The following is a 143,338-nucleotide window of genomic DNA, read 5'->3' as shown; positions in this document are numbered from 1 at the left end:
GCCTTCCCCACAGGGCAAGTCCAAAGATCCCTCTGAACCGAGCAAGTCCGTCATTATCCCCAAAGTGGAAGATGGCAAGGGACAGTCCCAGCAGGGTGAGGGTTTAAAAATGAAGCTGAGTGAAGCGGGGCATCATGGTAAGGATGAGCAAAAGCCAGGCATTGAGTCTGGAAGATCTGCGATGGATCAGGCCATTTACATGTATCGACAGGTATGGAACTTAAGAGACCCCAATTATTGCTTGAACAATGTTTTGTAATCATTCTACAAAATATATTTATGCAAAATTGCATTTATGTCATTCATCACAAATTCCTCTCTTTTCAGGAGCCGGACTCTCGACTGTGGCCCTACGTTTATCCCAGCAAGTATCCGGATGCTCAAAAACAGATCGATGAGGAGAGGTGGAAGGAAGAAAGAGAACGGGACCGCGAGCGAGAAAGGGAGAGATATCGGGACAGAGATCGTGAAAGAGACAGGAAGGGAAAAGACGAAAGGCAACGTCCTAAAGACACTCCCTCTAAAGAGGATGGCAAGGAAGGTGCAGAGCCAAGAACCTCATCAGCCTCAGAGGAGCATAGAGGGGTCAGCAAAGATCACCGGGCACACATGCAGTTTTCCTCACATCTGCCACAGCCCCAGTCATATATGTCCTACATGCACGGATATCCCTATGGCCAGGGCTATGAGCCCAACCATCCAGGATACAGGGGGATGCCCACTGTCATGATGCAGAATTACCCCGGTAAGCCTACTTTTGTGTGGGTGGGATGTGTTGTTTGCTTTTTATGTAATACTTTTAATCTCACCACATCATTCTCACCTCTGATTTAGGGTCGTACTTGTCACCAGGATACTCCTTCTCCCCATACGGTAATAAGATGCCCCCAGGTGAGGAAGGTGAGAAGTCTCGTGCCAGTCCGACGGTTAGCGGAAAGTCCACATCCGAGTCCAAAGCTTTGGACATCCTGCATCAGCATGCCAGCCAATATAAGAGCAAGTCACCCACAGTTGGTGAAAAGGCGCACCATGAAAGAGACAGAAGTGGAAGCGAGCGGGAAAGAGATGGTGAGCGTCCAAGATCTTCGCCTTCGCAGCGGATCATGCCTTCCCACCATCACCTAGGCTACCCAATACTCCCAGGACAGTACGACCTGTCCTATGCTACAGGTACATTAAGCAGCAAACAATACAAGTTAGTCTGACTACTAAACGGATGGTTATTTTTGTAAAGATGTCAGTTTATGATTCTGTTATTTCTGTTTTCCTTCTCACAGGTATCTCCTCTTCAGCAATTAGTAGTCAACAAGCCTCTGCCCCCTCACTCTATCCCCCAGCACGGAGGTGAGAATGGTAAGTAGAGTTCATATTTTACCCACTAGCTCAATATTTAGTGTTTTGATCTTATCTGAAAAGGTTAAAGTGGCCACCAAATAGTGCCCCACAGACTCTGCTGACCTCTAGTGGCCAGAATCTTTCAATCTGATATAAAGTATTTTAAAACACATATATACTTGCGTGCTGTTTATCATTAAAATTCAGTTTCCTAATCAAGTTTCAAACTTTCAAAATATGTATTTAATTTCATTCTTATTCTCCGTATAGGAAGAAGTGAGTGGACGGTTTTGTGCGGACATGTGACTGGTTCACATGAGGACACGATGTGGAGCTTACAACATCAGTTCAATGATGTTCCTGATTTCTTTCCGCTTTTGCCGGGTTTCCCGGCGCCTTTGACAACCATTGTCAGAGAAAGTGGAAGGCCAGCCTTTTACATAACCAACGAACACCTCCGCACGTGTAGACGCCCCTCTCTGTGCTGCTGGTTTCATACTCAGGAGAGAGGAAACACTGTCTTCAGAGAGCTCACATGATGCACATGTTCTCTTAGAAATGGACCTTATTGACATTCTGGAAGTCACTACGTTGTTTTGTGTTCATACCCGGCCATTTATGAAGCGCTGCTCTGGACTGCTGCTCTAGAGCCCTGAGGATTACGTTTTTTTTGTGAGAAAGATCTGTGCATCTTTGTTGTCGCCTTCACTCTCTGTGGACTCTATGCAAGTGGAAAAGTCTTGATTATTTTGTTCATTCAGGGCAGTAAACTCTGTTCATGCTCCACTAAGCGTTGCTTAAGATGTCAGAGATGATGAACATTGGTTTTAGATGCACTTCATGTCCATTGTCACCCAAACTCACTCCATTAACTTTTTGGCATTGGATAAGTTTTTTCCTCAGAAGATAACAAAGCGGTCGTTCTATTCTGTTTCACAACTGGCCTGGTTTTCAGTTTTGTAACGGGGTGTCTGACATTTGGATTATCCGGGTTGTGGAGAAAAAATGAAGCATTGGCTGCTCTCTGACATGTAGTGTCCCCAAAGGAAGGAGCTTCTGTTTCCAGACTGGGTTTATAGAAATGGAGTGGATGTGTGGACATGTGTGGACACATCTGCTCTTCCCAGATCCGCAGTCGAACGGGTGTGAACGGAGACACCGGACTCTGAACTATGTTTGTCTGGTAACAAACTGATCCTTCACGCACGGATACATTGATATGCTGCTTGTGAATCTCATGTCAGACTGCATGAGTGACGTCTGAAAGAGGCCCATCTTTAAAGCTTGGAGTAACCCCAAGAGCGAGCGATCCAGCGACTGGACCTGAGTCCACATTGATCAACAGACTCTCTGAGCACCAAACAATGAAGACGGTCGCTGGAAACATGCTTTTGAGCGTTCCCTCACTTTCCTCCATGTGTCTGCATGGTTATAATCCAGCATTAACCTGAACAGAGAGCAGTGCGACCTGCGCAGTCGCCGCACCTTTCCTTTCCTCCCTCACTATGTGCTTTCTGTATATATTGTAAAAAGGAATTATTTTAAAAGAGGTTGTTGGATGCTATTGGATTTTCTTACCTTCTCTCTCTTTTTTTTGTCTGTTAGCCTTTTTTCTACCATTGTTGACGTAATATATCAACATGTAGCTGATATAACAACTTTATATTGGAAGGTTGTTTTTGTTTTTTTACTAATTTTTCTACCCCTCCTCTCCAAAGCCAAGTCAGTCCCACTCCGCTTTGAATCTTTCTAGAAGCACATGCAGTTTTCTTTTAAGTCGGTTTTAAAATTCTCAAGGGATTTTTATTCAAGTCAACCTTCAAACAGCAGGAGGAAGTGTTGGGAAGAGAGAGAACCAGAACGAGGTGCTATCTGGAGCTAGTTTTCCCAGCGTATCGTGTAGTTATCATCTAATGTGAATCTGAAACTCTCAGGAGAGCATTATTGAAATCACAGCCCTTAAATCACCTCGGCATGATCATCGCTCTCAGCTCTATTAGAGAAAAGACGTTTTCTTTGACATATTTTAATATTAAAGATTCCATTACTTCCTCTTGTCTGTTTTGAACTTCAGCTTATGTTAACACCACATAAGTTCATTTTGTTGCTGGAGAAGACCAGACCAGGTCTGTTTATTTTTACCTTTACATTTTTTGTAGAACTGTATTCTCTGCCAAACCTAAAACAATCAATAACCGCAGCACTGGTCTCAGGCCAGCAGGAAGAGGCGATGATGCCATGATACCATTTTTTGTTATTATAGTAAAAACCTCAATTCGAGTTGTTCCGTCTTTGCGCATATAGCCAGTTAAACTCTGTGCTGTCTGGTGACTTGATTGAAAATTGTTGAGGAAAAAGCGCTTGATTGTTTTAATTTATTTTGAGGGTTCTTTTTTCTTGTTGTTGTTGTTGTCGTTGTTTTTCTAGAACGTTCTTGTAGAAAGACCAGTTTGTTTTAACAGTTCACACATTTGTTCACTATTGTCTCAGACGGTGCTAATATAGTCTGCCCTGTGCGATCATCGTGGGAAGAGAAGAGGGAATTCCCTTTTTTTGTTTTGGATTTCTAGTTTCCAATCGTATTGACCCGCCCCAAACCCACAGTGCGCAGCGGCTCAGCGTCTGTCATCGGTACTTGAAAGAAAGATGTTTACACCTCTTAATTTCTGTGTTTGGATACGTTTCTCTTGTAAACCATCCCTGCCTCTGTCCCTCTCTCTCTCTTCCTAGAGATCTCTCATGTAAAGTGTAAATTGCTACATTTTTTATACAAACTGTAACTTGCCTTTGTACATTTAGGCAGAAAATAAATCTTTTTATGAGACAATCACTCCTGTTAATCTGTGTCTTATCTGTCTGAAAGAATTGTGTGTGCATTGTAATTTATGTAAATAATAGCTGGGAGTTCAGAGATAAGCTTTATAAAACCATAAAACCGGATATTAACATCATTTGAGCAAGTGGCATTCTTAGCTTGTGTTTTACGGGCCTCTAGCGGCCGATGATGGGAGTGCAGGGGCTTAGAGATATTTACATTTAGGCATTTGGCAGATGCTTTTATCCAAAGCGACTTACATTGCTTTATCCTATACATTTTACATAGGCATTTGCAATCCCCTGGGATCGAACCCACAACCTTGCGTTGTTAGCGCAATGCTCTTACCACTGAGCTACAGGAAAGCTTTAGATATAAATCCACTTCATATTTCTTTCCATATTTTTTTATTAGAATTAATTTATCACAGCTTATGAGTAACACATTAAATTATTGCAATTATGCCGTGGAGAGTTGTGTGGAGAAATGTTCATTATATCAAGCTGCTTCTTGAGGTTCCACCCTGAGTTGGTTTTTAAACATTATTGCAGGAGTTCACATCTATTCTGGATTATTATTGATTATTTGGTCCGAATCGTCTGATTCAAAACATTTTAAATTAACATTTTAACTTTGTAATGAGGAAACTGTGGCACATTATTTACATCTATTTCTAAAAATGGAGGCATATTCCTTAAGTTTTTAACATATTAACAATTCAGTGCGATTTTTTTATTAATAAAGAACATACTAAAGAATATTGCAAAAAACTTTTAACCAAAGCTACAATCTCAGGCCTGTCGTATAACAACTACTGAGTTTTCGCCAGCAGATGGCAGTGCTGTACCCCAGTGATGAAAGCGGTGTTTTGTGTCGGCTTGTGTAATATAACAGAGCAAATTTTGTATTATTTTTATTAAATTATTTTCATTCTGTAAATACAATTTGAGGAATTTGCTGGTAGCGTGATGTAGGCTCAAAAAATCGGGCAATTCCCGAAAGATTTTTTGGGATGAAATTAAATTTGAAAAGGCGTATCATTCATCTTTTGCCCCCCTGACGATCCATCACTTCACACGAGTAACAGCGTCTCTTCTCCTCTCGTTTGACGCAGTTTTCTTTCTCTGAGCTTCTTTTTTGTCGCCTCGAGCCATCAGGTGATCAGCACGGGAAAAAACAGCCGAGAATTGAGTAGTTGCCATGGAACCCCCCGTGAGCGCTCGAGCGGGCTCAATCTCACGAGGCAGGAAAACATCAATTTATGTATCGAACCCACAACAAACAAGCGCTGATGTGCGTGTGTACCAAAATATCCACACCAGTGAGAAAGTGATATTTTACACACGTCACGTATCGTTTATGAAATAACGAATTGTACTTGTGTGAAAGGCCTCGTGATGGGGCTTTATATTCGAGGCACGTGCACGATTAGAATTCAAGGCGCGCACTCTTCCACCGTTCCCGTGAGCGCGCAGTGTGCAAAACACAAGAGATCTTCAGGAGCGCTTCTGCACCAAAATCAGCACGTTTTCCTTATAATGCGTCAAGCTCTTTCCTTACATGATAATAACAAGATTATTAATGATAATTATAATCAATTACATTTTATTCTCAAAACAGTTTAAACCCTAAAACTATTGTGAAAGACTGAACTGAGATAACTGAGTAAAAGTGTCAGTAGCACTAAAATGTGTGGGTTTTATTTTGTTTATTTAACGTTCAATTCAAATAAGCATTCAATCAAATTCACATTAAATGAACAACACACGCAGATGATGTCACGTTAAAGATGATGAGAAGTGACACTTTATAGAGGATGAAGTTCTATTGCACGAGGGATTCGCAGATACATCCGTCCACGTCCTTGAACATCGACTGCAGGAGCCGTGGTACCGAGAGGGGGCGGAGTCACGCGCATAGGCCACACCTCCCTTTGCGCCTGTGCACAGCGGAGCAACAAGTCGCAACCGGTCTGCAGAATTTCCCGTTGCATGAGCGCTCGGTAACCATCGTCGTTTGTGTCCTTGAAGACCGATTTAGTCTCGGATGTGTGGGCTGCTTTGATGCGACAACCACGCGCGAATTACAGTGAGATTTCATGGAGATACAGATGAGCCGTGTTCGTCGTGAAATGTCGGATTGGAGTTCTCTCTGAAGGTAAGCGACGGAAACATTCATATCCGCTACTGTATCACTGGAGACATTGTTGATATCTCGAGCATTCTGAGAGATGTTGATCGGTATACAGTGTTTGATACAGTTGTGTTACTGTTTGATGTCTTTAGTAGAGAACATCTCGCACGTTTTCAATTTAAGAGAAACACAATTTCAGAGAAAACCTTAATATTAACGTGTCAACAAACATTAAATGCTTAACGAGATAGATAGATAGATAGATAGATAGATTGTGCAAAGGCCACTCATTTGTTAAATAATATATCAATCATTGATGTTATTCAATTTTTTTTTTTTTTAATGACTAATTTTAACCCGAAAAGCTTGGTTATATATTTACATTCTGTTAATCCCTTTACCATGAATAAAAGGCAGTTGTATTTTGTTTTTTTACAGTAACAAACGTGAATGGTGTTTGTAGAAAAAATACACGTCAATCATTCCAAAAACTATGTTACACTTGAACACTAGTAAAATCATCTTCAATATCCCAAGGGTGGTCTGTTACTGTAAAGTTTAGTGTATGTCCGTGTGGGTTTTAAAAATGTATACAGCAGCTGCGTAACTTTAAGGGATAGTTCACTGAAAAATGAAAATTCTTTCATCGTTAACTCACCCTCAGGTTCTGTCAGACCTTTATACACATATTTGTTCTGTTTAACACAAAGAAAGATATTTGTAAGAATGTGAGCAATTTTTAGTTCTGTAACATCATCCACAACCCTAGTAGGAAGAACATTTTGTTCTGTTGAACACAAAGTGAGATATTTTGAAGATTTTAAGAACACGGTTCTACGGAAAACCATTAAATGTTTCGTCGCCAGTCGGTGAGGTCACAGAATTGAAAATTGCTAACATTCTTGCAAACATCTTTCTCTGTGTTCACATGAGAGTGAGCGAATGATGACAGGATTTTCACTTGTTGGGTGAACTTTCACTTTAAGGAGAGAGAGAAAGAGTGAAGAAATTGAAATCTCATACATTCTTTTATATTATGTTTTGTGCGCGTGTGTGTGTTTGTTTGTGTGTGTGTGTGTGTGTGTGTGTGTGTGTGTGTCTGTGTGTGTGTGCGTGTGAGTATTCCCACTGTGTTCATCTGTTGTTTGATGTAACTCAACTCGCTCACTGGACATTCCTGCTGTGATGTCCCTTAAAAACACCCAAAGCCCCATTGCATTGACTGCTGATGCTTAGATCAGTTACACAGCTTTGATCGGAAAAAATGCCAAAATGTTCATTTTTCCCGGCATAATGACAAGAGTTTTCAGTCAGTGCTGATGACAATCGTCAACCTCTGACACACACGGTAAACACACACCCTTTGTGCATTATGGCTATAACTGGCATGTATTATTAAAACAGAGTTAGGGGAGGATATTATTACAGGAGGCAGAAGAGTGTGGGTTTGCTGTGTGTACATACTCAGCGTTTATAATAAAAGATTGATTATCTTGTCACAGTGACAGTGGAATGTGTGCTTTTGTGCTCAGTTAAGTCTGTATTAATGTCAGAATCAGAAGTCAAACTGGAATGTTGGGCTCCTGTTACACACGCAAATGTCATTAATGTTTGTTTTGGCCAGAAACGTCATGCTTAAACGTCACAGCTTGCTTGCTTGTTGTACTTAATGAATTTATTCACATTTTGCTTAGAATAATGGACGGTCGTGAATGGATGAGAATGGAAACGATTATCAAATGTTCAAACCCGTGAAGATCTTTATCTGATGTGACCGTATGTGATTATTTACTGACGAGGTTTAAGACGGAACTCGTCACATTTTGCTGTCAGTTCGCGCTGGTTATATTTATCCTCAGGTGTGGTTACTTGAATTTCTGCTCCTTTCAGACAAGAATACTGGGAATGTTACCTGCGAGGGTGTGATGTTCTCATGAATCAGTGTTGTTCATCTTTAATGTCATTTGGTTTAGTTAAGTATTTAGAATAGCTGACTGTTTGTCATGTCAGTCCAGCGTGTACATGCATGTCGAGCTGTCGCTTTCTAATGAAGTCGAGCTGTGGAATGTGCTGGGAGGAGATATTTCCATACATTTGCATTGTTTCCAGCTCTTATGTGTCCACTCAAGTCAAACGCTTCCCAACTGGTTTCCTGGACGATGCTTTGATTGATTTTGATGGAAAATGACAATGATGCTTTTGACAGACTTTATAAAGCAGGAGATTGAATTGTGTGCAAAGTTATTATGTCGAATCAGTAAAACAGTATGAAGCATCAAATACATGTTTAAATCTTTTTGTGGGGTAAAGATCAGACTGTCTTTCTTATTAATATAGGCTGCTAGATGAAACATTTTGAAATATTTCATTATTTACGCTGGATACTGCTCGTGTGTTGCACAACCTGGCAGACGAGAAAGTATGATAAAAAACAGATCTAATGACTTGGCATGTAGACTCCAGCATCATGTATTGCTCTCATGCTGGTAACCATGGAAACAGTCATGGGTCTTCGTTTCAGTGTTTTTTTGCGTGTGTATTTAAGTGTTGCTCATGAAACGCCCTTGGATGCATACACTCAATATGAAGTGTACTACAAAGCAGCACTTATAGTCTGTGCCAGTATTTGAGGCCTTTCGTTTACCTGCAACCCGACAAGTGTGCACGTCGACTCCATATACACACCCACAAGTGTCCTTTTTAAAGCCGTTACCATGGTGATGTGAAGGACCGTTGTTTGTGAGATCTCACATCTGTGCGAGGACTTCAAAGGAAACAAGATGTCTCCAGTAACATAGAAACAAATATGAAACCTAAGAGGTTTGCACTGCCACAGGCATGAAACTTCACAAGAAAAGACATGAAAAATGAAACAAATGTAGAGATTTTAGGTAAACAGCCACACAGCGATACAATTTAATTCAACTGTGTACCGTCCAAAGCAGCTTTACAGGAGAAAAACACAGAAGAGGTCAAACACAGCACAGTGCATGTATCTAATAAAATCAGTCTCCCGGTGAGCAAGACAACACGGCCCTGTGGCGAGGAAACCAAACTTCAATGATAAATAAATGGAGAAAAAGAAACCTCGAGATAAACCAGACTCAGCCCGGAGGGTCGTGTCTCCTCTGACGTGTCACAGCTGTACTCAGTGACTTTCAATTAAAGTTACTCACTTAATGTTTATGAAGAATAGAGCGGTTGCACTTTATTTTACAGTTTGTGTACCTATAGTGTACTTGCCTAAGAAAGTGCTGGCTCATTTAAAGTAACTACATGGGATAAGTTTAGGTTTAGTGGTAGTACCCATTTATTACCCTGTTATAATCTTGACTATAATAAGCACACACTATGTAAATAGGAAACAGGACTGTAAAATAAAGTTCTCCCGGGAGAGTTTATCAGCTGTGATTTAGGAAATTTCATTTGTTGAAACTGTTTAAGTGTAATTTTGTCTATATCACCCCAAGCGAGCGTCAAATCTTTTTTGCAAATTCACTTTTTTTCAAAATTTGGCGAAACCCAGCTATTGTTTTCTCTTTCATACACTGGATAAAAATGTGAAAGTGGTCACAAAATATCCTTCCTCTGTAGTATGAAGTTATAGCTGCACTCGTTTACATTATGCCATTACAATGTTCCCTGCTTAAAGGAACACTAGAGTTTGGGGATTTATTAGGATCAGTGAGGTAATATGAACATATATAAGGAAATATAGACATTTATCTTCACTCTTTTAACACAGTAGATGGCACTATAGTTTTTTTGCAACCTGCCATAAAACGTTCAAAGAAGACGTACGGCCAGAATGAGTAATCGCAAGAAGAATCAAAATACACTTTTATCGCATAACATCATTTATCGGAAACACAATCTCTTTTAATCGACATTTAGAAACATTGCTTAAATTTTTCTCAAATCTGTAATGGAAACCTGTCTTCTTTGGGATCGACAGCTATTGACAGCAAATCAAAGTTCATTTGATTTTAATGTTAAACTTTACACCTCTTGATGTGAACAGGCCTGTATACTTAGAAAATAGACTCATTGTTTTTGATTTTGTGTTTTATGTAAAGCGAGCGTGCCGGTGTAAAAGCATGATATTGTGAGACTGCTGTGAGATATGCCATCCTCGTCCTCCGTGTCCCGGGTTTACCCAACTCCAGTAGATTTTCCCAGGGGGTCACGTGTTCACAGCTTGGATGAGCTCCAGGAAAAACAATCGCTCTCCCAAAACACTGGTGTTCAGAAGACGCCATGACAGTTCTCATACTGGAGCTGATGGACTGAGAGATGAATCACGGATGAGACGATCAGTGATCATGTGACTTCAAACTTCCTACATTCCTTTATTAATAAAGAATCTTATTGGTCCAGATATCATATCTATTTGAATGTGAACAACTCGTTTACTTTTATCTTGAACATCGCATTCTGACAATATACGTCAGGTTTTGAGATGCTCTGCGGTTCTGCATCATGAGCAAACAGGAACACAAGAGGGATATCGATCAAACCATCAAAAACCGGTTTGCTCCAGGAATGATTGAAGAGTATTTTAAAGCAGTCAGAGGTGTTGCGTGTTTGTCAGCGTGTCTGTGGTCATTCACACCTCTATATTTAGTGCTTGTTATCAGCTTATTTCTCAGCCCATCCATTCAGACACTGCGGGTTGGTGGGTTATATTTAGAATGTGCTGCGTGTGTCTGAGCGTTCACTGTGTGCCAATAAATTCACAAGAGAACGTTTGCGTTTTATAATCACATCTTGAGCATTTAAAGGGACGGGTCGACCATTTACTTGAAATAATGTGTTTGGCAAAAGGATTTTTAATCAAAAGCTTCCTGTTACGGTAAGTGAGACTGAAGTTCTCTTTGAAGTTGAACATGTGACGTGCACACGGCTCTCCTAAAATACGAAATCACCCTCGTGTGGTTGTAAAACCAGTCTTTCTACAGTGGAACACAAAAGAAGATTTTTCGAGAAATGTCTCAGTTGTTTTGGGTTCACACTGTGAACGTTCTTGAAGAAGAAGAAAGAAAGTCACGCAGGTTTGGAGTTACATTTTTGGGTGAACTGTCCCTTTAACACCGTTAGCAGATGAATTTTTCAGTAGGTGTCTGTGTTGTTGTTTGTACGGTGGGTTTTAAATCCACGTCTGACTCATTCTCACACGCTGACTGATCAGATGAAAATGATTCGGCCGCATTAGCTGATGCCTGTTTTACTGCGCCGGTCAGTTTTTGAGGTCACACTAATCCCGATAAACGAATTCACTTTTCTAGGTCATGTCTTCTGAGGTCCTGCGTCAGGACAAACACATGATTCAAGTTCTGAGTCTTTTTTCAAACCAATGTTGTTAACTTGTTTAAGTGTTTAAAACGGCCGTCTTTGTGTGTGTGTGTGTGTTTTGTCTTGCTCAGTTGAAGCTCTGTAGCCCGCATGTTGTTTCACTTTCTTTGTGATTTGTCAACAGAAAATAATGACGGCGCTCATCGAACAGCCCGATGACATGGGCCTGGTGATGCCGATCGAGCTGACGGACCCCCAGAAAGAGGACGACCCCCAGTGCCCCGCTCACTTCAGACAGAGCCTCATGTGAGTACCACACACAACGTACATTGACTGTATGATTTAAGATGGAGTCAAACACAAATGCAGGGAAGTGTTTTATACATGACATCCGTCCATAAGGTCTCTATAAGCCTGTGAAATCTCCAACTAGTCTGTTCTTGTTCTTCACGTACAGGTTTGTGTTCAGGGTTGGGCAGCAGTTCATCCATAACACAACACAACACACACAAAACCTCCTCTGACCTTTGTGCTTATGTAATGACGCTTTCATGGGGTTAATAAAACAGGTTTTCAGGCCATGGAGCAGAACCTTTGAGCAGATCAAGTTATGAAATCACATCAGGTTTGTTGCAGCTCGTGTGCACAACGCCGAGTGACTTAAACAAATCTTTCCATCTGAGTGACACGGCAAAACATGTGCAGGCAGATGGTGCTTTAGCGTGTGTCTTCACAAACACAGCGTCTCAGAGGACGTCATTCATCTCCTCAAACCAGATTAGTTCAATGAGCCATCAAAGCCAAATCTGCCCATCATCAATTCAGCCCGGCACACGTCCGTCTCTGGAGATGACACCAAGAGTGTTATTACTCAGTGACGCAGGTTTGCTGAACCGCAGAGGGATTGGGTCAAAAATCACCCTGTTTACCTTCTAAAACACACACTTGTGCTTCTGCTGTGCACATGGGTTTGTGCGTCGTGTGTGTTGTGTTCCAGCAATGAAAACACAGTGATGAATGAAGAGCATGAAAATGGCGTCAGTCGCTTGTTTTTCAATTATCATCAAGGCCAGTGTTAGAAATCCCCTCAGGATATCAAGAATATGACATGAAGTGTTGTGTTGATCAAATCTAAAAGCAGTCAAAGAGGTTTTGGCAACTGGACACGCAAGTGTTGTTTTAGAACAAGAGTGTGGTGAAATGTCAACCAATAAACAGACCGCACACTTCTGAGCAGTTCAAGTTCATGTATGTATTTCATTTAGTTCTGTATCAGATGTGTGAATATGACCGATGAAAGGGTCGAGGAAGAGAAGCTCAAAGTCATTCATACCGTTCGCAGTGCATTGTGGGAATGTGATACACTCTGTGCTGTGCTTGTGTTGTGTAGAAGATCATAGTATTTGACACACAGTGAGACGCACACATGTAGTGTGATCACTATAAACACTGCAGAAATAGTATTTTTCACTCGTAGCTGCGGTGTATACGTCATCAAGGTTTATTATTTCATGAAGTAACACTAACACTTCAAGGTAAGAGTGAAATCACAATGATGATGAGAGAAATAAAGGTTGATTTGATTAGATTTTTTAACTCAAAAATGAGACAACCATTATGGCAAATGCAGCCGAAAATGCCACAGTCGGAGAACGCAGCCTTCAAATCAAGACGCAGTTTTGCAATCCAGGCCAGGATGTGCCGGGGAAACATGGCATGTGTGGTCACACTAAATACTATAGTATGATCTATTAAAAGACCAAGAGTGTGTGTGTGTGTGAGTTATGACCTGTCCACGTCTCTCGCTCTCTTTCTGTGTTTGTGTCTCTCTCTCTCTCTCTCTCTCTGTCTCTCTCTCTTTGTGTGTAATTAGAGCTTATCTTCTCTGAGCCGGAGGGGTCTTCACACGGAGTCAGTGACATCATCCTGTAACACACACACACACAGTCTACACACCTGACCTTCATCATTCACATGACACGAAGAATCACTCCACTGGTGTAGCTACACATGACTCTCACATGATCTCTCTCTCTCTCTCTCTCTCTCTCTCTCTCTCTCTCTCTCGTTCTCTCTCTCTCTCTCTCTCTCTCTCTCTCGTTCTCTCTCTCTCTCTCTCTCTCTCTCTCGTTCTCTCTCTCTCTCTCTCTCTCTCTCTCTCTCTCTCTCTCTCTCTCGTTCTCTCTCTCTCTCTCTCTCTCTCTCTCTCTCTCTCTCTCTCTCTCTCTCTCTCTCTCTCTCTCTCTCTCACTCTCTCTCTCTCTCTCTCTCTCTCTCTCTCTCTCGTTCTCTCTCTCTCTCTCTCTCTCTCTCGTTCTCTCTCTTCTCTCTCTCTCTCTCTCTCTCTCTCTCTCTCTCTCTCTCTCTCTCTCTCTCTCTCTCTCTCTCTCTCTCTCTCTCTCTCTCTCTCTCTCTCTCTCTCTCTCTCTCTCTCTCTCTCTCTCTCTCTCTCTCTCTCTCTCTCTCTCTCTCTCTCTCTCTCTCTCTTCTCTCTCTCTCTCTCTCTCTCTCTCTTTCTCTCTCTCGTTCTCTCTCTCTCTCTCTCTCTCTCTCTCTCGTTCTCTCTCTCTCTCTCTCTCTCTCTCTCTCTCTCTCTCTCTCTCTCTTCTCTCTTTCTCTCTCTCGTTCTCTCTCTCTCTCTCTCTCTCTCTCTCTCTCATTTCTCTCTCTCTCTCTCTCGTTCTCTCTCTCGCTCTCTTTAAGGATTCTTTGTGCAGGGATGGACTTGTTTTCATCTAATGAGTAACATTTTCTCTCTATTGTTTTCACACTATGGGGCTCTCATCTGTGACCAAATATCACCCACACACATTATAGTACGCACGCACACACACACATATTCTAGACGTCTAATATTTTGTCTCCAGATATGGATATAAATGTGTCAGAGTGTATTTGTCTTACACACACACACACACCTCGTGTCTTACAGTGTGTATCTGTAAACATGACTTGATGTGATTCATGGTTTGTTTTGACAGCTCTGTGTGTGTGTGTAAACTTGAGTGTGTGTGTGTGTGTGTGTGTGTGTGTGTGTGTTTGAGCTCACCTGTATGCTGGTTCACTGCTATAAGTCGGCAACACAAGAAACAGAAAGCTGAAACTGAAGCTCCAGAGGAAAATGTTATTTTGGATGTTGCATCTTTAAAGGTTTAGCGTGTCTTGTTTCATCAGTGATGATGTGTCACATAAGATGAATGTTTTCTGCATGATTGAATGACACGACTGATGCAATAAAAGTTCTGTTTAGATCATGTTTGTATGACATGTGAAGTTTCAAAGTGAGACCGAGTGTTACATGTGTACATCAAATGTATCTATACTTAGCCTAAATATTTATAACACAATGTGAGTTACTGTGAACAGAAAGTGTTGAATAACTAAATGTGGAAGTCAAACGATGTGTGTTACAGTTGTGGAGTAACTGGTGTGTAGTTGCGTTGAAGCAACAGAATGGAACGACAGGTTACACAAGTATCTCAGCTTTATTAAAGGCAGAATAGGTGATCCTGTCCAGGAACATTTTTGTCATGTAGGTTGGAAATCTCCTTACATCCTGTACAATGAAGAAGTATATTGGTCACATAATATTTGTATAATTATATATCGTTTTTGAAAGGAGTAGGAACAAAAAACATTTGTCCAATCAAAACGTTCTGGCTGAACGCTGTGACTGGTCATGTGCACATTTACAGCCAACGTATTTTGCATACCACTGCTCCCCCTGTTCACACAGACATCTTACATCATCAGGTCTGCTTTGTCAGAGAACGGCAGACGATCAGCAACAATCAAACTTTCCTGCAGAACCGAGAACAAGTAAATCTACAAAACGAAAGTCAGTTTGTGGAAAAACTCAAATTAACATCGGTTCAGCTATTACATGACGGAGTCATCTCCGGGCATGCAAAGGGACCTAAAGACGATACCATGGTTCTCTCTTTCTGTTTGACAGGCATTAACATGCTTCCAAAATAATTTAATGGATTTATGTTGTAGTTACTTGGATGTCATGTGTTTGGAGGAGGTGTGACTTTTATAATCTCAGTGCCAGCAGGCTAAAGTTAGCACCTAAAATCAAGCACCCCACCTTTAACCGGCTGCTTTTGTTAGTGTGAAAAGCTCAGTAACGTGATCTGGCATCTAAATGCATTCTTGAACGTAAAGTTACCAGTTTTTTTTAAGAAGTGTAACATGTTTGTTTTTTTGGACTAAATTCAGCTTTTTAACAGTCCTTTCACAGTAGTGCATGTGGCGAAGTAGCTTTACATTATAGACAAGACACAAGAAAGAAGGAAAAAGAAATGATATAAAAACAGGCTGTTGGTAATATGTCTGTTGCAGCGTGCGTTTGCTTCATATGACACACAGCTGCTTACAAAAGCACCATTACGCCATGAAGAGATGAGATTGTGATATTGTGAGGTTATAATGTGCTCTTGACTGTACGTTACAGAGACGGCCGATGTATTCCAGGAAGGAAACAAGAGGAGAACAACATCCGAACGCTGTGAGCTCGCCGAAGCTATAAACAATGATGGATTGTTTGTGTCAGGAAGTTCAGGGAATTGGGTGAAAGAGGAACTTTGTGGAATGAAGCGGGAAAAACGCTGGAACAGAAATATGACATCCTGCAATTAGAAATGTTTTTTTTTTGTTCAAGAGCAAATGATGTTAGCTGTTGATGTCATAGCTCTTACTGTACATCTAAAAGTACCTTCTTTGTGTCTGGTTTTATTTCTTCTGAGAATAAAAGAAGAGACATCTGAGACGACATTTATGTTTAAACAAATCATAACTGAGAAATGAAAGACTAAAATGAGAATTTGTGTATTTGTGGATACTATTGTTTTACTTCAAATGAATCCAAAAACACTACGATTACTCTAGTTAAAGCATAGATCATATGTGATGTAAGATCAACGTTCTCTTTGCTTTTTGACTAAGAGACCTTTCATAATATTCTGTAATAACAGCGAGACGTGATCCGTTGGCCAATGACGCCCGTCTGACACACTGAACACAAACTAAAACACATGAGAAGCTTTATAAACACAACACTCTCTGTTCTGTCAGTTTTGGTTGAGGTTTGCTTCCAGGGAAAGTTTGCGGGTCTCTGAGAGCCGGATGTGTGTGGAGGTGAACTGGACATTGAGGGTTTTGTCCTGGTTTATAAATGCTCACTCATTTCATTTGCACATATTTGCCTGTGGTTGGAATGAGAGTTCAGCTTTGGGGGTTCACGTCTGTTTGTCAACACACATTTTGCATGAAATTTGGATCCCAGAGTCCTGTCCAAAAAACAGTAGGAGCACATCCAGACAACAGACATGTTTGTGTTATTGCTGTGTGCATGTGAACGCACGTTTGTCTTTTTGCTGACAGTTTTTTTGCATGCAAAGAACATTTGTGAAGACGAGATTTGCATCTACACATTTATCCACAATGCACATGTACAGATAGAATTCTGTGTGAATGAAAGAGAATGTTTCTACCGTTATTTATTGTTTACTCAAACTTTTACATCATTTCTGTTCTTTGAAATCAAATAAAATGTATATTAGGGCTAAATATTATATGAAAAATTTCAACTTAGTTTAGAAATAGTTTTAAATAAGTTTTTCAATCAGTATAAGCTCAATTTAAAGCCTAAATAAAAATTATAATTCATATTATTATGTATAATATGTTTTTGTTTAATAAATATAAATAATATTTGTAGTTATAGCTTTTAATTAAATTTGTTTCAGTATATATAAATACGTATATGTAAATTATAAAATACAAAATTTAACTAAAATTAAAATAACTAAAAACTGGTTGTTTGTAGTTATACTTTTTAATTATATTATATTAGTTTTAGTTTATAAATTTAACTTAAATTTATATATTAAAAAGTGATATATATATAGTATATATAGTTTTTATAGTTATAGTATTTAATTATAATCGTTTAGTTTATATATATAAATATATACATATATATTGAAATATACATTATAATATACTTATATTAAAATAAAAACCAAGTAAAAATATGAATAAAGCTACAATAAATAAATCTTATCTATATATTTGTTTATTTAATGCGTGTTTATAATTTGCTATATGCTTTTTAGTAATTTATGAATATTGTTTGTGTTTGTTTGTGTGTTTTCAGGTTACAGCTCATAGATGATCTGACCTATGAAGATGTCAAGAAATGCTACAGGGGTTCAGTAAGTTCTCTATTTCTGAATCATCCGTTTGTCAAATTATGAAAAAAATGAACTGTAAAAGGTTTCATCTTAATGAATAAAAGCGACGGTGCAGTTTAGCGTTGTGTCATGAAGCTTTCATCAGTCGTAAGATTGTGGTTAAACATTACAAACCTCTTACTCTGTGAGATCTGTCGAACCCTTGGGCGCTCGACACAGATCAACCGTGAAGACAACGCTGCTTTTTATCAGGTGCAAATCTGTTAAGTAGTTTCCAGCGGCTGTGCGGGACTTTCCATCTCTTAACAAACGCTGACTGGATGTTCTAAGATTGTGTTTCAAGAGGACACACACACTGTTAGAGATGGACATGTAGTTCAATTCTGTTAATAGTTACATTGATCTTGAAATGAATTGATGTAAATGAGCTTCCTGAGGATGGGCGGAGTCAGGTAGAATGTCCAAGATCAGGCACGTCCAATCAGGATTCACAGCGTGTGTGATGTGTAAAATAAAAGAGGATGCTGTTAAACCGTTTCTTCTGTTAGATGTCAACAGCATGTTTTCTTCACAGACCGTCAGCAAATACAACTCACAGTACCACAAACTCTTCTCAGCCATCCCAAACGAGGAGATTCTCATGAAGGGTAAAGATGATTACATCATCATCATCATCATCATCTGTGTGTTGTGTTTACATCTGAACATGACGTGTTGTTGTGTGTTTGCTGTAGTATATTCCTGTGCTCTTCTGCGGGATATCTTGCTCCAGGGAAGACTTTACATCTCGAGAAACTGGCTGTGTTTCTATGCCAACCTGTTCGGGAAAGACATCAAGGTTTGTGCTGAATACATGTGACTGTTCTTTATTGTGCGTGCAACATGGGATATTTTCTCTGTTCTCTGTGTCTGGGTTACTAAAGGTTTTTAAACACTAATGCATATTTGATGTAATGTTTATGATAAGATAATCTATATTTGCAACTTACCTGTGAGCAGACCACAAACAAAACAGTTGAGCTTTATCATGTTTGATGTGTGAAGATCACTCCGTCGTGAAAAACATGAAAATATGAGAGCGTTTTTGAGAGTGTATTTTACAGGCCAGGATATTAAAGTCAAGAAAAAGAATAACATTTCAAAATTGAATGTAAATTTGGACAGAAAACATAAATGTGTTTATTGTTGGATCTAAAATATTTAATAGGCTGAAGGTTTTATTTGTGAGTGCCATATAACTTAGTTAAAAATAAACTAATTATATATTAAAAAAAATACATTTACATTTATGCATTTGGCAGATGCTTTTATCCAAAGCAACTTACATTGCTTTATCCTATACATTTTACATAGGTATTTGCAATCCCCTGGGATCGAACCCACAACCTTGTGTTGTTAACGCAATGCTCTTACCACTGAGCTAAAGAAAAGCATTTACATTATATATATAAATAAAAATTGTTTATTACTACATGGAAAAAATACATACAGTAATTAATGTTATTTCCTATAGTTCCTAAATGTAGTATATACAGTATTTGTTACTATATTATTTAACTTTAATATTTACTGTAGAAAAGTTCAAAAACACTATACGATCTACAATTTTTACTTCTGTTTACTGTAGAAAATACTGTAGTTTAATTTAATATTTACCAAAGTAAGGTTCAAAAACTCTAATCTTTCTTTGAATTTTAACATCATTTGCTATAGTAAACACTTAAGTTTACTCTAATATTTACTCAAATTAGGGTTAAAAATACTAGGGCTGTGCAAAAATAGCAATACATGTAACTATCGAAAAAATAAATATTGCGATAGTTACATGTGTCGATATTTTTGCACAGCCTCTACTATCAATACATTTTTTAAAGGGGTCATATGGCACGAACATGTGTTCTTCTGTGTCTTTGGTGTGTTATAGGTTCCCAATGCATGTATTAGACAATAATAATGCAATAAAACATGTATGGCAAAACTGTAAGTGTCGGAATAAAAGATGCATTATATCTAAAAGCGAATGCTCAACAAAAACTTCCTGAAACTATTTGTGTAACCACACCCCCACGAATCCATGTCAGTTCATGGTATGAATATGATTTGACTAAGACGGCCCAAATGTATACAGAAGTAAGGTGGACGTTCCTGTCAGTACAATTGACAAATATAGTGAGAGGCGTCACATTTCCGTCACACGCTTGCAGAATTAGACCAATCACAACAGACTGGTTAACTGGCCAATCAAAGCACATCTCGCTTTGTAAAAAATCAGCGCTTTTCAGAGAGGCAATCCACTTTAGGAGCGCAATCTTTAGTATGGGAACCCAAACCTCTGATTTATACGTCTATCCATCGCACATCATGGCCACTCTGCATAGCTAAGGGATGTTTTTACACTTATCCTTACAAGAAAACCCAGGTGGTGCACAGCATGTTGTATCTCTAGCTCTACTTTTTACATTTTCAATTTAAAATACTGCAATATATCGCAAATGTGTATGGTATTGAAATATTATTGTAATATAATTGCAATATATTGTATCGTGATATGTATTGTTTCTGGAGGTACTTGCCGATTCACAGCCCTAAACAATACTATACGATCTATGAATTTTACCACTATTTACTATAGTAAATACTGTAGAATACTTTAATTTATACTATAACAATGCTCAAAGCACTAAACCATCTATGAATTTTCTACCATTTACAATAGAAAAAAATACTGTAGTATACTTTAATATTTACTTACTATAGTAAATTTAAAAAAACTGGAGACCGTCTATCGATTTTAACACCATTTACTGTTGTGAACACTTAAGTATACTTTATTATTAACTAGATTAAGATTTATATATACAAAACTATACTGTACTATATAGTATTTTCATATCAGTTCATACAGTACTTTAATATTTACTTTTGTTTTACTCTGGTTGACTAAAGTAAATCCTGAATTATACCCGTTTGCTTTATGGTGGTATTGAATGTCTGATTGATAACCTGATGTGATCTGTATGTCTGTCTGTGGTACAGAGCGTTTGTACTGTAATGTACTGTAGTAAATGTTTGGCCTGAAGTCCCAATTGCTCCACAGTAGCGAGATATTGAGTTCATGACCTCACTCAGACCCGACTCTCTCTCTAAAATCTGTTGACATTTCATCTGTCCCAGACACCGTGTTCCATCTGTTTCTCTTTTGGCTGGTTTGGATGAGTGCATTCTGTTTGTTTTGTCTTGTTTAACACCAATGGAACTGAAAGTACAAAGATTCAGGCCACGGAGTGAAAGCGCTTCATTTTACATGACATGCATCTGAAGGTTTTTGGATCTGATATTTAAATGGAAATGTCTTTCGATCTTTTCTGATGGTTCAGGTGGCCATACCGGTGGTCTCTGTGAGCTTGGTCAAAAAACACAAGACAGCCGGACTGGTTCCCAACGGCCTCGCCATCACCACAGACACCAGTCAGAAGGTGCAGAAACACACACGTGCACATCTCAGGGTTCCTACGCCTTTTGGAAAAGTATGGATTTGACTGTTTTCCAGGTCTGGATTAGTATGGGGAAAAGAAAATTGAGTATTGATGAGTTTCCAGACTATTGCCCAATTCGATTTTCTAAAACAGTAAATGAAGAATGTCTGATAAAAAGGGTGTTTTTATGAAGTTTGGAGCATGTTTGGAGCGCTGACAAAAGATCAAATCTGCTGGTGGACTGTTTGCGCTCCCAATTTGAGCTTTCTTGACGCCTGTCAACATTTAAATAATGAACCTAAACAGACTAAACGACCGATTGTAATATCCAATAATGCAAACCAGTAAATGCTGAAAGTAAACAAAACATGACCAGACCTTCACCAGTTCATCCTAAACCACATGACTTTGACTCGCGTGTGTTTATAGGTTGTGTTTAACCTATTAAAACAACAATATTATTTGCAAATATTTCAAACACACATATTCTTAATAAAAAACAAATGTCTGCAAAAATTTGATGTGTATGTGTGTAGCATCACAAGAAGTCAAAGGACTACCGCTCACATTTGTCATTCCAAACCCAAATGCTCTTCAAAGATGCTTGTATTATGTTAAAATATCAATTGACCATGTGTTTGCTCATCACTGATAATCATAAAGAGACAGACATGGTTCTAGCTATTGTTATCTGATTTTCACTCCAATTGTTCTAAAATGCACATATGCGCTTAAAAAAGTGATTTTGTCTTTTTTTGTGGTACAAATATCTAAACATTCCTAAATCAAGATGCATTAGATATTTAGTCTCTTTTTAAGGAGAAAAATGTAAGAATTAAGTAAGTGTATGGTAAAAACAAGCCAAATCTGCCAATCGAGTGAGAAAAATCGACTTGTTTATTAAACCAAATTCAAGTTTATTTTGCTCACCCCATTGGCAGATGTTTGCTTGTATTTGCCATAAACTTACTTCAATCTTATATTTTTCTCCTTAAAATGAGATTAAATATTTAGGTCACCTTTCTTGTAATGTAACTGCATATTGATTTAAGAAGTTTGGGATATTTTTGCTAAAAACAAGACAAAAATGCTTCATAAGAATGTCATTTTTTGCTGTGTGTTGCTCAAGAAAATATATCATTTTTTGTTTGGGACAGTTTTTGGACCTCTGTATTGATAAAATCCTATAGTACGGCCTGGATTGATTCCAAGTTAATGGACTTTTCTTGTTCAATAATGAATTAGATTTCACCGATCCTTCAGTTGCTGTGGGTTGAAAGTTTTTCAGTTATTTCATTATTAACATTATTAACATTGCGATAAATTTCAATAAGATGTTGTGGATTGAACATGTCTTGGTTTTGTGTTCGTTGATTTGTATGAGGTAGAGCTACAACAGTCCACTGCTTATTTCCCAAAATATTATAAAGATATACATAAAACCACAACTTTTTCAGATGTTAAAAATTGTCTGACAAATCTTGTGTATGTTTGAGTCTGGAAAAGAATGGAATTTCAAAATAAAAAATGTGTAGGAACCCTGACATCTGCACACACGCATTCACTGAACGCTTCACATGCTTTACAGAAGGGTTATGATGTGGTCTGGTGCAGTGCAGTCCAAACCCTCTTCATGATGTCAAAACACAGAGTTCAATAAGATCTCAGGATGGATTTGACCAAAAAACACAAAATGATCTTGAATGTTTCTTTGAGACGGGAGATTAAATTGATACTTTTGCTCAAGTCATCAGTTGTTGTTTATAAAACTCTATTGTGTTTTATTTCTTTTTACAGTATGTGTTTGTGTCTCTGCTGTCACGGGACAGTGTGTATGATGTGCTCAGAAGAATCTGCACACACTTAGAGGTGACACACACACATTTACAGTAGTATTATTGCTTTGTTTGCTTAGTACACATAAATGCATGTTCAGACACTCAGTGTGTGTTTTTACTGCCAACGACAGAAACATGATTTGATGTTGATTTTCAGGTGAATGGAAAAAAGAGCTTGAGTCTGAAGGAGTTTCTGGAGGAGCCCGGCTCTCTGTCAACGGTACGAGTTACATACAGCTTATAACACACATTCATTCATTCAGACGTGACTGTATTTATACTGTACGTTCATGAGAACACAGTGCAGTTGTCTGTTGTGTGTTTGATGTTGGAGACAGTCTGAAGTGTTTCTTACTGGTTGTCAGGATGAGTTTCCAGTTACCACTGACTTCACACCGGTGTTGAAATGGCGCAGGAAGTCGTCAGCACCGTCAGTGTCGTCCTCTCTACCGGACCTGCTGGGAAACTCCACCAGCAGTTTGAGTGCAGGAGACGCCACGTACACGGCAGAGACCCCACTCGAGGGTAACACACACATACAAACACACACACACATGTATATATATATATACACACATACACTTACACTGCAGAGACCCCACTCGAGGGTAACACACACATACAAACACACACACACATGTATATATATATATACACACATACACTTACACTGCAGAGACCCCACTCGAGGGTAACACACACAAACACACACACACACGTCTGATTTATTATGTCTGTGGGGCAGTCCATGTGCAGTACAAACTGTATATATGATCCCCTTAACATAAATAAAAAATATATATTTTCTGATTTATAATATGATATGATTTATAAGATTTATTGCTCATGACGACCTGAGTTTAGGTCCCCACAGTGAAAAGAGTTCACATGAGTTGGTGTGTATTCAGGTTTAGGTCCCCACCACGATATAAAAACAACACCACACACAAGTATACATATATACACACAAACACAAATACAAACACACACAAATATATCCACATACACTTACACTGCAGAGACCCCACTAGAGGGTAACACACACACACACACACACACACATATATATATATATATACACACATACACTTACAATGCAGAGACCCCACTAGAGGGTAACACACACATACAAACACACACACACATATATATATATACACACACATACACTTACACTGCAGAGACCCCACTAGAGGGTAACACACACATACAAACACACACACACATATATATATATACACACATATACACTTACAATGCAGAGACCCCACTAGAGGGTAACACACACATACAAACACACACACACATATATATATATACACACACATACACTTACACTGCAGAGACCCCACTAGAGGGTAACACACACACACACATACACACACATATATATATATACACACACATACACTTACACTGCAGAGACCCCGCTAGAGGGTAACACACACACACACACAAACAAATACAAAAACACACAAACACACTATTGACCTTCCTTCACTGTATACTTAACCTCCATCATTTATTGACTATAAAAATAATCATATACAAATATTGTGTTTGTTGAGTTTATCTGTCATTCTGCAAATGAATATCAGTAACGTTTACTGTTGGTCTCTTGAGGTATTTACACAGTATTCTGACTCTTCCACTGAACTCTTCAGGCTGTGATGATGTTGTGTTGACACAATGATTTTTTCGGATAGTGTTTCTCTCCATGAGAAGATATAAAAACATTCACAAAGTGTTTGTGTGAGAAGATCTGCAGACATTTGACTGTCAGTCACCTCTCAACCACAAGTCAAACATTACGCCATGTTACCGTAACCACCAGACTGAGACAATGTTCAATGTTGTGTAACGCTGTATTATCAACAGACCGAGTGCATTTCTCTGCACACAGTGATGTGATGTTTTGTGTTGTGTTGTGTAGAGAGACGTCTGGAGGCTGAGAAGATTCTACTGTCTGAACCGGTGCAGGAACTCGGTCAGATGGAATATCATCTACTGAAGTTCTTCATACTGCTGTCAGTCCAAAGTTCAATACATTCATTCATTCTCCTTCTCAAAAGACCAAAATAATGTTTTTAGATCTGTTCAGTGTCGCCCTCTGCTGGTCACAGACCTTATTGAATCTGGCTGTTAGTCTGAGTTTATTTTATATGATAAAAGTATTTATTGTTATGTGGAAAAAAGGATTAAGAACAGTTTTGTGTGTTTGTGTTGGACAGCATCATTCTGCTGATCATTTCTTCATGTTATCTGGCGTTCCGCGTGTGCAGTCTGGAACAACAGCTCTCATTCCTCAACACACAACCTTCAATGTCCATGAGAGACAGGTACACACACACACACACATGTAATGCCCAATCACTCCAAAAATCTTTTCAAAGTATTAAAATCATTTTAAAATCAGTTGTTGCAAATAATTGTGATATGCACGTTTCATATTTCGGATGTATAAAAATTTGAAAATAACTTTTATTTGCATTATTTATTTATTTATTATTCACTTAATATTTTCAAAGCCCTTAACTACAAAATCTTGTATTTGCGTTATATGGCACCAGACTGACAGTTGAAGGGGAGGAGTTAACTTATGCTCCGCCCAAGCTGTCTAATTTACATAGTTTGAGATGGTTAGTCATTTCAGGGCAGAAGTGCATTTTCAGATTTAACTAAAGATTATGAGGCTACATGACATTTAAAAAGAGAACAACGCACATTCATAAACTATTCACTATAACCGCTGAAATCTTTCATGAACAAAAATAAGAATTGTCATGTTTAATATCACTTTAACGTTTGGTTCTTTTTTCAGGTAACCCTTGTTCACACCTGTGCCAGCAGTGCAGATAGCATACAGCCGTCGCAGGAGATCAGCGATAAATCCGCTCGATGTGGGACAGCAGTAGTGAAGTACAGTAGTGTTTAGCTATTCAGCCAGCGGAGGGCGAGACGGAGCGCCCCGAGCGTTTCTGTCCCGCCTGCACTTCTGTGAGGATTCCCAACAGCGGGAACATTAGCCATAGGCTAACACACCTAACACACGTGTGTGGAGGACGTATCCAGAACACAGGACAATATCTGCCGGGGTCGGACTAGACTTTCATGTTACGATCAAGGTTGTGAAACCCTCTGATGTTATCCGACCCTGATGTCGAGAGACTGTAGATGTCTGGATATCTATATTTTTAACTCACTGTTTGTGTTTGTCCATCAATGTTTTGTTAACATTTAACATAACCAAGCTGGAGTGTGTACAGTTACCAGTGTTTCCTACACTGCAAAGGATCTTAAACTTGTTTTCAAGAGAATGTGTCTTGAATTGAGTTCAAAACATTACACATTTAATTTAAGTTCCAGCATTTTACAAGCAAATTTAACAAGTACTCAAATTTAATATATTTTTTGCAGCTTTCAAGGAAGTCAATAATGTTCAATACACATTTTATCCTTAAAATAATTTCAAAGCATTTCCAAAACTTCCGAAATAATCTCACAGTTGTACACAAATCGTGACGGTGTATCAACGGAGGAGTTTCAGGTCAAAGTAAAGCTGAAAATAAAGATGAGCATCACTTCTGATGGAGTCTCTCGATGAATGTTACAGACAGACGGCGGGTGGTGCAGTTTCTCTATTATCTAAATGTATGTGTTGTATCAAAATGCATTATAGGTGGAGTCCGCAGGTTGTACTTGAAATATTCGCTTGCACGTCAGGCATGCAAACACATGCTAGAGGATGTGGGAGATCGATATTTAATACAGTGATTGAATTGTTAGGTTGTGATGTACGTGAGATGACGTGTGTACTGCTGATGTTTTGTACAGATGGAACGTTGTCATGCATGTGATTTTGGCCACGCTGTAAGAAAGTCAAAATTGTTTTGTAATTATCTGACACAACACAGGTAGAGAGTAAAATCTAATAAATACTTTCACCAGATTATTTTTGATGATTTTTGGTGATTGTGAGTGCAATTGAATATCTGCAGTTTCACTCAAGCGTGTGTTTCTGTATTCAGCCACGAGGGGGCGACAAAACATCAATTTTGTGCTTTTCATTAGTTTTCTTTGAAAACCTTCTCAATTGTTTAATATAGCATTACAAAAAAAAAGTGTATTTTGCTATTAGGATATTTCGTTTGAAAACCTAAAAAGAATACTTAAAAGATGCACTTTATAAACTCAAAAGATGTCCGATGTAGTTCCAAGTAGTAGACTATTGAAACACCACACTTACAAGTTTACTTGTACTTACAACATCTAGTATACTTAAAAATATCTTTGCACTTTTCTTCAGTATACTGTACATACTTCAATTCAATTTGATTTGTGCTTTTCACAATTAAGCATTGCTCAGCTTGACAGATATGAACTTAAAATGAACGTTAGATGTTATTAAGTAGGTTAATAGATGAACACTTGTTCAAATGGTTTTGCTGAAGTCTATTTGTGTAGTTTAGAGATTGTGATATGGTTTGTGTGTTAAGCTTGACACGCCTGATGCCTCGAGGCGTTAAACTGAGATCTGAGGCGAACAATGTCTGGAATGTTCTATCAAACCCTTTGAGGGTCACGGTGAGGGAGATTTGACCCCACAGGTCACTTTAACACTCTGTGTCACACTTACTGTATATTTACTGTGCTTCTCAAACTCAGTTGATAGAAACATTTGATAATAAATCAAACATCTGCTGTTGTTTCACAGAAGGGAAAGTCATACGGTCGTGAGGGAGACTTTTACAAGCTTCATATGAATACAGAGTCTGTTTAGTAGTCTGTGTGTGTCCGAAACAATGACACAATGTTCTGAAAACAGTTTCTTTAGCGTCTGGTGTTCACATACAGATGTTTGTGTCAGTAAATCTCTTTTATGGATGTTTTCTGGTGCGATTTGTGAGCTGTTTAAAGACAGAGCGTCGACTGAATCTGGAGTTTGTTTAAAGGTTCACCTACAAATATAAATTCTTTATTTACTCGCCATCAGATTGTTCCAAACGTCTTCGTTCTGCACAAAAAATAAGCTATTTCTAAGAATGTCAGTAACCAAACAGATCTCAACTCCCATTGAATCCCATAGATTTATTCCCCTGGCAGTAAACGAGAACTGTTTGGTTACTGACATTCTTCCAAATATCTTCTCCTTTGTGTTCAACAGAACAAAGACGTTTATGCAAGTTTTGAACAACATGCGAGTAAATATATGAGTTACACGCCATGATATACAATTTTTAGAGAAGATTCTTCATCTGGACTCTTGTGTCAGATTGATTTCATACATTGCAGTCGACAATAAATCAGTCTTCTCTGTGTTGGGAGATATGATCCGCCTTCTTGTGCTAACACAAACATTTCTCTAGCCCAGTGTATATTTATTTTCCTAAGGAGGGTCCAGTTATAAGATGCCTGAAGCTCTCAGATTCACTGACATCTCAGAACCGCTGGACGTTACGCTTTCTGAATGTTAGAATACCTTTTTTATGAAAGTGACTATTTAATGTGTGACATTTTCCAGCACAACGCTACCCACATGAGACAAATACTGTGGTATACTTTAGTGTTTACTATAGTAAACTGTAGTAGAGCTGAGCATTACCATAGTAAACGATAAAGTGTAAAGTAACCGTCCAAAAAACTTTTTATCAATTCATAATGCTACAGATTACAGTACATATACAGTTTAGTACAATTTACTACAGTTTACTATAGTATACTACAGTATTTTTCATGTGGGTAGGGTGTGGTTGTCAGGGTGTTGCTATGCAGATGTTTTATTTGATCTGTTGCTATGTCCTACCGGGTGGTTGCTAGGGTGATTGTATCTCAATGATATTTTATATTCATTTAGTTTTTTTCTAACGCAGGTTTACAACATGTATTTGTGTCACTTGTAGGTTTAGGATTTAGTTCAATCTGCTAATATAAGCAAAACATCATCAGATGACCACAAACACTCGTGAATTATTTTATTCACCCTGAAAATCTTCATTATAATCATTATAATAGATTTGATTGTGATTTTTTTACTCTGGTTAAATAAATGAAGTGAGCTGTGTCCTCCCTTTCTCTTGTGCAGTTCAGTGTGATTTAAAGTGTTAATGTCTGTGTGTTTGTCAGGTAAGTGTTTAATGATCTTCAGTATTGATTCAGGTCATAAAACACACTGCACATATATTCTGTTAACTTCCACCGGCCAGACCAAAGGCTTTGGGTCGTAACAAATGATCCTGTGAAGGTGGATGGAACAGATCATTTACAGTTCATCTAAACAACATAAACAAACGCTACTGCGCATGCGCACTTTTGTGACCCTAACTGAACTTCCGGTACACATTCACAAACAATCTAGTGCCTGTGGAGTATTTCTGAAGTAAAACAAAAGATTCCGAGAAGAACAGTTAGAATGCTAAAATTGTCTCTCCAATATTTTGAATTTGGACTGCGATACCAAGCGCAACCGCTAGATGTCAGTGTACCAAACACTTCACGGGACCCATTCAACAAATTCTCTATTTAATAAAATAAACGTAAAACAAATTTCAACAAATCGTTTATTTAATACAATTATCATACAGTAAAACAATAATACAAATTAATATCAACATACATTAAATCAAATATAAATAGTTATGTCATTAATCAAGCACAAACCGGAAGTCAACTGTGGGTCAGGCGAGCGCGCATAGATGTCAACAATGTATCAAACTGAGCTCAGATTTGTCATGTCTACAAACAAAAGTCAATATTATTGAAGATCTCAAACATTTCTCATCAAATCCAAAATCCAGATTATTTTATCTCTACAATCTACATTTATTTTACACCTTCACACTCTTCATGTGTCGCAGAATACATTCTTTCTTTTCATTTACAGGTCAACACATGCCCTGAACATCACAAACTCAAGCAGTCTTCATCGATAACAACACATTTTTCGCCGGTGTGTTTTTTGAATGTTGTAATTTCGTAAAAGCCCATTGAGTCAGTCAGAGACCAGCGGCTGGTCTCATTGTTCTCTGTCTGGATTTCACAAACTGGTGTCGCTGAACATCTTTGTTTCAGAAACAGTGTGTTAGTTTCAGGTGGAGATGACAGTGAGTCAGTGAAGATCATCTAGACCACACATCACATTGACACTCCACTGAGTTTCGTTCTGAGAGGACACAAGCGTCATTCTCCAAGGATCAGCTGAACTTCCAGACGCGTGTTCACACCTTGTACTGACTGAAGCTGTGAGATGTTTGAGCTGTCAGTTTTCCCACAGAGATTCACATGAAGACATCGTAGAGGCCATTAAAGGAGTAGTCCCCATCGACTTTCCACAGTCATTTGTATTCCTACTATGAAAGTCAACAGGAGCTTATTGTGAAGTGAACTACTCCCTTAAAACCACGTGAACAAATTCAGAAGAATGTCAAATCATGTCTGCTTTGAAAAAACTAATGTGAAGGCTGTTGAAAACATTGAGCTCTTCAATCTGTGCAAACACAAATAGAACTCGCTCACGAGGGGTTTCAAAGACATCCGGACAGTTTAGGCCCCTTGTGTTTTGAGTTTCCGGACTCTTCGGGGGGGGCAAAGGGCTCTCCTAACAAAAACAACTGACTGATGTCACTTCCAGGGAACCGGACCACCGTATCACATGACACCTTCAAATAAAAATCATCTTTAGATCATATAACTGATTCAGTCCTCTCTGGAAAAGCGGCTGAAAAATAAAACAATTAAGGGTTTCCGTTAAGGCCCATTTAGACCCATAAACTGGTTTGCAATAAAACCAGTATAGAATTCCTTTATGCTGTGTGATTTGGTTCCCATCTATCAGGTAACATCCCACCAGTATAGATCTCAACACATCACCAGTACAGACACTAACAACATCGTTAATCCTTCAATTATTTTATAATCCAGAATAAGGTTTTTCAGCCCAAAGCCTCCAGTAGTAGTCACACCATCACCTAAACTGACAAAACCACTGCGACGTTATTAGAATTCAGACGAAACACTCCCACTCGCACGCGCCTCCCACCCTGCGCTGCGCGTGCACGTCACCGCACAACGACCGTCAGTCAACGCGCGGATCTACCGGCTCATCACGGCGCGTCTCTGCGGGAGTAAACGGTGTCGGAGCGGACGCGTGCGTAACCAGAACCGCTTTCGTTGTGATTAAAGGAGAAGCGACTCCGGATTCACTCGCACCGGGGACACGCAGAGATATGGAGACGCGCGTTCATATCGATCATTATAACGCAGGTGAGACGCGTTTGGCGCATAGAGGCGCATCGGGTAGGTTTGTGTTTTTTTTCTTCTGTGTGTTACCGGGTCTGACACGGTTCTGGTTCTGACCCTGACGGGGAACCATCTGTGCAGGGAATGCGTGATCAGTGCGGTTCTGTTGGGTCTGAATCGGTGTAGATGTTGCAATGCAATCCAAGTGCAATGGACTTGATCCCCAGTGCGCGTTTCCATTGACACTGTAGCACTAATGCATGAGTGTGGCATGAGTGTGGCATGAGTGTGGCATGATTGTGACATGATTGTGACATGATTGTGACATGATTGTCCTGCCTCCAGATTTCTGGGTTTGTTTATTTTGATCTGTATGGCAATGCAATAGCCACTGTGTTTGAGATGATGAATGTATGCGTGTCCCGGTCCAGATGATCCATTGCGTCTTTGTTTGGATTGATATGAGCATCTTCAGATGAAGACTGTATTTATATGAACACATTCACATGTCATCACAGGATTGGTGTGTTTCTGCACTGAAGACAACACACGCTTGTCATGTGATGTTGATGGTTGTTGGGTTGCCTTTGTTGTGTTGGATCTGAGACTATAAATAGGCTTTTCCAGTGTATATGCATTCATGTCCATATAAAACAAGGCACACGTCTGTGTTATTGAGCACCATAGACTCGCTTGTGTTGTGTATTGAATGATACGTGGAACCGGTCTGTTTTGGTGGTGGTTGGTGTGTTTGTCTTTGTTTGGATCTGAGCTGTGGATGACATCTGTCGAGCTGTTCTGGAGTCAGTCCTCATGCACAGGACCGATGCGATCGGCCAACATTTGTCAGGGTGTGTTGTGTTGTTACGAAGACAATTAAACTAGGATTGCGTGTCGGGCTCCTTGTGTTGTGAAGTTCATAGGCGGCATTATTGAGCCGAACGGGCTCGTGCATACGATAATAAACTGTGATATGATTGTTATAATATAACAGTCAATGATCTGCCTGTTTTTTCAAAACCTGGTGAGCTTCCTACATAGAGCATCACAAAGAGCTCCCTGTGTAAACGGCCTTCTCTTTCATATCGACACTGCATGTCATCTTTACAATCCAGGCAAAGGCAGGACAGAGGGTCTCCTACACACGCAACTGATGACAAATGTCTAGATCTTGCGTTCTTAAAAACGTCAAATGTCATCTTTATGATTTGCTGTCATTCTATAAGGCGTTTTTTCCTGCCTGTAAAAAGGAATAGAATCCGTTTCTATTGAGTTAAAGATCTTTAGGAGCTCCAGCGGTGGGGGTGTCGAGCTGCGAGTCCTATAGTCTAAATCCATATGGATTATTGTGTTTCATAACGTGGAGCTATGAATAGTCTAATGCTTTATTCTGTGGAAGTTCTCTGGAAATGTAAAGCGCTGCAGGGAGTGAGTGAGGCCACTGAAACAACTGGTTTGTGTTCTTGTGTACATTTGAATATATGTTTGTGACCGTTAAGAAATAATCGTTTTTAGGAAGAGACCGCGTGCGTGGGTTTATATAATTGTTGTATTTTACAGCGAATATGAATTCAGTACCACACATATGCAGGAATCCACTTGATTTACTTAAAGGCGTAGTTCACTATTAAATTACAATTTCATGATAATTCACTCATGCAAGTATCATACGTGTCCGTGTGTTTAACAAATTGAAGCTTTTGAGGAAAGCTTTCCAGGGTTCTTCTCCATATAATGCACGTAAACGGGGGCGTTGGTTTAAGTCTGTATTTCAGTCTCATCTCAGCTTCAAAAGGCTCTACACGACACCCGCCGGTGAATAAGTGTGTTGTGTAGCCAAACGAGAGATGAGTTTTTTCAAAGCGTGAGGAAAATGTTTATGCTTGATCAGTTAATGTTTGTGATGTTGGAGTGTTTTGTCTCCTAGTTGCTTCAATATATTAATAATAAACATTGGCCCGACACACGTGAACATCAGTTTATAAAATGATTTTTGGCAGGATTTCTGTATCCAGCGACCAATAAAACCATCTCGAGAAGTCTCCAAACTTGAACTCAAAGGTTTGTGAACTGGTCTTGGACATTTAGAGGTCAGATCTGATGTGTTTTGGTGACAGACTGACGTTCATGTTTCTAGTCTGAGAATCAGAGATGCGTCAGGTTTGAGAAAGTCTCTCCATCTGATGAATGAAAGCGTTTCATCTCAAACTCTGCAGTCGGCCTCCAGCACACCTGAGCCTCACATGAGTCGTGTTTTCATATCCATGCTGACACAGATCTGATTTTCTTTTTCACTCTTTAGTTCACTGATATGATCAGAATCTTATATAAGCGGTGCATTATTTCTGCTGGAAAATCGACTTCATTCAACTCTTTGATTTGGTGGACAGAGATCCTGGAACCGTTGGCAACGGTCATTAAAAGGCTCATACTGACTTCACCGTGACAAAATGGAACAAGATTCTCATTGGTCACGCTCATTGACTGTATTATTTCATGGAAAGGAAAAGTCATTTGCTTCTGACTATAAGTGGTGTTGTTGGGTTAGTGGCCTCAGGTTTGTGTGTTAAATTGTGTTTGCTGGAGTGTTTCTGTGCGTCTCATGTTCTGGCTCATGTGTTGAATTACAGGATTGATGCTTAAAGACATTGTGGATGCTTGTTTTTTGCATGAGCCCAACACCCCTCAATTTTCCTAAAACATACACGTCTAGTTTTAATTGAGTTTTTTCTTTAGGGATAAAATTTGTGTCGAATTCTTGTCGCGCAATATTTGTACAGCATGATGCTTCTGCTCATGTAGTGTTTTGGATCAGTGTGGTTGTAAGTCTGTTCGGATGCTGAGCATCACATGACCCAGTTTCTTCAAATCTGTTAAAAAGTGATGTTTACACGTGCTTCTGGAGGGGTTTTCTCAAAGTTCACTATATGCAAGGTTTACATTTACATATATTGTAAATTATTTGATATAATAAACATTAATTTGTCTAATAAACGACGGATTGTGGGTGCCAAGATTGTCTTTTATTTCAGTTCTGAAGGTTAAATCACTTCTGTTAGATTTATGCAGATTTGTCCCACAAATAACATCACGATTCATATGCAAATGAGGTTAAAAGGTGAAAACCAAGAGCTTGATGTCTGTGTCAGACGCTTTCGTAGCACCTAATGACACGTCTTTATTTGTCAGCACAGGTTCACCTTTCATGCGACTTTACTCTGCAGTGTGTGTGTGTGTGTGGATATGAAATAGTCTCCCGAACAAAATTTCAACCAGAAATCTGCAAAAATGATAAAGATGTTTGCAGTTTTAAGGGTATGAGTGGGTTTAGGGTCTAGTCATGATATTTAGCTATTTTAGTGATCACTTCCGTCGCTATTTGTCATTATTTTCAACACAATTTCACGGAAATTTGGTAACTTTTTGAAGAGGTGAAGAAGTTTGTATATATTTGATCGATCTCATTTGTACACTGACTGCACTTTATGATGTTGATCATAAACATTATTAGTTCTGTCACATCTTAATTGGCTTTTATTATATACTTACATGTCATCGCTGTCTTTCTGAAACTCTGTTTGTTCAGATCTGTTTTGTAATGATATATTAATGATTCAATACTATGTTGTGAAAGTTGACAAGCACTTTTTATTAGTTAGATATTTGCTGGTTTGACCAGCTGAAGGAGCAGCACATGACCTATCTTAAACCAGCTCAAACCACCAACAAAACATACCAGCATCTGCTGTTTTTGTCAACAGGGATCATGAGAGCAGAATGTCATTTTGAAACATGGGGTGTGATGAGGTCATGTGACGACAATGTGGCACAAAACTTTTCGATAAAAGAATGAGAGAATTGTCCAAAATGCTGCAGGCGTGTGATATGAAGAAAAACATTATACGATATTTGATACTTAAAGCATGACTCAAGGACAGCGGCCGAAGATGTGTGTGTGTGTGTGTGTGTGTGTGTGTGAAGAGAGAGAGAGCACATTCCCTCAGTCTCAGAGCATCTCGGACGTCCTTGATGGGTGTGAAGCTGTATCAGATGTCCCTTCACCTCAGGAGTTACAGTAAAACATTCAGCTCCTCCTGAGCTCAGAGGAGATCAACACAGTCTCTCTCCCTCTCTCTCTCTATCTCTCACACCCAATTCTCTCTCTCTTTCTTTCTCTCTCTCACTCTGTTTGAAACACGTGAAGGTAACCTCAGAGGTCCAGACGCAGATGTTTACTGTGGTAGCTCAACAGAAGGTGTTTTATTGAAGTCTTCTCGTGACGTTACACACGCTGAACAACACTCACGTCTGTCACAGATGAGATGAAGAATGTGAGATACTGTCAGACTGAAGAATGTGTGTGTGTGTGTGACTGCAGTAATGCAGATGATGTAATGTTACCTTGTAGAAATCTGTGTTTGTTGTAATCTAAGTTCAAATATAGTCAGATAAGTTTGGTGTGTGTGTAGTGTGTGTTGTGCGTATGTTTTATGACCCTATTATTGCAAATCATATGTGTAGAAATGTGAACGCACTACACACTTGTGCTGTTTCAACCCTTAAACAGAATATGAATGTTGTTTCTGACAGTTTGTCGTGTTTTCAATCTCTTTAGGTTTTGTGTGTGTTTGTTGTGAGATTCCCTCAGTGATCTCCCATCATGCCCTGGGGCAGATTGTGTTTGTGTGTGTGAGAACTCTTATGGGTGAATCCATCAGAGTTAAATGGAGTGTGTTTAATTCAGGTCACTGATAGTCCCATAGCATTTAAAGTCTCTCTATCTATCCATCTCTCTCTCTCTCTCTCTCTCTCTCTCTCTCTCTCTCTCTCTCTCTCTCTATCTATCTATCCATCTCTCTCTCTCTCTCTCTCTCTCTCTCTCTATCTATCCATCTCTCTCTATCTATCCATCTCTCTCTCTCTCTCTCTCTCTATCTATCCATCTCTCTCTATCTATCCATCTCTCTCTCTCTCTCTCTCTCTCTCTATCTATCCATCTCTCTCTATCTATCCATCTCTCTCTCTCTCTCTCTCTCTCTCTCTATCTATCCATCTCTCTCTCTCTCTCTCTCTCTCTCTCTCTCTCTCTCTCTCTCTCTCTATCCATCTCTCTCTCTCTCTCTCTCTCTCTCTATCTATCTATCCATCTCTCTCTCTCTCTATCTATCCATCTCTCTCTCTCTCTCTCTCTCTCTCACTCACTCTCTGACATGACACTTCATGTACTCGTGCAGATTAAAATGAATTTCATGTCAGAATATAATCAGTCTGAGATTACAGCTCGTGCAGCCTGCAGATTTTTTAATAATTTTATTTATGGAACTGATTTGTTGCTCATCCAAAACCTTCGTCTTACTGGTTACGGTCTGTGTCTGTGAGATGTCATGTGACATTTAAAATGCTCATTTTCTTCATGTGTTTGGTTTCCTGTGCTCGTCACACTCCTCCTTTATCTCATTCCTCTGCTTCCAGAGACTCAAATACAGCTCAGTTTATTACTATTGTTTACATTGTAACGTTGTATCTAGATCATGTTGAGACATGTGTCACTTTTATAAAACTCAGATACAAGTGACAAGTGATCCGACAGACTAAGATTGAAGGATGAATGTGAGTGAGATGTAGAGAGCAGAATATTATAGAGACCCACGATATCATAACATCACACGGTAAAGCCACAGTCAAGTTTTCTGTTGAAAATATAAAGATGTGCCATCCCATCCTCTGATGCTCTTCAGAGTGTTTTCATTTCGACTGCTGTGTGTTGTTGTTTGTAACTGATACCCTGCATGTGTTTCTTGAAGTGATCGTGTTTCTTCTTCATGAAAGCGTTTGAGTTTTGATCATCGTCGACCACAAAGCCTGTTTACCACGGTTTAAAGAGAGCTACTTGTTTTCTTGTCTGGACATCAGAAACAGATTTACATCTCAAACTGCATTATAGAGGAGTACAGAACAGGTCATCTCGCTCAGTTGGTCAAGAGCGTTCAGAGAGGATTGAATAGTTTGTGTTGAATGTTTGTGGTCATCGGGATATCCAGCAGAAGTGAAACTGTTGAAGAGGATGTGAAGACTATTTCTGTCACGTTCTCGGAAGATGACTGAGCAAAGTAGTGGGTCAAGAAAATACGTTTGAGTTTCATTCATTGGTAGAAGTTTCCAAAGTAACCCCATGCAAATATAGATTTATTACGTCCAGAAGATCCTCTTCTCATGCCAAGAGAAACACACACTTTTTATTTGGGAAAACTGACCGTAGTTGTGAGCCTTGACAACAAAACCAGTCTTATGGGTCAATCTTTTGTAATTGAGATTTTTACATGATCTGGAAGCTTCTATTGATGTATGAATTGATAAAATAGGACAATATCTGGCGGAGAATCAACCGTTTAATACTCAGGAATCTGAGGCAGCAAACAAATAAAAATATTGAGAAAATTGCCTTTGAAGTTGTTAATCTGAGGCACTGTGGCAGGACATCCACTCACAAAAATAACGTTTTTATATATTTAAGGCTGGAAATTTACAAAATATCTTTCTGGAACATGATCTTTACTTCAAATCCTGATGATTTTTGGCATACAAGAAAAATCAATCATTTTGACCCTTTCAATGTATTTTTGTCTTTTACTAGAACTGTTCCCCTGCTACTGAAGACTGGTTTTGTGATCCAGGGTCACAGAGATGCTTGCACTAACACTAAGACTTTTGTTCTGTTGGACTTGTGTGTTTGAATCTCATGAATCTGGGATGTGTTCTTGAGAAGTTGCTGAGTCTCTGCTGAGCGCTGCAGAATGTTCATGACCGGATGAAGATTCTGATGTAACGTGAGGTCGACACTCGGATGACTTGAGTCACGTTGTGTGGCTGTCGCTCGCTGTCAAAACCGGATGCTGGCTGAATGAACGGTCAAAGGCTTACTTTGAAAAGAAATTAAGAAAGAAATGTTGAAAAAGAAATTATGGGTTGCTTAAGGAAAAATTCTATGACAGTTAAGTACATTTGAAATGGGTTTTTTTACATATTTTTTTTGTTGATTTTTGGCCCAGATGTGTTTTTGTCACTGTCTCACACATAATGCATTTACTATCAAACAGACCCGCTCCGCCCTCTTTAGTCTGTTTCTGTCTAAACACAAACTGTTGTGTCACTTAAGATCTGACTTAACACACACCGATAGAGAGAGAGAAAGAGAGAGAGAGAGACAGAGACAGAGTTGTCTTAAACCGGGAAGCATTTTCGATAGTAAATCTCACTTTTTTTCAGACAGAGAATTTAAAAGCAAAATTATGTTTTGCTCAAAGACCTTATGGGCCCATAAAGACTTTTGCATTGTGATATTTTTATGACAATATGTCAGAAAGACTTTATTGTTAACATTGATATTTAGATATTTAGATTTTAGATTTAGAAGTAAAGCATCACTGGTTTTTTTTATCCTACCATAATGTATAAAATATTTGAAGGTTCAGTGTGTGTTTGTTTTGAGGATCTATTGACAGAAATGCAATATAATATACATTACTATGTATTTAAATACCTTACATAATGAAGCGTTATGCTTTATTATCTTAGAATGAGCTATTTCTGTCTACATTCACCGTGTGTCCTCTTACATGGAATTCTTGAATGGACAAACTTTGCGTTTCATAAAAACGTTATCTCCTTCGACAAAAAGCGAAAACGTGACGACATCTTAGGTCTGTGTCAGCCATCGTAGTGCTCAGAAAAGGAGGGTTGAGGGGTGGAGTGAGCCATTAGTTGCAATTCACAACCTCACCACAAGGTGCTGCTAAATTTCATGCTCTGGACCTGTAAGTGTAGATAATGTATCAAATTATAAATGATATACAATATCTTTGATGTCATTTGTGTATAATACGTTTATTTAATAATTAAACATAGATTGCTTTTTTAATGATAATTCATCGTGATGTAAATGTTTAAGTGTCATAACATTTTTTGAGGCAAATCATGAAGGAAAAGATAAATATATCCTTCATACAGTTTTCTCAAACACTTTATTAAATAGAAGTATTTCCCATTACGAATAAACCACCCTACAGCATAACTTGTCGTTGTTGCCAGGGCATTGCTGTGTGGTTGCTAAGGTGTTCTGTGTAGTTTTTACAGATGTGTTTTGTAGTGTCTCTACAAATGTGGCTATTACGAAAATCTATGAAATATTAGTTTAAATATAACTTTTAATAGTGAGACAGCACTGATAATCAAACATGGACCAGAGAAAGAAGAAACCAGCTGAATAATTCAGATGTGATCTCACAGTGGCTCCTGAGATAAATTTAACGCCTCACATTAACTTATAATTTATATCTTTTATTATTGCTCTTCCTGGTGCCAGTGTTAATTGAGTCGAGCGGCTGAAATGATGGCAAACCTTCTTCTGTTTTAGTTTGGCTTTAGGACTGCTGTTTGACATCTTTTCTGTGCCCTTGAACACGCCGGAGCTCAGAAACACGTACATCTGCCCTCATTAAACCTCTGAAGACGTTTTCAACCCATATTCACAGCGGGTCAGAGGTCAGATGAGTAGTGCGTGTTGTACATCTGTGTCTCGCTTGTGAACGTCTTTTAATATGTATCGCACAGATTTTTTGATGTGCAGTTTCAATGTCATGTCAATGCAAGGGACTGTCCACAAATTCAGTACAGATTTATCTCAATTTATTTGTTTAAAGTCGCGGTTTACCAGGATTAAGACTGTCACGGTATACATTTTTTTATTCACTATGCAAATATATTTTATTCTATCGGTCCATTTTTTTCTATAATATTGCGTTTTCTCTCATTATATTGGTCAATGAATCACACTCAAAATACTAAAGTCAGAAAGCAAAGAGATTTTGTAACTACTGTGGCACAAAATTGTAAAGGTGTGGTGAAGGTTTTACGATATATGTAAAATTTGCACTATATTATTTTGCCTATATCGCGGCTATTGTCGACGACGATATTACAAAAATTAATAGATGTTTGTCAGATAAATTAATATTTTGACCTTTTGTTTAGCTGTTGGTACAATGTCAAAGCAAACACATTTTTTTAATCAATAACTGCAAACCGTGGTTGTTCTAGCTAGCCCACGTTGGGCTTCGGCTGTATTTTGTTTCGTCAACATTTTAGTAAAAGTTGCACATATTATCCAATCCTAACCAATAAAACGCTTGCATGCAGAAAGAGCTTCAGTAAATCAGACCCTCACTGCGAATCACATAAAGTATGACACGTCTCAGCATGTAGCGCGCGGGTGAGGAGATAAACCGGCACAAGCATTGTTACATGTGCTTTAAGCTTCACGTCTTGTCAAGCATCAGTCATTGTGATGTTAAGCTGCTTAGTTTCCTTATTGTTGAATAAAATAATTGACTTCCTTTTAAAAATGGTCTGTATATGTCACCTTGCATTACAGTGGCTTTGACGGCTCATTCTATACAAACGTTATTGACGAATGGTGAATTACAGATCAAAGCAGAGGTTATCTGGATTTAAAGACAGGTGTGGGCCGCCCGGACGGGATAGAAACCGACACGTCACAACTGGTGCTTGAGACTTCTAAAGAAACGCATAACTGGAAAACAAAGTTTGGCATGAATGAGGGTCGGCATTCAGCTGTGAGAACCAATCAGGGTCCAAGAAATGATGTCATGTGTGATGTTCTTAGCACAAAATCCAAGATGTGTCTTATATTGGAAATGAAAAACATCTTTATTCCAAATTTTTCTTCTATGCATGTTGAATGTGAAATCTGCGTATACACAGCTATCATGGAAACCTCCCAAATGACCCCACTAACCACATATCAACCGTCACTGGCTTGTAAATTGGTAAACATGTTTACCTGTATGATGGTTGAGCATTCATAGTGTTAAATAGCAGTTATTGACACATTTTGATTCAGACAGTGAATATTTTTCTCATGTGTAGCGTCTGCAGCATCAGGTTGAAAATCTCCCTGGAGACTCCCTGTGTGCATTTCCAGTAAGTGTACACTAATGGACGAATATTATAGTGTCATTATTGATCCAGTAATTCCCAGCAGCATGGGCGGGGCGGACTGGGTTTGTCTTCTAATATGATGGGATGTTGTTTTAGCTTCGCATCCGCACGTTTAATAATGCGACTCATTTGAAAGAGCTTTATAATATCAGAGACAATCCACTCTCTGTTATTCACAACCAATTGAGACTTCCACTCTTTTCTCAGCTAAGCTGTAAGCTGTAACCATTTTCACAATTTTATTTTTACTGCTTAGTTTTGCGTCGTTGCAAAGCAGTGCTATCATACTATAGTATTTATTATAGTAAATTGTAGTAGACTGTAGCATATTTAAGTTATTATACTAAGTACTTGTATAGTAAAATCACTTATAGTATACTAAAGCATTCTGTAGTATTAGTGAATTGATAAACTGTGGTAAGTAATGTAGTGTACTGTATCGTAAGGTTAAAAACACAATAGTATCTATGAATTTTACAACAGTTAACTAAAGTAAATAGTAAAGTACACTACAGTATTTACGTCACATTTATGTACGCGTTAGAACAACAGACAACTGGAGAATATTTGTGAAACTATTCAATTAAATGTGAAGAGTTTGTCTCCAAAATTAGAAAAATCTGTTTTTAAACATTTTGAAAAATCATGTTTTTTATGTGTTTTATTGTGTTAGTAAACTGTATTTTTTAGCAATCAAAAAAATAAAAACTAACCAACTGCAGTTTGATTGATATTAATTGCAATGCACAATAAAAAAGTTTATTTAAAGCTGCTATTTCCCAAAACTCACCTGCCATCATGCATTACTTTCCATCTTTTTTACTAATTATATTTAACCTGTTTCGCGTTATTTTCTATTTGTCTTCTCTTTCAAGGATCTTTAACGATGTGGTCGTATACTGTATCTTGACTGATATGAGACCAAAAATATGCCGTATTCTGCATAGCAACGAAAATGTGCTTTTTGTAGCCGCCCTCGTGTCTTAAAATGCAGTCTAAACCTCATGAACAAATACTACAGTATACTTTAATGTTGCTGTAACACACGCAGTTTCTGCCAATCTCATATTAATCTTGAGTACCTATAGAGTAGTATTGCATACATCGTATCTTCAAAGAGTATTTGGTTTGATCACATTTATAAAAGATAGATACCGTTACCATATCCACAGTTTATATAACATCCATCACTCGAATGACACAAACAAACAGACACACCTAAACTTTACTTTTGCAAGATAAACAAGCTGCATCTGCAGGCACACAGCGCAGCCAATCATGACCCAGCGCAGCCAATCGTGATGGTAAGCGGTTCTTGCTCGTCATTGGCACGTGGGCAGACTCTTTCTTTCTCTTCGCAGAAGAATGCATGAAAAAACGTTGCACCCCCCCTTTAATAGTTACTGGAGTAAAATGGTGTACACTACACTATGGTATACCTATACTGCAGTATATTATAGTATTTACTATAAGGTATACTATGTACCCGTTAATATATACCATTGTTTTCTGTAGTTTGACTGTACTGAATCCAAAAACTGTAATAAATATTGTAGAAAATACTGTATTATACTTCAATATTTATTATGGTAATGATTATAAACTCTATGGTATCATACTAAAGTATACTATGGTAGTTTATGAGTTAATCGAAGATTCCACTTCTGTCAATGACAAGGAAGTTAAATAACACGTACACACACACGTATGCTTTATTATCTCCGTGGGGACATTCCGTAGTCATAGAAAACTTTTTTTGCATTTTTAGATTTTTTTAAATGATCGTTCTGTACAATTTATAAGCTTTTGTGCCCGTGGGGACCTCAATGACACGGGTCCCCATGAGTTGGTGTGGTTTCAGGTTTAGGTCCCCACTAACATATAGAAACCAACACACACACACTGACATCCTTTGGTTGCATGTTCTCCTGCATTGGTGCAGTGTGTTATGCAGACGTGCAGTAGGTGTGCTGTTGTTCTCCAATCTGTTCCTCTCTTCCTTTCTTTGTCCCCTTACGCATATGATGCTCTCTCTCTCTCTCTCTCTCTGTCAGATCGCATTTCAGGAAATAACAGCCCTCTCTACCCTCCCCCTGGTCGCATTTCCTCCACCCCCTCTCAGCTGCAGCTGCCAAACCTCACACACACAAACAGACTCACACGCTTCCACATGCGTCTGGACTGAGCGTTCAGAGGAGGGGCGGCAGTCTAGAACCGCAGCAGAAGAACGTCTGTGTCTAACATTCACACACGTGTCTTTCTCTCGTACATGCGGTTTCTCACATGGATACGTGTGAGCTGTGTGATTTCACTGAGGCGGCCCTCTTTTGCTTCCTCACCTTATAAGGATCAAACCACAGAGAGCGGGGTCTCCTCTCCTCCGTGGACGCGCGCCGGGTGACAGTATTTGCGTTTTTCCCGGACTGTGGAATGTCGGACTGGAATCCGGAGCAGTTTCTCAGAGTCCCGTCTGGAGGCTTGATGCATGAGCTCTGCGCAGACGGACTGACCCCGAGAGGACCCCGAGTCTCTCCACTGAGATCCTGGAGTCAAACCTGAGTTCAGTTTCACGTCTCTGAGTGTCTGAAGTCTTGTTCATGCCTGTCGTTACCCTGCAGGTCAAAGGGTAAGTGTGTCACGTGTCTCGTGACCAATCTTAGGTTGAATTAGATAACTTGATCTTGGGAGTTCAGGCTGTTTGGAGCTCAAGGCTTGTGTGCACCAGCAGTGATGCACGAGATGTGTTAGAAGACCAGATTCTTGTCTTCTGTTTCGAGCATCTTCACTCGCAAACGTTTTTCAGCTTCCGAGGGAAAAACGTCACCGTACTCTTTCATCGCTCATGCGGATTTGATGGAGTTCTGAATGACAGATCAGTCTTAGATGTTTCTCCTCAAAATACTTTATTATAAAATTTTATAAGAATATTTAGAGGTCTGGATTTGAGTAAATGCGATGAGAAATGTTTGAGTTGATATCGAGATCTTCAAAGATATTGACTGCAGACGAGACCAATCTGAGCTCAGTTTGACACATCTGTTCTCAAACTCTTTTCTCAAGAGAAATATCTGAGATGCAGATTTGCACTTTCATTTGCTCTCCGTTTAATCTCATTGATGTCTGGGATAAATAATTGAGACGTTAAAGAGATCTTTAGTGATTCTTCTTTCTTAAGCGCTGCTGTAAGTGATTTATCTGAGGTCTGTGGAAGGCGTGTTGCATTTCATGTTAGTTTCTCCTTGACAAGGTGAAATAAATGTGATTTAAAGATGTTTGACACAGAAGTGTTCTCAACAACATGAGGATGAGCATTATTCTATCACCTCTGTCTGTTTCTCTGATGGTCACGAGGACATTTACTGTGTCATTCCCCTCACATTTGTCTCTCTGATCGATGATGTTTTTGCTGTTCGTCAGGCAGTCGAAATGAACACAAAGAGCGTTCATGTAAGCCGGTGTTTGACATGAGCAGACGGCACTTAATTGAGCTCTTAATTTCCAGTTCCAGTTTTCCAGTTTGCTTTCTGCAGGTGAACACACCGCGTCCGTCACAAAACCTGTTGTTCTGTGGGCCGCTTTATTTTTCAACACTTTTAAAGAAGACCTTCTCGCATGCTCGCCATTGTGTCGTCCTCGGAATGACAGATGGACGGTCACACCCTTCCTGCTCACCTGATGTGTGTTTTGCAGAGGCATGCGTGATGCGTCTCCAGCGCGTCTGTTGATGGGGATCGGGGCGACCCTCGTGCCGGCCTCCGATTGGCTGCTCGGAGCGAACACTGGGATGCTGAAACCTGTCTCGGCCTGAGCAAATATCCCCCCACAGCTCCTTAGGGTGACCTTTGACCTTGACCCCAATCATTCTCTCTGGCCGCCCAGAGAGGTTATCATCAGCGGCCAATCGGCTTTTCTGCTCCGGTGATGTAGAAAGTGATGGACGGCGTGATTGCGTCATTATGGATTTGTTAAATTGAAGTGAGTTTTGCTTGAGCGTTGTCTACTTTTTTTTGTCAAGATTTTGTTTTTTTCACCCTCAGGTGTCTTTGCAGGTATGTTGTTGTGTGTTTTTCTGACCCGTAAGTGATACTCGTCTGTCTTCATTGTGAAAACACTTTTTCCTGCTGCGCTGATGGTCCGGAAAAGTCCCTGGAAAAGCGCGAGGAATGTCGAAGCACATGTCTGTTATCCGCTCCGGAGCTACACTGCAGCTCATTACGTTCTGTCAGTCATTTTTATTGGTTAAGGGGAAATATTACCCCCCGACAGAGCTGTCAGAATCATGAAGAGACGTGAGGCATCATGGGATACTGGAGTACTCTGAGGGCTGTGTTTGTGCTGTCAGCTGTGTTTAAGGAGGTTTTGATTTAATAAAAAACTGAAAAGTGTTAATAGACTGCAGTCGGACCGCTCGTTGTCTCACACACACACACTCTCTTACACACATATATACACTTTCTCGCTTGCTTTCACACACAAGCACACACTCGCGCGCACAAATACAGTCTGTCTTGCACAGAAATACACACTCTCAAACACACACATACATTCTCTCTCTCACACACACATGCAAACACTCTCTCAAACAAACACAAAAACATATATATATATATATGCACACACACGCACTCTCTCTCTGACACACACACAGTCTCTCTTGCACACAAATAAACATTCTCAGACACACACACACACACTCTCTCTCTCTCTCTCACATACCAATGCACAAACACACATGTTTACACGTACACACACACATATATATACAGACACACACATATTTATACACGTACACACACATATATATAAATATACTTTCTGTCACACGCACACAGTCTCTTTTGCTTGCTAATTCACTCCCAGGCACACACACTCTCTCAATCTCTCTCTCTTTCTTACACACACACAGTTGCAGGAAATCCCTTCTGCTGCATGTCTGCAGTTTAAATATACTTCTCTCTCTCTCTCTCTCTTGTTTTCTTCCATCATTAGTTACACAAACAGTGGCGACATCACAAATTATGACAATTTCAAAAGAATTTGTGTCGTCCCTGTCTGGGTATTCAGTGCTTATAGATTAAGAAGCCAAGATGGGCTACAGCCCATACAGACCCCCAGACGAGAGAGAGAGAGAGAGAGAGGGTTTGTTTTCAACAGCCGTGTCTGTCTGCACACCTGGAAGAGCTGGACTCAAGCCAGCGGACACAACAGGAAACAAGACCAAAAAAAGAGCGGATGAATTAAAAAGAGCTGAATGACAGATAGAGAGCATTGTGTTGGCGTCCTTCACACACACACACACAGATGAATGACTGATGGGCTCTTCTCATGTCTTGTGTTTTTGTAAGCCGCCATACCTGTGAAATACCAGCGTTTTGTTGTGTGGAACAGAAGATGTTTGTTGGAGGTTTATGTTACGGATCCTCGCTTTACTCGGTTAAGCTCGGTCTGATATCCGATACAGCCGGTTTCACACCAGGACATGATGTCATACAGTTTAAAGATGAGAAATGAGGGACATGTTAAAATGACCTCCGACCCTACGACATTCTGTAGTTCAGACGCTTTAGGTTTGCACATTGTGTTATTGAGGCTGACAGAAGTGGAATGTGGACGGTCTTGTATGTGTTTGCGAGGCATGACGTACATCCTCCGCCGAAGATCGGATCATCTTAATATTAACACATTTTGCACAGTTGTTCCAGTCCATCAGATATCAAGTTGTGAGGGCTTGAGTTCCCAGTATGAAAGACATGATTTCAAGCAATTTGTCTATGCACCCTCATGTCATTTTTCTGCAGAACACAAAAGAAGATATTTTGAAGAATGTTGATAATCAACCAACATTGAACCCCATTGACTTTCATAGTGTGAACACCAAATATTTTTAAAAATATCTTCTTTTGTGTTCCACTAAACGCACCTGAATTGTAATTTCAGAGCCGATCACAGTTTCTCTCTCTCTCTCCCCGCAGGTGGAATGTCGTGAATCCATCGAGTGAGTTGTGTATTGGCGATACGTCTAGTGCCGATGGGAGCTGCTGCCCCATCATGAGTTGCCATGACGCCGGAGGGCGTCGCCGTTACGAAGACTCGGAGTTCACCTTGCGCATTTACCCCGGCGCGCTGTCCGAGGGCACCATCTACTGCCCCATCGCCGCTCGGAAGGTCACCTCCGCAGCCGAGGTCATCGAGCAGGTCATCGATCGGCTGCAGCTGGACCGCGCTCGGCTCTACGTGTTAGCCGAGGTCAAGGAGTTCGGAGGCGAGGAATGGATCCTGAACCCCAACGACTGTCCGGTGCAGCGCGTGATGCTGTGGCCCCGCATGGCGCTGGAGAACCGGCTGGGTGGGGAAGATTATCGCTTCCTCCTGCGGGAGAAGAACGTGGACGGATCCATCCACTACGGGAGCCTGCAGATGTGGCTGCGTGTGACGGAGGAGAGGAGGCGGATGGTGGAGCGCGGCCTCCTGCCACAGCCGCCCGCCGGACAGTACGTGGCCGACCTTTGCTCCCTCCCGGACCTGAACGAGCGCATTCTGCTGGAGAACCTCCGCGGACGCTTCAGGCAGGAGAAGATCTACACGTACGTGGGCGAGATTCTGATCGTTGTCAATCCTTTTCAGTTTCTGCCCATCTATAACCCCAAATACGTCAAAATGTACGATAACCACCGGCTCGGGAAGCTGGAGCCGCACATTTACGCGGTGGCCGACGTGGCGTACCACACCATGCTCCAGAGGAAGAGGAACCAGTGTATCGTCATCTCGGGAGAGAGCGGATCGGGAAAGACTCAAAGCACAAACTTTCTGATCCACCACCTGACGGCGCTCAGTCAGAAGGGCTTCGCTAGCGGCGTTGAGCAGATCATCCTGGGAGCCGGACCTGTTCTGGAGGTGAGGCTGATGAGTTATTTCACCACAGATTTTGTGCATAATAAAGTGTTGCTCACATTGTTTATAGCCCCCAATACGTTTTCAAATATAGTTGTAAATGGTGGTTAACTGTTCCAATATGGCGGACGGCTTGTGTGTAGCGGCCCTTCGAAACAGATGCTGTTGACGCAACAACAGATTTTTATGAAAGGTTGCAAGAACGAATTGTAAACAATTTAGTGTGATGTTACACATTTAAGATTACTTTGCATTTCAAAAGAAGCTCTGCTTGAAATATTCCCCCTCAACAATCTGTCAGACATCTTCAGTTTTCTTGGCGTTGCTCCCTTTAGCCCGAGGCGGATAATAAGACTGTATTATCGGTCACTGTGTGATTATGAAAACTGACACTAACACAACACTGAGTCACGTATGTCAGAGCGTGTAGATGTCCAGACCCTCGGGTTAGTCTGTCATGAGGTTCTCTCATAGTTGCTGTTTTATTCAAGTCTCCAACATTTTTAGATTCTGACCGTGTAAGGGTTTGCAATGACTCGTCTGTGCCGTGATGTGATTGGTCATTCAGACAAGACTGTTCTGGCTTCATCCGATGGGAATTTTTGTGGGTGTATTTGGTGTTTTGCACGTGTGAAAAAAAGACCAAGACTTTCAAAAAGACTTGATGTCATCCTTGTTTAGAAAGACACAAACACAAGGAAAAGTAGTTGAATTGTTAATAATGGTGAAGTTATTCAGATCTCAGACGTGTGGCGTGTCGATATGAACATAGAAACATTTGGTCTTCGTACGGCTATGAAAACTATTTCTTGACACACATGGGAACCGTTTTGTTTGTGATGTCACACACTGGGCTGTGAGTGTGTGTTTGTGTGGATATTTTAACACATACCAGACAGAATAAGTAATTCTCAATCTTGCCAGCAGCGAATGGTATTTTTCGGACATGCATGCCGATTGTGGTTGTTTCAGATTTAGCACACACACACACACAAACACACACTTGACTGTCTCATCCATCAGAGATCAGGTGGATTATGCTGCTAAATTACACCAATGATTTAGTGAAACTGTAGCTGTTATTTAGTCTGTTGGTGAATTTAACGCGGTCACTGTAGTTTACATTGGAGATGTTCTCAGTAGATAGACGTTCAGTGTTTCTGTGTTCACCAGGAACTAAACACACTCTTAACTAACTTCACTGACTCACATTTGTGTACTCCGGATTTGTTTGATGTGGTGTTGAGCTGACACACTCTCCTGACACCTGAGGATGAGACACACTGACATTTTACACATGAGAGAACCTGTAGACACGCACGCGTGTGCACACACACAAACACACACACTTAACATCAGCTTATCATATCATGATACGGGCCTGTTTGTCTTAACCAGTCCATCACACACTTTCTCTCGTGCACACAAACACAAACACACACACACACACAGAGACACTCTTGCACACAAATACACACCCTCAGACACACACTATCTCTCACACACACACGCACACACTGGTTTATTATCTCTGTGGGGACAGTCCATACATGTAATTATTTTTATACAGTACAAAATTTTATGCCTAAACCCAAAGATCATATAATTCTTTGTTTTTTAGATTTAAAAAATATTGTTCTGTACAATTTTGAAGCTTTTTGTCCATGTGGACCTCAATGTTGGTCCTCATCAGGATATAAAAACCAGGCCGCACACACAAACACACACTCTCACACATACACATTCGCTCACTCTCTGATTTCTCTCTCTCTCACACACACACAGTCTTGTTTACTGTTTAAAGTTAAAGAAAAGCTAAATTTGTGTGTATTATTATTATTATTATATATTATCTTTGTCTTTGGAAATGTTTTTAGTGTTGTTTTTTAGTCTGCTCGTGATTTATCCTTGTGTGTGAACAAAATCAAAATGTGTTTTTTTGCGTGCACATTTGAGCTAATGTTTGAATAAAAATGCTTCTGTAATAAATTGACGTATGTAGGAGTTCTTCTATAGTGAGTCCAGGGGTCTCATGGAGCGAGACACACGGGGGTCTCCAGCAGTCGCCTTTGTGTCTCTTCTTTGTGTCGTGTGTGTTCGTTAGGGTCGTGTGGACCCTCTGGAGACCAGCAGATGGTTTCAATCCAGATGTCATTCTGTTATCGGAGTCCTCCGGGACCATTCCATCTCCGGCTCTTGAGATAATGCTTTCCTTCAGGTAGTTGTGCACTTTGTGTTAAAAGGCCTGGAAACTAGTTAGCGGTTCTGATCCATCGGTACTAAAACACTTTAAACCATAAGATAGACCCCATATCTTCATAATCTTGATTCTTTAAGACAGCAGTGAGATGTGAGGTTGTGGGTTCGATCCCAGGGGATTGCAGATACCTATGTAAAATGTATAGGATAAAGCAATGTAAGTCGCTTTGGATAAAAGCGTCTGCCAAATGCCTAAATGTAAATGTAAATGTAAATATAAATGTTTTATTATTATGTTGAGGTCACATCAGTCTCTGGATGTGCGTTAATGGCCGTTTCGGAGATGTTGATGGATGTTGTCGTCTCCGGCCTGCAGGAGTGCCACATTATTTCAAGGTCTCCGCATGTGTGTGCGTTTGTAAAAGCCCGTCATGATGTGTTGACTTTAAAGCATTAAAGTGCTGATGTAAGGTTTTTCATGATGACTGATGGATTGAAATGTGCAGTAAGACAAATAAAAGATTGTGAGAACTGGAGATCCTGAGCTCTGTCGTTGCTCTTTTATAGCTCATGGAATTCTCAGTTTCTTTGTAATTCACTCAGAAGGTGTTTAGATGGAGAGAATATAAGAACGAGAGGATTGTCTTGTGTTAGATAAGACGCGGAACATCTGTGAAGTGTATCACACCCACACGTCTCTCTCTGCTCACGTCTTCTGTACATCATGTGCTGAATAAAAGTCCTTATTGTGCTGTTTGGCAGCAGTCGACTGGATAAAGCTCTTCTTTACTTCAGTTCAGTCTGAGTTTATGTCTTTGGCTGGACTGGCAGGAAGCTGAAATCTGCAGGACTTCCTGTCTGTGCTCCGTTGTCATGACCTGCTGTTAAAAGAATCACAATCAAGAATGTTGTGCGAATGACAAATAGCCAATGATTGAAGTCAAGAGATGAGAACGGCACATTTATATTGAAGATTTTGGTAGTAAAACAGAATATTTATCACCCACATTAAAAATACTATTGTACAACACATTACATTTATATAGATTTTTACTATGGTAAAAATACACTTAAGTATATAACAGTATTAACTACACATTGCCAATTCACTATAATACAGAACACTACAGTATTTTTGACAGTTTACTATAGTAAAAATTAAAGTGTACTGCAGACTATAACAAGTGTTCAAAGTCCCCACGACCGGAAGTTGCAATCGTTTTTACTTCCGTATTTTTACGCATGTCCGAGTGAAATGGAATTTCGAATGAGAAAAATACTGGGCGTGGCTTTCGTCTCTCTCTGCGATTTGATTGGATGTTTAAAAACAGCCGTTGCATTTTGAAATGGAACTGGTAGCAGACTGACAGCAGAAGGGGAGGAGTTAACGGATGCCCCGCCCAATCCATCTAAAATTGGTCATTTAAGTTAGATATTCGTTACAGGAAGGAAGTGCAGTTTCAGATTTTAACTGAAGATAATGAGGGCACATGCATTTTAAAAAGATAATGACCCACATTGATAAACTATTTACAATAAACGCTTTTATTTCATTGGGACTTTAAAGGTCAGTATCTTGAGTATTAACCACAGTTTATCCCTTTACTATAGTACAGAATACAAAAGTATATACTACAGTTTTATATAGTCAACACTGAAGCTACATTTCACTATAGTAAATATTAAAAGAGCAATACCTAGTGTTTACTACAGTATATCAATTAACTATAGTACAGAATATAGTGTACTACAGTAACTACATATTTTGCTTGTGTCATGAGATGAGTTTGCCATAAATGGCCTTCCGTGCTGATATGGCAAATAAATCTATATTCAACATAAATAAACAAGTAAATAAATAAGTATATCCTGCCTTGATGCCCGAAGACTCCTGAGATAGGCGCAGGCTCCCCGTGACCCGAGGTAGTTCGGATAAGCGGTAGAAAATGGATGGATGGATAAATAAGTATACTATAATTTACTACAGTTAAGTAGTATACTGGTATGAAGTATTTTGCATTATTTACCATTTTATCACTTAGCTATAGTTATCACTGCAGAAAACTATAATATACTACAATGTCCCACAGTTTACTACAATGAAGTATACTACTGTGTTTTTTCATGTGGACAGGATTTTATGTTTCAAGATTAGATTTTCTTTAGTGAGTTGTTATTACACTCCATCCAGGGTGTATCCTGCCTTGATGCCCGAAGACTCCTGAGATAGGCGCAGGCTCCCCGTGACCCGAGGTAGTTCGGATAAGCGGTAGAAAATGGATGGATGGATGGAGTTGTTATTATTGGATCATATGATTTGTCCCGACATGTACTACCCTGATAACAATCAGAAGAGAATTTGTGTGTGTGTGTGTGTGTGTGTGTGAACTGTCTACTTCTAAATTTAGCTGAATCTCACAACAACGTTTGAAAATGAATTAACCTTAATTTAACTTATATTTTATTTTGACATGTGACACATTAACATCAACATTAGCTGCTGAATGACATCTGTCAGTTTTCAAAGTGATCCACAGCTCCCGTTTCTGTCTGTCATTTCTGACATGAACTTATAATATTTCAGTCATGCAACGTTTATATATGATATATATACACATATTTATTTACATAAACACACATTCTGAAATGCAGAAAGAAAATCAGGTTGTAGATCTCACATTTAAAGCATCGTGCTCTGGCCTGAATTTAAGCTGTGAGTCGGTTCATACGCGCAGTAAATGTCAGTTTTAGCTCAAGGCAAAATAATGCAAAGTCTTTGTGTGCACGTGTGTGTGTGTGTGTGTGTGTGTGTGTGTGTGTGTCTGTGTGTGTGTGCACCTGTGTGTTTGCATATTAGATGTGTATGTGTGTTGACCTAAATCCAGTAAATGTCTGGTGACACCCGACTGCATGTGTGCGTTTAATGTCTGTTAAACATCTCACAAATCTTCCATCCGCTAAACTGACGTTTAAATTACGTTGCATTTTTGTCGTGATTATGTTGGATTTATGTTCGGTTCAGTTGCTGTTGTTCAAACAGAGAGCGTTCGAGAGATTATGAAGCTGTTGATGGATTGTGTATAGAAAAAACGTGAGGAAATATGACAGCCGTATGCCAATATTTATTTATTAATTGTTGTTGATGTCTTTTCTGCATTGAAGAAACCCAACACACACTTTCTCACACGCGGACATTAACGTGCCCCACTTTACCCAACATTCTCCTCCAGCACACTCACTCACAGCATCTAGAAATAGCAACAAAATTGTCTGCTAAACTGATTTCTACTGTGTGTGTAAGAGAAAGTGTGAAAGAAAAATGTGTGTGTGCATCAGTCAGCGAGACAACATGTCTCTCTTTCTCTCTCTCTGTTGTGGCTGCAAGTGATGGTGTGTGTGTGTGTGTGTGTGTGTGTGTGTGTGCGCGTGCGTGTTTGACTCTTTCAGCCCACATGTAGGGTTCTTAACCTCAAACCAATCAGAGCGCAGCATCTTTAGAAGGTAAAGTGTTGAGGGGTTGTTTCTATTTAAAGTCTCGTTCACTTTATCTTTTTCACCCGTGTCCTGTTTTGAGTTAAGTGTTTCCTTTCATTAATGTTTTAAAGGTCCAGTGTGTGTTTTTTTGAGGATCTATTGACAGAAATGCAATGTAATAAACATGACTATGTATTCAGAGGTGTATAAAGACCTTACATAATGAAGCGTTATGTTTATTATCTTAGAATGAGCTATTTCTGTTTAAATACACAGCGTGTCCACTTGCATGGAATTCTCCATCTTGTTTCTACAGTAGCCCTAAATGGACAAACTGCTCTACAGAACGCGTTTCATAAATAAGTTATCTCCTTCGGCAAAAAAGCAAAAACGGAACAACCTTTTAGTTCTGTGTCAGCCACCGTAGTGCTTCGAAAGGGAGGGTTGAGGGTTGGAGTGAGCCGTTGGTTGCAATGCGCAACCTCACTGCTAGATGCCGATAAATTTCAATCACTGGACCTTTAAACGTCTTTTGATCTGTAATGTCGCATCCTCACTATTTCTGCAACAATAATTATATTTTGAGTGTTACAGTTGAATATTTTATATATATATACGCATTTATTTGAGAAGTTTACACTAATACACTCTCTGTAGCTTTGTAGATTAGGTCACTGCATTTGTTTAAAACCTTTAAGGAGTGTTTGTGTGTTAGACAGAGATAGTGTCTGAACAGAGAGTTGTTAAAACCTCACTGACACCTGTATCTGTCACCTTCAGGCTGTTACCTGTTCTCATGACACCTGCTTTCACTCTGAATGATGATAACTGTAATACAAACACTGTGTGAATGAGCTTTGTTGTGTTTGGCTCTCATCCAGAACACATTCAAAGAACCTGTCGAGGAAACAATATAATCATTCGGAAAATACAGTATACTGAACTATACTTTAGTAACTCTATTGAACATTATACTATAGTACACTATAGTAGAAGTCTGAGATACTTACTATAGTAAATAGTTAAGCATACTACATCAGTGCATCATGAGCAGTTGACTTTAGTTGATACTACTGAGAATACTATAGTATACATTAAGAAAGTGTATAAATCACTACTACACTGTTGTATAGCAAAGAATGCGGAGGAACTAAACACAACACAACACTCAACATGGCCGCCCGAGAAAAGGGCTGTGTTGAGCAACATGAAAAATTATGTTTTTAAGTGATCAGAGGAAACAAAAGTTATGGTAACGTTCACGTCATTTATAAACATGTTTTTTAAACATATCAGTATTCCTATTCAAGTCTTGTTTGATTTACGTAATAACTGCCCGGAGGCGTGTTGCAAAGATTGCCGCCGAGTGGCACGACTTTCCTTCACGGCTTTGACTATAGTTCATTAATACAGGAGATGGTGGTCTAGTGGGTTAAACCACTGAACTGGTAAATCAAAGGTTGTTGGTTCGATCCCAGCAGCCACCACCAGTGTGTCCTTGAGCAAGACACTTTACTCCATGTTGCTCCAGGGGGATTGTCCCTGTAATAAGTGCACTGTAAGTCGCTTTGGATTAAAGCGTCTGCCAAATGATTAAATGTAAATGTACATTAACATTTATGCATTTGGCAGATGCTTTTATCCAAAGCGATTTACATTTGCATTATTCTATATATTTGTTTCTAAGTATGTGCAATCCATGGGTTCGTACTTATGACTTTAATACTTGTTTTTGCTTACATTCATATTAAAGATAAAAAATGTTTGTCTTTCCGAGCGTTCAGTCACGTTTCATGATGTTTATCAAGGGTCGGCTCTTAAAGGGACAGTTCGCACATTTATTCCGCCTCATGTGGTTGTTAACCTGTATGTGAGTCTTTCTTCAGTGGATCACAAAAGAAGATATTTCGAGAAATGTCTCAGTGTTTTTGTGTTCATACTAGGGCTGTGAGATATTGAGGGAAAATGCGATATGCGATAGCATGCTTAATAATGCGATATTCAATGCGGTATTTCATTTTCTAAAATCGATTTAAATTGTATTCAAATATATAGTTAAAAAATTATATAACCAACACATGTTTCACATTATTTTAGCAAAAAGAAAGCTTCACTACAACTATTGAAAGATTGCAAAAAAATACTGCCATATCTTCTTCGTTTTGGCACTAAATGGTCAGCAGCAGCTGCGGATGTCTCGGGACGGCTCATCTTTGCTCGCTATGAAAGCTTTGCGACACGGATTGTTGTTTGATTTGCGTCAGAGTAGATGCACGCTAGCATTCGCACGCACGTACAGTATATCCCAACTAATATCCGCTTGCCAGATATATACTACTATCCCCATCCACCTAAAACTTTGACCATACATAACGTTTTGAAGAATTAAAGAATTAAATGGGGTTTAAATGTCAACATTCTTCAACATATCTTCTTTGGTGTTCCGCAGAAGAAATAAACAATGACATGAGGATTTTTCATTTTTGGTTGAACTATCCTTTTAAAATTGTAGATTGACACACACTTGTGTAGTGTAAGTGTGTAGCATGTGTATTCAGAATGTGTTTCTGTGAAGAGTTTCTTAATAAAGTCACAGAGAGAAACCTCGTGATCTTTTACCCTGAAGCTGTGACGGTTATTAACCAGCGAGCGTCTGTCCTCTCCGTCACCCTCATTTAACCCGGACGGGGTTGAATCTTTCCAGTATTAGTAATAATGTGCTGTTATGTGTTGTTAACAGTAGATGACAGTGTTGAAATGGCTCCAGGGTCTCTGCTTCACATCCGCAGCCCATCTCAACATCCAACTAATACAGAGAGAATAAACTCTCATGACGCGTAACAGGGATGACAGAATCATTCAGTGACGCAGTACATAGTAACATTGTAAGAAGCCAATGGCGAGAACACTTTAGTTCTTGAATTTCATGCATGTCAGGGTGGCCTGAACGGATCTCCGGTTCTCCTGACACCTCACAGCGGTGCTCCTGAGAGTTCACACTTCTGTTTAACTTCATGTTCACACATTTTTTGACATAAATCAAAGTTAAGCCACACACACACATGGACTTCATGTGGTGCGGTCTGTGTTTATCTAACAAATCTCACGTCCTCCACCTTCACCACCTCTCCAGTTTGACCCCTCGTGCTGGCGCTCGGGGATCAGCACCAAGGGGCGTGGCTTATGATGTCATAACAAAGGCAGCTTTAATATGTCAGCCTCTGAATGGCATGTCAACACCGTAATTTCTGCAACCCTGTGGAGAAAATCATCGTCTGAGTTCTCCAGCTCGATTCTGTCTCAGAGCACCGCGTCGACCGAAACGTGTGTGTGTTTGTGTCTTTCTGCATGACGTGTTGTGTAAGCAGCACGTTGAGTGTTTTAGCAGGACCAGCTCGCAGTTCCACATCATAAAGTTTTAATGGAAACGGGTCCTGCTGGGTCGGTGTGAATGAGCAGATGATGGGATTCAGCTTTAGCATGAAAAGCTTTTCTCCTTTTTAAACGAGAGAATCTCACACCAAACATTGTGACAATTAAACCAAAAAAAGGGAAGATTTGAAACGATTCTAATCCACATGAAGGAAAATAAAAGCTGTTTTTGAACCTTGTAATTTAATAATTCATGTGGACATGTATATGTAAAATGTTCCTGAAGTGAATGCAGTGATGCAGTGTTTGTGTAGCATGAATTTTGTTGTTTAACTCTATGTGTCTGATTGAATTTGTGTTTGTTTTTGTCTCCCCAGGCGTTTGGAAATGCCAAAACAGCCCATAATAATAATTCCAGTCGCTTCGGCAAATTTATTCAAGTCAACTATCAAGAGAGTGGAACTGTGAGGGGGTAAGACACATTCTTTAGCTCTAAAACCTGCAGATTATGTTATATATTATATGATACATGACAATATTAGGTTCCATATGAAGAGTTCCAAAATGAAATAATTTTTCAAAAATCATGTTGTTTTATTGTGCAATATAATTTAATATAAATTAAACTGCAGTTTGTTTGTTTGTTTTCATTTAGCCATAATAACTAAAAAATTACAGTTAATAAACACAAAATAAAAAATATGATAACATAATAAAAAACAAAAAAATTGAAATATGCATCTCATTTTGGAACACTTCATATATTATATATATAAACCTTTTCATTTGACGCGTGCACGCCTGACCCCATGTTAACTTCCGGTTTTTGTTTAGCTAGTGTCTAATAAAAAAACGATTTATATTTTATTTTATTAAATTTCATGTTAATTTGTTTTATTATTTCACTGCATGATAATTGTATTAAACGATTAATATAATTAAACAAATATTTGTTTGTGTTTTCATTTTATTCAATAAACAATGTGTTGAACGGTGTGTGTCCACGTGTGTACACAATAAAAAGTATATACTGTATATATATATTCATAATTTCACATTCCTTATGTTTCAGAGCCTATGTGGAAAAGTATCTTTTGGAAAAGTCCAGACTAGTTTACCAAGAGCACAATGAGAGGTACGTCACATCAGACTATATATTTGATATTTGTACTTCAAATGATGTTAAACTGATATAAAACTTGTTCAATTGTCATTGTTGATTGCTGTACTTTAGCTTAAAAAACAGCAGGTTCTTACTTTGTGCCACGACGTGAGCTTGTGTAAACTCAATAGCATCAGGACTGTTGTGAATAGATTTTAATCTGTCGTGCAGAAACTATCACGTGTTTTATTACCTATTGGCCGGAGCCAGTGAAGAGGAGAGGAAATCTTTTCATCTGCTCAAACCTGAAGAATACCATTACCTCAACCAGGTACAGCTCATCATTTACAATAAAGCCTTTGTTTTGTCATCTTTCATTGGAATAGAAGCGTGTCTTTAATGTAAATGTGATGTCACTTGTGTGTTTATTTACGGGCGTGCTCACTGTAAACGTTTACAGTGTGTTGATTCATTCACTCCCAAATGTTTCTGAAAAACAAAAAAACTGAGCAGAAAATCATCTGTTAAGTTCATTTGGTCTAAACAACACGCTCCGTAATCCCTGGCAACACAAAGAGCTCAGTGATGCTGAGGCTGTTTCCGGGGGACTCTGTTGCCATGGTGACTGTGGGCAGCATCAGACATAGAAGAAAGAAGAACAGGCCACTAGTCGTGTGCTGGCTGCTTAAGAGCCCACCAGACCTGAACGGCTGGACAGATCCGTGTGAAACCCAGTTAAGATGACAGTCTGTCAGCGCTTACACACAAACACACACAAATACAGAGACAGTCGTGTTACAGACGTCCAAAACAAATGACACAATGCGTTTTAGTGCTGAAGACGCCGTGGATCTGACACACACTGTAAAAGTGTTCAGTTCTGCTGAGTGTGTGTGAGATCACTGTGTGTGTGTATGTTTGCGAGATGATTGTGTGTGTTTTTCTTTGTTTGTGTCTTAGCATGTATTAGAGATGGCTGGGTGTGTGCGCGTGTGAGAGATTATTGTTTGTCTGTGTGTCAGCATACTGAGTGTGTTTGTGTGATGATAACCGTGTGTGTGTGTTTCTGTGTTTGTGTGAGTGATGATGATGTGGGTGTGTGTAGCTCTTAACACCTCTGACTGCCTTCCAGGTAACATTGAGAGTCCACAGACACCAGTGGAGAAATGACTGTGACGCTGAGCTGGTCAGTATCATGTCAGTGTGTGTTTGTGTGTAGCGTCACAGCGCTTCTCCTCTCTTTCTTTGCTCTCTTGCTGAAGTTTGCTTTGTTTTAGTTTTGTTTATCATTTTACGTAGTGTTAAAGTGATCAGTGACATCCATCCGTGCTGGCGCTGGTGTCGGTCTGTGGGCTTGTCTCGGCTGTGTGTATTGCTTGGCTTTGGTGTGAGGGAGGTCACGTGATCTCAGTTCATCTGATTTATTGCCTCCTGAACCCGAGATGCTCTTTTCTTTGTCTATGGACGACTCATTCAGTATTTGACTTTGTAAAGTGTGCCTCATGGACAGTTTTAGGACTTTTGGATGTCATGTTGGATGCTGTTACTGTATATTGGCTTTGAAATGCATTCGACAACTTTTTTTAGGTCAGTTTCTGTGTGTTTGTTGTGTTCATGATCCTTGTGGTCATTCACGCAGGACTGTTTCTCGGTGGAAGGAGAAGATCTGAAGCATGACTTTGAGAGACTCCAGCTGGCCATGGAGATGGTCGGCTTCCTTCCGGCCACCAAAAAACTGTGAGTTACAATCCACAGACATGAGAATCAATAACAGTCTGTAACACAAACAGAAAACATTCTGACGGAATATAAACGGATCTGTCATCTCTGCAGGATTTTTTCGTTGCTGTCTGCCATCCTACACTTGGGGAACATTCGCTACAAAAAGAAGACTTACAGAGACGACTCCATCGATATCTGTAACCCAGAAGTGCTTCCTATAGTCTCTGAACTGCTGGAGGTATAAAGAACCTTCAATATAACCAACAGTTTCATCGCAACTGATTTTATTTGCCCTGGCTGAGGATTCCAGACACTTTGAACTTCAGTTTATCGCTCAAGAATTTTATTTTTATATGCTGTAAACATTTATGAGGTTTTGTTCCCTTAGTCACAAAGTGCATAAAATGTTTTACTGTGTTTTAGTTTAGTTTTACGATCATATTGGAGAAAAGCGTTTTGCCAAACGCACAATATCATCGCAGTAAAGCACAGGGTGTTTATAAATATGGTGAAGTGCCGTTTATGTACATTTATAGTCAAAACTTGTGCGTGCTAATGGAGGCTTACGTCTCTTGTCATCTATCTGTGGTTTTCGTCGATTATCTTACACGTCGCAACATTTATTGCGTAAAATGAAGCGTATTGTCTGAACACAGATGTAACGTCTCTAAATTTTTAAGTTTATAATGCTCTGGCGTTTTTATGAACAGGTGAAGGAGGAGATGCTTTTTGAAGCCCTGACGACACGGAAGACGGTAACGGTGGGAGAGAGACTGATCGTGCCGTACAAACTGTCCGAGGTGAGAAGTAAATTAAACACGGGATTTAAGTTCTATGAATTTGAACACTTAATGTGTGGAGAGATTTCAGAGCTCAAGCCGCGTGTAGAAAACTTCCTCAGAATAAACCTTAAAGGAGAACACGCATACTAACTCTCACACAATTATTTTACTTACGGTTACGTTTTTAATATTTATTTTATGACTGCAACATTGTATCATTGTATCAACTAAGCATCCAGGGTGGAAAGTCTGCATATGTTTAATTTGTGAATCAAGTAAGGGGTGATTCACATTTCGCACAAACCGCGCCGATTTCTCTGTCTCGCAGTGCGCCGCCGAGATGCTTAGTTTTGGGGGGGCCTGTCGCGTGTCTACATTTACGTCTACAACGAACTTACACTCGCTAAAAGACGCACGATGTGAATCACCCCTGACACAGTCTCTTATTTCAGTTGCTCTTAGGATGTCAGGAACCCTTCATCAGGACAGAGAGAGGGAGAGAGTTTTATGTGTTTTGGCTCGTGTTGCTTCAGTAAGTGACGATCTTGGCAGCCGCTGGAGGTTTATGGGTTTAAATGGGTCTCGTAGTGATGTGTGTGTTCGGCTAGATGTTTAAATCAGTTGGCCGGACAAAACGATTCCCTCTCTCATGGAGAGAGAGAGAGAGAGAGAGAGAGACAGAATGAAATTGCTCTACTTTTTCTATTTACAATTAAGTAATTGCAGTGTTTTTATCGCACACTTTGAAAAATAATGCTGCAATGGGGTATATGCATATGCAGCGATGCATACTTCCGCTAAAATCTCATCCAGCTGAGCCACTTCCACTCGGACTGCGCTGAGGTCATTTTTCATCAAATGATAAAGATGTATTTATTTACTACGAAAATGTTCACATTTTAGCGTACTAACAACACTACAGCTGAACATTGCTATAAGCCTTTGTGTAGATCAGGTCGTGGATCGTAATCCTATGTGCATTTAGATTATTTTTTAAAGATTTAAATAAAATAAAAATAAATATTTTAAAGGATTGCGTTTAATTTGAGCTTCACATTGTAAGATACACCAGTGATAAGTTTCAACAGAAAATATATTTTCGGCCTCTTGTGGTTCTGTTGGAGGTATCAGGTGTGACTAACACACAGGAAGTGACATTGGTGAAAATTCAGGGAGTTTTTACGTGTGACACAATGACCACAGTTTCCCCTCAAACAAAACCCAATCGCACAAACGTTCTGTATTCTTTCTCTTTATAAAACATGTGGTCTCGCTTTAAATTCAGAGGATTATGGAATAGTTCCAAAAAGGTTTTGTGGCCAAAAACATTATTATTGCGATAACTGTTCAAATAAAAAATGCTCTGTTCTATTCATCTCGTCTTTGATGAATGAGTGAGTTTGTAATGCAAAATGTTAAATGACTGACACTGAAATATCGTAAAGAGACGTTGAGTTTAACGTAACACACGCTCATGTTTGCAGGCCGGTACGGTGCGAGACTCGATGGCAAAGTCCCTGTACGGAGCTCTGTTCGACTGGATTGTGTTTCGCACCAATCACGCACTGCTTTACAACAAAGACCTGGAAGATTCATCCAAGGTACAAACAATTTCTCCTTTATTAATATTGATATTTTAGTTGACATTTTAATTTGTTGTGAATGATAATGCAGAATTATTTACTGTACTGAGATCAGCTCTGAGGTCTCGTGTGGTAAACAAACTCTTTCACTTCATCATACATGAGTGTTGTGTGGGGATGTTGTGTTGTAGATGCTGTCTATCGGGGTGCTGGACATCTTCGGTTTTGAGGATTATGAGAACAACAGTTTCGAGCAGTTCTGCATCAACTTTGCCAATGAAACTCTACAGCATTATTTCAACCAGCACATCTTCAAACTAGAGCAGGTACGTCTTCTTTTACAGAGCCTGGCGTCTGTGGGTTATTTTGAGTCATTGTGTTGTTTTTGTGTAGACTGTATAATACATCAGACTGTCCTGCCGTTCATTCCCAGCTCGACTCTTATCTTTGAGTTTAAAGTTTATATTGTGGCCAAAGCAAATACGTAGATCTCCAGCTGTTCTCCGCACGGCCCGAGTCCAATATTTACACCAACTGCTCCTTCCTTTATAGTATTTCAATACATTTCTCTGCCAATTATAAAAGATCAACACACGGACGCAGTAAACCCGTCCTCGGACTTCTTATAAAACCTCAGACTTGCTTGATAGTAATAACTCTCATACACACTGTTACGACAATCTGTAACATTTTCTCTAAAAAATAAACAAAAATCTGTTAAACTACAACCTTAAAATACTGATTTATGAGTTAAACTGTGAGGTACGACTTGCAGGAAATATCAGTTTGACGTCAGATAAGTACCGAGGTTATTTTAGTTTACAAAAGCTTACTGTTCATTGAAAATCAAATAAAATATTGACCTAAAAATGTTTCAATTAACAAATTTAAATATAATTTTTTACATCTTGCTAGGACAGGGTGTTCGTATAATTTTTTTTTAAATTTAAGTTAATAAAATTTGAATTTTAATTATTGTTCTACAACGTTCAGATGTGTTTCTTGATTTAAATTTAGTACAATGTACATCCGATTCATGCAACCGTACAAGAATAAAGCTTTCTGTTTTATTATAAATATGCTTTTATTTTCCGGCCCGTAAGAAAGGTGATATAAAAATGTATTATTTGAACGTTGAATCTCCGCTCTGTAATGTTTTTTGATCAGGAGGAATATCGATCAGAGGGCATCAGCTGGCACATGATCGACTACATCGACAACACGCCCTGCATCAATCTGATCAGTAAGAAGCCAACAGCGCTGCTCCACCTGCTGGATGAAGAGTGCAAGTAAATGTCACCCCTTCACCTTTAACCTCTATGTGATCCAATCATTGCAACAGATATTCGTCAATATTATTTATCAAGAAATTCTGCATTATGGTCTTTACTTTGCTGGAACTATTTAGATATATGAACTATTAAGCTCTTCTTTTTGTCTGTTTGTAGTTTTCCACAGGCGACAAATCAGACTCTTCTGGATAAGTTTAAGCGTCAGCACGAGGCCAGCGGCTACATTGAGTTTCCCGCTGTCATGGAGCCAGCGTTCATCATCCAACACTATGCTGGAAAGGTCAAATATGGCGTCAAGGTGACGATCCCATAATCCTTTTTTGATGTTGGTTTAAGCGATGTCTTTTTTTATAAGAACACACAATCGTGCGTTATTAATACATAAGCACACACACACACTGACCTAATTCTAGGTTATAATCTCATTGGTTAGATCGGCCCACCAGCTGTGAGTGTATTTGGAACACAAGTTGGCAGAGAGACTCAAATCTACACCACACCCCCATCACAAACACACACATATGTGCAGAGCGCACACACGGCATCAGATGTGTACATGACACGTGAAGAGTCAACCATTGAGTGAATGAATCGATTCATTGAAATGAAATAACGAAATGAAAACGTTTAAACACACAAACTCGATATGTAAAGTGCTGCGCTCTTGTTTTCTGTCCTGCAGGATTTCCGGGAGAAGAACACGGATCACATGCGGCCGGATATCGTAGCGCTTCTGAAAAGCAGTCGAAACGCTTTTATCTGCAGTCTGATGGGAATTCATCCGGTGGCCACGTTCCGCTGGGCTGTTCTGAGAGCGTTTTTCAGAGGCGCCGTGGCCTTCCGTGAGGCGGGCAAACAACACAAAGACAAAAAGGCCGGTGAGTATATGTGTGTTCCTAACAAAGACACATTCACTCGTCCATCGTGTCTGTATGACTTTTTTTAATAAGAGCTGTCACACTCCCAAATAAACCAACAACACACCACAAGACATACGTCGTTCACATACACGCAAGGTCGACAATGTAAGCACGTTTCTTACACATCATACACAGGCATTGTGCACAGCGGCTGATCCAAACTGATCCTGTCATGCAGCTGTGAGCCTCAGATACATCAAAGATTCTCTCTGACGTTTCTCACCATTACGTGAGGACAAGTTAACTACCCACGATGCATCACTGCTCTATTATTTATCGCCGCGGAGACCGAGCAAACGCTCTGGACTTATGAAATATGTATCCGTGGAGACAGAGAGAGAGCACAGAGGAAGTGATGCGTTTACACAACTTTGTGTGTGAGTGCGCGCATGTGTGTTCCTGTGTTTGTGTGCGTGTTTTGTATGTGCATGTGTGTGTCGCATTCTCACATTTTCCCAGACAACTACAGACACACACAGGTGAACAAACCGCAAACACTGGAAGACACACACACACACATATTTCTGCTTTTTCACTTCTGTGAATATGTGTGATAAATAGCTTGTGTTGTTCCCCGTTTGTATTTCTTATTTTAATTTAAAGTCTCAAAACATCCACACGTATAACTTAAACAGTGAAATAAACAAGATAAACTAAGCACTTTTATATTTACTTGAGCGTTTCTAAAAGCACTAACTGGTTTATATTTAGGACGAAGACACAAACGAATCCATGAACATGAGTTTCATTTTCACAGTGTTTGTCAGTTATTTTTGTATTTTACATACAAGATAACACCTTTCAGACCTGTATAAATAACTTGATATCTTCATTTTCTCTCTCTCTCGTTCGGATATTTCTAGGCTCTGAATCTCCGGTTCCGAATCGTAAAAGTGTGGACAGCTTCAGCTTCCTGCATCACCCTGTTCACCAGCGGAGCCTTGAGATCCTGCAGCGATGTAAAGATGACAGACACAGTAAGACTACAAACACTACAGTCACATCTTTCTGTATCTTCTTCTTAAAATTAGAAATAATAGATGCTTATAAACGATATGTATGTAAACCTGCACACACAGCCGCGGACAAAATAAAGAGACTAATGTCCCGTTCACGTTACAAAGCGACATGATCCCATTCATTTTAATGGAGAGCTGACGACGTCCGTAGCAACAGTTGGCGTCCTTATGGGGTGTGTCTAGTGATGCGACATAGTTGAGAAATGTTTAACTTTATGAAAAGAGGAGTGACATTTGGGAGCGACTGTTGTATTCCTTAAAGGAATAGTTCACCCAAAAACTCCAATTTGCCATTTATTTACTCGTCCTCAGGTCATCTGAGATGTATGTGACATTTATTATTGAGTAAAACCATCAAGAAGATTGTTCCGTAAATCCGCAGCCCTCTCTGCTTCATATAATGGGAGTCTTTGGGGTCCACCTGTGTAAGAGTTCCTAAAGCACATCATTCCAAAAGAGCGCCTCCTGACGACATGTTGACGTCTTGTGAAGTGAATCGTTTGATATTTTCATAAAACTTTACATCATTTTTAATAATATTAGCCATACTGTGCAGCCTCTGCACATGTCCCGATCGCGATCTTCTGCATGTAGTATTTGGTGGCGGATTTCATGCCAGCATCTGGTGCATTTAGTGCCCCCTGCAGAAAGGGAGTGTTGAGCGACTTTTTTGGAATGATGTGCTTTAGAAACTCCTACACAGGTGGACCCCATAGACTCCCATTATATGAAGCAAAATGGGCTGCAGATTTACCAAACAATCTTCTTTATGGTTCTACTCAAGACAACATGTCACCTTCACCTCGGATGACCTTGGGTGAGTTAATAAACAGCAAATTGGAGTTTTTGGGTGAACTATCCCTTTAAAAGTGAATATCAAATTGTTTTCCTCGCAGAATTTGAGGGGTGAAAATATACAGATTTGTTTCTGCAGTTTTCATTTTCTGCAAATAAAATCTATATTTTTATTTGAAATTCGGTAAAGAAATATTGTTAGTAGTTCACAGAAAGAAACAAAAACAATCATTTTATGTAAACACTGAATAATAGTAGATTTTAAAGTCTCTGAAATGGTATTTTAATGTTTCTGTTTTACATTCAAATGTCTGTACCTTGTGATCAACAGGTTCCTGTATCAGTAGAAAAATGCCGCGCACGCCGCTCTCAGACCTACAGGGAACCAACACGCTCACAGAGAAATTGGCCAGGTTTGTTGAAGAATCTGTATATTTTTGTGCGGGACACAGCGTTTTCATTTTAAAATTGAATTCTGAAGTGAAAATTGACTGAATGTCTTTTTCTCAGGGACGGATTCTCCGGCTGTAACGTTCGTAGTGTGAGAGAACGCGTCTCTTCCTTCAGCTCGTCCCATGTAGACGAGGGGATTTTTGTGAACAGCGTTAATAACAAGCTCTTGGAGAGAGCTCAGGGCATCTTGATGTGAGTGAGATCACAAAACTACTTATAAAGTACTTTCATTCTGGTTTTCTTTCGTGTTTTTAAACTCTTTCTGTCTTCTTACAGGCGGAACAAGAACTACAAGACCAAGCTGAGCCTCCCAAAGGTAGACCTCTTATATAACCTATAAAACAAGTGTGATATGCCTAAATGAAGGCAGCAACATTTCTCAAGTACACCAATCCTTGACATGGTCAAGTTAGACATGCGTGACACAAAAAGTTGAGCCGACAGTTAAACATGCTGCGGTAGATTCTCTCTTGCTCAGTTGGCAATAATATGAAGTCCGTTTTCTTGTGTCCTCAGCACCTGCTGGATGTGAAATCGCTGAAGTATTTGAGCTGTCTGACGCTTCATGACCGCATCACTAAATCACTGCTTCATCTACACAAGAAGAAGAAACCGCCGAGCATCAGCGCGCAGTTCAACGTGAGATCTCGCCCTATCTCATTCGGAGATAATGTGTGATGTTTTGAATGTTAAAATATTTTTTTATATCACTTTCATGTTCTTTAAGTAATAAAGTCATAATTAATCAATCCTTATTTTCAAGTGTACACAACATCACCACTGACTGAAGCAGTGAAAAAATTCTGTTTGGAGATACGGCGCAGAAATAACATTTTGTTGCGATGATTTGGTCACGACTGTATGGTTTACGGAACAAAAAATGTGCAAAAAAAACTTAAAATCAAGAATTTGAGTCGAATAGAGCTGTGGTTCTCAAACTTTTTTTTGTGAGACCCCCTTTGTGCTGAGCCCATTGCTTTGCGCCCCCCCAAAAGTTAAAAACGTAAAAAAACATATTCAGTCTTACAATGCTTGAACATCAATTCTTTTGGATGGTGGGCTTCTTTTTCAGATGCATTATTGAATAAAATTAACGATAAATGTCAATATTTCATACAGAGCCACTACGTCTGTGGACCCCCTTGATCTGTCTTGGGCCTCCCAGGGTGCCACGTCCCCCATTTTGAGAACCACTGGTATAGAGAGATGTGAGGATCATAGCGATGTAACAATGACTTTGATCTCTTGTGATTCAGGTGTCTTTGAACAAACTGATGGAAACCTTGGGTCAGTCTGAGCCGTACTTTGTGAAATGCATCCGGTCAAATGCAGAGAAGGTGCGTTTAATGTGATGTTTTTTTACATTAACCCTACATTTATATGTTTAGTTTGATTTCATGTGTTTTTCTCTTGTAGCTTCCCCTGCGTTTCAATGACGCGCTCGTTCTGAGACAGCTGAGATATACTGGAATGCTGGAGACGGTTCGGATACGTCAGTCTGGCTACAGTGTCAAATACACCTTTCCGGTTAGTAAAACACACTCATGTAAACTTAAATATGAACAGAACGGTTTTGCAAGATCTCGTGTGTTTTTAGGATTTTGCTCATCACTTTCATCTGCTGTTACCGGCTGGATTCCGTCCTGCTCAAATGAGTATCAGAGAATTTCTGCGAACTGCACAAATCGATTTCAACACATATCAAGTGGGCCGAACAATGGTAACTAGCATTTATTCTGTGTAAAACTCACTATGATAATATGAATATGAATAATATTAATGACGCTTTAAAAATAATGGTTCTCGTGCTCTGTCTCTTCAGGTGTTTTTGCGCGAGCTGTCGCGTCAGAAGTTGCAGGATGAGCTTCATGAGGAGGTGCTGAGGAGGATCGTGTGTTTACAGCGACGCTTCAGAGGTCATCGGGAGAGAAAACTTTTCTGCAGTCAGAGACGAGCCGCCCGACTCATTCAGGTACATCAACTTCCTGTTTGTGAGGTTCAACTTCCTATCTGCGTTTGAACATATATGCTTTGAAAGTAAAAGTCTCGTCATCTGTGCGTATCTTTGGGCTTGTTGGGTAAAGTCTATTGATATTCAGAATCAAGACAGACATACTATAAAATTCTTTTAACTTGATGGAAATGTTTAAGATCTTTAGGTAGACGTCTGTTCTACGGTGAGTCCCTGTTTGTGTTTGCTCTGGAAAGGAGAACTTGCACAAACATGCCTAAAACTTTCAACTTTTCAACAAATTCAAGAAAGAAGGGCAAATGAGTCGCAGAGAGGAGGAACAGGAAACAGAGAACATTAATATTTGTTGAAGAAATGATATAAAGTGAGAACAGAAATCATCACAGTTTGAGATGTTAAACATTGAGGTACTAAAGTTTTTATCAAATAAACCATCCCGAGTGTGTGAATAAACTGAAGCTGCTCATACTAAAAGCTTTGTTCTGTAGATGTATGTTTAAGGTTTTCTTGTAAAAACGGTCTTGGTTAGAATAACCAATTAAAGTGTTTATTATTTTCTTCACTCAGCTGCGTTACAGTTTATAAACCGAGCGAGAATGTTCTCAAACTGATGTTTCACGACATCAATCTTTTCATGAATGTCAGAATGTCTTTTTTGTGTTTCCTCGGATCATCTGAATGTTTCATTGACCTGCCAACACAAATGTTTGTCTGAAAAATTCAGCGTTTGTTGTAAAGTCATGCAACAACCGCGAGGTTCCTTCAGAATGTTTACAAGTCTTTTAAAGCTAAATACATCCTTTGATGTCCGCTTTTAAGATTGTCGTGCAATTCTTGATACATTTACACAAACATGGCACTTGACAAACAAGACGAAGTTTGATCCTGGTCGTTTGATTGTTTCCTTCTGTCTGTCAATGTAGCGCTGGTGGCGTAAATGTCTGCTGACGCATGCCACAGAGCACTTGTGTGACCTGGAGCTCCAGCACGAGGCGGCAGTGTGTCTGCAGGTTTCGTGGAGAGGGTACAGAGAGAGGCGACTGTATGCGCTGCAGAAGAATGCGGCACTGGTCATCCAGAGGCGATGGAGGAGGTGTCTGCGGACAAGAGAGACCGCGGCCGGCCTCATACAGACAACCTGGAGGACGTACAGACAGAGACAGAGATACCTGCAGCAGCGCAGGGCGGCCGTAATGCTCCAATCGGCCTGCAGGGGGCATCAGGCTCGACAAAGGTAATGGAAAGAACCGATGACGAATAACAAGCAAAATGTCCCCCGTGATTCCTCATAGTTCAATATGAATATGAGATTGAAATAAGTTCTATTTACTTTACTATGACAAATTGCTCTTTTCAGTTTTCCAAGGAAATCAGTTCTTACATCTCTGCACTCTTATTGTATGTCAACAAGGTGTCACATTCTGCAAGAGGAACTGAGACTGACGAAAAGCCTGAATATCGCAGGTCATCAAAACGCTGTTACGAAAAGTTTACATGTCCTTCAAGACAATGCCGAATTCCCGATCGCTCACTTGGACCCTCAGACGTCTGGATCCTCGGCCGAGGACCCTCCACAGGAGGAACAAGAGCCGTCTGCAGAGCCTCCTCGAATCGTGGACGACAGCACGCTAAAGAGCCGTAACAAACGTGAGAGCAGGAGAAAACGAGAGCTCGAACAAGCCACGTTCAGTTTAGAGCTGCTCAAAGTCCGATCCGGATCATTGCCTAATTCAGATCAGACGGAAATATCAGACGACGTGCTTCCTGTTCAAGACTCAGAATGTGTGGCTGCGTCACCTCAAGCTTCTCTAGATAGCCAAGAAAGTTTCGAGATCCTCAACGTTCATGATGAAGAGCTTGAGACATCCGAGCATCCTCATCAGATGTCCGCTTCAGAAAAATCAGAGCCAATGGAGGTGCACCAGAATGAAGACTCACTCGATCCAGTTCAGTCAACTCCACCGTCCTTAAAGCCCCGCTTCTACATCCCAGATGAAGAGAGCAGTCCGCTCAGAAGTGTGCCGAGGACACCGACCAGCGGTAGGCAAGTCCAGGAGAAGAAGGAGTCTGTGATTGTCATTATCAGCTTGCAGAAGGAGAATTCTGTGGAGCAGGAAAGCCTGGAAACTCTACAAAAGCTAGAGAAGGAAACTGTGGAGATACCTGCCACCGTCCACAAGGAAAGATTACCTGAAGATCGATGGAATGGAGAGGCCACTCTAGATCTTCCAAACCTACAGTCAACCCCTAAGCCTCCAACTAATCGCGACTTGTCCTCTTCTCTCCCAACCTGTCAACCGGTCCATCTGGACCAGAGGGCAGAGACGTCAGTAAAGGAAGTGACCTCAGAGTCCAAAAAGGAAGCACATGCCCAGAAGAAGGTGACACAGAGCATCACTATAAGTATGAAAGAGAAACCGTCCAATCTGGCCTTTCCTCCCAAACGCAGCCGACTCACCTTCTCCAAGTGAGTTTAGACTTAAGTAGACAGTCCATGTTGTACTCCAACATACACGTAGACATGATCAGTAAAGCTGTCTGATTTTGGTGTTTCAGGTCTGATAAAGACCTGGTGAATCAAGAACGTTCTCTGGCTATCCAAAGAGAAGCGGGATACAGATCGCTAAAGAACAGAGAGGTGAGAACAATCAAACATCTTTATACTCGCATGACAACTTCCCAAATTTAAACAAAGTCAAGTGTTGTTGTACAGTATGTCTTACAGGAACGACTTTGACCCAAAACATGGGTACAAAATCATATCTAGCTGTTTATTTAACACCATCACTATGAATGATCAGGTGACCGGAGGCGTTCGTAAAAAGAAAGCTCGCATGGCCGGAACGCGCTCGGACTTCCTGACCCGTGCCTGTAGCACAGAGGTCGATTCGAACGAGGATGAAGACTATGAATACGAGTACAGACCTGTGCTGTCTCGGACCCAGACTCTTCCTGAATCCCTGGGTTCGCTTGACCCTGTCTTCGACAGCGACTCTGAGATGGTAAAACTGATCCCAGAGACCAAAACTGGTTGCTGATCTCAGTTACTGAACCCTCTCTGGGTTACGATTTAACCAGTTACACCAACTCATCCTTCCGACCACTAATCCAGTAGAAGACTAACTATCCTAAACTACATCAGCGTGATGCTGCTCTAGTTTAACCACCGTCGGAAAACTCTTGACTTCTTTTTACTGGAACCTTCATCGCTTTCTTTCCACATCAAGACCTTCTGATGATACATGAAGTTTGCGGGCCAAGCTCATGCATGTGATATCTTCAACATTGACAAAATGGACTTTCTCGTTTATTTTAAACTCACAATCTTTCTCTCATACTCTTCTTCACTCACTCACAGTCTGGGTTGGGTTTAGTTATTGAATAGCTCCGGGTTCAAACACTGTCTCATCTCTACAGCCTTTTACAAAACTAATTCTCTTTGCTGGTGACCTCAAAACCATCGTATCTGGTCTGGTGTCCACGAATAATTTAAAGAAAGTGTTTATATATTCTGGTTTAATTGGAGTCTTTTGTTCTTCATTGATATCATCTCAGAAGGAGCAGAAAAAGCTTCAGAAGACCATGTCCTCTGGAGATCTTGGGAAGATGGAGTCTCTCAGAAAGTCTTTTTCTAACACAGACAGCAGGTCAGAGACTCGGTCCTGTTAGTTTATGTTTCATCTTCCACAAAATGCATTCTTGACCTGCTTTGTTTACAGGGTCCGGGGGAAGATGCGCTTCTGGAGCAAAAGCAAGCATGGAGATAAGAAGATGTCCAGCCGTGGACATTCAGCTGATTCGGAGCTCACAGACAGAAGAAACAGTGCGTCATGTTTCTTGCATCTTATTCTTTGCACATGTGTTCTGCACTAACGTTGTGTCTCTTTCAGACTCTTCACCGGGAAGTCCTGAGCACGCCGGACTCTCCGAGCGAGGGAAAGACAGCAAAGAGAACCGGGAGCCGCTGATGATGGGCATGATGTCGATTAATAGGAGACGCAGCGTGAAGATCAGCAGCGTGTCTCTAGAATCGAACGCCTGGCAGAACGACTCGCTCCACATCCTCACCAGCACCACAGATTACCGCTGCATGAACGATTTCCTCATGAAGAAGGTCTTTATGCGTTTCTCCCTTTAACGTTCTGTCTTTGAAATGACTAGTTGATACATTATAATGACACTTATGGCGCATTTATAGATCAGTGATCTGGACGCTGAGGACTGTCAGAAGGACTCACCGGTGGACGTCGTGTTCAAAAAAGCCCTGAAAGAGTTTCGTCTCAATATCTTCGACTCTTATTCAACTTCTCTGGCCGTGAGTTCCTCAGATGTCATCGTGACCCCTGATGTTTCTTGAAGATTCTGTTCAGCTCTGAATTTTCTCTCTGTGTTTGTCTCTAAGATGGATGACGGCAGGAGCATCCGTTATAAAGATCTCTACGCTCTGTTCGAGCACATCCTGGAGAAGAGCATGCGTCTGGAGCAGCGCGCCTGGAGCGAGTCTCCTGTTAAAGTCTGGGTCAACACCTTCAAAATCTTCCTGGATGAGTTCATGACCGAATACAAGCCCATGGACGGAACCATCAGTAAGGTAAAACTTCTTCTAAAAGTCAAAATAGTTTTGTTTTCGGTTTAAGTATTTGAATTGAGCAATTATAGACATCTAAATTCCGTTTAGTATTTAAAATAACATTTAAGCCAATTTTTTTTTTCATTTCGATAAATTATAATAGTGTACTTTTCATAGTTTTAATGAACTGTAACATCCTCGTCCCGTGCGACTCTTCATCATTTCAGGCCCCCAAACCCGAGAGAAAAAAGCGAAGGAAAAAGGAATCGGATATTGTGAGTAATTCCATTTACATCATTATTTTACATGGTGAATAAATCTTAACATGTATGTGAATTTCCTATGCACACTTCACACTGGTCACACCTCACAAGTGAGCATCGTTGTGTATAGTGTGTAGATTGTGACCGCAGCTCTCTGCCGCCCTCTGCAGGTTGAAGAGCACATGGGTCACATCTTCAAATCCACTCAGTACAGCATCCCGACCTACTGCGAGTTCTGCTCCTCTCTTATCTGGATGATGGACAAGGCCTGCGTGTGTAAACGTGAGTTCTTCTTTCAGCGAATCTCTTTCTGCCGGTGAAGACCTCATGTAATACAGCATATTTTAATGTTTGCATGTTTTGAGGATGTCACGTTTCGTCTGCGAACACGTTTTTTGTATTGCTGTGTGATACATTGAAAAGCATATTTAGAAGCCAGCGCGCTACATGAATAAACCTTTTAGTAAGTTCTGTCGGGTGGTCACATGACATGTAAAATGTGAATCTGAACTACTGGTGTGCAGTGTCTTTCCTGTCTTTCTCTCTCTTCTTGGTAAAACGAGCCTGTAAGTGTCCTGTATCTTTCACTGAGAGCAGCATAACCTGATCGTCCTCCCCACTCATTCTCCTCTGGATGTGATTTATAAAAGCCTCTCTCTCCTGTTTCTCATATTTCTGAGGATCTGAGCTGTAAAAGCGGCTCAGATGTGACTTGCGCTTCAAGCGTTGAGCGTCTCTCTTTGTGTTTCTGGCAGTCTGTCGTTACGCGTGTCACAGAAAGTGCTGTCTGAGGATGACCACCAAATGCAGTAAGAAGGTAAGACCACCTGAACTCCGGTTCAAAAAAGCGCTTCATTTTCACACCGAATGATGTCACCGTGCCGTCATCAGTTGTGTGTGACTCCATACTGCTTTTCATATCGTGCAAAAGCAATGTTTTCATGCTGGTCATTTTTGGTGTCTGTCTGTCCGTCTGTGTACGCATGCATGTGTCCACCCAGTTTGATCCCGAGCAATCTTCACGACAGTTCGGCGTGGAGTTGACCCGTTTAACCAGCGACGAGAGAACCGTTCCGCTGGTGGTGGAGAAACTGATCAACTACATCGAGATGCACGGACTCTACACGGAGGGCATCTATAGAAAGTCTGGATCCACTAATAAAATCAAAGAACTCAAACAGGGCTTGGATACGGGTAAGATGTTTGCCGTCCTTGAAACTATTGAGTGATGTGCTCCTTTGGTCTTTTCATGTTTTACTCAAATGCGAAACCAGTTTATTAATAAAATTCTTGGAAAGAAACTCATTGTGCATTCTGGGTTTTTCGACTGTATTCGTGACAGATGTGAATGGTGTAAATTTGGACGACTACAACATTCACGTCATCGCAAGCGTTCTGAAACAGTGGCTGCGCGACCTACCAAACCCCCTCATGACCTTTGAACTCTACGAGGAGTTCCTCAGGGCCATGGGTATGAGCCTCTCATGTTCTCTCTCTCGTCCTGCATGAGATATAATGCTTTCGAAATGTCATTGTCTTCTGAGAACACTTTTATAGATTTAAGAGGAAGTAATTGAGCGAGTTTTTATTGGTGCAGGTCTACAGGACAAACGCGAGATCGTCCAGAGCGTTTATGCGATCATCGATCAACTCAGCAGAACTCACCTGAGCACGCTAGAGAGACTCTTATTTCATCTAGTCAGGTAAAATTCTCATTAAAGACGGCATTGTTTTGTTCTATTAAAATAAACACTTGCTTAGATTTTTGTTAAATTTTAAAGTGTGAAGGTTCAAATACTTTATGGGTTACAATCATTTAGAATTGAATTCTAGAATTGTATTGTTAATGTTATTATGACCATATAGGCATTAGTAATAATATTGTTTTGTTATTATTTAGTTATTTATTTTTGTAAGAAATTATTTTTTATTATATTTAAATTATCATGTGTATTTATTACTATTTAGTTATTTTATTATTATTTTAAACGTAAATATAAAATGATTTTAAACGTACATGATTTGACATGTATGGCAGTATGGTGCAAGTGTCTAAATACTTTTTGGGCTTTAGGATCTTGTTCCAGGAGGAGACAAACCGCATGTCCGCCAACGCTCTGGCCATCGTGTTCGCACCCTGCATACTGCGCTGTCCCGACACCATCGACCCCCTACAAAGCGTCCGAGACATCAGCAAGACCACTGCGTAAGAAACCCTAAAACACTGCTCTCCGAATGTTTCTTTACATACACGTTTAAGTTTATGTGCGTATGTTTGAACTTTGACCCCTCAGGTGTGTGGAGCTGATCATCTGTGAGCAGATGAGGAAATATAAAGCCCGTCTGAAGGACATCAACACGCTTGAGTTTGCAGAGAGCAAAGCCAAGAGTCGCCTCACACACATACGGCGCTCGATGGTGAGTGATTTAACACAGAGTCACGAATGTATGCAGACCCCCCACCCCGACACATCACCTTCCATGAATAGAATATCGGGGCTACCAAAAGCACATGTGGCATTATACATAATAAACATAAATGATTCATGGGAGGTGATGATTCCTGCTAATCCTGTTTTCTTCCCCTCACTCCTTCCTTTCTTCATCCTCCTCTTCCAGAAACCCGTTCTTATTGCGGTTAGATTTATTGGCATTACGAGAACTGCCACTCCGGTACGTATTCACGTGACACATCTATGTGACGCTGCAGCAAGTGCGTGTCATGTCGTGTAGCGTCGTCTGTCGCCATAGCAGCCGTTTGTGGTTACAATGTATTTACTATCTGCGACGTCGTGAAGCGCTGTCGTGTGATTGGTTGTGACAGGAGCGTACCGTCCAATGATGTGCCTCGATGTAGTTGTCACGTCCCGCTTCTTTTGTATGTTTTGTTGAATGCGGTGTAAAAACACGTTACTAATAATTGCTCTTGTTTTATTTCTTCTGCTGCACTATTACACAGCCAAACGCGGTTAAAAAGGTAAAACTCAGCGACTGTTTTTCAGGGATGGACAAGATTGTTAGTGTGTGTGTGTTAGTTTGTGGGGCCTGTGTGTTTGTTAGTGTGTTTTCATTAGTGAACGTGGAGAATCTCACCGTTCTGTTTTACATAGTTGTGTGCTTCGTCTAGAAGTGTTTCTTTACTCATCTGTGACAACATAATCCAGTACAACCAGTACGACTCTAAATTCTGATGTGATTCTCCTTCGTCTAACCTGCTTACTGTTCTTCGATGTGTTATTTTTATGTTGTGAGTGAACACATATACACACAACAATGGACTGATCCAGACAATGAAGCTGTCTTCATGAAACATGTGTTGTCAGCCTGCCATCATGTTTATAAATCGCTTCATGTTGACGTACCTCCACTCATGATATCACTGGCATGTCTTACGCTTCTTTCTCCCCAGAGTAAGGCACGTTTGCGCAAGAGCGGTCTCCACACGCCCTCGCCGCCCTTGAGCCCGCGGATGGCAGAGAGGGAGGAGCCGGGTGAGGAGGGGGCGGAGTCTGGGATGACTGAGCAACAGCAAGCAGCCATGCAGCAAGAAGAGAGAGTTTTGACCCAACAGATAGAAAACCTGCAGAAAGAGAAGTTAGTTTAACGCTTTCTGAATTTTTATACACATCCTTTAAAGAGGTCATATGACACGGCTAAAAAATTTTATAAGTTTCATTTATTTTATTTTTGCTTGAATAATTTTAGTTGTTGAGCTTTAACTTATTTCACTTTATTGCTCAGACAGCACGGTTCACGTTTTTTAATATAACATTTAGGCCTTTATTTTATTTAAACAGAAATGGTTTAATAGTTTTAGTTAACTTTGATTATATTCCTGTTGCCTGCATGTTATTGATTGTGCATTATCTGTATTTGTGTGTGTTTAGAGAAGAGCTGACGTACGAGATGTTGGCTTTGGAGCCCAGAGCGTCTGATGATGAGATGCTGGAGTCGGAAGCGTCCATCGGAACAGCCGACAGCTCGGAAAACCTCATGGAATCAGAAGGTGCTGTATCTAATCTATGCTTAAAGTCCCCGTGAACCGGAAGTTGGGATCGTTTTTATTTCCGTATTCTGACACATTTCCGTGAAAAGTGATTTCAAAGAAGAAAAAGTGTGTGCTTGGATTGAATTTTCACTGCGAATTGATTGGATGTGTAAAAACAGTTGTTGCATTGATTTTGAAATGAAAGAAGGGGAGGAGTTAACGGATGCTCCGCCCAAGTCGTCATTTGAGATGCAGTCATTTCAGGGCGGAAGTGCGTTTTCAGATTTTAAATGTTGATTATGAGGGTACATGATTTTTAAAAAGAAAATGACCCACATTGATAAGCTATTTACTATAAACGCAGCAATATTTCATGAAAATTTTATAATTGCCATTTTTAATTTCACTGGGGCTTAAAAACTCTTATTTTTGTTGTTACCCAGTGATCGCGTCTGTCATCCCTCCTAAAAAAACAGCACACAGCTGTCCATACTCGCACATCTTTGAGTTCTTTGAAGTTGGAAAGTCTTAACTGTTATGTTTGTTTCTCCTTTTCAGAAAAATGTTCTGGCGCACGCTACAGGAAGCCAGATTCCAAAAGCAGACGAGGCTTACGCCGACAGCCTGAATCTCTGGACTCCGTTGACTCCGTGTCCTCCGTGTCATCCACCCCTAACTATCGGTTCCGCTCTTCGTCGTCCGGACCTCTCTTTTCCTCGGCTTCTCCCGGAGACTTGCACGTTCTTCTCGACCAAGAAGCCTCAGAACAAGATTCCCTGACCACCCGATGTGCCTCCAGCTCGGAGAAAACCCGGCCGCGGCCCAGAGGGAACCGGAGCTGCCCGCCGAAGACCCGTGAGCCAGGAGAGGGGGGCGTCCGCAGGAGAGAACATGATTTCGGCTCGGCTCAGCCTCTAGTGCTCTATGGAAGTAACGAATTCATGGTGTGATGTCAGCGTGTGACGCTTTCAAAGCAGAAAGACTTGAAGAGACAGAAGAAAATGCAAACAAAGATAGAAAACAAAGTGCTGGATATCAAAAGCAATCGCTTTGATATCTACGACCTACTGACTTTAAAGTGGACCAGCTGGACCGGTCCACAGATTCTGAGAATAGTCGAACAGGGAAAGAACGATTTTCAAGCCGTCAAGTCCATTTTCATGTTTACAGAACAGACCTGAGCCAATGAGAGGAGGTCATGTGACTTCCATTGACCGCATGCCACGTTGCTACATTGTTTTCACTCTATGATTATGAAAACCTTTGATAAATTGCTAAATATGTAAAATAGTATGATTATATTATTGATAAGGGTCAAAAGAATCGTGTAAATAGCTGAAATCCCTGTGCTGCTGATCGACCCATGTGAAAGGTTTTATTATGCGTCAGTACGGTGTGACTCTTGTGTTTATGTCTGTATGTTTATTATATAAGTGAATCTCACAAAAGCGTTTTCTAGTTACATTACAACCTAAAAATAAGAAGGTAAAAGAATAGAATTTTTTAAATCCCATTGAGAATTTTGTCAATTTACCTAGCACGATTTCATAAAATAAAGTAAATAAAGTGATATTTAGGCTATGCAATGCGGTCAGCTGTTATAAATCGGGCTTAAAACTCGGCTCAACCAATCAGAATCAAGGACCAGAACTGACAGTTTCATAAGACAAACTTTACTGTACTTTTTAGCATATAGTCCATCATTTCTTTCTTTTCTTCTTTATTTCAATGACATGGCTAGTTTTGCATCCAGATTTTAGTATGAAATGTGTGACACGGTTGACGCTTTTGTGAGATCTATCGTGATGTTTTTGTTTTGGTCAGTTTCAGATTGAAACTCATCTGAAGAACCGTGCCGAAGAGACGTGAAATGTGGCATGTTTACGTTCCAAAATGCTTTGCTGATGTCATTTACAGTTTACCCTGTTTTCTCAGTGTTACGTGCAACCGATTCAGGACTTGAAAGATGTTTTACGTCATAAATATTTTTGCTATATTTTGTTTTATATATTGACTTCAATTATATAAGTATACATTTTGGTGTAAAGTTACACTGTGCCATCTGGAGTCGCTCGTTTAGTTTTTTTCTTTGGTTGTCAAAAAAGTCACTTCCTCTTGATCTGGTGGGATCACATCACAAACACATGTATAGACAGGGCTCTCCTGCTTTAGCAAATCCTGGCGTTCTGTCAGAATTATAGTCTAATGCAAATTAGCAGGAAAAGACTAATAAAACACATACACAGCAAAACGCTTTAGATAGAAGTTATATTGAGTCTACACGGTGAACTTAATGTACAGGGAATATGTCTCCAAAGCTGTTTACCTTTGTGTGTGTATGTTTGCAATCATTGATAACCTACAGAAAGAAAACATCATTAAGGTGCAATATCACGCTTCATTTTATGTTTTGATAGTGTATTTTGGTACTCTCCTAAGAGAGTAATGATAATTGTAATTGACTCTAGTGCCGTCGAGGGCACTCGTCCCGGCCCCCAGTGATGGGAAAATTTACTTTCAACTAAAATGACTTCCACCGAACACACAAAAGGTACATTATTAATTGAAAAAGTGACCGGGATCAATAAAGTGAATGAGGATTGAAGCTGTCAAGTCCAGAAATTACAGTATTGATCATTTCCACCATTATTTGTATGGATTATTCTCTGAAATAAGAATATAACTCATTTTCTAGCAGAATGACGCAGACAGAAGTGTATTACTCATAAGACATTAAACGACATTAAATGTACAATTGTGTTCCACAGCAATCCATGGGTTTAAAACCACATGAGGGTGAGTACAACAGCTTTTTCATCTTCATGGCAAGAAGGAAACGTTTTATTTATCCTGCATATATGTAAGCACTGTAGCATGCCACACTATTGTCAAAGTTTTACAGTCACTGTATTTAAGAACATGTTTAAGACCGGAAGTGTGCTCGACTCAAGCGCAGATTGTTGAGGGATGTATTATCTATTCTTATGTATGATTATAATTTTATGTTGAATGGTCTGTACGTTCAAATTCTGTGTTTGCGGTGCAATCTGTCATATTTCTTCAATGTGAAAATCACTGTGTATGGGTGTAAAAAGAAGATTAACATAACCACTGTCTTATTTAAAAATATCCTGACTCTTGTTTTTTTGTTTATCTGTCCGTGTGAGTTAGACAATTCATCTTTAAATTGGTAACACGCGGTATTAAGCAAATAATTATGACATTGATGACTAAATTAGCGATGTAATCCTCCCTCGTCAGAATTCAAGTAGACGTATTTACGAGATGATCCTCTCACAAGATGCGTATCTCTGACGCAACCTTTAATAACGCAACACGTTAAATGACACGCAACAGCTAATCAAATAAAATATATATAACTACCGAAGAGCCAATCAGAAAATAGCTTTGGTGTATCCGGGTAGGATTTAGCTATTCCCGCAACAACAACGTTTACATTCTGATTCCAAAGACACATTTTATGATTCACGTTCTGTGACGCATTAAAAAAAGACATCATCCATGTTAAAGTGGAAAGTTTTCAAGTACTCGTTTATTATTTAATATTATAGATCTTAATTGCTGATCACATTAGGCCTACTCCCATTCGCCCCTCCTTCCCAAACAGGTGAGCAGGTGCCTAATAATATCAAATTCCCACATGACCACTCCCAAATCATGTGACAGATACCCACTTCATGTTCACTATATTTACTTCCCCAAATTATTGTCAAAAATTATAACAATAACAAAAACACAAACATGAAGACAATGGCATTCATTACAATCATTTTCCAACAAAAATGAGAATAAGTCTCATCACATTAGTCCAAGAGATAAATCTCCATAATTACGTATCCAATGTTCATAAAAGTTATTATAAGCAAAGTTTATGTTTAGGCTAAATGTCCGTCAAACTTCAATCCGTATGATGCATCTTCTGCTTCCAATAGATCCAAAAAGACTTGGTTATTGGTCTGTCCAGGTAGCTGCATTCTGTTTCGACTTTCACATACAAATCCTCATTTGACTAAACAAAACCAAAAGCAGGAGCAGCTTGGCACTGGATGAAACTCTGTCATCCATCATGACAGTGAACATGTCTGGCCTGGACCACAGTGTTTCAAATGTGAGCCACCAACTCCTGCTGAAGGACTCAAAACCTGCTACCAACACCTATAATAAACCTTTAATACACGAACCTATCTCTCTCTCACACACAAACCTGCACTAAATTAAATCAAATAAAAAATCTTTGTACGAAATTATGCGTCACATTTTTCAGATGACAGACAATTATATTCAGATAAGCAACCAGGTGTTATTACGTTATGAGTAGCAACATTTCACCTTATAACGCACCTCCGTTATCGCGTCATAAACATGCAGGTTAACATGTTGTGTATTTATAGTCATTTCGATTGTCGTGAAGAGACTTTATCCTGTTATTAAATCTTGTGGATTTTTAATGCCCCGTTTCTGTGATTTCAATAAACTCCCTGCTCATGTTGCGCTCTCTTATACCCGATCAGATCTGCGCGATTGGTGAAATACATTATTTAATTTAAAGTGTTGGACACCTTTTGTTTTTCACGGGTCCCAGACAAACACCTGTATTGCCTATTGAACGGCCGGCTCATGGGTGGCACAACTGGTTATAGGTTTAGGGGGCAGTTACCTTTTCACATATGGTTAGAAATGTTTGGATTGTTTTTTCCCTTAATAAGTAAAACCATCATTTAAAAACCGCATTTTTTATTGACTCTGTTTTTTTTAAGTAATGTTAAAACGTGTTTGATGATCTGAATCCTTATAGCATGACAAATGTGCAAAAACCTAAAAATCCGGAAGTGCCAAATACTTTTTCAAACCACTTTTTGTGTCTGTGAATCAAATTTATTCTTAGAAACTATTTGAAAGCTGAAGTACATTTTTCAGGAACATGTCATTAGTGTTTAATAATTAGGCCAAAAGCTTAGATATTATGTTCATGTCTAAGTTATTTGCGGTTCGTCGGTGTCTTAATGTTTGCATGAATGAGATCATTTCTTTTAACTTGGAAAATAAGCTGACAGGCAGATCGTAGTTATATAATAAATATGCACTGATATATCATCCAATAATGGGTTTCGGTCATAAAGATTTACGTTCAGATTATTGGCAATGGGTCGATAGTTCAAAAACAGCAGATGATAAGGGCCGATTAATCCTGTTTATCAAAAGAGACCACAAGTCCTGTGCAGGTTTCCTTTAGCTGCTCATTCACAGTTATAGAAAGTGAAAGATCGTGTATCACAGGAAGTTTCTGTCAATCTCATTAATCTTGAGTGCCTATACAGTAGCATTGCATACGTCGTATCTTCGAAGAGTATTTAGCTTGATCAAATTTATTAAAGATAGATAGAGATGCATACGATTATTTCAGTAGGAGCTGTAAGATTTGGGATTTATGGAGAGCGACTATCTGTATCAGTGAATAAATGTAGGATCTGTGTATCTATACATTCACCATCATGGTGTCAATGAGTTCACTACCAGTCAAATATATGAAGAGATTATTAAAGGAGATCAAACAGATACATGATTTAACATGTATAATGTTATGATTTTATTTTTCAAAAATGTTAATTGCATGCAGAGCATTTACAAATTCCAATGATGCTTTTTAGACATAAGCTATTTTCATTTTTACACACTTACAGAACCCGTAATGTAAAATAACAATTTCACCAATTTAACCACTATTCTTGAGTTAAATACTCAGACGTTGTGACGAAACAAAAACTGCAATAGGCCTATTTTACAAAGATCAGGGATTCAAATAAGGAAAATTGGGAAATTTGTACTTGGAAACGAAAAAGTAAATTACATTATATGCCTGCATTTCTATGCATCTACATTTGTACTATTTCTGGACTTAAATATCTATCTGTACATAGTTCAACATTCATTTATTTTTTTCATTTAAACTCGTCACTTTGCGTCTCCCATAATAGTTAACTATAAATTAAAGTTTCCTGAGTTGTAAAGTCTGAGTCTGTAAAAACTGTCTAATATATGATGGTTTTGTGCCTCATCACAACTTCTTTACGGGGGTTCCATACTCTGTAGAGGTCTTGTAGGACCCGGACGTCCTCGGTCGCATCATGAGCTCCGTACGGCTGTCCCAGGAAGTGATCGACGAGGTTCTTCAGCGAGTAGCTCGTCAGACGGAACATATCTTTACTCATTCTCCAGGTGTCCACACACCCGGACACCACCTCCCTAAACTCATTAACCAGCCCGAACTCCTTCAGAACCCTCATCAGAACGGGCAAGTCGAACTTTCTGCTGTTATGAGCCACAAGAAAGGGTCTGTTGACGGTTCTGAGGAATGAAATGAATCCGGTGAGCGCTTGTCTGTACGGAGTGGTTGGTACGGGTCGCCGGTGGAGGTGTAAGGTTCCCTCGTGAACCGTCAAACCCGTGAGTCGAGCGGCTTCATCTGTCATAGGACACCGGGGCACCATGTACGCGTTAAACGATTTCTTTCCGCTGATGGCAGACAGCTGGACGATATCACATTTTAATGTGTCTGTGGAAAAGATATCTCGATAAACAACAAGAGAAATCTACTAAACACATCTATATATGTATTAGTTTCGTGTTAAATAAAGTTTAATGTACCAAGTCCTGTTGTCTCGAGATCAAAAAACACGGGCGTTTCGTGCCCATTATCAGAATCCATCACTACCTGTAAAAGACATTACATTTAAATTAAGTCATTATCAGACCGGCTATTCAGGAGCAATACATGACACACTAAACTTACAATAATAAATAACAACACACACGTTAACAAACCCAAAGTTGACCGCAGTTACCGCAATATCGATTTATCATTGATTTGTAAAGTGCAAACAGATGTGATCTCGCGCTGTTACCATTTGCGGTTTTCTCTCTGCGTAAAAAACTCTAAACAACAACAACACGCTTTCAACTCAACAAGAGAAAACACGAGAACTCACGATATATCCAGCCGAAGAGCCGCGAGAGAAGTGAGATAAGATACGTGAAGCACATCATTTATCCGTGTTATCTGTCCGTTGTTCCGCCTCTCAGATTAGTTTCGTTTCTTTACACTGATGTTCTTATGACTAATTTGTGAGTGAGATTCCGAAGCACGCGATCAGATATTTGTCATTTCCGCGTCTCACATCAAAGTTTCGTTTATCCAAGTGACATATGTGACTGTTTTATTGATGCACCGATACCATTTTTTAAAGAGCGAGTACAAGTACCGCCTAACCGATGCCTGTATAATGTACAATTATGTTAATAAACCACTGGTAAAAAATGTCCTTTTGTTTTTAGCTCTACTTAAATAAAGAAAATATGATAGGTCGCACAATTTTAGTAGCACATTTAATTCAGTTTGCTAAATTAATTATTATATTTTGTGGTCGATCTATAAAAAAAATAAAAAAATCGAGGGGCAAGGGGGTAAAATGTATTATAACTTGTTCAGGTCAACCGGACTTGTATTTTGACGGGACGCCGCAAAGAGCGTTTGTATAAATTAAGCGGACTTAAATTTTGACGGATCGGCGCAAATGGTGTTTGTTTATAGTATTCGTGTATTCGTGAAGTGAAACGCTTTATGCCTGAATTCCTCGATTCCGTCCGGAATCAAAGGGCTCTATGTATATCACGTGAGTTATGGGTCATTGGTATCGGTGTTTCATTACGAGTACATGAGCTTGGTATCTGCTTGGTATCTAAATGTATCTGGCCGATACCCGATAATGGAATCGGTGCATCCCTAGTTTTATTCTTACCAAAAAATAAATACTTGAGGAGTGAACCTAAATCTCTCTTTTTAATAAGTGTACTGACTGCGCCTTTATCTCTCTTTTTTATTATTTGTCATCAGATAACTGATTCTCTGTTTTCACAAAGCTATGTTTTATGTTTTATTTTTAATATTTTCGTTTAAGAGCGCTCTGCCTCAACCATCTAAAAGCGCTTGTCAATGTCAATCATGATGGAGATTACCAATCAAATGAAAGGAAGCAGAATTTACTGGCCAATTATATTGTGAATATTGGTTGTCTTGGTGTCATCCAAAGCATATGAGTAAGCGTCCTACCCCCTATTTTGCATACGGGGAGCTCTTTTGCATATAAAGAGACACACAAAAATAGCGAGTTTAAGTGACATATTCCTGCAAAATTGTACAGGTCAATTTATAAATTGACATTATATGTTTGACGTATATTTTACTTGGCAAATAATTGTTTACCTTCAACCAAAATATATGTAAAATAATTATTTTAATAATTACTTATATTTGTGGAAATTCCAGTAGATTTCGCACCATGCAAGTGAGATTAGCTAGTGAAAACACACAGTCACTTCTATTGCGGTGATTAAAAAATCCAATTCATTACTTGCAATTAGTTTCAATATCTTGTGTAGGCCTATCTTGCTAATGGAATTAATCTTTCGTTTCATTCATATAATGAATTTTTTTTTTTTCCCTACCCTTTACTAGATAGAATGAATGTGTATTTTCCCCATGTTCCATTTAAAAGTGTTTTGGTGGCTCTAGTAATAAACCTGTTGAGGTAGTTTCTGGATTGAAACCTGTTTAAGATCTTCCCAGTAGCTCAGTCGTAAGAGCATTGTGTTAACAATGCAAGGTTGTGGGTTCGATCCTAGTGGATTGCACATGCTTAGAAATAGATGTATAGGATAATGCATTGCTGGCCAATGTAAATGTAAATTGTTTGAAATATTCTGTATGTAGCCTAATACAATAAACATTTTTTAGCTAATGCTGCTCTCTAGATTTGTAACTCTTTGACATATGCACTTTATTTCAGTAAGCCGTGCAATTTAAACATAACTCCTGATGTACATTCATTTTCATGGGCATTAATAATTAAAAAGAGACGACCCTGTGCTTGATCCGCACTGCAAGACACTGGATGCAGCCGTCACGGGTGGGGTTAGGGGCTATCACATCCCTGAAATTAGTTTGCAGGGAGGGATGTCTGGGTTATAACCAGTCCCGGGTTTGGCTTTTGCAGACTTGGGATAACACATTCTTAGATTCCTTTTGTGCCCATTATATTCAATTAACTTATCAATTAAATGTTTAATCAACCACTGTAAAACAAGCCCATTCTCATGAATGAAATGGGTATAAATAACACACGCTATTGCAATATCCTGCAACTCTCCAAAACAACAAGTGTCAAATTTCCTGTTTATCAAATTAAAATAACGAGAAATACATAATGCATCCTCTAAATGGCCTAAAATTAATCCTCAATTATAATGATATAATGATTAAGTTTAACATATAAAGAAACAGTTCAGCATTAAAACCCGAACAATAAGTAGCCTATTCAATATTCATAAATAATTATTATTTTCTGTTCTTTTTTCCAGAGCGCATCATAATTTAATAACGTTTTCTGCTCTACAAGTTTTGCATCTTGTTCTGGTAGTGTTAAAGTCTAAAGAGTTTTCTATTGATTTGTTCATCACAACGCGCTTTTCTGCTACTTATTTTTGTTTATATAATAGGCTACAGATCAAAATCAAACAGATAGAAATTACATAGAAAACGAAATCAATGGATTTCTATGTGTTGTAGCCTATGGTGGTTAGAAATCATGCTTGGTCCCATAGTAAAACAAAAAAATTCTGTAATTTTTCATGTTAATAACGTTTCAAGTCTATTATCTTGCCCATGCGCATCAGTGTGACTCTTCTTAAGTTACACTTATTTTCCTCCTGTGTTTTTTTCCAGTAAAGCGGCATTGAAACACTTGGAACATTGCAAAAAAGAGCACTATACAGACTTTAATTGAACAAGTTAAAGAGCTCCAGTAGCAACAGTTTTTCCTTTACATATTTTAATGTGGGTCTACAATACTGTAACCCGATTGAAATTTGTTGAGAAATGTTAACGTTATTATGCTTCATACAAAAAACGCAGCTTCCTCGTTTACATGGTTTCCTGACATTTTTCGTGTTTGTACTGTGCGTAGTGATTCGGAAGTGCATAATACTCAATAAAAATTTGTTATGCGTAATATTAAAACACAAATGAGAACTCTCTCGGGATCCCCTAGTTTTGGGTTACATATATAATACATAATTTTACAAATGCACACATTCTTGAAAAAACGCATTCTTTTCTCAAAGCCATGCTTTCGAAGGGTCTGCTTTAACGCTCCTATTTTGAAATGCCCTCTTTTGGTTTAAATCATGTACGCTGACGTATTATGAACTAGGACAATACGCATGAGGGAACATCACGTTTATATGTATAATTCATGAATGACACGTGGTTACGCTCATGATGACGTCACGACTATATGTTTAATCAATTGTATGCATATCTTTCCGTTTTGTGAATTAACATTGGCTAAAAACAGTACATCTGTAGACGAAATTACGTATTAACGCGTAATAACGTGTCATATCGTCGGTACACGTTACGCATAAAGACAATTTTGATAAAACGGCCTTCCATAGTTTCACGTTTTTAGTTTTTGTCCCTGTTGGTCTTCCATACAGCTACCTTGTCAGCTGGTAAACCATGAAATGACCAAAAATGACCAATACATTACGTGACCGGTCATGTGTTAGTTGGGGTAAAAGATAAAATATTAGGTGAACAATTGCGTCATATCTAAAGTATTTGTGGAGTTTTGCGCCGCCAGATTTACGGCAAGTTACTTTAAGTACATTTTTATCTTTCAGGGAATGATTAATACCATGTTACCCGTTGTACAGTAATCTGACTCGTATTAAAAAAGAGAGATGGAGACTCACTCCTCAGGTATTTATTATTTGATAAGAATGATACAGTCACATGTCACTTGGATGAACGAAACTATGATGTGAAAGGCGGAAATGACAAGGTCGGATCTGAGATAAGATACGAAACTCATCTGAGGTATAACACGGATAAATGATGTGCTTCACGTATCTTATCTCACTTCTCTCGCGGCTCTTCGGCTGGATATATCGTGAGTTCTCGTGTTTTCTCTGTTGTTTGTAAAGTTGAAAGCGTGTCGTTGTTGTTTAGATTTGTTTACGCAGAGAGAAAATCGCCATGGTAACAGCTTGAGATCACATCTGTTAGCATATCGATATTGCGGTAACGCTGTTAACTGGTGTTTGTTTACGTGTGTTGTTATTTATTATTGTATGTTTAATGTGTAATGTATGACGCGTCGCTTTATTGCTCCCTGAACTCTCTGTAAGTCGCTTTGGATCAAATTGACATGTAATGTCTTTTACAGGTAAAGTGATGATTTCTGATGATGGGCACGAAACGCCCGTGTTTTTCGATCTCGAGACAACAGGACTTGGTACATTAAACTTTATTTAACACGAAACTAATACAAATACACTTGTTAGTAGATTGTTATTTATCGAGATATTTTTTTCCCACAGACACATCAAGCTGTGATATCGTCCAGCTGTCTGCCGTCAGCGGAGAGAATTCGTTTAACGCGTACATGGTGCCCCGGTGCCCTATGACAGACGGAGCCGCTCGAGTCACGGGTCTGACGGTTCACGAGGGAACCTTACACCTCCACCGGCGACCCGTACCAACCACTCCGTACAGACAAGCGCTCACCGGATTCATTTCATTCCTCAGAACCGTCAACAGACCCTTTCTTGTGGCTCATAACAGCAGAAAGTTCGACTCGCCCATTCTGGTGAGGGTTCTGAAGGAGTTCGGGCTGTCTGAGGAGTTTAGGGAGGTGGTGTCCGGGTGTGTGGACACATTGAGTATGAGCCGAGAGATGTTCCGTCTGGAGAAATACTCGCAGCCGTTCCTCGTCCATCACTTCCTGGGACAGCCGTACGGAGCTCATGATGCGACCGAGGACGCCCGGGTCCTACAAGACCTTTACAGTGTATGGAAACCCCGTAAAGAAGTTGTGATGAGGCACAAAACCATCATGTATTAACAGACAGTTTTTAAAGACACAACACAGGAAACTTTCATTTATAGTTAATTATTGTGGGAGACGAAAAGCGAACAAAACATTCAGTGTTTAAATAAATGTTGAACCACGAAATAGTTATTTTATGTAAATATATGTTGATGCATAGAAATATAGGCACACATTTGAGCTAATAATGTAATTGACTTTTTCGTCTCCAAAGTATACATTTCAGAATTTGTTTGTACTTGTCATCTTCCTTATTGGAAACCTTGATCAGTGTGAAATATTGCAGTTTTTGTTTTTTACAACGTTTACTAAACTCAATAATAGTGGTTTAGTTGGTGAAATTGTTCATTTACATTTCTGGTTCTGTTAAAATGACAATGGCTAATGTTACACTATTAGAATTGAATTTGTGCACTGAATGCAATTAACGTTTTTGAAATAATACATCATAACATTGTACATGGTAAATCATGTTTTTTCATTTCAATATCAATTAAACTGCAGAAGCACAACTCAAAAATGTTTTGATGTTACTTCTAAAAATAAATTGAAAAAAAAACGATAAATATTGTATTGTTTTTAAATTAAACTTTATTAGTTTTCATGTGGACACATGTATTCGTTATACTCAGCTGAATTATCAGGTACACAATAAGGTTTTTAATAGACTCAATGTCTTTATAGCCTAATTTAAACTAGGACAGAATAACCTTTAAAGCAGAATACATATGGAGAAGAAAATCCAATGCAGAACTCTGGTCAATGGTCCATGTTACAGTCTCAGCAAGTGATTTGTGTTCAATATTCATTTTTTTATGAAGTGAAACATTCTGACATTATCAACACAGCTTTTTGTTTCAAAACACATAACAGATCCTCCTCACCGCCGGAGACATGAAAGTCCAATTGTGGAGTGCTTCCTCCATCTCTTTACTCAACCATTTCCACATCTTCTGCCAGCTTTTGGACCATCTTGTCCTCCAACTGTTTGGTTTGACCTAAAGAAAGACATGACACATGAGGAAAAGAGTTCTCCGAAGCACATCTCAATGACGTTAGACTGGTGTGACATCTCACCTGCGTGTGGAGCTTTGATGAGATGAATGTTCTTCTTGATTTCACTGATATCTGCTGCCTTCTCAAGCTCTTTGCATTTCTTCAGTCTTTGGAAATATAAAAATGTCAATTTAAGTGATTTCATAATAACAAATGCTTGGAGTTCTCAATAGGTGATAACTATTCAATGCTCAGAACACCACATAAATTAACAAACGTAAAATAAAGTTATGAAAAATTACTCCTAGGTCCAAAGGCATAAACATATGTACAGTTTTATAAACACATTTGATGCGATATTTTAGGAAAACAAAATACGTGCATAGCTAACGTGCTTGTATAGGCTTAACTAATGTAGGATTTAAAATTCACAACACTCACCTGTTCATGATAAATCGTGCCTGTCTCTTCTGTTTGATAGCTTCAACCTTCTTCATTGCCACCACTGTAACAGCACACATGTTATTCAGATTAAACGTTTATAAAAAGTGAATTAAATTTATCATTTCATTAATGGTGTAAAAACTGACCTGTCTTGCTCCAGAGTTCTCTGTTGTATTTAACTGGGATATTTCTGCGCTTTTCAAACTCCAATGAGTTATCCTGTCAAACAGAATGACCCAAACCTTAATGAGATCTAAACTGATATCATTCATCAGTATAGATTATGTCATTCATGGACTGACACAAGAGACATTAAACTAGCACTTACATTACATGTTTACATAAACAAACACGTGTATGAGACAGCTGACACAATTAAAGCCATTACACAAAACATACTGGTCTATAAAACTACAAGGCATTTATTAATCTCACTATTAAAGGGCAATAATGGCAGTTTTTGACATGTATGTTGAGTGCCAGAGGGGAACTGGTTCTGCTGGTTGGGCCTGGGTTCTCCCGTGGTTTTTTTCCCCATTAGAGTTTTGGGTTCCTCCCAATCGTTTCCATACTGTTTTGCCCGACATCAGCTTTAGAATTTAAACTTTTCCTATTTATTAATATAACTTTAAAATGTAACATTCTGCTTAATTTATTTATTATTACATATAGACATGTTTCAGTCCATTTAATATTTGACCTTTATCTTAAATGTGTGCGAGTCCATGTTTTTTTTTTTTTTTGCTGGTGGGTGTGAATGAACCTGTGTGCGTATCAACCTGCGTGCGCATCCGTTTTCTGTGTGTTCACCTTTTTTATTTTTACTTGTATGACTTTTACTTTTAGCTTATAGTCAGTATGTTTCATGTACAGCTGCTTTGTAACAATGAAATTGTAAAAAAGGGCTTTAAATAATGTCGAGTTAAATCTCTCACCACAGTCAGCTCTTTGCCTGAAGCTTTTCGGAACGATTTGGTCCATCTGGTCTTTCTTGGGTTTCGCTTCTTCTTAAAGCTTTTGTGGCATTTAGACCTGCAGAATTGAAAAACCTACAAACCAAACACACCAATTGAAAATAAGCACTGACAAAAACGAATGATCTGAATAAATGAATATATAAAAAGCATCTGAACTTCCATGTTTTTGGTAACTGTACAATGGAAGTGAGATGGTCTCTCATGATCACATTCAGAAGCATCAGCAGTGGAATATCACTCATTAAGCAATAAATATTACTAGTGTATATGTAAATAAGTACAAATATGAGATTTACTAATAGCAGGGTGGGTCAGTCTCTCTACAACAAAACACCCAGACGTACGTAAGCGCAACAATAATAATCATTAAAAACGGTCGGTGTGATGACTTACCTTACAGTCGTTGCGTACAAACGCCATGCCGTGTCCCGGATAAACCGGAGCAGAGCAGAAATAACACTTCTCAATGCGCATTTTTCTGGATTATTATTATTTTATGCGTCCATGTGCGTCCACACTGCGCGCACACGAACGGGAAAAGGAAGCGCGTCGGTCTGGTTCCTGCGAATGACGTCGTGAAAGCAGGCTGCGGGATTTACTGCCACACGCAGGCCTGGAGCGACATTACAACTCTGCCTGGACTTCCTGGCACTATTAATCGCAGTCATTTAATGTGGATTTAAGATATACAATTAGGTTCCCAAACCTTAGCCTGGTGCCATATCTACCTTTAAAAACAACAACAAGCTCCTAGTTAACCCCACAAAGACAAATTGTGGGGCTCTCACTAAATCCTTGGTGTTTTGAGTCTGACGTCATCACGCAAGCGTCGGATCGCCAAGGAGTTAGTGAGAGCCGTGTCTAAATCCTTGGTGTTTAAAGTCTTACGAAACCTTTACCCTAACCCACACTAACCCTAACCTTACTCTAACCATCTAAACTACCTATGATTCTTAACATTGCCAAAAAAAAGACGGCTGCGTGATGACGTCAGACTCGAAACACCAATGATTGCGACATTTCACACAAGCCTAATATCTCACTTTAAATAATGACGCACTGTTTGTAGCTCCTCCCTCTTAAATGCGTTGGCCTTGTCTTTAAAGAAACAGAGACTCTTAAAATTGTAGGTTGCAATCGACCAACAGAGATTTTAATTTTGAACATTTCTCACTACGACGTAAAGTCTAGTTCATAAGTTTGATTTTATTTTCATGTTATTTCTTAAATGTCATTCAAATGAAAGCGCCTGTGAAGTGCATTGACAGCATCATTCACATAAAATAATTGTTTAACTCTTTTTCAATATTTATAAATCTTGCCATTTTTACTATGCAAACCAAAAACAAATGTAAAGTATTTTTAAATTATAATTATATAAAAGTCAAATTCTTTTGGCCTTTACATCTAATAGATGCTTTTATCTTATGGCACCTTCAAAAGTCAGTAAGAAGTGCTACGATACTTAGTTTCAACAGTTATTAGGATTAGAGGAAAGTAAGAGACCTTTAAGTAAAGGACCGCAAGCTTCTTGATGGGATATAAACGTACAGTAGGCTATGACAAAATGTGTGACGGTGGAATTAGAAAATGATGACAGTCTTTGAACTACCAGACAAAGAAAATATTACTTTTGAGAAACATTTTATTATGTGCATTGTTCTGACCACTGTTTGGCATCCAAACTGATACAACATGTTCTGTGTAAACACATACGGGACACAAACAACACAAATCATAAACAGACACTGATCCTGACGGATGTTTGGATTCAGGATGAGCAAACCTGTATTTGTCTACTGGGCATTCACAAAAAATGTGTTTATGTGGATTTACACACAAAAAATAACATACAAGACATATGACACGTTCAAAAATAAGAATATAAAAAAAAGGTAAAATACAGAGAAAAGTAGTATTTTCCGTCCCTATTGAAAAGTGGGTTTTATCTTTGAAAGCTCTTTACATTCACTTGTAATTTACGCATGGCACCGAATGCTCCATAAGACACTCGGGAAATATTTTGCAGGCTAACAGATGTGTGGATGAGCAGTCGTAGTCAAAACAAAATGCAACTTTAAAAAATCGAACGAATCACAAAATGTCAAGTCTACGCAACACAGGGGTGACCGTATTCATCTTTGGTATAGATTTATCTTGCTTTCTGAAATGATTATATTGTGTCACCTCTCTCAAAAGGGTCGTCCCAAACAGATTATAATCATACTGTATTCTTCACTATTGTAAATGTACTTCATCCACGCTTCATAGTAAACACTCATCATTCATACACACTTTGGTTAAACGTGAGAATATTGCGATCATTTGTGTCCAACCCTTTGAAAGAGGTGCACAGCTCTTTGGATTTTAGCATCTGTCACCACACCTGCCTCTCTACAATCTAACATGAATCAAGGACAGAAGAAAAATATCACGCTCGCACAAAATCTGAGCGCTAAGCTACATTGAAATAATGCTCGGCTATACCATTAAAGGTAAACATGAAATTGGACTTTTGGCACTTTCAATATACAGGAATATAAATATATATCTTTGGAGGTATTGGTATGGGCATCATTTGGCATCTCTGTATAATTTTTCTGTTCATTCTTTGGATCGGATATTTTTCATATTGCAAATGACCCTCTCATCATAAGGCCATCATCATCATCATCATCATCATCACATAAAGCTTTCAGTGTCTGGTGCAGAAACATCACCAGCGTTTAAACGTTTTTTAGTTATTCACCAAAAAAGGAAGCGTTTGCTCCAGGATCAATAAAAGTTAAGCTCTGTCTAAAGTATCTGAGGTGTGATGTTCATTCCCACAGAAAAACTAAATTCCTCTTTACTCTTACACACACTTACAATGCACGTCTCTGCATTCCGGAAGGATAAGACAGAATTTAGAAAAAGTCCAAATTGAAGCTGTAAAGTCATCCAGGACTTCACCTCACATCAGTAAAATAATGTATTTTCTGTGGCAACCATCCTAGGTGATGCTTCAAGATCTTGATTTGTACTGATCCTGGATCATTCCTTAAAAGACAAACGCTAAATCAAACAGTATTCGAATCCTTCACTTACGAATCATCACGGCCAATGAATGTCCAAACGGTGCACAACCTCACAAACAACTCGTCTTTAAAACTAGCAAAACAAACAGATCAACAACTTGATCTCTCGTGGCAAACGGCAAACGTTCAACCTCGTGCGCCACACACACAAAAGAAACTATGAAAATGTTTGAAATAAAAGCGAGGTATTAATGTTCATCCGTCTGTCAATCTGGATCTTTCAGTCTCCTTTGATCCAGACCATATAAAAGCAGCTTTTTTTCCCCACAAACCTTTTCTATAACCTGAGGCACATTAACTCGTGAAGTATTTCAACATCATAAAATGTTTTGTGAAGTCTAAAGTCTGAGGCCACATCGCATTTTTCCAGGTATTTAAGTTTTGAAATGCAAAATTTCTGATGTTAGAAAGATATTTCTCTGCTTTTATGAAGCACACCAAAAATAAAATACTAAAACATTCTTATTTTTCAATTCAACAGACTTTTGGACTCTAAGCCAAACACCTTTATATTCATAAATAAATAAAACTGCAGAATAAAGCCAGACACCGTAAAGTGTAAATCCCGTGTGGAGGTCAAAAGATTGACTGAGGTAGAGAGACAGCAGCACAAAACTCCGTCTCTGTCACTTCCACGAACAGTAAACACTCGTCTGTTTGTGTGAAGCACGTTAAAGGAATCACAAGACATTGATTATGTCTAAAACACGTTCATCTGATCTTTGGTATTACGGGAATATTTCAGCACAGATTCTGAAGAGATGGAGACTGAGAAGTGCGAGTGTTTCAAAGCCACAATATTTGTGATTTTTTAAAAGCTATTTAAAACGTCCACAACCGCTCCGTCGTGAATCTTTGGCACAAATATTGTAATATAAATCTCTCCGCTGTGAACGAACCCTGAGGAACATCCGAGGTCTAGCTCAAGCTCACGACACAGACGGCTGTTTCCAGTGATTGTTTTTGGACGGGGTCATCGGGTCTAAAAGAGGTTCCGCTGGTTTCCGTCTCATCCTGAGAGCAGTTTCCAGAATCACCCGTCTCTCGGCTGCCAGTGTCGCTGGTCTGAGAGCTCTCGGACTCCCCGATCGGACGATAAAAGATGTGAAGAGAGGAACCCTGAGCGGAGACGACCGGCTGATCTTCCTCGTAACGCAGCGTCTTCTTACCAACTTCATCAACACGACTGTCATCCTCCACCTGTTCATACAAACATGAGACGTCACATTTTATAAATTAGAATTTGTTGGGAATGTGGGTGTCAACGTTCATTTCTAGAGAAAATCGCTTGTTTTATGACTTGCCGTGTCGGACTTCTTTTTGTTGTTGAAGATGTTCCATCTCTTAGGTTTGCTCCGCGTGTCACTCATAATCGGTCCCACACTGTTTATTACCAAACCTGCTCCTCCCTGAAAAAAACAAACAAACATTTTAGCACACAAACATTTTCAGCAGTTTAAGTCATTTCGATTCATTTCAATTACTTTGGCATCAATGAAGTGCGTCCTCCTCATCGGAACGTGAACGTCTGTGTTCTCCGCTTGATGCTGATTGGCTGATGAAACCCCGCCGCGCGTGACCTCATTCCTCACCGGTCCAATCATCTTTGAGGACGAGGATGATTTTCTGCACAGAGAATGACGACAACTTTTAATTCTGTGGTTTGATTAACACAATTAAATGAAGCATTAAAATAATCAAACGTACCGTGTAAAGAGGACGAGGATGCAGAGGAAGATGCAGGTGAGAGCGATACACACACCGATGATGATACCCGTCATGGATTTCTCATCGATGTGGTAAAGGCCGTCTATAAATGCTGCTGAAATACACACGAGCGAAAAATCCCATCAAAACACTGAATCACAACTCAACACGTAAAGCGCCGGTAAACGCGCATGTACCTTTTTGCTCAGCGTGGTTGTCGGTGTGACGTGGATTTTTGCTTTGATGATGTTTGGCCTGGAGCACCTGAAGCTCGACGGTGCTGGAGAACGGACCGTCGCCCGCCTGGTTAGACGCAGAGATCTTCACCAGGTAAACGTGACCTGACTCCAGCTTCTCCAGAAGAGCCATGGTGTCTGTACCTGAAACAAAAACAAGAGAGAACTCCTTCTCATTTACATGAAATTTGCTGTAGGAAAAAAGAAAATGACAGATGAGATCTCGGAAATATCTCAATTATTTCTCCTAGACATCGGTGAGATTATACAGAGAACAAATGGAAACTTTTGATGCATCTCAGAAATTTCTCCTGAGAAAAAGAGTCAAATGTCTCAGAGTTTCAGAAGAGATCTGGTGTCAATTATTTCAGTATCTTTCAGAGAGATACAAATGTTTGGCGTAGCTTCAGTCGGCTCACCTTCTTTCCGCAGAACCTGCCATTCACCAGCGAGCCATGAGGTCTGTGAGGCGTACAGGATGGTGTAATGAGCCACAGACAGTTCGGGTTGATCCGGCGGTGTCCACGACACCAGCGCTGTACCGTCATCGATCAGAGACACTTTCACACCCAGCGGAGGAGAGGACGGAGCTGTGGATCAGAACACACGTGTGCATGAAACTTCCGTCTCATTTCTCATCTCATATCGCTGAATAGAGCACTTTCAGTACCTTCTAGTGAAGTCTTCTGATAGACCGTTGCGCTCCAGGGACTGGACATATGATCCATATGCAAACGAACTGCAAACTCGTAGCGAGTGTTGGGCCGCAGTCCTCTGAGCGTCACCGTTTGTTGAGTTCTGAGGAGAGAGTTCAAAGTGATTCAGCTGCAAACACACCACAGACGGTCTTTACTGATGAGACATGGAGACTCACGTCTGGACGTAGCGGAGACCCGAGACATCAGACGGACTCACGGGTCCGCAGCGGACAGAATAACTGACGGGTTTTCCCGAACTGAACGCAGGTCGACTCCAGCTCAGAATCACAGCGGATGAACTGTTGGCTTTAGCATGAACTTGATCTGGAGGAGGAAGAGCGGCCAGTCTGCGGTTCGGTGCGGCTGAAACAGAGACGCAGTTTTGTTTACAACCACTTCTCGCTTTCCGTAAAGAAGAAGAACCTAATATTTGAACTAGATACTGTCAAGAACCTCAACACACAATCTATAAAATAATAAAAGGTAATTTCATGACATACTCTGGCTTTGGGTGCGGTAAATAAAAATGAGAGTGAAAATGAAAATCAAAGCATGAACTCCTGAGACCGGTCTCAAATTGGGACGTTATTTTTACTAAAATGTATTTATTGAATGGCTGTCAAAGGATTAATCCTGAATAATCACATCGAGAATTTACATAATATATGTCTGTGTACTCGGATAAGCGGTAGAAAATGGAATGGAATGGAATGTCTGTGTACTGTGCATATTCATTTTGTATCTAGAAACACATGAGAAAAATATGAAACATAACAAACACTTGTAATTTAAAGTATAAGTAAATATAAATATATAAATGTGAATATGTCATAAATATGTATACACATATATGTATGTGTCTAAAAATGTTAAATTAATATGCACAGTACACACTGAGAAATATATTATGTAAACACAAACTTTTATTCTGTAAGCGATTATTCGTTTGACAGCCTTAATTTATTGTAAAGAAGATCAATACTTGACATTTTAATCTGGATTTAATCATGCCAGCCTGAAACATATTGAGTGAAATTATTCAGAACTTTTTATTCAATAAGCCTGAAACAGGTGTTTTCTTATTTATCATATTTTTTTGTATTTAACTATTCAAGACTTTATTGTTTTGTTTTTGAAAAAGTTTTTAAACTAAGAAACAAAACAGAAGTTTTTATAATATAATTCAAAACGGTCACATTACAGTGTAAACTAAAATATCAAAGTTCCATATGAAAATTTTATATTGTCGAATGTGTATTTATTTTTACAATAATTACTTTTGTATATGCAACTATTCTCAAGTTTTTATAATAAAATGGTCAAACTTGTTTAACGATAAAGAAACAAAACTTTTTGCGAAATACTCAAAGCTCTCACAATACTGTCTCACATTATTGTATTATAAACCACAATGAAAATCCATTAGAATATGTGAAACTGTCTAACGCCAATGCAACTCTATATTTCCAATATGCAATTCATATAATATCAGACCCACATTTAAAAATTGACTGGACTTACAGTGACATGCAGGAGTGTTGACAGTCTGATGTGCCTGATATCCGTCACCATCAACACTGAACGCCAGAATCTTCACATGATACTTCACTCTTGGACCTGTAGAACACAATCAATAAAAACATGACGTCACTGTTTTTCAGCTTTGTTGCTGTTCAATGTGCAGTTCATTACGCAACCACCAGAGGGAGCGTATTAACATCTTCTTTACTAGCTAACCCTAAGTACAAGAAGATGAATATCAATGAGAAAAGAAAATGAACACATGAAGACGTTTGTGATTCTGCGTTAATTTGATATTTTTACATTTGTTCACTAATACAAGAAAAAAAACACAATACTCCTGAATTTTGAGTGTTTTGGTGTAGTTAAGTTTAGTAGTTGTGTGTTTAACACAGGGTTGATTTTGAGAGCCGTTCATTATGCGAGGTATCAGGCACTCTGTGTGTTTTTAAACTTTTAGGGCAGAAGGTCAGAGGTCATAGGGCACAGAGGCAGTTCAGCTGCCGTCGCAGCTTTACGGCCTGAGGTCTGGGGTCAGACCCAGATAAAACTTCACGGTAGTTATAATGTCAATCTGTGGAAAATAAGCAAGACTGTTACATCGTGCTAAATAATAATATTTTGTTTTAAATCTATATTATTCGGCAAGATTCTAAGTGGTCAATCTTAAAGAATTGATAAAAATGTTGTTTTTATTTACTAGTTCTAATGTCTTTTTTTTTTTTAAATGACAGCATGCGAGCTTGGAACATTACTGGGTGATTTTTCCTGAAGTATATCATCCTAAAATGTTCAGATATTTTGTTTTGGATGTCCAGTTGGAGAGGTGGACGGAGGATGGAGGAGGGGACGGTCTCACAGGCATCTGCCCGACCTTAAACCCCAGCACAATAGACGGCCGTGGAGAAGCGCTGGGGAATGATGGGAAAACTTTGAGCAGACATCTGGGGTGTGACCTTTGACACAGAGGGGATATTACGTGACACGGACAAAGGCGTGAATAGCACGGCCAGGCCAACCGTGCATAAATCTGACCAGAAGAAAAAGGTCATTATTGATCAGAGAAAAAATTAGAATTGTGAGTCCGGCCTCATCCATTCAGATGCAAACACAAAGGAAAAGATTTGAGTAAATATTGTCAAAGAAAAAATGAGACTTGTGTTACTCTCTTGAGTTACGTTTGAAAACGTTTGAAATGTTTTTTAGCATTTAAACACTTCCTATTAACACAGTGTAATAATGACCATCATAAATTCAACCTTATATTTTATTCTTATTTTATTGGTGAGCTACCAAATTTTATACAAGTTTTTTACTCACTGAGTCCGCTGATGGTGTACTGGTGGTCCTGCGCGGGCAGCTGAATAATGGAGTCCTCTGATTGGCTGTCAGGGTGAAAGGAGAGCTTGTATCCCTGGACGACGGCATCGTTGGGGGCCAGATGCCAGCGGACCGTCACCGACGTGCAGTTTTGAGGTTCAAGCTCAAGGTTCGGTGCAGGAGGCACTGAGGATGAAAACAGACGTTTCGCTCTTTGAAGGATTTTTAACCACATTATAATATTGTTGTTTAATGACGAATGTGCTGTGAAGGGATGTGAGAAACTGCACTTTATCATTGATTTCTGTGTGTAAGACATGAACTAAATCAATGAAGTCTCCTCTATCAGAAACAATGCTGTGGGCAAGTACAGTCTGTCAAATAAATAACATCGGTTTCGACCAAACATCTCCATCCGGCCATCGATTTCCCATCAGCCGCAGGCTTTGAGGAGTTTATTATGAGTCTGATAACATCTTCACTTCGGTGTGATCACATTAAGATGGATCGTGTTTGAGAGACGGTGTTTATTAAGTCAAGCTTTACTATTAATAACGCTCACATTTAGTGTTGTGTGTTTCTCGATCACACTTCAGTTAATTTAAACAACTCCATTGAGAAATGACCAGTTCTGAATGAAACTACTTCACATCTGATCTGAGCGCTCAGTCTGAGACACTAGAACTCATTGTTGTTCAGACATCTAAATGGTTCAGAAATGGACAAAAAACTTTTTCTGTCAAAGTAAAACTACTCGACTAAATCAAATAAAAACTAATTTCAGCACTGGTTTAAAACTGGCAATTTACAAATGGTGGAAACGTGTTTATCTTTTATTTCCAATGTCTGTAACACAATGTATTCTCATGAAAAGTCTTTATTGTCATATGTGTGTTGAATATAAACTCCTTTTAGGAACTTCACCATTTAACGTGAATGTATCGGAGAATATTATTAAATATGGAAATATATTCAGTGATACCGTGCCAATGTCGTCATCCAAAATCCCGTTTGCAGCACAGCAAAGAGTCGTAAATCATCTCTGAGCCTGACACTTAAGATTTAGTCCTACACTTCACTTAAATTACGACTGAGCTGCTTTATAACCAACTTTAAAGCGCAGCTTTGAGTCAAGAATTTTACTCTTAGGTCAAATCTTAGCGGTGTTCTTGTGAGTGAATCTCAGAAACTTGATAAATACAGTCTCAGACCTTTAGCAGACGTCTAACAGACGTATCTGTGCTATCTGGATAGAAACAGCAACTGCATAACAACAACACAATTCTCCAGCATCATGGTTTTGTATGGACAAGAAGCAGTCAGTCTATCTTCAGAAGCTTTTCATATCTAGTCTCACGTGATTCGTTTTTGTTCTGAGACCGTGAACGTGTTTTAAGCTCCGAAAGCCCGACTAACTAAACACAAGAGAAAGGTTCTGACCAGCAAATATCCATCAGAAAAGAAGCTGAACAGAAGAAAAGCCTTTCAGAGTCTTTCACACTTCTTCATCGTGACCCAAAACTGAGCCGTGCTTAACTCTTGAGTGGCAGGCGGGGTCAAGGGTCACCGAGTAACAAACATACTGCAGAAATAAAGCCAGGTTTAAATCTAAAGCATCTGTTACCCCCCAGCTCACTTCAGTGCCTTTGGTGTGTCCGACAGAGCGTCAAATAAAACACAATCTTCCTCAAGAAAATGTGAGATTTGAGAGTTGCAACCCATGTGTCAGAATCACAGAAGAATGAACCAAACAGGAGAAATAATCAGCTGACAAATAGAAAGAAACGCAAGTTCATAAGAAATACCATTCCTGTGAAGTTATGACCATAAGTCATAAGGGTGCGATGTCAGTTCTCACCTGCAGCGCTGGACGTTTTGGGAGTTCGATGAGAGCTCCAGGCGGACGGCTGACTCCAGCCCACACGCGTAGATGCCGACATACGGATCAGGTAGATGGTGTCGGCCTGCAGACCCTGAAGAAGTTGCTGAGTGCTGTTCTCACTCTGAACGGGCAGCTCAACGGAGGTCACCAGCTCGTCCGCCGCCGTCCGGTAAGACAGACGGTACGCAGACACTCGCCCGCGACTCAGCTTGGGAGGAAGCGGCTCCCAGGACACCAGAATATCGGTCGGGCTGCGACTCATCAGACTGAACTCGGGTGTACGAAGAGGCACTGGAGACGAGAGGAAACTCACGGATGAGATCTCTGTAAAATCTCGATGGTCTCGCATAGACATTAATGAGATTAGAGCAAAGAGAAACCTGCGTCTCAGATATTTCTCTTGAGAAAGAGAGTCAGAAATGTCAGAAATGTTTCAGTCATCTCTCTGTGATTTGCAATCTAAAGTCATTTCATCTCATCGCTCTGTATGTTAAACTCTTCTCAAGATCACAGAGATCTGACCGGTTCCAGCAGACGCTGCAGCAGTGCTTTGTGGGAAATGTGTGTTTTATCTCACCGTTCTCCAGCGTGTGCTGCGTGACTTGCTCCGACATGCGACTCGCACCCATGGGCATGTAAGCGACGATGTAAAAAGCGTAGTTACGCGCCGGCTCCAGATCATCGACGATGTGACTGGTGGTGTCGTTTCCGATCACCGCCTGATATTCTTCATTATTCACACCTGGAATCACAAACATTTCTCAGCGATTGTCTCAAATCTAGATGAACACCAGATCACGGGTTGGAGGACAAGCAGACGTATTCATCGCAGTAAAACAGGTGCTGTGTCTTTAAGTGTGAAAACCTCTCAAGTCTCATTTCCAGACTCACCGTCCGTCTTCGTGTAGTGTATGGAGTAAGCGATCACTTTCTCGGCGTTGTACTGCGGCCGTTCCCACGCCAGTAAGATGGCGGAGCTGGAGATGGTTTCTGCGTGGACGTGTCGTGGTGCACCGGGGCGGTCGTCTGACTGTATCACGACGAGACGGGCCGCGGACAGAACCCAACCCTGAGAGTTCTCCGCCTGGCACTGATAAAAAGCTTCGTCCTCCGGGATGATCTGGGTGATCACAAGCTTACTGACGGACGAGAAAAACGAACGGGTCAGTATAACAACAGACAGTGTCTTGAAATGTGTTTCACGCTGGGTTTCGGTGTTACCTGTTGTACATCTTGGTGCGGCCGTTGGAGCTGATCATCTGACCGTTTTTAAACCAGGAGATGCGAGGAGAAGGCGTCCCTTTGGCCTGACAGCTGAAGCGGGCTGTTCCGGCTCTCGGACGGGTCTGAGTCTCCGGTTTCTCCACGAATGACGGAGGAACTGTAAAATGCAGGTTTTTTTGTTTAACGCCATCGCCTAGACAGACAGAAGATGTGTTTCGCTGCGCAAAGTCTTTCTTACCGAGAACGGTGAGGGTTGCAGTCGCCGTGGTGTAGTTACGCGTCCCCGGCGTCGTCGCTCGGCACAGGTACGTGCCGCCGTGATGCGCCTTCACGACAGAGATGACCAGGTTACCGTTTCCCATCACCTTGGTGCCGAACACGTCTATGGGTTTGGAGTCGGCCCTGCTCCACGACACCAGTGGCCGGGGTTTTCCCTCGGCCATACACTCCAGAACCGCAGGTCCATTGAAACTGACGCTGATGTTTTGAGGTGCCGCTACGATGTGTGGTTTCATCCCGAGGGGCCAGGGGGGACCAACGCTGGAGCGAGATCAGAACAGTTTTAATGTGTTCCAACAAAGCTAAACAAAGACATTCTGTGAAGGAAACACGAACCTGGCGTGACGATGAGCTCGGCGTCTTTGCTCCTGACTCGACTGGCCGTGTTTGTTGCCGAACAGCGATATTTCCCAGCATCCTTCATTGTCACGTCACGGATCTGCAGCGCTCCATTTGGCAAAATTGTGATTCTGAGACATTAAACCAATAAAAAAAGTTTCATTCATGTTCATTATTCATTTAGTTTTCATTCCCTTTTTATATGTGAAGTTGTGCGTGCTCACCTGTCTGAATCCAGAGGTAAAGATCTTTGGTTGAGGTCCCAGGTGATGACAGGTGTGGCGTCTCCACTAACACTACAGGAGAATCTGACCACAGATCCCAGAGACACCTTCACCGGAACGGGGTGAGATACAATCGACAACATACCTGAACAAGACAAGAGAGAGAATAACTGAGGCTCGATCCTTTAAACATGAATCACGGGACATGCACAATAAGAGGACGAATATCACATATCTGCCAAACAAATATACTTTTTCTGTGGAAATCATGTAAAAGGATGTTTTAAGCAAGTAAACGGGGTAGATTTTGTGAAAGTAATTGCCTGTCTGTCTCAAATCAATAGAATAGCTTTTAAAACTAATCAGGTTACTGACACAGACAAATCCCCCATAATCAATAATGAGAACGTCTGAAAGATAAGAGGAATGTACGATAACACACAGCGGTTATTCACGTTTAATATCATTTAAAGAGACAGTTCCTTCATTTATTCATGCTCACCTCAAATCTGTACGAGTTTCTCTCTTCTGTAGCACACAAAAGAAGATATTTGAAGAATGTTGATCATCAACAACACGAACCATTGATTTGCATTGTATGAACACAAAACCTTCGAGACATTTCTCAAAATATCTTCTTTTGTGTTCCGCTCAAGAAAGAGGTAAACCACATGACAGAAAGTAACCGATGAGAGCATTTTTATATGTGAGAGGACTGACAGTGTGTTTGCTAGTCTTGCTTGTATAAAACACAAACTAGATAAGCAATCAACACAGACAACAAACAGAAATCAGAAGATATTAGAAATAATACAAATCAATTAAAAGCTGTAATAGCTTGTTTTAATGCAGCAGACAATAATCAGATTTATATCTAAATCTTGTAAGATCTGATCTCATCTGTGATTGGCTGTCTTTTAACGTGCAGGTCAGCCAATAATAAACAGCTGCTCGGATCAATGGATCAATTGACCGATGACAGTGAATGATGAACTTTATAGATCAGCAGAAATCAATAACACTTCCATCTCTTCTCCATCGCTGTGCCACAAATGAGTTAAAAATGTAAGACTTCACACAAAACTTACCGCCACAAGACATTTACATCAAATATCACAGACTGAAGTGATGATAACAACATGAACCTGATGAGGGACACCGGACATTCATTTTACCCACAAGCCCCTGGGTTTTGTCTCCTCCTCCCGCTAAAGGAAATCAATGGTTCTTCACTTCCCGCAGAAATTCAGTAATAAAACACTCCTTGATTTACATCTGAGGTGCAATTACAGCTAACGGACGTTCAGATTAAACTCTTCACAATCTCTGCAAACAGAGATCATTCTCAGAAGTCGTGCTCAAGCTCTCCACGTGCTTGCAAATGTCAAAAAATAAATGTTGCAGTTACGCTATAGAATGAATGGACGTGTTATTAAATTAAATGTTCTTTAAAAAAAACATCGTACTGCCATCCTACACTGGTATTACCCTGGTACTGCAATTTATGGGGCTGTGTACAATATGGTGAAAGCAATGAATCACAAATAAAAGTTTTTGAGACATCTGATCTCTGGGCAGTAATAATCAGACATCTTTAGGAGGATCTGCTCTGTGTGTGTGTGTGTGTCCGGTGAGGTCAGCGGGGTCATCAGAGGTCAGATCAATGCCTGGGTCAAACAGCACAAAGTCTTCCTGCTAAAGATCAGAGGTCTCTCAAGTCCGTCTGTTCAGTGAGTTTCATCTCAGATTAAATGTGTCTCTACGTCACGAGCGTCATTAAAACAAACTCTGACTTTAGAAGAAAAAAACCTTCAGCACAGAGAAAGAGTCTAAAGTCATTTTCAATGGAGTAAAACAGAGAGTCAAATGTGTATCTCCAAGAACCTTTCAGAACATTTCACCTCAAAATCACTCAAAGATTAAAAGTTTGCACCCGTTTCATTTTCATGCACTTTTGATTAGAGGTCACTTTTCCTTTTGCCCCTCACGTGTTGTCATACTCATATATAGTCAAGCGCTCTGTCTAGTTAAAATTTTAACTTACAAACAACTTTAAGCTGTTTCGAATTTATATTTTAAAAACTCAAATCTGAGTTGTAACTCCAGCGTTTGGCTTGAATGTGATTTTAAATAATGGGGCCGTTCCCTTTGACAGAGAGCCATGGAACAAAATCAAGGTTAAGTCCAAAGACCACCAAGCCGTTCCTTTCAGACCCCTCTCCCTCACAAACCCTGACAAGTCTAACAAAACAACTGACTGCGGGTCTAAAGAGCAACATTAGTGAAAGAGAGAGAGCAGCGCATCAGTCAGGCTGGATGTGGACATCAGGTCGAGCCGCTGGTCAACACACTGCTGTGGAATAAAGACAATCCCACAACCCCGGTGACCCGCTGACCTCTCCCGACGCCCTTTAGACAGACGGGCAGTGAAGCAAACCAATACCACCCCCCTCCAGTCCGCTCACCCGCAAAACACCCCCTACTGACCGAGTGCCCCCTTAATGCCTTCGAGTGACATGTTTGAGTTTAGTTTGGTCTGCTTTCTAAAAAGATACAAGAGATAAACATATTTATTTGATAAAAAAAGATATTTCATTTCTCCATGAACTATTGAGTTAGTAATGAACCTATGCTGGGTTACTAAAACGTGACGTGTTTTACCCAGCTACAGGTGCACATCACCCACAGAAACGTTCTCTGATCGGTTGTGCTTGAACTTCTGCGGGTCTTTGTGAAGGTCAGGGCTCAGGGAGTTGAATAGACACAGATGTGTCCACAACAGGCCTTTATTCTCTCCTCTCGGGCCACCGGGGACAATGGGAGCCAGCCAATAGCCTTCAACAGATTTCTATGTGTGGCCGGCCAGCAAACAATCGTGTTGGAGGCCGCTGCGAGAACTGCATACAACGTGCTTACACAACATGAAAATCTGTCTGCACCCACGCATCACATCTCCTTGATAAATGTTTGGCCTACACTTTTAAAGGGAAAAGGTTTCATTGCACGCACCTGGGATTGAGAGACGTGATCTTTGGCTCAAGATGGCTCCGTGTTTGTTTTGGGCTAGGCACTGGTAGACACCTTTGTCTGATTGTTCTGGTGAACTCCTCACATCTGTGATCCACAGCGTTCCGTTGGGCTGGACCTGCACACGGTCACTCTCCTGGAGACGGACGCCGTCCTTCATCCACTCCACGGCGGCGGGCGGCTCGCCTTCAGTCAGGCAGTCCAGAGAAACCTGCTCACCTCGATATGCTCGCACATCACTGGGCTCCACCAGGAAGGCCAAATCACTGACACAAGAAACAGCTGCGGGAGAGACGTTCCATTCAAATATGAGCTCCAATTTCTGATCAAACTAAACATCATGAAGGCAGTTTTTCTTTTGAACACATCTAATCCTTTAATTCAGGGTCAACTGAGAAGAACGAGCCTGCCATTGATTCATTTTCACTCCGATCTTCATGTTTTCTCAACTTAAGTAAAATGCTATTTTCACCTGATCTGAACATTTGAAATGACTTTCATTGGTGTCTCATGATGTAGTAATTTAACCATATCAAATTATTTTAACTACAATAAAACAAACTCTTCAATGCATGAGGTCAACTGATAAACATGTTCAATCATATTGTGGTTTAGGCTAACGCAGTACTTATAATACAATTTAAAAACAATACATTTTTTTTAATGCAATTTACTTGCTGGTACCCAAACCGTATCACGTGTGTTTCCTCCATCCCGTTTACACGAAAGATGAACGAGTCAGTGACAGATTATCACACCAACAGTTTGCGTTCTACACAAACAAGTAATTATCTAGACAACTAGTAAATGGTCTTAATAATATCATATGATTGCAGGTTCAGAGTTGTTTACATTCCTTAATGCATCGCAACACCTTGAACCGTCTCCTCTCCACCGTTTGCGCACTGGGACTCTTGTCCAAATATACAACAATATAACATCTCTTACCTGAAAACGAGATAATCCAGAATAAAACCAGCAAACGCTGATGTGTGATCCATTTCACAGACGCCATTTATCAACAATTCACTGTCATTCTGCGCGTAAAAACTGCGCGTCCGGAACGAGTCACGACCACTGATCACCGATCACTATAATGAACCTGCAGCCAGACCGCGCCTCGAGCTCCCCTCTCTCTCTCTCTCTCTCTCTCTCTCTCCTCCCACTCGCACCCGTGACACACGTTATTTAAGACCCCCACCATAACCCAGAATCTCCATTATTAGATGTCAATGTTTATGCAATCTTATATCAAGACGCGTAGTTGTGGAGAGCTTTACTGTACATTTCTCTGTTGCGCACTGGATTGCTCTGCATCTTTAAACATAAAATGTAAAATGCAATAAATGTTCCAATAGAATGGAGATATATTGTATACAGGAACTCACATTTCAGTTTTTGAATGCATACACACAAGTGATTTATACATTTGATCAGTGTGTGTGTTCCCTGAGAATCAAACTCACAACCTTTGTACTGTTATTGTAATGCTCTAACCATTGAGCTACAAGAACTAAATTGTAATTTATGAAAGGAAATACTATAAATACGTCTGTGTGTTTTGTGCAAAACTCATCACATCTCTATCCTCAGGATTATTATGTAGTGGATTCTTCATATTAAGTGAGTTTCTGTCTCAAACTAGAGATCAACTATCTCAAGACACTGAACTCAAAGCAATGATGAGGAGATGTCCAGCACGTGCTGCTCAGTAAATGCACTTATTGACGTTGCAGGACAACAGACCGACAGCTATGAGACCCTCATGCTCATACGTGAGAGCATGGCCTTGTGGGATACTGTTTACAACCGCAATCACTTCCTGTTTCGGTTCATAAGTTTTCATTTGAAGAAAAAACAAGATATTTCTGAGAATTATCATCCAATTGTAAACTTTTTTCAGAGTCAGCTTGATCCAGACTGCGGGGTCTTATCATTTAATACACAACTAAAATAGACTGGATTGGTACATGACTGCAAAAGTGGTTCACAAATTGCTGTGTGGTTGCTGGTAGATGAAAAAAATATTGCTTTAAATTTGAAATCAAAATTATTTTGACAAGTAATTTCTCTAGAATATCCTTGCAGTGTAATATCAGATACAGAGGTCTTATTTTTGGGGCAACAGACGTGAGTCAAGTGACACGTGCGGTCAGTGAAGTGGACATCACGGAGGGGGATCAATACAGCTAGAAGTCATTATCATTGTATGAATATGCGTCAGGTCATGGGAAAGGGGAGATGACACCCGGCAGCTTCGCTCCTATTGGTTAAAGACAAGTCCAGGGTGAACCCCCATCACTGTGACCCGTGCGGGCAGCTGAATTACTGTGACCTCTGGTTTGAAATAAATGACCCCGTTCGCCCCAAAACAGATTCGATCGAATATGCAGAAGAGTATCAGGACTGTTTGCTGAGTCAAGAATCATTTGTTTAAACTTGAAACAAACCTCTCAACCAAAGTTTACACACTCTGTTTGACTTAAATAGTATACGATTTCTTTTGTATATTTTTTGTTTGTTTATCTAGTAGATGAAAAAAATACTGCTTTATATTTTAGGTAAAAACAATTTTTACAAGTCATTTTGGCCTGTGGTGAATTGCTGTAGCTTGTAGAAATAAGATGAAGTTATTTTGAGGAGTTTCATTATTCAACTATTCGAATATTTAAAAATGTAAAGTATTAAGTTGAAATGACTTGTTTTGCCAATTTGATAATACTTAGAAATACAAAAAATGTGTAAATACGCTCTATACACATCACTCCTCTCTTCATTAAGTTACATGATAGTCGCTCGCATCAAATTCAAGACTCAGCTCCGGGCCTACAAGACCACCACTGGTTTGGAACCCCCTTGTCTTCATTCACTTATGTACTTATGTACCCGCCAGATCATTGTCTTGGACGTCTTGTGCTGCCATCCCAAAAAGGTAAAAAATCTCTCTCACGAACCTTCTCTGGATCGGTTCCACATTTGTGCAATGATCTGCCTGCTGCTATAAGATCAACAGAATCTGTCGCCATCTTTAAGAATCGGCTGAAAACACATCTCTTCCATCTCCACCTGACTGATCATTTCTGATTTCTATATCTTTTCCACAATATCTAAAAAAAACATGCTTAATTAAGCTTAGATAAACTAAACTTAGCTCTGTACACTGTAGCAGGCTTTGTAAGACATGTTTTTATTGCTCTTATGCATTTTGTTGTCCTAATGTTTGACCCACTAGCTTCCATTGTTTACCCAACTTGTAAGTCGCTTTGGATTAAAGTGTCTGCTAAATGACTAAATGTAATAAAATACAATAAATACAAGTCTCTAAATTTAACCTTGGTTGATTTAATAAATGGTCAAATTATTAATCTTTCAGTGTATATTTTTTATTTTGTTCAAATTTCACAATACAATATATACACTGAGAAAATCTACTTTTAAAATTTAGGACAACTTCAAGTTCAATCAAATTAACCTTTTAAGTCATTTCAATTGTATTTTGCATAATTTATACAAAAATATAAATTGATTTTTAAAGTCAGATTAATATCATTAAAGTTTTATTTAACATTTGATTTACCTTAAAATTAAAGACAACTTTAAAAGTAAAGTTTTTAGGTTGAAATTAGTGAAAGTGTATATTTCTAGATTTTAAAACCAGAACAGCATTAATAGGAGCAATGATGTTGTGATCATAATAATCACATAAAATGTGAAATTTTGGTTGTGAGCGTTGCTCATCTGAGGTCATAAACACACCGCGCTCACAATGATAAAACATTTAAATAAGGTTACAGCTTTATATAGATCTGTGGCCTCATATTCAGGACTTATTAACATGAAATCAACCAGGTAAAGCTCACATCTACCATGGTTTCATTTGGATGACATTTTTGTGTACGGACACATATGGTTTACTACCGGCATTTGATTGGACAGTGCTTATGACATCATTGACATCATACCAAGTTCATGAGAACCAGATCTGGTCTGCAGTGCTTGTAGAAACCAGCAGAGGACATCATTCTCAAACACAAGAACATACACAAACACCACATACTATTGTTTAAAAAATGTTTATTGGCTTTTAAAACCACTTAAAAAATCTCACCTGTGAGTACTTTCCATTGGAAAAACAGAAAAAGAAATACAAACAAACAAACAAAAAAAACATCGCTGAAACGCATTTGCAATATTAACAAGCTACTGTCCACGAAGAGCAAAACCAGCAAATCTGAGGCTCAAATCTACAGTCCTGAACGAACAGAATGAAGACGTTTCTCTAGCAGATGACCACTTAAACATCAACCCTCACGTATCAAAACAGGATTGTTGTCTTAATCCTATAACAACAACACAAAATCAGTGCATTAATAAATGCCGCAACATAAAAAATATTTACAGCTTTCTTCACATAAAGACATTTGTTTTTTCATATATATATAAAATGGAGGAAATTGAAGATAAATGTAAAAAGAAATGTTAAAAAGACGAACAAAAAGAAACAACATTCACAAACAGAAACGGACTCATTCGAACTTAGTAAACGTCATAAAATGCATATAGCTTTTGAAGAACTACCGTAGCGTCACCTCTCGTTCTGATTGGTTAAGGGAGCGCTCGCAGCGAATACTACCATAGAGAGTTTAACATATGTGCGCAGATACAGTCATTTCATAACGTGAAGCATGTTACTTTTAACTCACGTCATTTTTACTTTTCTTATTTTATTCTCATGTATGAGAAGTTATCACGGCGGATCTCATTGAGATTAGTGCTCATTGCTACACAAGGCAATTATTCGTCGATCGCGTCACGAGTAATTCCCCGTTTGCTATTTGTCATCAAAAGGAAAAAACGACAACGCGGGCACCAATTCGTCCTTAAAACACGTACGAAGACTAAAATGTGATAAACAAACAAAACAAAGAAATCTTTTAGTGCAATAAGATGAACGTTTGTACGTTTTCAGAATTTCAACTCCGTTCCAGTGTCTGCTCCGTCGATTTGTCGCGGCACATCACATTTAGCTATGTCACAATAAAATGAACGCGTTTATTTTTACGTCGAATCTAATTTCTTTTTTTTTCTCAATAAATCCATGCTATTATATCCCTCTCGGTTTACACGACACATCTGCGTATGCAGGAACCCACAAAGTCCCAAGAAAAAAAAACATCAGCAAGCTACAGACTCAAAAGACACGCCATCAACTAGTACATCACAGAAAGCCAGGAACGCAACAGGCCAGCTATCGTGCTGCGTTATAAACAGCATCTTCTGTTTGGGTAAGGGCACTCTCATCTAGCTACAAATCATCACCATTATACAGCGGCTTGATAACATGGAAATTTCATGATGTCCTTTATACAAATGCGGCACTATCTTAACGTCTACCGACAGCCGAAATCCTTCAGCCTTCTACAACATGCTCTTCGCTCCATATTTACCTGTACATCCAACACGTCGGTCGCATACATAATTTACACAAATAAGAGTTCATGAACGCCTTTAACTGCAACGATGTCAAACCATCACTTTCGGATGATGGGAAACCAAAGATGGACCAAGCGGCGGATTCGCCATCTGGTTTTGTTCTTCAACAGCTTCTCTTTGGTATGGAGTTAAGGCCGGAGAAACTAGACAGATTTCATCTCAAGTTTGTCCCATCCTTGGAAAGAATATCGAGCCGTCACCATACCACACGGTACAAGAAGCTACCAGTTTTAAATGATGGCTGGACAGACATACTAATGGCTATCAACCAGAAACGGAACGCATGACACGCTTAAGAGTAAAAAAAACTCATTGATGAAATGGAATAAAAGGGACTGTAAAAATAAGGCAGATTCTTCCTATTTTTAATTTAAAAAAAGAACAACGGATACAGCAAAGATTTCATTCCTCCCCAACGGTTTCGGATTAACAGTACAAGTGTTATGGCCTTAAAACTTCTTTTTTTATTTGACAAAAACAAACGACGGTTCAATAAATGAGATTCTTGACGTCAGCACCAATTAGCACCTAAAATCTCTGCAGTTCATTGAACTGACGATTGACGATATGTAAATGCCGTATTCACCTCTGTGGTATGTGCCACCTGGCCCCAATGAAACATTTAGACAACTGTTTGTCTAGGAAGGAAGTTTCCCTCAAAGTCAATGATTTGTCACATGGAATATTGCATTTCGTCGAAATACAAGAGGAAATGACGCATGCTGGTCCGTTAAGTCCACTACGACGTTAAAACAGTGCAAATGAAATCAAAAGATATGCTAGCAAATAAGTTGTGCACGCAGTGACGTCTATATAGAGGAAATATTCGACCGTCCGCTGGAAATGACTTCAGAATAGGGAGAAATGACTGGAATGACCTGTCAAGCAGTAAAACATGTTGAAAAAGCACATGCCTGTAAGGCTGGCACTTCACACACTGGACCACGTCCAGATTTTTGCTGCACAGACGCGTTATTTAACATTTTTGTACGCAAAGGATACACAAAACTTCACAATAAAAACAGAACAAAAAGCATAAATATTATGACGACAACATCAACATCAAAAGAACAAGAGATCGCATTATCCCAACATTTCCACCGTCGGCTGGTCTTTGTTCTCCAGCCAATCGAAACCAGCCGAGTTCACAGTATCACTGCAAATCTGTTGAAACAGAGGATCATTCTTCAGTTCTTCCAGTGTGGCATCTTCATATTGGTCCTGCTGTTGACTGGGGTCAAACAGCAGGTTGGTGTCCAAAGTGTTTAGGTCATTAATGCTACTGGAGAGGTCGGTGGTCAACCGGATATCGCTGGAGAAGTCAGAGGCTGCTGCGCTGAGTTCAGACGCTACCTGTCCGACAAGCTGTGAACTGGGGTTGAGACCGTCCTCTCCCAAAAGGTCCTTGACAGTGGTGTTGAAATCCAGATGCTCTTGATGCTCCCTATCAACATCTTGCTGGGAGCTCTGGGGCAACAAGTGCTGTTGGCCGAGATCAGGATCATCTAACGTTTGTTGGTCGGACAACTGCAATTGTTGGTCCTGAAGTTGAAGTTGTTGATTCTGAAGTTGCAGCTGTTGATTTTGCAGCTCTAACTGTTGTTCTTGAAGCTGAAGCTCTTCTTGTTGCTGCAGTCCAGAGCTTGATTGTGCTTGGCCGTTGTCTGTGGAGAAGGTGACCTGCTCATCCCCTGCGGTCATGAGGTAACCCGTCTTTTGGGTCAAAAGTTCAAAAGGTGAAGGGCTTTGATCCAGAGGCAGCTGCTGGTTTTGATAGTTGGGGCCTCCGGGGAAGCCTTGCGTTGTCTCCAAGATTTGCGTCAAGTTCATCCGTGCCGTGTAATTGGCGGGGAGATTGTTTATACCCAGCCCTCGAACTGTATCGTCTCCCTCCGTGTCCATCTTGCTAAGGAGCACTGTGGTGATCTTAGTGCTGTTGTTTTGTTGCACCTGGTGACTGACAGGAAGTAGCTCAGACTGCATCATGATGTTAAGCGGGACTGATTGGCTCCTCTGAGCTAAGCTGCTGGCCACTGTTTGGTTGTTGGAGAGAATGCTCAGGACCTCGGACGTCAAGGGGCAGTTGAAGGGAGAAACAACAGACCTTGGGATGGTGACCGTTTGTGCGGTGGTGCCGCTAAGATTCCGCTGCCGAACCGCTGGGCTAACGCTGCGACAACGGAAGGTTCCACCTCCCGATGTAGATGTGCTTCCTATCCCTTTGTTGTCTAATGGAGCAGGGACGGCGAAACTTTCCTGCTTGGCAGTTGGTTGCACTGGAGACACAGTTGTCAACCTTCCCAGATTCCCTTCCTGAAGTCTCGTCTGAGACTGGAGGGATTGACCGGGGATGGCGAAGGCATGCGGTTTGCGGAAGTGATCGTCAACTAGATCTTGGTAACTGGGGAGGATTCCAATGGTGGTGGTGTTGGAGATGACAGGAGACCCTGCAGTGCTGTTATATCGGTTGTTGATCCACTCCAGCTTTGCTTTATCAGGGTGGGTAGCCATTGGCCTTTGCATGGGTTTCACTGGACTGCTTGACACAACACTAGTATCATGGTAACCGGTTATGTTGGAGTTGATCGGGGTGAACGCGAAGGGGTTGCGGCATTCAACAGGGCTTGGGGGGACGCTGCTGCTGCAGTTTGACAGGGGAGTGCTGATGGGTGTATGCCTTCCACCCAAGATGCTGTCCACCGGGGTAACGGGTGCTAATCTGGAACAAGGGCTTTCTCTGGTCAAGCTATGTCCCCCTGGTAGCATCTCGGAGGTGGGAGTTGGAGTAGGTGTGGGTGTTGGTGTGGGCGTCGGTGTTGGCGTGTGAATCGGTGTGGCGCTACTATGAGAAGAGTGATAGAACTGTGTACCGGTCTGATGAGGTGACAGGATCGTTCCTTGGCCCACTGTAGCTTGACCTTGTAGAGATATGTCCACACAATTAAGGTACGACTGCAAACTGTTATTCAACTTCATTTGTTCCTCCATCTGTACGAGCTCTTCCACAATACTGTCCTGGGTCATATCATCATCGTTGAACGGGAAATAGTCCATGCTAGCTTGAGCTCCTGCAAAATCAACAATGTCCTGCTGAAGAGTGAGCTGAGCGGACGCCTCGGGGGCTTGAGCCATCAATGGTAACTGAATGTCTGCAATCTGCTTGTGTTCAGCTTGAATCTGTTGCGAGAAGTTTTGCAATGAGCTCTTGAGTTCGCTTACAACAGAGGCCTCCTGAGAAACCGCACTGTTTACCTGTTGATGCTCGCTGATCTGCTGAAGTAAGGAGTGGTCTGTTCTGACAGTTTCATGAGCAACTTCATTGCTGATTTGTGAATAGCTTTGAGGATTAACAGTCAGAGAGGCATTCAGTGTTCCAATGGGAGTATCGGAAAGAGCCAGGATTTGAGATGGAAGGGAGCTGGTATGTTTTAGGGTCACTTTGCATGGAGCGCTCTCTGGTCTCGCTGGCGTTCCAGCTCTCTGGATCTTTTTAGTTGCTATTACGAGACCAGGCTTGGGATTGGCATTAACATCCAAAGGTTGCTGGGAAATGAAAACCCTTTTCACCGGGATTGTGTGCGTCTCTAGAAAAGATGCAGAGCGTTTTCGGGGGCTTTTCGGAGCGGCATCTTTAAACGAAGTGCTTACAGTTGCCACTCTGGCAATGGATGACAATTCAGGATCTACGTTCTGGTTGGTAACAGTTAAATACAAGGTGCTTTCCGGCTGGTTGTTGTTATTGCTGCTTGGGGCAAGGGCCCCCATGATTGTACTCGAAGGGGTTGCAGAGTCACTCTTGGCCCTTGTCACTCTTTCAGGCACAGGAGACGCCTTGATAAGGAGAGACGGTTCACTGGAAGCCCTGAATTTAGTGGCTCGTTCGATCTTTTGTCCTGTGTTTGCTGCTGACGCAGTGCTTTGTTTATCAACAGCAGAGCTACTCTCGTTCACAGCCTGGAATGTCAATCTGACCTCACTGGTGGTGGTGGATGCTGATGGTGTTAGGGTCGTGGTAGGACGTCCAGCTCTCCAGACCCCTGGTGCCTGGGACGTCATAACAGACGCACCATTTTGAGCTTGCAGGGTCTCTTCTTGGGAAACTGTGCTACTGATTCCAGCCGATGCAGGTCGCAGTGAGGTCGAAGTAGTACTGTTGTTGCTGCTACTGTTCGGTGCTAGCGATATTGCCGTCATCTTGACCACGTTTACAGAGCTAACGTGAGACGTGGGCATCACCGTCTTGATGGGGCTGTTGGTGATGAGGAGCGTTGGGGGCGACCGAAGGGTGATGGCGCTGGTGGCTGAGGGCTTGGGTAATATCTGGGCGTATCTGTGTCTCGCCAACCTGTCACCTACTGGGCTGGCAGGGACATTCTGGGGTGTTTTTGGAGACTGCTTAACAGATTGCGTCACGACCTGGAAGTTAACAGGTACAACCTTTCCCTCTGCTGCCCCAACAGGATTCGGAGACGTCATTAGCTGTCTGTTTCTTTGAACCTGCAAATGACGCAAACAAAGAAGAATTTAGATCTTGACAATGGACACAATGTAATAACTTTGAAATCAGAATCTTCTTACCGTGATGGGACTTGGTACAGCAGAGACCACAATGCCTATGGTAGGCTGAGGGGACAGTAACGCGGGACTTGAAGAGGTGAGACTGGACCCGGGTCCGGGTGTCCCAGCCTCCGCCCGTCTTGCCTGGGCATCCATGGGCAGAGGAGAGGTGAGCTTCTGTTCTTGCTGTTTCTTCTGGATCTTTCGCTGTAGCTGCTGTTTGGCGTCAATAGAGGGTGAAGGGAGGGTCTTCACTTGGGGCTGGAACGCGTTGGCTTCACCAGTTGGCACAAACGCAGAGGCCGGCGTTGGGGTTTTCATTCCTTAAAAATGTAAAGACTTCAAGTTAAAACTAGAAAACAAAAATGCAACACATACAAATAGAAAACAAACCCCAAAGGTCCTTAACAAAGACTGAATGTAAATTTTCTTCACACAGAATTTAAAGTGTCTCCCAAAACCCTATTCGGCCAGTAATTGTTTCTAATGGGGACTTTGGATATTTTCATCATTTACGAGAGGCTAGTAGGCTACAGTGCTCCTAGTAAGAAAAGTTAGTCTGGAGCGCTGCAAGGTCATGAGGGTCCTTTAACGGTTGTCTCAATCCACATTTATCGGTTTATAAACAGGAATGAAGTCCTTTTGTACATTTTTCTGTCCCACTCAAAAGCATAGTATGATCACTGCTGTGACAAACTCACAAGAAACAATAACCATCTGTATCGGGCTAGAGAAAGCTTACAACAAAGTTAATAAGTGTGGCGTTGTGAGAGTGATGTTTCGCGTCTTGCCTGTCGGGGTTCCAGTCATAACAGTGAGAGCCGCCATGGACTTAGTGCCGATATAGTGACTGTTGAGCAGAAATCTGGCCAGTTCCTCCACACTGTCAAACTGACGACTCAGAACCTTCTGGGCCCATTCGCACACCAGACCGCATGCTGCCGAACGCATCTCGTCCTCAGCGCTGGGAGACTGACCCGTCGACTCCAACAACTCACACTTACAGAAGCAGACGAAAGAAGAGACATTTCAGAAATACGACACACGAAAATTTTGTTTTGATATGAGTGTAAAACGTTTTCAAATTGCATTTTAAAAGATAAGTTGCATCTGAATTTCTTTTATTCTGATCCGACAGAAAGTGGATACTGACCCCATCTCCGGCTTTGTGTAAATCCAGGTTAGGGAGTGACGGCATGTGCACCAGCGCTTTCTTCCTCAGACCGCTGTAGCAGTACGTGATTCACGGTTAAGGGTAACTTGAGCGTTTTTAAACATTTGACACTACACATTACACACTTTACCTCAAATATCAAGTCAAGACACCTTCATTTGTAAAATGACTTATAAAATACACTTGTGTTGACAGCTTTTACTTTGACCACAAACAGGATATTTTGATTTCCCCCTCATGCCTAAGCGACGTGCCTTCATGTTCGGAAAAACGTTTTTCATGATCTTTCCAAAATCAGCCGCGCTTAACGGATGGTATCCCAGATTGTCGCAGTAACTCCTGAAACACAACATCAACAAGATGAGCACAAGGACGCAAACATCTGCCTTTTACTGCCATGTAAAAACACACTCACTTGTATTCATCGTACACCTCTTGTTTTGGCAGCGAGGTTTCCGGATGCTCTTCCAAATGATTTCTAATCCAATTGAAAGCGTACATCTGTTGAGTCCGACTGGACGACATGGAATTCTGGTCACTTGGGAGAAAACGCGAGAAGAAAGCTTAAGACATTCAACCTGTAGCCCCAGAAATCTGTGAGACTTTAAAGGAACAGTTCACCAAAAAATGAAAACTCTGACATCATTTATCACCCTCATGTCGATCCAATCGGTATACCTTTGGGTTAGGGGGACATTCCCCATTCATTCTCATCAGTCTTTTGAATCGAATGAAAGCGAATGGGGACTGGAGCTGTCGAGCTCGAAACGTACAAAAAACAACCCAAGCCACATCTCAAATCTTCTAAAATCACGAGCTATAATTTGTCATCAGAATAGTTTTGATTCTCTTATGCATTTCACTATTAAGTCCTTATTCACATGCATGAGAAAGAGTGAGCTTTTATAACATGTAAAAGTGTTTATTTTTTATTACTATGCAGTGTTTGATCCACTAACAAAATTTCATTGTTTTCTTATATGACAATAGGGTAATGTTGAACACACAATGAGATATTTTGAAGAATTTAGGAACACAAGGAGTTCATGGGCACCTTTGACTACTATTTAATTCTTCCTAGTATGGTTGTCAATGATGTCCCGGGACTTGGATTCTTCCAAACATCCGTCAGAAAAAAGTAATTTATACAGGTATGAAGTGACATAAATGATGACAGAATTTTCATTTTTGGGTGAACTATCCCTTTAAGAATGCTTTTCCCTTTAATATAGTTTGAAAGTTTTAATACCATGTCGCAGGACTCGCAGAACCTCTCTGTGTGTCAGTTCTATGTTGGGAACATCATGTTGGGAAAGAGCGGTGAACATGATAGACACATAATAAACAAATGATAAAATACAAGACGCTGATATTGCAATGTCATAATTTCAGGGCTGTCAATCAAATAATAATTCAATGACATATGCTAATTCATCACAATTAATCACATGATATCAATATTTGCTGGAAAAAAAACAAATGAACAAAATACATACACATTATAAACATTTGTAACAAGTCACTTTATCGTGGTTTATATATTTCTATTTTTTCATATCGCAAGAGCTATTCACAAAGGATGTGCTTGGTGCATTCTGTCGATAAGTTTTCTGTCGACTAGTTTCTAAGTAATTAGTTACTGTAATTTCATTACTTTACCCTTGATAAAGTAAAGTAAGGGATTAGCATTATTTTTCCTGTAATTTAATGGCATTTTTTTTTATGTATTTAGTCTAAATACTGTGTGTAATAAATTCCACTATCTCCAATAGTGGAATTGACATCAAAATTCAAAGTCTAACTTTAAAATCTGTGGTTTAATGTAAAATTCTCACATTTGTAATACTTTAGTCAGTTCGTAATACTACTCTATATAGTTTTATATTATTAATATAATTTGTGTTACTTTAGCGCACATGTTAACTACATCATTTTTTTAAATTACTGTACAATATGAACGTGCTAAATTGACAGCCCTACATAATTTACACAAGTCGGCTTTAAATGATGAAATGTTGAGCTCATATGACAGTCAATGCATAGAAACAAAAGCAAAAGTAGGACAAATGACAACGGAAAAATGACGATGATAGTGGCCAACTCAACTTTTCGCACATGTTTACACTTTAGAAAATTAAGCATGGTTCTATTGAACAACTAGTTATGATAGTTTTCCACCACATTTAATTTTCAAAAGGGTCAGTAAATGTGCATGAGAGACAATATTAAAATGTTAATGTGAGATGTATATGCTATGAGTCAACTGAAAAAAGTTAAATGAAATGTTTTGAAGAATATTATTGTAGGATTTACCTTTTCTCATGGACACTGCTGGGACCAGAAGGCAACTGGAGGTAGAGGTAGAGTTTCTCAATGTCTGTAAACTTCTCAACATCTTGCTGCGTGAATGAAACACACGAGGAAGAAGAAAATGACACGTTTGCATTGGTTTCATTGAAAATATATTGAATTATATGACATAATATGTCAATGTGACCGCATTGATGTCAACTCAACCACTACTTATTCACAACATCAGGACATTTTTGATCACATAACAGTATATTAAATGATGAAAAGCTTTATGTAATATAATAATGTTTATTTTAGAGAGAAATCATGTCTGTTGAAATTTTGATTATAGCTTTTAGTTTCATATTTTTATGTTACGTTTAGTTTAACTTGTATATAAAAATAAAATGTTTATTTTTATTTCCAGTTAGTATTTGGCTCGACTTATTACAGTTTATTTTCTTTTGGTTTTTAAAATAATAAATTGTGTGCATTAGATTGGTTTTGATAATAACAACCTTGAACTGGACTGTTCACGTGGCTGTATTACATTCAATCCGGTTCCCGGACGGCCTATGACATCATTGTTTTCTCTTCTTCGAGGCTGGCGGGGACTACAGGGAGAACGTTACGCGCACAAAAACACACCGGAGTGTGTCTGCGCATACGACCGACGCCTGCAATCCTGCAGCAGTCTCAGCGGGTTACCATGTGAACCCTGACAGTAAAAATGCGTGTCAACACTGACACGCTCACAACAGCATCTTTACAGCGTGGGCTCCGCCCCACCTCACTTTCAATTGGCTGCTGGGAATGAATACCTCTCACCTCTTCCTGTTCTATTTGTCTGGTTGTTGCTAGGGGAAACCAATGCTCGTGAATGAGGCGAGACGTGACAGACAATGTGCATTACATAAAAATAAAAAAAATCGCTTCTTTCTGCTAAACACAGTGTGACGTGTCTGGTGGGGCTTCGAGGATGCTCTCGGCCAATACAGACACCATTGTGTAAAAAGTTTATAAAATGTATATTGTTGAATTTTAAAGAAACATTAAAATTCCAGATAAACTGTTCTTTAGTAATAAATAAATATTTGATATGTCCACGGAATACACATACATCACTGTCATTTCTAAATAAGCTTCATTTTTATCACACTATAAAGTATGTATTGACCAATTGAAGCAGTAAAACATGATGTAAACAATCCATATCTGTCTTCTAATTGGCTGTACTTAGCAACAGGTGTCACTGGCCATACACACAAGAAACATTAAACACTTAACATGTCACTTTTTTGTCAAATTAATTATTATAAAAATAAATTAAATTATTTTTTATTAAATTATATTAATTATTAATTATATATAATTATTAATATTTTTATTAAATTTAATTATTATTAAAATAAATTACACATGATACCATAATTCATATAAATCTGTCAGGACTATATTTAACTATATTCAGAATGTATATTATAAAAAATACGACAAATGTTTACACCTTAATTCTGATGCATGAGCCACATCCAAAGCTGTGACCACACCTTCTATAATAACACAATGTTGCTTAGCAAACGCAACCACATACACTCTTCACTTACACAAGTGAGCTACAGTCCTTTTTTTTTGCTTTGTACCCAAAGTTGTGTAAGTGACGTTAACCATTCTTGAACATCTGACAAATGAGACAGATGAAGTTCAGAGGTGAAACAGAACCACAATCACAACAGCACACAAAAACAACAAAACCATAGGCGGACCCTTAAACCCTGACCTCACATCATTCAGGTGTTTTAGGTGTTCTTCAGGTCATCAATCTCAGATGATAGAAATTGGGTTTGAATCCCAGGGGACACAAATACTCAAAAAAAATTATGCAATTTAAAGTATGACTATATAAATTAAATAGTATGTTTTAATAAATCCACTGTGAATGCATAAATGTGAACATGAATGCTGACAAAAAGTATAAAAAATAAAATGGTAATAAAATTAATAAGCTTTCCTGTAGTTTAGTGGTTAGAGCATGATGTCAATTATCATGCAATGTAAGTCGCTTTAGATAAAAGCAACGGGTCAAATGCATAAATGTAAAAATGAATAAAAACCTGTATCTTAAATACACTGTGCGAATGCATAAATGTAAATGGTAAACGTACACGAGGAAAATGATTGACAGACAGAAAAAACAAGTCATTCACCGAACCATTTCCACCACATTCATTTTGCGCTCGATTCTACTGCTTTTGCAGGTTTTATTCGTGCCGTTAAGAGATTATTTTCTTTCCATCTATTTCTATATAAATGTAAATTAATCAAACCCTGCACTGCAATGCATTATGTGCATTAATGGATAAATGTGATGTGAAGGTGTGCCACATAAAAGAAACATGAGAACAAATATTGTGAGTATTAGTATTTGCCATATTACCAAATGACGGATTGATTTATGTCACAACACTAGAAAGCTTTTACTTCTTTCAATAAAAAAGGATCAGTCTATTTATTTTGTTACCCTGACCGTACACATTAAAATGGTTCATAAATTAGTTTATACAAGTCTAAGATATGTCGTCAAAGTAGATTCACTTCCATTTATACACATATGAATGCAAGAGAACAAAACTGAAGCACATGTGGAGAATCCTCTGGTTGCGTCAATTTAATCTGATTAGAGATTATGAAAATGCTGATAACATGTCCCCTAGACGTTGCAACGATTAAAAAATGCGTTAACGTACATGAAGTATATTCCGAACAGAACACAAGCGCACAGCTAGGGTTGCCAGATAGGCATCACAAATCCAGTGCAATGGCCATTTAAAACGACACAAAAACATCTCAAATGACCTCGTATAGTCCAATAATCCACATCTGATAAAGCACATTCGTCCACTTCTAACCAGCAAGAATAAAAAACAACGGCAACAACCGTGTAAAAAGTTCCTGATTGACAAGTTTGTAAAATGGTAACAACTTCGTCTCTGGATGGATGTATGTCAACATAGTCATTATTTTCACGTTTGCACACAAAACACCGTTTTCGAATAACGTTCTTCATTTGCTTTATGTTACGTTATAAAAGAACACACAATGCCTGTAGAATGTCCTTTAATAATGTGTGTGATATTGCCATGGATAAAACATGTTCATATGGGGACTTTGTGTGATTTCCAGTATTAGACACAAACAATATAATTAAAGCTTCAGTTTATAAAACTACAACCGTAGGTGGATGACGCTGTGAAGGAGCGTGGAATGATGGGATCTGTTGTGTTCAACTCAAAGTAAAGAAGTTTATTAAATGCTGAGAATAATCGTGGTCTATTAATAAGTGACTGCTCGAAAAAAGCTAGTGGATTGCTAGACTCTACTTCCTTATTTGTCCATGATACTGTTGTCACTACTTCCTCATTTGTCCATGACATTGATTGAGCCATCAATCCGAATCCAAGTGGATTATTTGGTTGCATGTAAACGTGGCTATACTCAAGTTCTGATAAACATTATTTAAAACCGATGGCGTGGAGACGGCATGTCCAACTCAGCACCTCTATATACACGTATGAATAAATCCTGAGAGCCACAAATGATCTGACTTCCTGGAATCATCATAGTAACTGTTGACATAACTACAAATGGCGTGACAAACACATATATGTTGCTTTGTCCAGGATACAATACCAGCAATAATGAACTTGAAAGAAAACCGCACGTGACCAGTTGAGGATATCTGCATCTTGATTCTTTCACTTTGCTGAAGTCATTTTTAGATCATAATAATAACAAACATCTCTTTGTCTCGCCAACAAACGTATTCCAATGTCAACATGTCAATCTTATCAGACTGTCCCAGAAAAACTCCAGCACAGGACAGATAGGAGGACATCATGCACCATTCCTGACTATACAAAACCCCTCCATTCATGAACCAAACACTAACACACAAAACTTTAATAAATCAAGTGTGCGCTCACAACCTTTAATTGTGTTTTATATTTGAAAAGCGAATGTTTAATTTGCATGAAATGAATCACCCGATATATTTGCAAATCTGTGTGTGTGCGATACGCAACCCGAGAGAGAACTCCGTTTCTCCGAGCAATATTTACTTTTAAAATCCCATATTTTGAAAAACAAAGTGGGCACACTTATCGGACAACGTCACTCTCAAAATGGTTCAATATTAGCAGATCTATATCGTCTATCATCATTATATCCTCAAAAAACGTTTACATGTCGAAATACAAAATGGATAAAAACTGCAGATGAAAACTGGACGCCTCATGCAACAGGACGCTGTGTACTAATGTACGCTACAGTCCAAACGGCAATGTATAGACAGTCTGAAGCAGTGTAAACATGTGTACTTACTTTAGTACATTTCACATTCTTAAAGAGCGTACTTTTCAAGATACTGTCCAAAACAGCGTGTAGTATACAGTACAGTACACTAAATTCTAAAACAATGTATACTTTCTATAGCTCAGTGGTAAGAGCATTACGTTAACAACGCAAGGTTGTGGGTTCGATCCCAGGGGATGGCATATACCTATGTAAAATGTATAGGATAAAGCAATGTAAGTCGCTTTGGATAAAAGCATCTGCCAAATGCCTAAATGTAAATGTATACTATGGTACAGAACAGTGGGAATATTACATTCCAAAACATTAGGTGCGTCCCAAATCACGCACGTATGCAATATTCTACGCCATTTTGTAGTATAAATAGCGTGAGTAGTGCGTTCACATTGAGATTTCTTAAAATAGAAGTGCTCGGATGATGTACTTTTTCAACCGAAAATATGAAGTGTGAACACTTCACGCACTCAACGGTCACAGTTTCGCTTATGTAGCGGAAGGGAGGCGGGGCTATCAGACGCTGATCGAGCAAAACTCTCCTGCATTTTGGATGATACTTCTCTTCTGAAATTCATATACTAGATGGTTGAGTGCGTAGTGCATAGTTTATAGTATGTCATTTGGGGCGAAGCTATTGAACACTACAGTCCGAAACAATGTATACTTAATACACTACAGTCTCAAGCAGTGAAGTATACTACAGTCTTCTATACTACACACATAAAAATATGTATTAAAGTTTAAAATGTGTAACAAAATTCCACATACAACTTCAGTAAGCATGTAATGTCATGTGATAATTAAATGAAAAGCGGAGATTTGTTTAACTTTTTGGCTTCATAAAAACATGTCGCGAACAATTTGCTAAACCGGCGAAATCAAAATAAAGCTTCTTTAAATAAAGGCAATATTGTAGACTGGGAAGTCACAAGCATGTTTGTTTGATTCGTGAATATTTATATTACATAAAAAAAACTTACCAATATACTTTCCACTTTTGATTGTACAGATTTGCTGTAAAACAATAAAAACAAAGATTAGTGCAGTCCACGGATAAACCAGGACCGGTGACAGTATTGGTATTATATTTAAATTGTATACACAGTGTGTTATAAGTATTACATAAGCCAATCGATATACAGTATGATAAGATATGGACGATGTTTAAAAACAAACAAGACCCCACGTGCATCAAAATGAGACATCAATCCGTGCAATCAGACAAATAAAAATATATAATATATAAATCAACAACACATGCACAGAAATCACACAACGGTCAGACATCGCATGCATTGCACTAGACATCTCGAGCATAGAAATCAGACATCATTCCCAAGCAATGAAATCAGACATGTAACGCAATGACAGCATACATAAACAATCAGACATCCTCATGCAATAACAACAAGAAATCACACACAACACTTCATGTAAACAAGCGAGCATGTGATGCAACGCATCAGAGGTAGAAAATCGGTCATGTCTGCATGCAACTGAAAAACATCAGTAGGATGCAAGGTGCGCTCGCGCTCTCTCTCTCTCTCTCTCTCTCTCTCTCCGTCTGTCTGTCAGTGGACAGATGTGCACGAGATGGTGCTGCTGTGTTTTTGAGATCAGACAGCGATCAGACGTCTGACGATAAAAAAAACAGCCAAATCGCCACGCCAGTGCAAAACATCAAATGCAAGACACCACATGCACGCAAGGTGCTATCCCCCCCCTTTCAGGGCACAGATGTGCACGACTGTGATGTGTTTTTGAGATCGGACAGTAATCGGACGGCTCACCAAATGGAGTTCTTGATCTTGTTGTACTGCAGCGCCGTCGCCTCGGGGCTCTGCAGGGATCCGAGAGCACCGGGCTGCTGCTGTTGATCATCTGCCATCACGGCGAGGATGAGGAGGATGAGGAAGAGCAGGACCGCTTCAGCGTGTAGGCCTCATCCGAGCGCATAACGCCCGGTGACGGGATCGCACGAGCCTTCAGCGCCCGTTCGGAGCGAGCAGCGCGGGCCCGGCGATCGGATTCAGACGCATCGACGACGGCGGCGGCGGGCGAGAACGCAAGCGGAAAAACACGGAGATCTTCGGTACGGCGGACAGAAACAGCAGCAGCCGCCACGGACCGAGCTGCTGCGGGCAGGCGGGGACTGCGCATGCGCACAGCAGAGTGCGTGCGTGCGTGCGCCCGCGAGCGCGCGTCAGTGAACAGGTTTGTTGTATTCTGGGGTCAAACGTCTTCGCTAAAGAGTGAAATATCATGACATCACACTTGTGATGATAGTTTACTACACATCACTAAATAAAAACTCACTAATCGGCCTGCAATCGAGTTATTAGCATAAATCAACGGAAGTCTATGAAATTACCTCACTATTAAAGTAAATCTCGAAATTATTGCGTCGATGAAATGTCCGTATAAACAAACTCTAGCTAGCTTAAAGGGTACGGTTGAGTGTTTTTTAGGGAAATATGCTAAATGCGCGATGACGTCACCACATATAGACGTCAAATGTATGTAAATGATCATAGTGCATGTAAAACTGTTTTGCTTGTGTATTTAGATGTGCGTTTAGGACCAAGAAAATCTTTTGTTTGAGCAATAAAGCTCTTTCTGAGTCTTAATTTCCATATGATGCCGTAGTTTAAGTAGTTTTATGGACACATATGGCAATTTTTGTTTTGAAATCGTATTTACAAGAACCGTATTTTTGGCAAAGTTAACTTTATTATTGAATACGACTCTATTGTGCCCTCTGCTGGTGACACAGATAAACAACACAGAACGGTTCAGGGTCTGCTGTGACTCTATACTGCCCCCTCCTGCTGTGACTCAACTGTACATACTATTGCCAAATATTTTAACAAGAAAAGTAATGAAAATAAATATACGAGACGACTGATAACAACAAACAATAAGGTGGCGTTAAAATAGGGTTCTTGGTACAAACTAAAATAAGTAAAATACAGAATATACAGAAGGACTTTTAACTTGACGCTTTAACACGACTTTATACTGCCTCGTTCAAAATTTAAAGTCGGCATGAAATTAAAACTGTCAATTCAAAATGATTTACACAATGTTTCAGTATTCATTATAAATTATTTATCCGTGCACATCATTTTTAAAACAAAATATTTGTACTTGTAATAATTAATTAAAACGTTAACCTCTCTAGAAACGACCTTCTGGTCACGAGGAATGGCACGAGGGCGGGGCTGCAATGACTGACAGATGGCAAACTGGATTACAAGCCTGACTGCATTTTCTTGGCAACACCCAGCTTTTAACGATCCAATCAGTACTCGATGTAAGAAATTAAGTCCCGCCCTATATTTTTTTCTCATTACAGAAGTTGCTTCACTCGGATATACGTCACGATACGGAAGAAAAAATATTGCAACTTCCGTTTCATGCCACGTTATATTTGTGAACTGAGAGAAAAACCAATAAAATTTTACAAACCACAAAATGTTATTCAATATTTTATTTGTCACATACACGGTTATATACGCATAACCTGTAGTGAAATGTTCATGTGGTAAACTCGGTGTACGTTACCTTTTCAAGAAACAAAAATTGAAAACAAAGACAAAATAACATGTTTAAAATTAAAAGAACAAAAGGGCAAGGTGTTGCAAAATAGCACTACACCGCCAGACAATCTTCCTCAGTTTTCTATTTTTGTTCATAAAAACACATACAAATAAAAGAAACAAGTGCAGCGCAATTGTTAATAGCATTATCAAAAATGTTTGGACATGTGACACCTAAGAAAGCCCTTTGTCAAATTAGTAGATATAATTCTGTATAAATTATAAAAAACGGTTTATTTGCATTATACAGTCAATTTCGACCATATTTTACTGTCTTTCTTCTTTTCTTTTAAGTTTTAAAGTCTTTTTGAACTGCATAATAATATAATTTACAATTTGAAACTCCTTATAAGATTTCATGAGAAAAGTTTCATTTTATTTTAGAAGACGAGCCTAAAAATTGCCAAAAAAGTAGTCAAACTTACACAAACACACACACACGGACGTGTTGTGTTCAGATGTTTTATGCCTTCTCATTGACATATTGACTTTTATACTTTATATTGAGTACATATAATAGCCTAAACCACCTTGAACACTTTCTGCATTTTTACAGGTAAATCAATAAAAACTTAATTTATAAATTGTGTTCCTCATGAAAAATGGCCCCACAAAGTTAAAGTCCATACACAGTGTTTAAAAGTCTACTGTGTATTTGTACATTGTTTAATGTGTGTAAACTTTGGCAATGTCATTAGTACTACTGAAACGGAATGTTGAATCTACTAGATGCAAATCATTCTGTGCTTAACATCATGGATTCTTCATTTCTACACAAATATGTGACAGGATAAGCCAAGTAGACACTGTCTTCTCTTCAATCCTGATCACAGACCGACTGAATGACTCTCATTAGCCTTCCCATATTAAAAATCCAAACACAAACCCCAGAGAGGGGCAGGAGGGCCGTTAGAAAGAATAACAAGTAGCCGGGGGGTAATCAGCGACGAGAGGGGGTGCTTAACTTAACGCATGAACTCTATTGTTCTCCTAAATGGGTATGTGTCTCTAATTGCTCGGTTAGGTCCCTCAGTAGCTGCCGTCTGTACCGACCCAGACCTGCAGTAAAGAGGCCCGGAAGACTGGGGCCGCCGGGACCAGAGCCGGCCATTAATCTGTCTGACCGTGCGCTTCACACGACAACTTTTCATCACGTTCAACTTGAAGTTTTTAATACAGCTCCGGCAAGTGATACAACCGTCTGGAGCGCAGACACAGCTATCCTCAAGCGGGCTCCAGCTCGGGCATCAGGCTGTTGTCAAACACGTGGCAACGACTGAGTGTGTCTCAGAACGCTTTATGTCAGTCTGTGAGCAGCTTTTCACACTTTCTAGAGTCTCACGTGAAGTTTGTTTCACATAGGTTAAGAAAATATATGGTAGTGAGAAATAAGTCTAGTCGAAAGAGTTATTATAGTGTGATTTTAGTCTTAATCATATTTTAAATGAGATTTTATTTTGAGATTTCTTGTGTTCATTTTAGTTAAAGTTTTATCTTTTTTGGAATATGTTTTTGTCATTTTATAATTTATTGGTTTATTTGTTTATGCTGCTATATAAGATTAATTCATTTTTATTTTAGTCTTTATTATTCAAATTTTAGTGCTTTCAACTAATTTCCTTTTGTTAAGTTTTTAAAATATTTTTATGTCCATGCTTTATGGGATTTCAATGAAGAGTAAGGTTTTCAAACTTTTAATTTTAGTAAACTAAAAAAACTTGGATTCAAGAGCTTTTTCATTGCCAAAGCGTAGATTCATTAAATATACAGATTTACACCAAAATACATGTGTTAAAAAACAAAACAGAACATAACTGTGAAATAAAAGTAATAATAAAAAATCATTTATTTATTAATGAAGCTCCAAAGCTCGAGGTTATTGTAAAAATAAACAGAATATACAGTATATATATATATATATATGATTATAAAAATAAATAAATAAACAATATTCATATTCATCACAGTATTGATGTGTCTCCCCATGGCCTTCTAAATCCAGAAAATATAAAGAAATGTGATTTCAAGGCCTGAAAATGTACAGAAATGATCACAAATCTGTGAAATCTGTTTAAGTCATAAACAAACGTTTATATATTCACGCAGAGCTTTTGAAGACTTTATCACAAGTAGAAATAGTGTAAAAAACAACTTTTGATTTAGACTTCGAGGTTTGTGAATGAAATAACAGCAAATGAAGCCTTAAACAAATCAAATACAAATCTGCCAATAATGAAATCTATATGAATCAATCCAGTGTCAGCGACAAACAAAGCAAGAGACGCTGCTCAATCGGCATTCATACACCCAGAGAGACTGCAGAAGTCAAGGGCTATAAATGCAAATGACACGAGCACTAATGTGAGATAATTCAGTGAAGTACACTGTTTTAAGAGCGTCTCAGACATTAAGAGCACAATACGTGGCCAGCACGAGTCCAGCGCATTTGAATGTGAATGCAGATCAAAGGTGAGCTCAGGACAGGTAGACTGCAGACACTCGAGCGGTTAATGGCAGACAGAGGTCTCGCTGGCAGAGGAAGCTCAAATTGACATGTTGGAGACAGCGAGGAGCTGTCAGCGAGCTGGAGACGCCTGTCTGGATGCTGGTCTCCATGTAGACCAGACAGAAGTTCAGCTCAAACGCCAACACATTTCAGAGCAAAAATCAACATTTGCTTCATTCGTTTCATGACGGTTAAATATTCTCACGATAAACAAATGTGTGTTTGAACACGTATGCAGATGTTTATGAAGCAACATAGAATGTGAAGTGCTGTCATCAGATGTCAGCCGCTCAATGTTCATCTGTGATTTTTTACATTTTTCTAACAGAAAATTTCTTGAAACTACAAGATGTTTTAAAAATATTTTATTTATGAATAGATGTTTATACAAATTGTGTTCTTGTTCACAGAAGAGAAATTAGTGCTTTACATGAGAAATGAGTGTTTATTAAAAATATATTCTGATTAAAATCAGAACAGTTTCTGTTGCTGATGTACATCTTACATACATTTTGACTCATACTCTTAATAAAATCATACAGACTATAATTTATACAGATAGTACCGCTTTTGTACATCTGATGAAAGGTGTTATCTGGACTATTGCTTCTATACAACAATGAAAAATTATAAAAAGTGATGCAGCAATACAATTAAAATAATGATATTATGTTACTGGGGATTAACACAAAATATTTGTAGGGTTTTTTTGGGCAGATTGCAGATTTCATGCAACATTTTTTTCTTAATAAATGTATCTACATTTTCTTAGTATTTTGTTTTTATTAGTACTTTCTGAAACCATCTGATCACATAGAATCATGTATTTGATGAGAATGTTATTGTCTTTTAATGTGTTACAAATTCCATGTCGATCAACATTAAATTTATATTTTTTATTTCAAGTTATTCTTTTAGTTCATCATGAAAGGTGTTTTTTTTAAATACAATGTATTTATGTTTATTATAAAAAATTAAATTACCTAATATTTGGTATATTTTATATTTTCTGTAAATTTCATGTTGTATTTAACATATACAACCATTATAGGATATGATATGCCTCTCTCCCCACAGTTTGCTGTTAGAATGATATGCTTAAAATGTTTTAAAATACGATGAGATATCTGTAATATTGCTTCTATACAACAATGAAAAATTATAAAAGGGATGAAAAAATAAAATTAAAATAAAGATTTTTTGTTACTGGGGATTAGCACAAAATATTTGTAGGGGGTTTTTTGTAGCAAATTATTTATTACATTTTTTCTAAATAAATCTATCTACATTCTCTTCATTTTAATTGTATTTTAAAATTTTCTGAAACCTTCCGCTTACATAGAACAATCAGTTATTTGATTAGTATGTTTTCACACCTTAGGTCACTTACATAAAACGACATTTAGATGTGTTTCAAATTCAATCTCGATCAACATTAAATACATATTTTTATTTCAAGTGATGTTCTTTATTTACAATGGTATAGCTGGTGGTTCAGCCCATGTGACTCATAACAAGTGTGAGCTAGATGGGGCCGTGTAATGCTTGGCTTGTTTGATTGTTTATATAATGTCCCCCCTCACCCCCCCACAAGTCTAGGGGCCATTATCTCCTGCTTGTCACCTTGTCTGCGGCTCTGATGTGTCGTTGATAACATCTGCCCGCCTCTTTATAAACCCAGACCCATCAGACCTCTGCATCATTCCCTCTCTATCTGGCCTCACTGGACCTCTCCCTCGGGAATCATGGATCTTTCCAGCGTGCTGATGGTCTTCTCTCTCGTGGCCGGCAGCGGAGCCTTCGACCTGGGCCAGACCACTCGCTGCGTCCCGGTTCCCCATCAGATGAGCGTATGTCAGGACGTGCCGTATTCTGAAATGAGACTGCCTAACCTCCTGGGTCACAGCAGTGTTGAAGAAGCGCTTCCTCGATCTGAAGAGTGGAAAACACTGCTTCATACCGGCTGCCATCCTCAGGCCAGGGCTTTCGTTTGCTCTCTCATCGCTCCCGTGTGTTTGGACAGGTATGTTCAGAGAGGTTTTGAGACACACTTGAGCTCACAGGTTGTGTGTTTTCTCCTCTAAACTCTGTGCTTGTTTACTGTAGGTTCATTCAGCCCTGTCGTAGCGTGTGCCGGGCCGTACGGGACAGCTGCACACCAGTGCTGGCATGTCACGGACACGCTTGGCCTGAAGCTCTAAACTGTGAGCGCTTTCCAGAGCAGGACGACACGTGTCTGACTCCTCTGCCCAAACACATCAGCGCTTTCTCGAAAGGTGAGACTCGCTCTTTAACGCAAGCACTGTTTTCTATGATAAACGCAATAGAAATGTAGTCAATTTAAATTCTGGTTCGGTGTATAGATAGATCTAATGCATTCATTTGTGAATTCCTCACAGAATTTCCTCAGCCCGCCTGCCAAAGCTGTCCACCCGTGGAAGAAGTGCCATCTCTGAAAACTGTGATGGACGCTCTCTGTCTGAATGACTTTGGTAAAGAACAAATCTGTTTTAAATATTAAATCTGTTTTCATAAAAAAACATTGTGAAAAGATTTTAATTCATGAAATGAAAAGGTGTTTGTAAAAGGAAATATTATTATTACAAATATTGCTCACTGGGTGACATTTGAAATATATTTTTAATAATACTTTTTTGTTAAATTCGACTGTAAAATGTCTTTTGTAATGCTGTTTTTGCACATTTACTCCTAAAAAATAAAAGTTATAAAAAGGGAGAAAAACTATTTTTGGTTGTTTAAAGAACCTTTCAGACTTTTTAGTCCATATGATAATTTTTCCATTATAAGGAAGCTTTTCGAAAACAAAACGATTCTGCAGATGTTAAAGTTTATTTTATTGAGAGACCAAAATGGTTCCTATATGGCATCATGAAGCTTCCTATTTTAAAGAATTTGTGCAGAAAATTTAATACAAAGAATAAAATATACTGGATATAATTAAAAATATATTTGTTTGCATATATATATATATATATATATATATATATATGTGTGTGTGATTTTTTTATATTATTGCATAATTTGTAAGTTTATAATATAAGTTTCATAGATATATATCTTCTTTCCTTTCTTAAAGACACACGGCCTGATGAAAAAAACCTATTTTTAAGTAAACTGGGACACATTAACTCACCTTCTCCCCTTCTTCTCCCTGCAGCTGTGAAAGCCAAGATCTCCCGCCGTCGTCTGCCCTCCTCAGACCCAGAGCTGATGGTGGAGGGACACGTGGAGTTTATCCAGCGAGGTCCTCTGCTACCCTACGACACCTCCAGTCTCTTGCAGCGCTGGCTCCTCATCAACCTCAGATGCGCTCACACGCTGGTCCGGCCCGGACGCGCTCAGCTCTACCTCATCACCGGAACCATGAGGCCCAACGGATCCATCCAGGTGTCCAACCTCTTCCCGTGGCTCAAAAAAGACCTCCACATCACCGCCGCAACACGCAAATGGAAACACCACAAGTGCTGAAACAAGAGTGAAAGAGAGACTTTAACATACCTGAAATGATGTAGATACATAGAGGATTTTAAACAGAAGAGGTTTCAGGTTAAAACTGAATGGAGCAACTCTCTACTGCCCCTGTCTGGCGGGGCGTGTAACTGCTCACACAAACACGGCTCTTTGATCTCACTGACTTGAGATGCACTCCAAATGTTGTACATAGAGAGTTAAATAATTGATAAAAGATTAATATTTTCTATCCGAGATGTAATTTGTAAAGAAAGATATTCAGATGTAAACATATATATGTCTGTTTTCAATGTGTGTGTGCTGTAAATAATAAATATGTTTCTAATCTAAAGTAAACTGTAGTAAAATCCCTACAGCATTTTCATCCTTACCATGGTAAATATTAACATATACTACAGTATTTACTACAGTTTATCACTTAACAACTTAATACCGCAGAATAGTATCCAATGAAAAGCATAGTAAATACCATAACATACAGTTAAGAAGTACATCATCCACTACAATTCACGACAGGTAATATAAGAGTTTACTATGGTAAATACTACAGTATGTGTTTTTGAAAGTACTCGAGTGCAGTTGAGCTCTTTAGTGATGTGTCAGAGAGATTTAAGTGCGTCTCTCTGGCACACAGATGCAGTCAGGAGGGGCGGCGGAGCTGAAAAGATCGGGCCCTGCCCCGGGTTTCCCTGCATTGTGCCGTGTAATTCACAGAGCCCGGGCCATCATTCAGCGCATGAGAGCCGATAGAAGAGAAGCTATTGAGAGAGGGCTGTTTTAAAGAGGTCGTGGAGAGAAAAGAGGAGAGAGACCTTTCACAGCTGGTCTCGCAGCGAGAGAACTGGAAAAACTCTGAAAGAGAGCTCTAATTTTTTCACTTGTTCTTTAAAAGGAATGAAAGCTTCAAATGGGTTCACATGAACTGGCGTTTTAGTGACTCCACCTCTTAATGGACTGATTCTCTGTGTCTGAGAGAGGCATCCCAACAACTAACGGCAATAAATAAAGTTTGAGTTTAAGGGGAGCATTTATAAACTCTTCAAAAAGAAAGACATAAGTAAATAAACATTAAGCTTCACATAGGCTTTAACATCCAAATGATAAAAACACATTTGTGTTACTTGTACAATATAAAACTATTAACTTTCAAGTTTTATTTCTCATGACCATACACAGTTTGATATGGTGGTACAACGCTCCCGTCACAGTAATGTGCAATAAAATGATATAGCTTAAAAAAATTGAATAAAAAAAATAAAAATGCATAAAACTACTAAGGTTTGCAAAAAATGAGGATTAAGAGAACTGTATCATCTGACAAAATTGAAAATAAACAAAAACAATTATGTGTAGATGAATATAAATGTGAATTATTAAATGGATATTAAAGATTTAGCAATATAGTTTTAATTTGTAGTGTATGTTCCATGATGCGCTGAGAGACCATATTAAATATTTTGACTATAAATGTGACCTCCAAAAACAAAACAAAAAAACAATAAATAAATAAAAATTGATTGTTTCCAATTGTTTAAACAAAATAGATGTAATAAAAAAAGACTTAAAAATCTTTCAATCAAAACTTAAATCGGTTTAAACATAGTTAAAATGAACGTTCACATGCATTTAAACTTAGTTTTGGCCTTTAAATGAGGATAATTTAAAACAGATTTTCTTCCACACACCCAACATCAAAACACTTGTGTGGTCTGTTTGTCACACTGCTAATCGTGTAGAGCAAAACTCATTTCTTCATCTAAATCTCACGTCCAGATTAGTCACGAGTTCATTTCATGATCTATAACCCTGAAGAAAATCTTTCTACATGCCAACAGTTAACGCACATTACATATTCATCGCTGGACGCTCGTCCTGCTACCAGCGAGAGCTATAAAACTGCAAATTTGATTACATGTGCCCTTTGGCTCTGTGTCGGAGGACAAAGAAAGCGCCTGTCTGCAGCGATTAGCATGCCCAGCATGAGGTGATGTTGTCTCCCAAAAGACTGAGCCCGTTTCCCCCATGAGCTGGGACATGCCTGTTTACTTCCACCGACCCCGGCCCGAGCACACTTCTCTCATCTGCTAGACATCATGTCCATTTGAGTAAGAACTGCATTTAATCTCTCAATGTTTTACCCTAGACGTCAATAGACGGCTAATGGAACTTTTGCTTAAAGGGAAAGTTTACCCAAAAATAAAAATGTCATTGTTTACTCGCCCTCAGATTGTTCCAAACCTGTGTACATTTCTGTGTTCTGCTGAAGATATTTGGAAGACAACGGATCTCATCCCCCATTGACTCCCATAGTTTTTGTTTCCCTACTAAGGCAGTAAATGGTGCATGAGATCCGTTTGCTCACTGACATTCTTCCAATTATCTTCTTTTGTGTTTAGCGGAACAAAGAAACGCATACAGGTTTGCAACAATCTGAGGGCAATGTTAACAGAATTAAAATTTTTGGGTGAACTGCCCCTTTAAGTCTCATCTGTGTCTCAGATATTTCTCATAAAAAAAAGTCATAAATCTGACAAATGTCTCCATTAGAGTGTCAGAAGAAGCTCAGATTCGAAAAGTCAAAATGAGCTCCAACTGGTCTCATCCAAACTTAACGCAGTTAATTGTGCACCTCGAGTGCTTCCGGTCGTCCGGCTGATGTTAAAGAGTTTGACAGGAGTCATAACCTCACGACAGCATCTCTCTGACCTGCTTCTCTGTTAATTCTCGCAAAACAAAGTGTCACTTTTGACAAGCATGAGGGGAAACTCTTTCCGGCTAATCGCTGACACGTTTGCAGATCAAGCTTGAAACTCTCATTCATTCACAGAAGTTGAACTGATGCGTTGAAAGCATCAATATCCACCAAGACTATCTGCAAGTAAACATGCTGAAGTCAAATTTCATCTATAGAAAAAATATGGAATTTTAACATAAGTTATTGTATAAATACTTTACAATTTAAAAAATAAATGAAGTGCACAAAGTTATAAAACTCAAACTATTACTGTTGAAAATAATGTCACAGCGCACAAAATCGGATTTGTTTAAACATTATATATTATATTATAGCACAAAAGCACTTTTTGACAAACCCATTCTCATTGTGACGCACAACAATAAAGCCAAGAAATATAGTCCACATTGATAGACTGAGAGGCAGATACTCTTATAAGTGGTCTCTCAAAGGCCCCTCAATAGATGGCACTGAATGAAGATATTACTATTTACTGCCCTTCGCTTCTGTTTGGTGTGCAAGTTAAACTTTGGCCGGGAGTCTATTGTCTCCAGTGTCTATCATTTAATGGGAACTTTGACGTAATGAATGAAGCGGGTCCACCTTCTGTCGGACAGAAAGAGCTCGCTCTTATCAGCCTTCACAATCAGACCTCCAGGGCTCCACCAATCGGAACGCGGCCAGAGACGCCCATCAGCGCTCTCGGAAAGAGGGTTTTGTTTTCTTTGTGTATTTTAATGAACTTTCCTCTCTTCATCTGACTGAAATACACCCACGCTAGTTGGAGAAAGTCTTCCAGAGAGTGCGTGTCCCAGAATGATCTCTCAAAACTGACGGGGTGTCCAAAGAAAATGGCTGAATTTCCTCCAAGGCATCCAGGATTTGGCAATTCTGGGAAGTGTTTTTTGATCGAGAACCTGCTGCGCCCGGGGAATTCTTCACCTGTTGGATGGGTCGGGTCAGGTGTCCATCGGAAGAGATGCTCGGCCGCTGTGGTTTACGGATGTCTGGGTTTGGTACTGAAAGGGAAGGGCGTCCATCGGAACGGGGCCACGGAGAACCACATGTGTCCTCGGGTCACTGATGGGAAAACTGTTCAGACACAGTCAGGTAAGATCACCTGATATCTGAAGTATAACAGCGAGCCAACATTGGGTCAATATACATTCTTAAAATATATCAGTTTATACTGTCAAAAATCTGAATCGTTTAATTTAAATTAAACAAAGAGCTCTGTAGTTAAAAACATTTTGTTCATTAAGGCACATCTAGACTGATGCGCATTCAAATATCTAAATAAAAACATATAAAAATGATTTTATTACAACAAATATTTAAATAAAAAATGTTATTTTACGAAAACAGTAGATGTCACATAATAAAATTTCAATTTCAGATTGAAAATCTTTTGTTAACCAAAATGTTTTGAAAATGTGAATGAGATAAATTAACTCATTATTTCACAGAAATGATGCTGTTATGCATTTTTAATCCACAGAAACAGCGTGTTTTATGATGGCAGTTTACCGGTAGTACTATAGTTACACTGTAAAAAATGTAGACCTCTCCAAGAACAACATTTTTAGTGACATTTCCAGATTGGCTCAGCAAATTTGATTGGCTTTGTTAATTTAATGAACGCATGTTGACACACTGATGCCACAAATAAGTTAACTGAGAAATCTAAATGCAAGAAGACACAAGACCATACTGAGTTTAGGTCTGATTTTTTCTAGTGCTTTAATGCGAATATAATCTTTGAAATACCTTTTTAAACCATGTAAATATCATGAGATATGAATATAGTAATTATTCTGTGAAATTGTGTGTATACATTGTTAAATGGTTTAACCGTCTAATATTATTATTCTTGTACAGCCAGAATATTTTTTGGACGTATTTATTTATGTTGGACGTACATCAAATAATAAGAATTGATCAAACGACGCTACAAATTTCACAGATTAAAAAAAATACGAACATTAAATACAAACACAATGGATGAGAGTTATGGAGTCAACAAATGAAGTTAAAATGGTGCATTCTGGGAAGCATTCATATTAAAGCAAACTACCAGATTCATTCGTAAATAAGTTTATCTATTAAACACGTTTGATGTATTTGTACGGAACACGGTACAAATATTGTAGTCCATACTTTGTGGGTCACGTACAAAATGTTCTTTAGCATGTCTTCTCAATAAAATGTATAAATGTAAACTTTATAATAGAATTCAAAGTTTTACTCAAATAACGCAAGTTTTTACAGTTTATAAATATCTGTCTCTTTCTCTAGTTATGACGGGCGTTCCTGTGTCCTGCTACAGCGGTTCTGCACCTGCGATGTTCACCAGTAAGATCAGAAAACCCACACGTCTACAACCAGATTATTTGTGTTTAACGCCCATAACTAATTCTCTTTAAATCTCACTGGTATTCATCAACACACATAAGATCAGAAGCTGCATGTTTGTTTCGAACCTTCAGCTTAAAATTCATTTTTTTCTTAATTCCTTACTAGTGGGATTTGCTTTGACTAACATATTTTTGCAACACAATCACGCAGCGACCACAAAACACACAGCACAAATCAACTGCATACGTATGTGTTAAGGAACATAAACAACACCCTAGCAACTGTGTAGCAACGCCCTGTCAACCCGCCTGGACACCCCAGCTAAACAAGAAAAGCAATAATTTCACCCAGCTGCATTTTTCGTGCATACGTGTCCTGTTTTATAGTCTTTTGTGGTTTCTATATTTGGTAAATTTACATCCTTTCAGATTCGGGTGTACAAACTGTCGGGTGTGCAGAAACTCACAGTAAACTGTTTAGCGCTGACACTTTCCCACAGCGTCCTTCACGCACGCCCGGACTTTCCTGCCCGTGACCAATCGCCTTTTGTAGCACGACCGCACACATGCGACCCCACGCCAAAACCAAGCACCCACGCCGATCCAGGATCGGCCAAAGTCCCGTTTGAACACACTACTGAACCCGCGGGCCGGTCTGGGATCGGCGAGGCGGCCCGTCGCAAACACAATACACCCGCATTCCTGCACAGCGGAGGGCGGAATCTCCTCTTCGGGTCTTTTGTTCTCCCTAATGAAAAGCCGGGCACTAAAAGCCCCCCTCTCCCTCTCTCCATCCATTCTGCCCCTCTCAAGAGACCGTAGACATGACGCCCTCAATGGAAATGACTTTTATAGACTTTTTTTCAGCTCATCTGCCTGTTAAGAGAAAGAGTCTTTTGAAGGGACATAATCAGATATGCTGAGAAGAGGGAATAATGTGGCCCAATGTCACATGGATCATTTGTCGCGGGTTGGAGGGTGCGTGGGTGGGGTTGAGGGTGATTCAACCCTTAATAGGGCGTTTAAGTGGAAACTATTTAGACTGAATGGTGACCAGAGAGCGTGACTAACCGTCTTACTCACGCCGCTGAAGGTGGCCCGTTGGGCGATTTGTCGAACAGATTAAAAAGGCATCGCTGAATGAGGTCGATTTTGTACGTTCACAGTATCAGGAAGGAGGATGAAACATAAACAGATATCTGAAGAGGAAGCTCAAATCTCTTTATAGTGTTTTCCGTTCGTCCCCAGATAACAAAAATAATGTCTTGTCAACATTCCTATAGAGTTATGCAAACATTATTTCTCAATGTTTAAAAAGCTCCACAAAGAATGTAAGAGTAACGTTTGTATAACATTTTAAGAACGTTGGATGACATCAAATATAAGATCAAATGCTCTTTTAAAGTTACAGCGAGAAAAATTGTATCACCCTCTAAAAATGTTTCCTGTCATTTGGGTCGTGGCTTCATTTATTGTGAATGAATTTTTAGGATTGTTCACCAAAAAATAAAAACTGTCATCATTTGTTCACCCTCATGTTGTTGGAATCCTTTATATGATTTATCACAGAAGAAAATACTTTGAGAAATCTTAATCTTCATAGAAGATGTTAAATTACGTTTTATTTTTGGGTGAAGTAACTATGTTGCACTTTATAAAGTTGACTTTGTTGACCTGAAAGATGTGCTTTGTGTCACATACTCGTCTCAGAGATGCTTTCCATCTTTTTCTGCAGAAGGAGTCGGCGGTGCGCTGTGGAGCCCAGCGTTGAGCTCCAGGCCTCGGGCGGGAATTCTACGCAGAGCCGTGTTCTCCGAAGAACAAAGACGAGAACTGGAGAAAACATTCCGTAGACAGAAATACATCAGCAAGACAGACCGCAACCGACTGGCAACAGACCTCTGTCTGAAAGAGACACAGGTGAGAAAAACGAAGTGTCGTTGAGAAAGTCATTTGTAAGATGCACACAGGTCTGATGAACTTGATGTGTTGGCTTCACAGGTGAAGATCTGGTTCCAGAACCGCAGGATGAAGTGGAGAAACTCTAGAGAAAAAGAGAGCACGTACACACGACTGCCAACAGATCAACTGATGGTGTGGAGTAAATCACAACCGGCGGACACACAACAACACACAACCCACCAGAGGAAACACACACACACCTGACATCTGCGGGATCACATGTGTACCTGACCATAGCCACAGCAGAGAGACATCAGATTCAACTGAACAGACTCTTTAATTCACAAAAACGTCAAGACGAACACTGTTTGTCCTTCTTGGTGTGAGATTTCTATTTTTTGGGTGCTGAAGGGGGTCGTTGAAACAGTGTTTTAAATAGTAATAATGCTGTATTATTGTGTGTAGCTGATCATTCGCCTTTTCCGATTATTGTAGAAAAGATGCTTTTTTGTGGATCCTTAATGGAAAAACATCTGCTGAAAGTGCCACATTTATTATGATTTCACATACAGTGGCCAAACAGACTGAGAGATCCCGTTTTACAAGAATTCAATGTAAAAGTCCTTAACATAAGCTGTTTATATTTCTGTTTCAACTACTTCTAGTGCAAAAATAGTATTAATGCATTAAAGTGACTTGTATATTTTTACAGTAAAACAAATTTACAATGAAACACAATTGGAGGTCTCTTAAAATAAATGTGAATTTATATTTTGCAAATAACCTTTATATATGGGTCAATGACGTATAATGACCAATGGTGTGACCAATAATATCAATAATTGTTTTGAATTAAAAATAAAATATATCATATTTTTGTGGCTGAAACATAAATCTAAATATTTTAAAAAGATTTATATACATTGTATGCGATTTATTAGAAAAGTAAGTTTATTAATGTTGTTGTTAACTCAAATGCAAATGGATATTTCTATACACTTTAAATACTAAAGATTTGTTAAAAAAAATTCAAATCAGAACCATTAAGCCCAGTCCCTAAAACACAATACTATAGCTCTTTTCATATTTAAATGCCTTTAAAAAGTAAAACGTGATTAATTCCTAACATGCATGAACTATGTATGAAAATGCTTAAGCTCTGCTTTGAGGGCGTGCCCAGAGGATTCCAATTTGAAGTTGGTGGGGAAAAGTGGC

At 39.5% G+C, this 143,338-nt stretch overlaps 10 protein-coding genes across 18 annotated transcripts in view; 6 read left to right on the top strand and 4 right to left on the bottom strand.

The window, feature by feature from the left end:
- Window positions 1-4,165, top strand: part of znf609a (zinc finger protein 609a) — a 69,258-nt gene extending 65,093 nt beyond the window's left edge. For both annotated transcript variants that reach the window (XM_056739147.1, XM_056739148.1), the window contains 5 exons: window positions 1-211; window positions 328-745; window positions 835-1,170; window positions 1,278-1,353; window positions 1,606-4,165. The exon at window positions 1-211 is cut by the window's left edge and continues 2,115 nt beyond it. In XM_056739147.1, the coding sequence (XP_056595125.1) occupies window positions 1-211; window positions 328-745; window positions 835-1,170; window positions 1,278-1,348 (1,036 nt within the window). In that variant the 3' untranslated portion in view covers window positions 1,349-1,353; window positions 1,606-4,165. The remainder of the gene's footprint in view (window positions 212-327; window positions 746-834; window positions 1,171-1,277; window positions 1,354-1,605) is intronic.
- A 1,915-nt stretch (window positions 4,166-6,080) lies between these two features.
- LOC130413742 (GRAM domain-containing protein 2A) lies at window positions 6,081-27,035 on the top strand. 3 transcript variants are annotated; one of them, XM_056739151.1, is made up of 12 exons: window positions 6,082-6,307; window positions 11,760-11,881; window positions 17,736-17,793; window positions 18,347-18,419; window positions 18,507-18,610; window positions 21,150-21,248; window positions 23,046-23,117; window positions 23,244-23,306; window positions 23,452-23,611; window positions 25,020-25,113; window positions 25,318-25,425; window positions 25,908-27,035. In XM_056739151.1, exons 2-12 carry the CDS (start codon window positions 11,766-11,768, stop codon window positions 25,909-25,911), a joined length of 951 nt encoding a protein of 316 aa, XP_056595129.1. In that variant the 5' UTR covers window positions 6,082-6,307; window positions 11,760-11,765; the 3' UTR covers window positions 25,912-27,035. The 3 variants fall into 3 exon arrangements, with proteins under 3 accessions (XP_056595132.1, XP_056595129.1, XP_056595130.1); XM_056739152.1 differs by lacking the exon at window positions 6,082-6,307 and adding an exon at window positions 10,995-11,135; XM_056739154.1 differs by lacking the exon at window positions 21,150-21,248 and having other exon boundaries at window positions 6,081-6,307.
- A 16,473-nt stretch (window positions 27,036-43,508) lies between these two features.
- On the top strand, window positions 43,509-79,802 carry myo9ab (myosin IXAb). Of its 3 annotated transcripts, XM_056739141.1 has the most exons (45): window positions 43,509-43,964; window positions 47,311-48,232; window positions 57,652-57,746; window positions 58,347-58,409; window positions 58,608-58,707; window positions 59,509-59,562; window positions 60,016-60,113; window positions 60,210-60,336; window positions 60,809-60,898; window positions 62,365-62,481; window positions 62,655-62,789; window positions 63,631-63,752; window positions 63,912-64,053; window positions 64,438-64,633; window positions 65,539-65,652; window positions 66,821-66,902; window positions 67,000-67,134; window positions 67,219-67,258; window positions 67,459-67,581; window positions 68,199-68,279; window positions 68,359-68,469; window positions 68,540-68,662; window positions 68,765-68,914; window positions 69,838-70,148; window positions 70,326-71,381; window positions 71,471-71,552; window positions 71,716-71,916; window positions 72,470-72,561; window positions 72,634-72,737; window positions 72,805-73,028; window positions 73,113-73,229; window positions 73,317-73,505; window positions 73,712-73,759; window positions 73,918-74,029; window positions 74,503-74,564; window positions 74,749-74,941; window positions 75,090-75,218; window positions 75,345-75,450; window positions 75,822-75,953; window positions 76,042-76,165; window positions 76,367-76,420; window positions 76,707-76,724; window positions 77,157-77,341; window positions 77,635-77,753; window positions 78,294-79,802. In XM_056739141.1, the coding sequence occupies exons 1-45, from the start codon at window positions 43,936-43,938 to the stop codon at window positions 78,683-78,685; spliced, it is 7,299 nt and encodes a 2,432-aa protein (XP_056595119.1). In that variant the 5' UTR covers window positions 43,509-43,935; the 3' UTR covers window positions 78,686-79,802. The 3 variants fall into 3 exon arrangements, with proteins under 3 accessions (XP_056595119.1, XP_056595121.1, XP_056595120.1); XM_056739143.1 differs by lacking the exon at window positions 71,716-71,916; XM_056739142.1 differs by lacking the exons at window positions 76,367-76,420; window positions 76,707-76,724.
- Window positions 79,803-83,319: 3,517 nt separating this feature from the next.
- On the bottom strand, window positions 83,320-84,881 carry LOC130414400 (three prime repair exonuclease 2-like). 2 transcript variants are annotated; one of them, XM_056740275.1, is made up of 3 exons: window positions 84,743-84,881; window positions 84,402-84,468; window positions 83,320-84,309 (listed from the first exon to the last, which is right to left on the bottom strand). In XM_056740275.1, exons 2-3 carry the CDS (start codon window positions 84,460-84,462, stop codon window positions 83,786-83,788), a joined length of 585 nt encoding a protein of 194 aa, XP_056596253.1. In that variant the 5' UTR covers window positions 84,463-84,468; window positions 84,743-84,881; the 3' UTR covers window positions 83,320-83,785. The 2 variants fall into 2 exon arrangements, with proteins under 2 accessions (XP_056596253.1, XP_056596254.1); XM_056740276.1 differs by lacking the exon at window positions 84,743-84,881 and adding an exon at window positions 84,569-84,686.
- Window positions 84,882-88,331: 3,450 nt separating this feature from the next.
- On the top strand, window positions 88,332-90,261 carry plex9.1 (PML-like exon 9.1). 2 transcript variants are annotated; one of them, XM_056740699.1, is made up of 3 exons: window positions 88,332-88,460; window positions 89,039-89,107; window positions 89,193-90,261. In XM_056740699.1, the coding sequence occupies exons 2-3, from the start codon at window positions 89,047-89,049 to the stop codon at window positions 89,714-89,716; spliced, it is 585 nt and encodes a 194-aa protein (XP_056596677.1). In that variant the 5' UTR covers window positions 88,332-88,460; window positions 89,039-89,046; the 3' UTR covers window positions 89,717-90,261. The 2 variants fall into 2 exon arrangements, with proteins under 2 accessions (XP_056596677.1, XP_056596676.1); XM_056740698.1 differs by lacking the exon at window positions 88,332-88,460 and adding an exon at window positions 88,487-88,762.
- Window positions 90,262-90,269: 8 nt separating this feature from the next.
- rsl24d1 (ribosomal L24 domain containing 1) lies at window positions 90,270-92,675 on the bottom strand. Its single transcript, XM_056740697.1, has 6 exons — window positions 92,512-92,675; window positions 92,077-92,190; window positions 91,288-91,360; window positions 91,139-91,202; window positions 90,779-90,864; window positions 90,270-90,699 (listed from the first exon to the last, which is right to left on the bottom strand). The coding sequence occupies exons 1-6, from the start codon at window positions 92,590-92,592 to the stop codon at window positions 90,632-90,634; spliced, it is 486 nt and encodes a 161-aa protein (XP_056596675.1). The 5' UTR covers window positions 92,593-92,675; the 3' UTR covers window positions 90,270-90,631.
- Window positions 92,676-96,469: 3,794 nt separating this feature from the next.
- prtgb (protogenin homolog b (Gallus gallus)) lies at window positions 96,470-108,667 on the bottom strand. The gene is made up of 18 exons (XM_056740661.1): window positions 108,601-108,667; window positions 107,635-107,934; window positions 104,626-104,770; window positions 104,395-104,532; window positions 104,022-104,323; window positions 103,781-103,940; window positions 103,451-103,698; window positions 103,137-103,301; window positions 102,536-102,850; window positions 100,678-100,863; window positions 99,358-99,453; window positions 98,013-98,199; window positions 97,809-97,936; window positions 97,558-97,728; window positions 97,100-97,282; window positions 96,903-97,014; window positions 96,680-96,821; window positions 96,470-96,604 (listed from the first exon to the last, which is right to left on the bottom strand). Exons 1-18 carry the CDS (start codon window positions 108,665-108,667, stop codon window positions 96,470-96,472), a joined length of 3,180 nt encoding a protein of 1,059 aa, XP_056596639.1.
- A 3,042-nt stretch (window positions 108,668-111,709) lies between these two features.
- LOC130414084 (DNA-binding protein RFX7) lies at window positions 111,710-127,736 on the bottom strand. 2 transcript variants are annotated; one of them, XM_056739766.1, is made up of 10 exons: window positions 127,327-127,736; window positions 126,517-126,550; window positions 121,190-121,275; window positions 120,126-120,164; window positions 119,292-119,414; window positions 119,099-119,215; window positions 118,856-118,940; window positions 118,494-118,701; window positions 117,724-118,025; window positions 111,710-117,642 (listed from the first exon to the last, which is right to left on the bottom strand). In XM_056739766.1, the coding sequence occupies exons 1-10, from the start codon at window positions 127,422-127,424 to the stop codon at window positions 114,229-114,231; spliced, it is 4,506 nt and encodes a 1,501-aa protein (XP_056595744.1). In that variant the 5' UTR covers window positions 127,425-127,736; the 3' UTR covers window positions 111,710-114,228. The 2 variants fall into 2 exon arrangements, with proteins under 2 accessions (XP_056595744.1, XP_056595745.1); XM_056739767.1 differs by lacking the exon at window positions 120,126-120,164.
- A 5,518-nt stretch (window positions 127,737-133,254) lies between these two features.
- szl (sizzled) lies at window positions 133,255-135,270 on the top strand. Its single transcript, XM_056740420.1, has 4 exons — window positions 133,255-133,664; window positions 133,748-133,917; window positions 134,041-134,133; window positions 134,820-135,270. The coding sequence occupies exons 1-4, from the start codon at window positions 133,387-133,389 to the stop codon at window positions 135,128-135,130; spliced, it is 852 nt and encodes a 283-aa protein (XP_056596398.1). The 5' UTR covers window positions 133,255-133,386; the 3' UTR covers window positions 135,131-135,270.
- Window positions 135,271-138,669: 3,399 nt separating this feature from the next.
- On the top strand, window positions 138,670-142,733 carry LOC130414488 (homeobox protein DBX2-like). The gene is made up of 4 exons (XM_056740421.1): window positions 138,670-138,977; window positions 140,163-140,219; window positions 141,957-142,141; window positions 142,223-142,733. The coding sequence occupies exons 1-4, from the start codon at window positions 138,719-138,721 to the stop codon at window positions 142,385-142,387; spliced, it is 666 nt and encodes a 221-aa protein (XP_056596399.1). The 5' UTR covers window positions 138,670-138,718; the 3' UTR covers window positions 142,388-142,733.
- The last annotated feature ends 605 nt before the right edge of the window (window positions 142,734-143,338 follow it).

The sequence above is a fragment of the Triplophysa dalaica genome, chromosome 24 (genome assembly GCF_015846415.1).
Source record: "Triplophysa dalaica isolate WHDGS20190420 chromosome 24, ASM1584641v1, whole genome shotgun sequence".
Taxonomy (NCBI): Eukaryota; Metazoa; Chordata; class Actinopteri; order Cypriniformes; family Nemacheilidae; genus Triplophysa; species Triplophysa dalaica.
The sequence above is the reverse complement of the archived record's forward strand: the minus strand, read 5'-3'. Positions and strand labels throughout refer to the sequence as shown.

Bases quoted from the DNA above. Each gene is read 5' to 3' on its own strand.
- LOC130413742 (XM_056739151.1), top strand. From the start codon at position 11,766: ATGACGGCGCTCATCGAACAGCCCGATGACATGGGCCTGGTGATGCCG. The intron at 17,794-18,346 runs GTAAGTTCTCTA...TTTTCTTCACAG, and splicing joins AGAAATGCTACAGGGGTTCA to ACCGTCAGCAAATACAACTC. The intron at 21,249-23,045 runs GTGCAGAAACAC...TTCTTTTTACAG, and splicing joins CCACAGACACCAGTCAGAAG to TATGTGTTTGTGTCTCTGCT.
- myo9ab (XM_056739141.1), top strand. From the start codon at position 43,936: ATGCCTGTCGTTACCCTGCAGGTCAAAGG. The intron at 66,903-66,999 runs GTTTGTTGAAGA...TCTTTTTCTCAG, and splicing joins CTCACAGAGAAATTGGCCAG to GGACGGATTCTCCGGCTGTA. The intron at 74,030-74,502 runs GTGAGTTCTTCT...TGTTTCTGGCAG, and splicing joins CAAGGCCTGCGTGTGTAAAC to TCTGTCGTTACGCGTGTCAC.
- LOC130414400 (XM_056740275.1), bottom strand. From the start codon at position 84,462: ATGGATTCTGATAATGGGCACGAAACGCCCGTGTTTTTTGATCTCGAG. The intron at 84,310-84,401 runs GTACATTAAACT...TCTTTTCCACAG, and splicing joins TCTCGAGACAACAGGACTTG to ACACATTAAAATGTGATATC.
- plex9.1 (XM_056740698.1), top strand. From the start codon at position 88,705: ATGATGTGCTTCACGTATCTTATCTCACTTCTCTCGCGGCTCTTCGGC. The intron at 88,763-89,038 runs GTGAGTTCTCGT...TGTCTTTTACAG, and splicing joins GCTCTTCGGCTGGATATATC to GTAAAGTGATGATTTCTGAT. The intron at 89,108-89,192 runs GTACATTAAACT...TTTTTCCCACAG, and splicing joins TCTCGAGACAACAGGACTTG to ACACATCAAGCTGTGATATC.
- rsl24d1 (XM_056740697.1), bottom strand. From the start codon at position 92,592: ATGCGCATTGAGAAGTGTTATTTCTGCTCTGCTCCGGTTTATCCGGGA. The intron at 90,865-91,138 runs GTGAGTGTTGTG...ATATTTCCAAAG, and splicing joins GCACGATTTATCATGAACAG to ACTGAAGAAATGCAAAGAGC. The intron at 90,700-90,778 runs GTGAGATGTCAC...GTCTTTCTTTAG, and splicing joins CATCAAAGCTCCACACGCAG to GTCAAACCAAACAGTTGGAG.
- prtgb (XM_056740661.1), bottom strand. From the start codon at position 108,667: ATGGCGTCTGTGAAATGGATCACACATCAGCGTTTGCTGGTTTTATTC. The intron at 103,302-103,450 runs GTGAGTCTGGAA...TTGTGATTCCAG, and splicing joins ACACTACACGAAGACGGACG to GTGTGAATAATGAAGAATAT. The intron at 98,200-99,357 runs GTAAGTCCAGTC...TCTCTGTTTCAG, and splicing joins CAACACTCCTGCATGTCACT to CCGCACCGAACCGCAGACTG.
- LOC130414084 (XM_056739766.1), bottom strand. From the start codon at position 127,424: ATGGCAGATGATCAACAGCAGCAGCCCGGTGCTCTCGGATCCCTGCAG. The intron at 121,276-126,516 runs GTAAGTTTTTTT...TCATTCACGCAG, and splicing joins CAAAAGTGGAAAGTATATTG to CAAGATGTTGAGAAGTTTAC. The intron at 118,026-118,493 runs GCAAGACGCGAA...TACATTTTTAAG, and splicing joins TATGACTGGAACCCCGACAG to GAATGAAAACCCCAACGCCG.
- szl (XM_056740420.1), top strand. From the start codon at position 133,387: ATGGATCTTTCCAGCGTGCTGATGGTCTTCTCTCTCGTGGCCGGCAGC. The intron at 133,665-133,747 runs GTATGTTCAGAG...TGTTTACTGTAG, and splicing joins GCTCCCGTGTGTTTGGACAG to GTTCATTCAGCCCTGTCGTA. The intron at 134,134-134,819 runs GTAAAGAACAAA...TTCTCCCTGCAG, and splicing joins TCTCTGTCTGAATGACTTTG to CTGTGAAAGCCAAGATCTCC.
- LOC130414488 (XM_056740421.1), top strand. From the start codon at position 138,719: ATGGCTGAATTTCCTCCAAGGCATCCAGGATTTGGCAATTCTGGGAAG. The intron at 138,978-140,162 runs GTAAGATCACCT...CTCTTTCTCTAG, and splicing joins AACTGTTCAGACACAGTCAG to TTATGACGGGCGTTCCTGTG. The intron at 140,220-141,956 runs GTAAGATCAGAA...CTTTTTCTGCAG, and splicing joins TGCACCTGCGATGTTCACCA to AAGGAGTCGGCGGTGCGCTG.